The sequence below is a fragment of the Chiloscyllium plagiosum genome, unplaced genomic scaffold (genome assembly GCF_037043375.1).
Source record: "Chiloscyllium plagiosum isolate Xiang-an unplaced genomic scaffold, Cpla_swu_hap1 HiC_scaffold_15, whole genome shotgun sequence".
In the NCBI taxonomy this organism is placed as follows: Eukaryota; Metazoa; Chordata; class Chondrichthyes; order Orectolobiformes; family Hemiscylliidae; genus Chiloscyllium; species Chiloscyllium plagiosum.
The window spans coordinates 4,005,621-4,127,358 of NW_028270153.1; the positions used below are offsets into that span (position 1 = coordinate 4,005,621).

The 121,738-nt window shown below is 42.7% G+C and overlaps 2 protein-coding genes across 10 annotated transcripts; both read right to left on the minus strand.

Annotated features, from left to right (window-relative positions):
* Positions 1-21,833: 21,833 nt before the first annotated feature.
* Positions 21,834-117,623, minus strand: LOC122560324 (copine-1-like). Of its 7 annotated transcripts, XM_087994693.1 has the most exons (17): positions 117,493-117,544; positions 102,181-102,266; positions 53,931-54,084; positions 49,177-49,356; positions 47,647-47,721; positions 46,713-46,784; positions 44,515-44,598; positions 41,584-41,673; positions 39,585-39,683; positions 38,233-38,319; positions 37,628-37,687; positions 32,223-32,356; positions 32,063-32,117; positions 30,938-30,989; positions 27,784-27,917; positions 25,676-25,912; positions 21,834-23,477 (listed from the first exon to the last, which is right to left on the minus strand). In XM_087994693.1, exons 3-17 carry the CDS (start codon positions 54,060-54,062, stop codon positions 23,364-23,366), a joined length of 1,605 nt encoding a protein of 534 aa, XP_087850819.1. In that variant the 5' UTR covers positions 54,063-54,084; positions 102,181-102,266; positions 117,493-117,544; the 3' UTR covers positions 21,834-23,363. The 7 variants fall into 7 exon arrangements, with proteins under 7 accessions (XP_087850819.1, XP_043566869.1, XP_043566872.1 ...); XM_043710934.2 differs by lacking the exon at positions 102,181-102,266 and having other exon boundaries at positions 117,493-117,623; XM_043710937.2 differs by lacking the exons at positions 102,181-102,266; positions 117,493-117,544 and adding an exon at positions 116,789-116,923.
* On the minus strand, positions 94,708-117,588 carry rbm12 (RNA binding motif protein 12). Of its 3 annotated transcripts, none has more exons than XM_043710930.2 (3): positions 117,493-117,544; positions 102,181-102,266; positions 94,708-100,643 (listed from the first exon to the last, which is right to left on the minus strand). In XM_043710930.2, exon 3 carries the CDS (start codon positions 100,616-100,618, stop codon positions 98,114-98,116), a length of 2,505 nt encoding a protein of 834 aa, XP_043566865.1. In that variant the 5' UTR covers positions 100,619-100,643; positions 102,181-102,266; positions 117,493-117,544; the 3' UTR covers positions 94,708-98,113. The 3 variants fall into 3 exon arrangements, with proteins under 3 accessions (XP_043566865.1, XP_043566866.1, XP_043566867.1); XM_043710931.2 differs by lacking the exon at positions 117,493-117,544 and adding an exon at positions 116,789-116,929; XM_043710932.2 differs by lacking the exon at positions 102,181-102,266 and having other exon boundaries at positions 117,493-117,588.
* Positions 117,624-121,738: the final 4,115 nt, after the last annotated feature.

Below are 121,738 nucleotides of genomic sequence, written 5' to 3' on the forward strand. Positions count from 1 at the left end.
ACAGACTAGATCGGACCTTATTCATTATTCACAAGATTTCAGCCAAACCAATCTAAGGAAGGTGTTGCCCAAGTACCACCAGAACATTACCTGCCCCATCAGGGGCCTGAACATTTTAGACAACTACTCCACCCACTGTGAAAGATGCCTACTGCCCCACCCCCACCCGCCTTCCAGGAACTCTGACCACAATGCCATGCTTCTCTCCCGGCTTACAGGCAAAAGCTCAAGCAGGAACCCCCCAACCCCCACCCCCTCGCAGATACAGGTCCAGTGCTGGTCGGAGGAGGAAGAGGATCAACTCCGGGGCTGTCTGGAATCGGCTGATTGGGCCATCACCGTCACAGACGTGATCAGTAAGTGTGTGGAGGGCTGCACACCGAGGAAGTCAATCTAGGTGTTCCCCAACAGGAAACCCTGGAGGAATCAGGACATACAGAACCTGCTAAAAACCAGGCGTGAGGCCTTCAGACCAGGAGACCCACTCAGATATAAGGAATCCAAGTATGGCCTTCACAGAGCCATTAAGACAGCCAAGGACCAATACTGATCCAAACTAGAGACTCAGACAGACACCCAGCAACTATGGCAAGGACTGAATGACATCACAGGTTCTAAACAGAGACAGTGCAGGACAGCAGACGATGACACATCCCTCCCAGATCATCTCAACGCCTTCTATGCTCGCTTTGAGCAGAATTTCGGTGGAGAGGTAACACCTACTCTGACAGGTCCTGATGAACCCATCCCAACAGTCACTGCATCAGAGTCAGGTCAGTTTTCCTTCGTGTGAATCCAAGGAAAGCGATGGGACCTGATGGAGTACCAGGCCGTGCACTCAGAGCATGTGCAGATCAACTGGCAGAGGTCTTCTCGGACATCTTCAACCTCTCCCTGCAGCAGGCCACTGTCCCGGCCTGTTTCAATAGGGCCAACATCATCCCTGTGCCTAAGGAGGCTCATGCAGCATGTCTCAATGACTACCGCCCAGTGGAGCCTAACCTCGGTGGGCATGGAGTGCTTTGAAAGGCTGGGCATGGCATTAATCACCTCCAGTCTCCCCACTACTCTTGACCCACTCCAATTTGCCTCTCGGACCAACAGACCCACGTCAGATGCCATATCACTTGCCCTTCACTCCTCCCTAGAACATCTTGACACCAAGAACAGCTACGTAAGGATCCTACTCATTGACTACAGTTCAGCCTCCAACACTATTATCCCCTCGAAACTGATTACTGAGCTTAGTGATCTCGGACTAAGCCCCACTCTCTGCAACTGGATCCTCAGTTTCCTGACCCACAGGCCACAATCAGTGAAGATTGGGGACAATATTTCATCCTCACTAACACTCAACACTGAAGCCTCCCCAGGGGTGCGTACTCAGCCCCCTACTGTACTCACTGTATACCCATGACTGTGTCGCCAAATACCAGACTAATGTCATTTACACATTCGCTGATGTCACCACCACAGTCGGTCGAATCTCAGATGGCGACGAAACAGACTACAGACGGGAGGTGGAAGACCTGGAAGAATGGTGCTCTGAGAACAACCCAGCTCTCACTGCCGACAGAACCAAGGAATTCATTATTGACTTTTGGCGGGATGTTACTCATGCCCCCCCTACACATTAACAGCACAGAGGTAGAACGAGTGGAGAGTGTCAAGCTCCTGGGAGCGGTCATCCACAACAAACTTTCTTGGACTCTTCATGTGGACGCACTGGTTACAAAGGCCCAACAATGTCTCTTCTTCCTCAGGCAGCTGAAGAAATTTGGCATGACGGCGAATACCCTTGCCAACTTTTATAGGTGTGCCATCGAGAGCATTCTGTCTGGATGTATCACTACCTGGTATGGCAGCTGTACCATTCAAGATCGGAGACGGTTACAGAGAGTGGGGAACTCGGCCCGGACAATCACAATGGCCAACCTCCCATCTATAGAATCCATCCACCAGGCCCACTGTCAAGGAAAGGCCCCCAGCATTCTCAAAGATCCACCCCATCCTGGCAATGTTTTTCTACAACCTCTACCATCGGGGAGAAGGTACAGAAGCCTGAACATATGCACCAGCCGGTTTCAAAACAGTTTCTACCCTACTGTTGTTAGAATACTGAATGGACTCTCAAACACTTAACATTAACCTGTTCCTGTGTTTTTGTTTTTGCCGCTGTTTACTTATTTACTATCTCTGCTACTTAACTCTGTGATCTGCCAGTATATGGGACATTCCATTCCATTCCCTAACATTCCATTCTGTGACGTGATGTTTTTTTCTCCTCCATTCCATGATCACTGGCTGGGCCCAGTATTTATTGCCCGTCCCTCGTTGCCCCTTGAGAAGGTGGGGTAAGCTACCTTCTTCAACCGCAGCAGTCCATGTGCTGTACATTGACCCACAATGCCCGAAGGGAGGGAATTCCAGGATTTTAACCCAGTGAGCTGAAGGAACAGCGATATATTTCCAAGTCAGGATAGTGAGTGACTTGGAGGGGAACTTGCAGGGGGTGATGTTCCCCTGTATCTGCTGCCCTCGTCCTTCTAGACGAAAGTAGTCATGGGTTTGGAAGGTGCAAAGATTCTAAATGTATGTTGTTATATTGAAATATTAAAAACTTATGCCTGATGTTGATTATTGGACTTTGCTGCTCCCTGGTGGCCATCAAGTCCTAATGCAGAAACGACAGAAGCCTGCTTGAGGTTCCTGCGTTTTGATAATGCAATACCTGAACCCACACTGTGCCACCTCATTCACTGCTGAGCCAACTCTCTGGCAGGGACACAGTTTCCATGGAGACTGGAACCCTCATCCCTCCTGACAGAGGTCACCCTAGGGGGAAGCAACACTGTTCAAAACAAAGATTAAAGATTTCAGTTTCAATCACCTGGGGACATACTGGGGACTCGTTAATCAACAGCATTGAACAAATGATTAGGGGCTGGGATTAATGATTTAAAGCAGGGAATGTGCCTGTGGAGAGAGGGTGGGGAATTTCCTTTCTGGAAGTACTCAAGAAGGGGCCTTCTCCAAGTACTGTGCGTCACAGCTGCTCTGCACCTCCTGCTAGTGACAGGTTGGCAGGAACAGGTCGCTAGGATCAGAAAACCGAGCTGGACCCATTCCAAATAACCTCGCTCTGTCGTCAATACTCAGCCTGATCCAAGGAATGACATTGTAATGATTCAGAACAATGGATTATTGGGCAGGGGGGCTTACTGCAATAAGCTAGGGGTTTAAAGAGCCCAGACAGTCTGGGAGTTATTCTCACACCACCCTGGAAGTGTTTGGCCGGGACGTGTTGAAGGGATCAGGTTGAGGGAGGAACTATCATTTTTATTTCTGTGTGATTTTCCACATGACAATCAAGGGGCATGACTTGTTGTTTACGGTGATTGGATAAATTGACAGGTGCATGGCTTTCATTTTCACAGAAACCTGGTCAGTATGAAGCAAAGTTGGAACAGAATTGGAACCGAGCCCAGATCACTGAGCAGTTCTGGACTTTTCTCCAACTCTCCAAGATCTCTGCGTTCCTTTCTTTCTGATCTTGTGTATTCCAGATTCCCAAAGCTCCACCAACAGGGGCTGGCTCTTCATCCAATAGGGACCCTTCATGGAGAATCCTAAGCTATGTTTGGGCCACATGTGCACCATGACCGAGAGCCAAATCGGAGAGAAAGATACAATGAGACTTGGAGTTGAACCTGAGTTCTGTTGAAAGTAAATGATTTGGACTAAAACATCTCATTTACCAGTTTTACTGGTTCCTCTTCCTGGAAACCTTTGTTTGATAATCAGTCCAAAGCCCAACAAACACCTTGGAATATCTTACTACATTAAAGGTGCCATACAAATGCAGTACATAAATTCACGCTGTGCTGTTGAGGGTCAGGGGGAAAGTATGCCTCATTTCCCAAACTGTGAAAAGAATATGACTCATAATGGGCAATTAACTGGAGCTTTCCATTAAGGAAACAAGAAGAGAAGGTTGTGCACACAACCATCGATCTATCAGCACCTGGAAGAGAAAAGGAGAGAGTTTCACAAACAAGGCCATGTTCTTTCAAACAATGGGATGCTCTCGAAACACAAACACCCCTGCCTCTGTCACAGAGGGACAGCTATGGTACAAATTCCACACCAGCGCTGTATGACACATCTTCATTTTTTGTTCAACTGACAGATGAAAAGGCTCCCCCACACCGTACCCTCTTTCAGTACAAGGTTTGTGTAAAGATTTGTGGCTCGGGTGCCGTGGATGTGGATGTGGGTGTGGGTGTGGGTTTGGGTTTGTACACCGAGCTGGGAAGTTGGTTTGCAGACATTTCGTTCCCTGTCTGGGTGACATCTTCAGTGTTTTGCAGCCTCCTGTGGAGCGCTGCTGTACTGTATCTTCTGGAATTAATTTGGTTCAGTCTCTGCCACCTCCAGCTGTTTGTTGGTGCGGGCGGTATATTGGGTCTAGGTCGATGTGTTTGGTGATGGAGTCCGTGGATGAGTGCCAAGCTTAGAACATTATAGCACAGTACAGGACCTTTAGCCCTCGCTGTTGCGCTGACCTGTGGACCCAATCTGAAGCCCATCTAACCTACACTATTGCGTTTTCATCTATATATTTATCCAATGACCAGTTAAATGCTTTTAAAGTTGGTGACTCTACTCCTGTTGCAGACAGTGCATTCCACACCCTTACTACCCTCTGAGTAAAGAAACTACCTCTGACATTTGTCCTATATCTATCACCCCTCAATTTAAAACTATGCCCTCTCGTGTTAGCCATCACCATGCGAGGAAAAAGGCTCTCACTGTCCACCCTATCTAACCCTCTGATTATCTTATATGTCTCAATTAAGTCGCCTCTCAACTTTCTTTTCTCTAATGAAAACAGCCTCAAGTCCCTCAGCCTTTTCTCATAAGACATTCCCTCCATACCAGGCAACATCCTGGTAAATCAGTGGCAAAGACAAAAACACAGGTACAAACGAATGTTTGAGAGTCCATTCAGTATTCTAACAACAGCCAGTTTTGCAACAGTTTCTACCCAACTGTTAGAATACTGAATGGACTCACAAACTCTTAACATTCGCCTGTACCTGTGTTTTTGTTTTTGCCGCTGTTTACCTATTATTTACCTGCGGTATATACTTATCCATTGCTAAAGTAAACATAACAGAATTGTGGTCACTATCACCAAAGTGCTCACCTACCTCCAATCTAACACCTGACCGGGTTCATTACCCAGTACCAAATCCAGTGTGGCCTCGCCCCTTGTTGGCCGGTCTACATATTGTGTCAGGAAACCATCCTGCACACGTTAGACAAAAACTGACCCATCTAAAGTACTCAAACTATAGCATTTCAGGTTAATATTTGGAAAGTTAAAGACCCCATAACGACTACCCTGTCACTCTCAATTCTAGAAATTCTCTGGCTGTCCTGTGTTTAGCATGTCCTATGATTGTTGTGTTGTCCCAGTCAAATTTGTGCTCCTTGTCATCTGTATGGGGCTACTGGGGACAGTTGCTCATGGTGTTTGTGGATGTGGGTTGCTAGTTGTCTGCCTGTTTGCCCTATACAGTGTTTCGTGCAGTCTTTGCATGGAATCCTGTAAATTACGGTAGTCTTCCCAATGATAGGTATGGGGTGTTTGATCCTGGTGAGTTGCTGTCTGAACGTGCCTGTTAGTTTATGGGCTGTCATGGAACTGAGTGGGCGGAGAAGGCTGGCTATCAGTTCCAAGACATTTTTAATAAAAAGTAGAGTGTTTAGTGAGATAGTTCATGGTATGTCCTCATCGCGTTGCCTGTCTGTTAGGCATCTGTGAATGACGGTGTGGGGATATCCATTCTTGGCGAAGATGCTGTAGAGGTGTTCTTCCTCTTCCCTTCATTGGTCGGGAGGGCTGCAGTGTGTTGTAGCTGTTTTGAACAGGGTCCTAAATCAGCTTCTCTTGTGTGTGTTCGGGTGGTTGCTGTTGTAGTGCAGGACCTGGTCGGTGTGTAGGGCTTTCCTGTACATCCTGCAGTGCAATCGCATTCCTTTTTCTATCGACCATCACATCGAGGAACGGGAGATGATTATTGGTTTCCTTCTCTCTTGTAAATCTGATCCCTGTGAGTATGGTGTTGATAAACCAGTGTGTGTTCTCGATTTCTGTTTTCTTAATAACAAAAGTGTCATCCAAGTATCTGATCCAGAGTTTGGATTGGATTTGTGGGAGGGCTGTTTATTTCACTCATTGCATCACTGCATCTGCTATGAGCCCAGAGATGGGTGCGCCTGTAGGTGTCCCATTGATCTGTTCATATATTTGGTTGTTGAATATGATGTGTGTCGTCAAGCACAGGTCTAGTAATTTCTGTACGCAATCCTTGTTGATGGGTTCCCCGTTGTGTTGTCTGTTCTGTTTGTCCAGGAGGTTGCATATTGTTTCTCTGGCGAGAGTTCTGTCAGTTGAAGTGAACAGTGCTGTTACATCAAATAAGACCATTACTTAGTCCTTGTCTACGTTTATGTTCTTGATGTTATCTAGGACTTCCTGTGGTGAGTGATCCGCTAACAAGACGTTTTAGTTTTTGTTGAAGTGCTTTTGCCAGTTTATGTGATGGAATTCCTGGGAGTGCCACGGTGGGTCTAAGTGGTATATCTGGTTTGTGTACCTTGGGTAATCTGTAAAGTCTTGGGGTGTTGTTGCCTTCTGGTTTCATCCTTTGTAGGTCAATCCTGGTTATCAGCCAGTTTCTTTGTCAGTTCCATTGTGTTGTTTATTCCATTGGTTAGGAGGAAGTGAGGACTGCAGATGCTGGAGATCAGAGCTGAAAATGTGTTGCAGGAAAAGTGCAGCAGGTCAGGCAGCATCCAAGGAGCAGGAGAATCGACGTTTCGGGCATAAGCCCTTCTTCAGGAATGAGGAGGGTGTGCCAAGCAGGCTAAGATAAAAGGTAGGGAGGAGAGACTTGGCAGAGGGGCGTTGGGAATGCGTTGGGAAGGAGGTTAAGGTGAGGGTGATAGGCCGGAGAGGGGGTGGGGGCGGAGAGGTCGGGAAGAAGATTGCAGGTCAAGAAGGCGGTGCTGAGTCCGAGGGTTGGGACTGAGATAAGGTGGAGGGAGGGGAAATGAGGAAGCTGGAGAAATACGCATTCATTCCCTGTGGCTGGAGGGTTCCTAGGCGGAAGATGACTCACTCTTCCCCCAGGCGTCGTGTTGCCATGGTCTGGCGACGGAGGCGGCCAAGGACCTGCATATCCTTGGCGGAGTGGGAGGGGGAGTTAAAGTGTTCAGCCACAGGGCGGTTGAGTTGGTTGGTGCGGGTGTCCCAGAGGTGTTCTCTGACACGTTCCGCAAGTAGGCGGCCTGTCTCCCCAATATAGAGGAGGCCACATCGGGTGCAGCGGATGCAGTAAATGATGTGTGTGGAGATGCAGGTGAATTTGTGGTGGATATGGAAGTGTCCCTTGGGGCCTTGGAGGGAAGTGAGGGGGGGAGGTGTGGGTGCAAGTTTTGCATTTTTTGCGGTTGCAGGGGAAGGTGCCGGGAGTGGAGGTTGGGTTGGTGGGGGGTGTGGACCTGACGAGGGAGTCACGGAGGGAGTGGTCTTTTCAGAATGCTGATAGGGGAGGGGAGGGAAATATATCACTGATGGTGGGGTCTGTTTGGAGGTGGCAGAAATGACGAAGGATGATCCGATGTATCTGGAGGTTGGTGGGGTGGTAGGTGAGGACCAGTGGGGTTGTGTCCTGGTGGCGATTAGAGGGGCGGGGCTCAAGGGCGGAGGAGCGGGAAGTGGAGGAGATGCGGTGGAGGGCATCGTCGACCACGTCGGAGGGGAAATTGCGGTCCTTGAAGAAGGAGGCCATCTGGGTTGTTCGGTATTGGAACTGGTCCTCCTGGGAGCAGATGCGGCAAAGGCGAAGGAATTGGGAATATGGGATGGCATTTTTACAGGGGCAAGGTGGGAGGAGGTGTAGTCTAGGTAGCTGTGGGAGTCGGTCGGTTTGTAGTAAATGTCTGTGTTGAGTCGGTCGTCCGAGATAGAAATGGAGAGGTCTAGGAAGGGGAGGGAGGAGTCTGAGACGGTCCAGGTGAATTTGAGGTCGGGGTGGAAGGTGTTGGTGAAGTGGATGAACTGTTCAACCACCTCATGGGAGCACGAGATAGCGCCGATACAGTCATCAATGTAGCGGAGGAAAAGGTGGGGGGTGGGGCCAGTGTAGCTGCGGAAGATGGACTGTTCCACATATCCTACGAAGAGGCAGGCATAGCTGGGGCCCATGCGGGTGCCCATGGCTACTCCTTTGGTTTGGAGGAAGTGGGAGGATTGGAAGGAGAAGTTGTTCAGAGTGAGGACCAGTTCAGTCAGTTGAAGGAGGGTGTCAGTGGAAGAGTACTGGTTGGTTCGGCGGGAAAGGAAGAAGCGGAGGACTTTGAGTCCTTCGTGATGGGGGATGGAGGTGTACAGGGACTGGATGTCCATGGTGAAGATAAGGCGTTGGGGACCAGGGAAGCGAAAATCATGGAGGAGGTGGAGGGTGTGGGTGGTGTCCCAAAAGTAGGTGGGGAGTTCTTGGACTAAGGGGGACAGGACCGTGTCAAGGTATGCAGAAATGAGTTCGGTCGGGCAGGAGCAGGCTGACACAATGGGTCGGCCGGGGCAGTCAGGTTTGTGGATTTTGGGCAGGAGGTAGAAGCGGGAGGTGCGGGGTTGTGGGACTATGAGGTTGGAGGCGGTGGATGGGAGGTCCCCTGAGGTGATGAGGTTATGGATGGGCCGGGTAGATGATGGTTTGGTGGTGGGAGGTGGGGTCATGGTCAAGGGGGCAGTAGGAGGAGGTGTCCACGAGCTGGCGTTTAGCCTCAGCAATATAGAGATCGGTGCGCCAAACTACCACCGCACCTCCCTTGTCTGCCGGTTTGATGGTGAGGTTGGGTTGGAGCGGAGGGAGTGGACGGCCGCACGTTCCGAGGGGGAGAGGTTGGAGTGGGTGAGAGGGGTGGACCTCCAGATACATTGGATCATCCTTCGTCATTTCCGCCACCTCCAAACGGACCCCACCACCAAGGGATATATTTCCCTCCGCACCCCTATCAGCGTTCCGGAAAGACCACTCCCTCCGCGACTCCCTTGTCAGATCCACACCCCCCACCAACCCAACCTCCACAGGATCCAGATTTATAGCTGACACTAAACTAGGTGGGAAAGTAAATTGCAATGAAGAAATAGGAAATTTACAAATGGATATGGGTAGTTTGGATGAATGAGCCAAAATTTGGTCGATGAAGTTAAATGTGGGTTAGTGTGAGGTCATGCGTTTGGGTCAGAGAAATAGAAAGGCAACTCATTATCTAAATGGAGAGATATTTCAGAGTTCTTTAATACAAAGGGATCTGGGTGCCATTGTGCATGAATCACTTGAGGTAGGTAATTAGGAAGGCAAATGGAAGTTTGGTGTTTATTGCTAAAGGAATAGAATAAAACAATAGTGAGGTGTTGCTTTACAATATTGGTTCCTGTGAGCGGTTCAGAGGAGGACTCCAGAGATAAATGGTTCATCTAATGAAGAGAGATTGAGCAGTTCAGGCAGATATTCTCTAGAGTTTAGAAGAATGAGAGGATATCTAACTGAAGCAAATAAGATGCTGAAGATAATTGACAAAGTAGATGGAGTAATCTACTGCGTGTAATCTACAGTGAGAGGTTCCATCAATGTCCCACAAGACTGCATACTCAGTCCCTTATACACAACTGTGGGCTCAAATTCCACCCCAACTCCATTTACAAGTTTGCTAATGACACCACTATTGTAGGTCAGATAAATATCGATAAGACTGAATACAAGAAAGAGATAGAAAGCTCAGTGGCATAGTGTCAACACAACACTTGCTCCATCAACATCAGTAAAGCGACGAACCTGGTGATTGACTTCAGAAACCGGAGTGGAGAACACGACTGTGTCTGGATCAATGGAGCTGAGGTGACTGTGGTCGATATTGTCAAATTCCTGGGCATGATAGTCACCAACAATCTACCCTGATCCACCAGTTATTGTTACAACAGTCAAGAAAGCACAACAAAGTCTCTACTTCCTCAGAAGGCTAAAGGAATTCCCCGTCCACAATGACACATCAATTTTTATAGATGTTCCACAGAAGGCATCCTATCCGGATGTATCACAGCATGATATGGCAACTGCTCTACCCGAGGCTGCAAGAAACCACCGAGAGGTGTGAACACAGCCCAGTCCATCACACAAACCAACCTTCTATCCATTGACTCAGTCTACACTTGCCCATTCCCTCAGGAAAGCAGCCAACATCATCAAATTATACTCTCGTCCACCCTCTTCCCCAGGGCAAAATTATACAAAGTTTCAAAATACATACAAATACACAAGTACGGTCTTTACTTTAATATCAGAAGTGTAATAGGTAAGACTGATGAGTTAATGGTGTTGATTGACACAAGGAAGTATGATATTATCATTACAGAAACATTGTTGAGGGAAGGGCTGAACTGGCAACTCAACTTTCCAGGGTACAGGATCACTTGGTGAAACAGCTAGGTGTAAGAAGGGTGTTGGTATGGCGCTATTAAGAGGGATGAGAGAAATGAACCAGGAAATTAAAGACCAGTGAGTCTCACATCAGTGGTAGGAAAAGTACTGGAGAAAATTCTGAAGAGGAGAATTAATACGCAGTTGGAAAGTCATGGGTTAATTAGGGATAGTCAGCATTGCTTTGTCAGAGGGCGGTCTTACCTAATAATTTTGTTCGAAATTTTTGAAAATGTGATCAAGTGGGTGAATGAGGGAAGTTCAGTTGATGTCGTATATTTAGATTTTAGCAAAGCTTTTGACAAGGTCCCACATGAAAGACTGATTGAGAAGGTTAAAACACATGGAATTGAGGGAAACATGATGAGTTGGATCAAAAACTGGCTTAGTAAAGGACACAAAGGGTCGCAGTACAAGTCTATTTGAGTGACTGAAGATCAGTGTCCAGTGGTGTGCCACAAGCACCAGTACTGGGACCCTTATTGTTTATTATATACATAAATAGTATGGATGAAAATGTGGACGGAATGTTAGGCAAATTTGCAGACGACACCAAGATTGGTAGAGTGGATAATACCGAAGATGGATGTATGTTACAGGTAAATAGGGATAGTAGTTAACACTGATAAGTGCAAGGTGATGCACTTTGGAAAAAGAAACAAGATGAGGGAGTACTTAATGAATAGCAGGACACTGGGCAGCTTAGAGGAACAGTGGAATCTTGGGATAATTATTCACAGATCCCTGAAGTCAGCAGAGCATGTGAATAGGATAGTTGAGGCATATGGGAGTCATGGCATAGAGTTTTAGGGTCAGGCAGCAGATTCAGAGGGGATTTGGGTGGTGAAAATCTGGAATGCACTGCCTGGGAAAGTAGTGGAGGCTGGAAACCTTACAATCTTTGAAAGATATTTGGATGAGCACTTCAAATATCATTATATTCAAGGTTATGGGACAAGTGCAGGAAATTGGTATCAGTGTGCATTTAGTGGTGGTTATGTTGGTGCAGACCCGATGGGCTGAAGGGCCTTTTCTGTGCTGTACGAATCTATGATGAAGGCAAATATGCTGTATACCTTCTTTACCATCTTATCCATTTGTGTTGCACTTTCAGGAAGCTGTGGACTTGGACCCAAGATCCCTCTGTATATAAATGCTCATCAGGGACCTGCCATTTACTGTATACTTTCCTCTTGCATTTGATTCCCAAGATTCATCACTTCACATTGCTCTGGATTAAATTCCACCTGCTATTTCTCCACCCAACTTTCCAACTGATCTACATCCTGCTGCATCCTTTGACAACCTTCCTCACTGTCCACTACTCCACCAATTTTCATCCAAATCATTTATATATGACAAATAACAGACATTCCAGCACTGGTCCCCCCTCCACAAGTAGTCTGTACATAAGTTTGAAAACAGTGAGGAAAGAAAGTGTTCTTAAACCTGTTGTGTTTTTTTCAAACTTTTGTACCTTCTGCCTGGTGAAGAAAGTATAAGCAGGGTGGGAGAGGTCTTTGAAAATATTGGTTGCTTTCCCAAGGCAGTGGGAATCAATGGACGAAAAGCTGGTTTGTGTGATGGATTGGGCTGTGTTCACACCTCTCTGTAGTTTCTTGTGGTCTTAGGTACAGTAGTTGCCACACCAAGCTGTGATGAAGCCATGCAGCTTTCTATGGTGCAGCTATAAACATTTGGCCACACAATCCAGAATGTAAAATGAGTACAGTAAGGGACAGAGTACATAGCCTTACAGGGTACGGGTGTTGAGGATTATTGTGGAAGTATTGTTGTCTATCCCTGATTGTGGTTGTGGGTCAGGAAGTCAAAGATCCAGTTTCAGCATCCGAGGTCTCAGAGGTGTTTTCTCTTCCTCCTTTCTGAGGTCCTGTCTTTACTTTTCATTCAAGGTTTTTAATTAGAGTCATAAAGATGTACAGCACAGAAACAGACCCTTCGGTCAAACCCATCCATGCTGACCAGATATCCCAACCCAATCTAGTCCCACCTGCCAGCACCTGGCCCATACCCCTCCAAACCCTTCCTATTCATGTATCCATTCAAATGCCTCTTAAATGTTGCAATTGTACCAGCCTCCACTACATCCTCTGGCAGCTCATTCCATACACATACCACCCTCTGCGTGAAAAAGTTGCACTGTAGGTCTCTTTTATATCTTTCCCCTCTCACCCTAAACCTATGCCCTCCAGTTCTGGACTCCCCGATCCCAGGGAAAAGACCTTGTCTGTTTATCCTATCCATGCCCCTCATAATTTTGTAAACCTCTATAAAGGTCACCCCTCAGCCTCCGATGCTCCAGGGAAAACAGCCCCAGCCTGTTCAGCCTCTCCCTGTAGCTCAGATTCTCCAACCCTGGCAACATCCTTGTAAATCTTTTCTGAACCCTTTCAAGTTTCACAACATCTTTCCGATAGGAAGGAGACCAGAATTGCACGCGATATTCCAACAGTGGCCTGACCAATGTCCTGTACAGCCGCAACATGACCTCCCAACTCCTGTACTCAATACTCTGACCAATAAATAAAATCCTATCTACCTGCGACTCCACTTTCAAGGAGCTATGAACCTGCACTCCCAAGGTCTCTTTGTTCAGCAACACTCCCAAGACCTTACCATTAAGTGTATAAGTCCTGCTAAGATTTGCTTTCCCAAAATGCAGCACCTCACATTTATCTGAATTAAACTCCATTTGCCACTTCTCAGCCCATTGGCCCATCTGGTCCAGATCCTGTTGTAATCTGAGGTAACTCTTTTAGCTCTCCACTACACCTCCAATTTTGGTGTCATCTGCAAACTTACTAACTGTATCTCTTAGGTAAATGACAAAAAGTAGAGAGCCCAGCACCGATCCTTGTGGCACTCCACTGGTCACAGGCCTCCAGTCTGAAAAACAACTCTCCACCACCACCCTATGTCTTCTACCTTTGAGCCAGTTCTGTATCCAAATGGCTAGTTCTCCCTGTATTCCATGAGATCTAACCTTGCTAATCATTCTCCTGTGGGGAACCTCGTTGAATGCCTTACTGAAGTCCATATAGATCATATCTACTGCTCTGCCCTCATCAATCCTCTTTGTTACTTCTTCAAAACACTCAATCATGTTTGAGACATGATTTCCCATGCACAAAGCCATGTTTACTATCCCAAATTCCTAATTGAAAAGTTTGTTCCTTTTATTCCTCTGCTTTTTGAGTTTCTAATTCTAACTCTTTTGATTTTCTTTCATGATCAATTTACTTTAACTGCACCTCAATTAGATATGTCCATAGTGATTCACATAGGGGTCACAGTGAAGTGGTAATGTCACTGACCCAGTAATCCAGAACTACATGCTGCTGTTCAAACACCACCTTGGCAAATGGTGAAGTCTGAATTCAATAAAAATCTGAAGTAAAACGTTTGTCTAAACATGTTAGCACCAATGTCAATTGTCATAAGAAAACCTCATCTGGATCCCTTTCAGGAAGGAAATCTGCCATCCTAACTCGGTCTGGTCTATCTGTGAACTCCAGACCCACTGCAATACCCACATTCTGTGAATGAATTTTAAAAAAAGTGGGACTACCTGGATACCTCTTGTATTTTTTCCAGCCCCAACAGCCAAACTAATATTTCAATAATTTCCGCTAATTTAGCAACCAGTCAGGAATACCTCCTCCATTTTTATAAAGTATCAGTTGATCCCAATGCTCTCTCATTGCCTGTCTTTTTACCTTTCACAAATTACTAACGCTTCCCCACATCCAACCTTGCCTTATCTGCATCTAAAATTCCTACAGAGGCTCCTGACTGTGTCAGGAAGAGAGAACTAGAATTCAAACTCCACGAGGCATAAAATTATCAACATTTTTATAATCATCAAAATTGTCCTTTTTTTCCCTCTACATTACTGTTACCTAGAACAAAATGTTCATCAGATTTCTTCAATAATCTCAACAATAACTCATTTACTAGAAACAAACTCATGGTCTAAACACTTGGTCAAACTGGTTCACAACTCATCTGCTGCACAGAATTAAACTGGATTCTCCTTAATCTGAAACACACATGCACGCATACACACACATGCACGCATACACACACGTGTACACACGCACACACACACACACGTGTACATGGGCAGGATGAGATATGATTGCTCTTCAGGGCTGTGTCGAGTCGGTAAAGTTAAGGAAAACCCTGTGAATCAAAGATTCAAACTACAGGGGGTATAAAGGTAAAATGAGATGACATTCTCACAATTTCTTGACAAAGATATCACAGTTGTGAGGAAGAGTCACTGGACCCGAAACGATAATTTTGATTTCTCTCCATAGATGTTGCTAGACCTGTTGAGCCTTTCCTGCAATTTCTGTTTTTCTGATTTCCAGCATCTGTAATTTCCTTTGGTTTATACATACATTTCAGTTGGCCACAGAATGACAGAGGGCTACTGTAGGAGCAAGTCCGTTAGACAAGTATTGTGATGGACTTAACAGCTGGACATTCAGAGTCTTATGGGATCAGAGATATTATCGGCTGCAGCTTAAAAAAATTATCAACAAGATGCTTTATAATCACCCCTGGCTGGTCTCCTATCAATGTGAGATCATTCAATATATTGCTATCTATGTCCTAATTCAGTGGTTAACACTGCTGCCTCACAGCACCAGGGTTCGATTCCAGCCTCAGGCGGCTGTCTGTGTGGAGTTTGCACATTCTCCCCATGTCTGCATGGGTTTTCTCCGGGTGCTCCGGTTTCCTCCCACAGTCCAAAGATGTGTGGGTCAGGTGAATTGGCCATGGGAAATTGCCCATAGTGTTAGGTGCATGAGTGGCGAATAGGTCTGGGTGAGTTACTCTTTGCAGGGTCGGTGTGGACTTGTTAGGCCGAAGGGCCTGTTTCCACATTGCAGGGAATCTAATCTAATCTAAACTTGCACCAAGTCTCGTTTACTCATCACCCAGCGTGCCCGCTGCCTCTTTCGAAAGCTCTACACTAATTTAAAATTCACCAATTTCTCGGTGGTCTATCTCTGTTGATTTCTCCAGTACTATTAACTTTCTATCCTCCCAGAGATCTCAGTGTTCATCCAACTCAGGCATGTTGAACAACCAATTTTAAAACCACTCCATCAGCAGTTGTGCCTTCAAACGCCAAAGCCAGAAGCTATGGCATTCATCTCTACTCTCAATCCTCCTTTAAGATACTCCTTAATCGTACCTGAAGTACTCCTGAAAAAAAAAAATTGCCAAAAGCTTTGGAGCTTGGACTCATCAGGACAGTTTGCAAGAAATGCCAAAATAAAAGGAGAACGTGCTGGTACTGCATTGGGAGCCAGGAGGCTTCCACCCACTGAGTTAGGACTGGCCATCCGTGTAAAACAGAAACCTGCAGCAATGAGGTTTCCTAAGAAAGTAGTGCAAAGTTAGGGATTCTGAAGGGGTTTGTCAGGGTAGATGCTGAGAGGATGCACAGGGATATCCAAAACAGGCTCAGGGAAGGAACTGTTACAAATAAAAAGGTCTCCCATTAAAGATGGAAACCTAGTCTGAGGGCCATCAGTCTCTGTAGTTCCCCATCTCTGAAGGGAAGTGGAGGCTGGGCCATGGAATATACTCAAGACAGAGGCAGACAGATTTTCAGGCTGGGAAAGAGTCAAGGGGAACAAACAGGAAAGCAAAGCTGAAGCCATAATCTTATTGACTGGTGAAGCAAGCTCAAGGGATTTACTGCTGCTCCTAATTCTTACGCAACTTTTAAAAGGTGGTGGCATTAAATTATGGATGCATTCTCTGATCCAACCTTAATACATAATGATTTTAAACACATGTTCATAACTTTTTATTCAAAACCCATAATTATAGTAAAAACAAAGAGTTACATTTAAACCAACTGGTCAAATTCTACTACAGCTTTGGTCTGAACAGGAAGCCTGGTCCTGTGTTTTTACAAAGGGAAAGGGAAGTGGGTGGAGAACAAAGGAAACACCAATGACAGGATAGACCGACACTTTAGTAATGCTTTGTGAAATAATTCCACTCGCCTGTTCCTTCAATAAATTGAGATTCAAAGTCTGAATGATCATATTTAATACATGAAGCTGTTGGGACTTTATGAATGAACTTGCAGATCTGATAGTGACACTGTTAAAACCCAAAGCGAGCATGGTTTGGCAGGTTCACAAGAAATCAAAGGTGTGACCATAAAACTGGACAAGTGTACATCTAGCACAGGCCTGAGGTCTGTTAGCCTCCTCAGGCATTCGGTCTACTTTAGTAAATGCAGCAGTGGAGTGGTTTAGAGGGTCTGCTGTCTCAGGGTTGACAATGTCTCCACATAACTTTCTGACCATCATTCAAATACCTTCAATCGGAACAAAGCAGGTCTGCAGCTGCAGTGTTGCGGCCTAGTATCATTATCACGAGACTATTGATTCATACGGGAGAAAGTGAGGACTGCAGATGCTGGAATAGCACAGCAGATTAGGCAGCATCCGAGGAGCAGGAGATTCGACGTTTCAGGCATAAGCCCTTCATCAGGAATGACTGAATTAATGAACAGAACCAGGTAAAACTCGGGGATCTGGGTTTGAATCCCGCCACGGTAGATGGTGCAATCTGAATTCAATGAATAAAAAATCTAGAATTGAGTCTGATGATAACCATCAAACCATTGCCGATGTTATCAAGCCCCACCTGGATCACTAACATACTTTAGGGAAGGAAATCACTGTCCTTACCTAATCTGGCCAACATGACTCCAGACCCACAGCAATGTGGTTGAGTCTTGACTGTCCTCTGGCAATTAGGGATGGGGAATACATGATGGCCCAGCCAACAACAATCCCATGAAGTAATTTTAAAAATTAGGGAACCATTTGGGATTCAATGGCTATTAGATTTCTGGGTGAATAAACACCAAGCAAAAGAAACTGCAAGAGCACTCACCAGGGAGAGCAGTGATAGGAGATTAGAAACCATGAAACATCAGGAGCTGTATCTCAACTCATCGTAACAGGATATTCAAACATTAACTACACCAACTTTGCAAACAACCAGCAACAAGAGTACTGGGCTAATGGTAAGATTCTTGGTAGTTAGCGAGTTTTGAGAAGATTTGTAGCTCAGCTGAGGTTCTGGATGTAGGTTTGCTCGCTGAGTGGGAAGGTTCGGTTTCAGATGTTTTGTCACCATATTAGGTAACATCTTCAGTGAGCCTCCTGATGAAGCACTGGTGGTATAGCCCGCTTTCTATTTGTGAGTTTGGGTTTCCTTGGGTCGGTAATGTCATTTCCTGTAGTGGCTTCATTTCCAAAGGTGATGCCATTTCCTGTTCTTTTTCTCAGGGGGTGGTAAATGGGATCCAAGTAAATGTGTTTGTTGATAAGAGTTCCGGAAGGATCCCATTTACCACCCCCCCGAGAAAAAAGAACATGAAATGACATCACCAACCCAAGGAAACCCAAACACAAATAGAAAGCAGACTATACTACCAGTGTTTTATCCAGAGGCTCACTGAAGATGTTATCTAGTATGGTGACGCAACATCTGAAAACAAACCTTCCAGCTCAGCGAGCAAACCTACATCCAGATTCTTCGTAGTGTAGATGAGCAGAAGGATCTCAGTGTCCATGTACATAGATCCCTGAAAGTTCCACCCAGGTTGATAGCGTTGTTAAGATGGCATATGGTATGTTAGCTTTTATTGGTAGAGGTCATGCTGCAGCTGTACAAAACTCTGGTGCGGCAGCACTTGGAGTATTGCGTACAGTTCTGGTCACCGCATTATAGAAAGGATGTGGAAGCTTTGGAAAGGATTCAGAGGAGATTTACTAGGATGTTGCCTGATATGGAGGGGAGGTCTTATGAGGAAAGGCTGAGGGACTTGAGGACGTTTTCATTAGAGAAGAAGATTGAGAGGTGACTTATTTGAGACATACAAGATAATCAGGTTAGATAGAGTGGACAGTGAGAGCCTTTTTCCTCAGATGGTGATGGCTAGTATGAGGGGACATAGCTTTAAATTGAGTGGTGATAGATATAGGACAGATGTCAGAGGCAGTTTCTTTACTCAGAGTAGGAGGGGCGTGGATGCCCTGCCTGCAACAGTTGCAGACTCGTCAACTTTACGGGAATTTAAATAGTCATTGGATAAGACAAATGGATGAAAATGGAATAGCATAGGATAGATGGGCTTCAGATTGGTTCCACTAATCAGCACAACATTGAGGGCTGAAGGGCATGTACTGCGCTGGAATGTTCTATGCTCTAACACTATTAGCTGATGATTTAAAAACAGAAACTTGGTGGTGTTTCCAATCATAGCCTGAGAATTTTAATGACATAATATTAGTAAAATGCCAAAAACTAAAACAGTCTGGCATGGCTTCCCTCACATCACTGGTTTGGGTGTGTCTTCTGCCCACTTTAAATAATTTAATTTGCAAGTGGAGTGTGGTGAAAAGTGCAGAAAATAAACCATTACAATATCGCAATGTGTGGGTCGGTTATAGAACATAGAACATAGAACATAGAAGAATACAGCGCAGTACAGGCCCTTGGGCCCTCGATGTTGCGCCGATCCAAGCCCACCTAAACTACACTAACCCACTATCCTCCATATACCTATCCAATGCCCTCTTAAATGCCCATAAAGAGGGAGAGTCCACCACTGTTACTGGCAGGGCATTCCATGAACTAACAACTCGCTGAGTGAAGAACCTACCCCTAACATCAGTCCTATATCTACCCCCCCTTAATTTAAAGCTATGCCCCCTTGTAATACCCGACTCAATACGCGGGAAAAGGTTCATACTGTCGACCCTATCTAACCCCCTAATCATCTTGTACACCTCAATCAAGTCACCCCTAAACCTTCTTTTCTCTAGTGAAAACAGCCCCAAGTGCCTCAGTCTTTCCTCATACGATTTTCCTTCCATACCAGGCAACATCCTGGTAAACCTCCTCTGCACCCGTTCCAATGCCTCCACATCCTTCCTATAGTATGGCGACCAAAACTGCACACAATATTCCAGATGCGGCCGTACCAGAGTCTTATACAACTGCATCATGACCTCAGGACTCCGGAACTCAATTCCTCTACCAATAAAAGCCAGCACGCCATATGCCTTCCTCACCGCACTATTTACCTGGGTGGCAACTTTCAGAGATCTGTGTACATGGACACCAAGATCCCTCTGCTCATCCACACTACCAAGTATCCGACCATTAGCCCAGTACCCCATCTTTTTGTTATTCTTCCAAAAGTGAATCACCTCGCACTTAGCTACATTGAATTCCATCTGCCACCTTTCTGCCCAGCTCTGCAGCTTCTCTATATCCTGCTGTAACCTGCCACATGCTTCCTCACTGTCAACAACTCCTCCGACTTTCGTATCATCCGCAAACTTGCTCACCCAACCTTCTAACCCCTCTTCCAGGTCATTTATAAAAATGACAAACGGCAATGGTCCCAAAACAGATCCTTGCGGAACACCGCTAGTGACGGCACTCCATGAAGAAACTTTGCCATCAACTACTACCCTCTGTCTTCTTCCATCCAGCCAATTTCTAATCCAAACCTCCAACTCACCCTCAATGCCATATCTCCGTATTTTCTGCAGTAGCCTACCATGGGGAACCTTATCAAACGCCTTACTAAAATCCATATATACCACATCTACCGCTTTCCCCTCATCAACCTCCTTCGTCACCTTTTCAAAGAATTCAATAAGGTTTGTGAGGCACGACTTGCCCTTCACAAAACCATGCTGACTATCCTTGATCACATTATTCCTATCCAGATGTGCATAAATCCTATCCCTTACAATTCTCTCTAAGACTTTGCCCACAACAGAAGTGAGACTCACCGGCCTATAGTTACTAGGGCTATCCCTACTCCCCTTTTTGAACAAGGGAACCACATTTGCTATCCTCCAGTCTTCTGGGACTACTCCTGTAGACAAAGAGGACATAAAAATCAAGGCCAATGGCTCTGCAATCTCCTCCCTTGCTTCCCAGAGAATCCTAGGATAAATGCCATCAGGCCCAGGGGACTTATCTATTTTCACCTTTTCCAGGATTTCCAACACCTCTTCTCTACATACCTCAAAGCCATCCATTCTACTTATTTGTGCCTCAGTATTCTCATCGACAACAATGCCCTGTTCCTGAGTGAATACTGAAGAAAAGTATTCAGTGTCTCCCCAATCTCTTCCGCCTCCACACGCAACTTCCCCCTACTATCCTTGACTGGACCTATTCCTACCCTAGTCATTCTTTTATTCCTAACATACCTATAGAAAGCCTTAGGGTTTTCCCTAATCCTATCTACTAAGGACCTTTCATGTCCCCTCCTTGCTGCTTTTAGCTCTCTCTTCAGGTCCTTCCTGGCTACCCTATAACTCTCAATCGCCCCAATTGAACCTTCACGTCTCATCTTGAGATAGGCCGCCCTCTTCCATTTAACAAGGGATTCCAATTCCTTATTAAACCACGGCTCCCTCGCACGACCCTTTCCTTCCTGCCTGACAGGTACATAATTATCAAGGACACTCAATAGTTGCCCCTTGAACAAGTTCCACATATCATTTACACTATGTGTTGCTGAGTATTGATTCACGGGGAGGTCTGCACCCATACCATCACTTTGGGAAATGGCCGAGTCCAGCCTGAGATACAGAATGTAAACAAACTGCAAGGGCTTCTCAGCTGGAACTTGAGATGGTCAGCAGCTCTTTATTAAGTGTTGAATAATGAGAGTACTTGCGCTCATGTTGTATTCTTCTGTCTGTCCATTTCAGCTCAGTGTGGAAAGTGGTTTTATGTTGGATAAAGATTGGGGAGACTGATGTAATCTACTCTTCCAATTTATGAAGGGCAAATCATTGTTAACATCCCCCTGTGGACCTTTGTAAATCTAGTACTTGGCTAATGTAATTCACTAAAGTGATACTAACTTAGAAGAGGAAGGAGCTGACTCCAAACTTGACCAGCTTAGTTACAGACTGTACAAATGTAAGGTGTCAGGGACTGACCCCACCAACAAGTGGGGGAACTGTTGGAGGCGGCCCAGGGAAAGGCAGCTGGAGACCTCTTGACGACAATTGAACAGGAACCGGCCAATTATTCACAAAGGCAAGTGTTTAATTTTGGCAAATTGAGAGCATTTCCATCTGTTCCCCAAACCCACCCACTCACCGCTGTAGAAAAATGACCTCTTTGCATTTAATGTTGCATAAAGTATAAAAACTAAAACATTGACAAACAAAACAGTTTTTAAAAAATATTTTGTCCCAATGCAAGATAAATAATGCAATTTCATAACCTGCCAACATACAGACATTAACCAGTGCCCACTGACAGACTGAAAATAGTGAAAAACACTGCAGCAGAAAACAACAGGTCAGAAGCTAATAGCTGGAAAATCCCAACCCCAGGAAACTTGGTTACAGATCACAGTGTCTTAATACATTCACTGCCTTTTCAAGAACAGGAATGAAAGCATTCTAAAGCCAATTGCCATCAATAGTACCTAGATACTCGATTATTGTAAATCCATTAGCAACATTTCTATAAGGTGCATGCAGCAGTGAATAAAGCTTTGGAAAGTCAGCTGTGCGAGGCAGCAGAGAATGCACTGAACAGTAGAGTCAATATTTGTTTTCACAAAGCTCTCTCAGATACACAATGACGTAAACAGAGCAAACAATCAAGGACAAAACGACTTACAAACTAGACAACTCAGTTTGAGATGGAACCCAAATTGAGCCAGTTACTGATCAGGCAATCTGGAAAATGAAACCAAGTGGCTATGAACCCCTGGCTTCTCTGAATGTGGGGTGAATCCAGACCAGGACCAGATAAACCAGAGGGGCCTCACCTGCCTTTCAGCCCCAAAGAAAGCTAGGTATTAAACCCCAGCCAGAGTGAAAAGGCAGCCATATGCTAGCACAGAACAGTGGGGTGGAGGTGGGGGAGGGGAACAGATGTGTTTAGATCAGGCTCCAAACCAAATTCCTCAACCAAGAAATAGAATCCGATAGGTCACACTGAAGAATAAGCCAACAAACAGTTTGCACTGAGAACTTGGATAGGTTTCACATCCCCAGCCCACAAAGTCACTGGTCAGTAGGGTGGCATGGTGGCTCAGTGGTTAGCTTTGCTGCCTCACAGTACCAGGGTCTCAGGTTCGATTCCAGCCTTGGGCAACTGTCTGTGTGGAGTTTGCACATTTCTCCCTGTGTCTGTGTGGGTTTCCTCCCACAGTCCAAAGATGTGCAGGTCAGGTGAATTGGCCATGTTAAACTGCCCATAGCGTTAGGTGCATTAATCAGAGGGAAGTGGGTCTAGGTGGGTTACTCTTCAGAGGGTCGGTGTGGACTGGTTGGGTCGAAGGGCCTGTTTCCACACTGTAGGGAATCTAATCTAGTAAAAAAATGATGATTGTAAGTCAGTTTTGGTGGGCTAGCAGTAAAGCCCCAGTCCTCCCAGAACTGTTTACAGACTGGCAACAGGTACTTGCATATATTTTAAGCCTTGTAGTTCACAAAGGAGGATTATGGAAAACTGCATTTTAAAATCTGCTATGTCAAGGTTAAGTGTTTTAAAAAATAATTTCTACAATCTGCAGGATTCGAAAAAAGTTGGTAACACTGGGTATACTTGTATGTGACCGTCATCAGAAGAGATTCTGGTCCCCGATTATAACGTGTGGGTGTCTGTGTGCACGGGTGTGTGTCTCTACAGAGGTTGGTGCTAACGTTACACAGACACAGTGCAGCCCATGTCCCGGGTGAACGGTTACTGGGCTGGCTTCGGCGGATTCAGTGGTGTCAGATTTCTCATCTTGAAATACGACACTAGCTGCTTGGGCACCTCTGCCAGGACAGTCTGGGCCAGGGCTTCCTTAGGAGCCTAGAAACAAAACAGGTAATAAATAAAACCATGTGTTAACCTTTATAGAGAAACATTGGTCTTTACCAGTGCCTATAGTCTCTCACAACAGTGACCAATCAAATTCCACAACCTTCCCATCATTGCATCAAGGACATGAATTATAAAAGTAACTCAAACAAAAGAAGGAATTATTTTCTATAACAGATACTCTTTATCCTTATCTGAAGAAGGATATTCTGTATATGTAGGAGGGTTATCTGACTGACTTTTGAGATGCCTAGACTGACTGAGGATAGACTAAATTGGTTCGGATTATATTCACTGGAGGTTGGAAAAATGAGGGGGATCTCAGAAACCTATAAAATTGTAACAGGATTATGCAGAGTCAACGCAGGAAGGATGTCACCAATGACAGAGAACCTGTTTAAGGATACAATATAAGACCGAGATGAGGAGAAATGCCTTTACCAAGAGTTGGAGATGCCGGTGTTGGACTGGGGTGTACAAAGTTAAAAATCACGCAACACCAGGTTATAGTCCAACAGGTTTAATTGGAAGCACTAGCTTTCAGAGTATCACTCCTTCACCAGGTGGTAGTGGAGGAATACCATGATAGTTTCACTTCTTTCATGTGTAAATCACAAAACCTTTTTTAAAATTTACATTCTCAGGTTAACTGTAACAATTGGTGTCAGCCAGATAAGATGTTGAAGGTGTTAGCCCCCTGTGTGCTGTTGTCTGTGCCATAATGTTTAGACTGATTCTAATCTAAAAAATGAGGTAACAGAGTCTTACATGGATTCATGAATCCACATGAAAGAAGTGAAACTAACATGGTCATTCTAACAGATGAGAGACTTAACAAACAATAAAGGTATTTTTCAATGTATAATTTCAGTTACATCACACTGTAAACATTTGCTATAAATTCTGTGCCTTACAATTGTGTCCTCCACAACCACCTGAAGGAGCAGCGCTCTGAAAGCTAGTGCTTCCAATTAAACCTGTTGGACTATAACCTGGTGTTGCGTGATTTTTAGCTTCACCAGAGAGTGGGGAGCCTGTGGAACTCTGTCACAGAAAGCAGGCTGGGCCAAAACATTGAGGAGTTAGTTTTGGTTCTTAGGACTAAAGGAGTCAGAGAGGGGGGTACGTGGAGAAAGTGGGAACGTACTATTAACTTGGATGATCAGCTAGTGGAGCAGGATCAAAGGGCTGAATGGCCTACTGCCATTTTCTATGTTTCTATGTAAAATAGCCAGAAATTGGAACCAACTGCCAACCAGAATAGTTGGTGCAGGCTGTGTTGATGTATTTTAGGGGAGGCTTGATGAAATCTTGGAAGGAGTAGGATTCCGGGGTTTGGGTGGGTGGGTGGAGCATGGGGTTGCTGTGGAATAGCAGCCCATGTGGGCCGAATGGCCTGTTTCTGCACTGAAGACTCAAAGTTGAGTCAGACCTCAGTCTACCCAACGTACAATGATTGGCAAACTCAATGAGGGAAGCAAGATTCAATACCATGCTAAATGCAACAACTGCTTTCAAACACAGCAGGCAATCTGTACATAGCAAACTCCCTCCAGCAGTAATAGCCAGATATTTGGATTCATTGATGTGGATAGGTGGCTAAGGTCACTGGGCCAATAACCCCAAGGTAATTCCTCCGATCTTCCTTAGAATAGTGCTATGGAATATTCTACCTTCACCTGATAAAGCAGCTGAGTATTAACTGTGAAATGTGAAAAACTAAACACACAGGAGTCTTATTCGGTCAGTGCAGGCCAGGAGTTCTTCAGCTAAATCCACAACCCAGCTCTCTGAAGGTAGCCCTTTAAATTACCGCGACTATATTTCCAAGTGCTGCCAAAACGTGGAGAGGGTCTTTACCATTCTTCAGGCAGCAGGTTCCAGGTCCACCCAGCTCCAGGTGAAACATTTACTCAACTCGCAAATTTTTCAATCACATCAAATCTGTTTATGGACCTCGCAGCTAATAGAAACAGCATGGATCTATCTTAAATCCTCGTCCAAATCATTAACATCAAAGGGTCAGCCTGTACCTTGTGTTCCAGTTTTGGAGTGGAATTTGAAATCACTACCCACTGCCTCTGTGGCGGCTGTTACACACCATAGCTCAGGCAGGTGGTTAGATTCATGTGAAAGAGTTCCAGAGCGTGGGACAGAGCCCAGTTTAACTCTCAGTCTTTCCTACTTACGTTCTGAAACTGTCTGAAGGGGACAAACTGCACAATGTCTCGGACGACAGGCTCTCCGGCCAGCGACTTCAGGACACCATCATCACCATCAAGGAACTCCATGGCTTTGAAATCCGCGCCGCCAACACCAACTATAATGATGGACATCGGCAACTTTGAGGCTTCAACAATCGCATCCCGTGTCTGGTCCAAGTCGGTAATCTCCCCATCGGTGATAATCAGCAGAACGTAATATTGCTGAAGGGCCAGAATCAGAACCAAAACAACAGAGATGATGCAAATACCAAGATCCTTAGAACTTATTGCCCCCAACTCCACCGCCCCCTGCCATTTTTCCAATGAAGTTCTTTTAGAGAGATGAAGTAAGTTTCACATGCACTCAACACATGACTCCTGTCTCCCAGCTGCTCTATCGAGCCATGTAACTGCAGAAGATCATGCCCATAGCCAATTATTTCCCACATCACAAGGCAATTCCAGAGAGGACTGTGGGGTGAAAACAAATCACTGGATAGAGATGACTATGCTGGGGCAGTATTTCCTGGAGCATCAGCAGCTGAGGAGTGACCTTATAGAGGTTTATAACATAACAAAGGCATGGATAAGGTCTTTTTCCCCAGGGCAGGGGAGCCCAAAATCAGACACCATACGTTTAAGGCTTAAGGGGAAGAATTTAAAAGGAACTTAAGGGACAATTCTTTCACACAGAGGATGGTGCATGTCTGGAATGAGCTACCAGAGGAAGTGGTGGAGGCTGATATGATTACAACATTTAAAAGGCATCTGGATGGATATATAAATAGGAAGGGTTTAGAGGGATATGGGCCAGGTGCTGGTAAATGGGACTAGATTAATTTAGGAATCTAGTCAGCATGGACGAGTAGGATCAAAGGATCTGTTTCCATGCTGAACAGCTCTATGAGAAGATTGAACAGTCCCACCCCCACCCTCACTAGCTACAGCCCCCACACACTGATAAGAAAGTATCTGACCCCTGCTAGCTGTTACTCAGTATAGTGTGGAAAGGACTGATCCGTGAATCGAACCACACAATCTCCCTTACTCAGGACTGACCGATCTATTGATCATCTGTTTGGGTTTCCTCCAGGTGCTCCAGTTTCCTCCCAGAATCCAAAGATGTGCAGGTCAGGTGAATTGCCCATAGTGTTAGGTGCATTAGTCAGGGGTAAATATAGGGTGGGAGAAGGGATCTGGGCAGGTTGCTCTTTGGAGGGTCGGTGTGGACTCGTTGGGCCGAAGGGCCTGTTTCCATACTGTAATTCATCTGATCAAACATCTAAACTCACCACGGGTTTTTCAATATCACAAAGCCAGGACCCTTTTCCCATTCAGAAGAGGGAGGCTGAAGGAGCATGGGAACACCACCACCTCCAGGTCACATACCAGCAGAACCGGAGTCACCTGTAAGCTACATTGAATAAGGCAGCAGATTCCCAAAGGATATCGAGAACCAGTTCTTTAATATCAAGCCCGACAATGTTTTGTGACCAAGCTTTTCTGGCACAAAAGTCATCGCAAGATCCAAACTAGTTATGACACTCCCTCACAAAGCTCCGACAATGGGATTAAAAAATATCAAGACAATAAGCATATTTCTACACAACACAGATACTGTCTACTGCCTTGGGAACCATTTAGCACTAGCTACCTGATCCCACGCCCCCTCCATAGTGCAGTGACATTGTTGTGGGCACAGCCCAGTAAGAGCACAAAAAACACCAACTTCTTCACACCTACTCCTGCTGATCCCTGCAAATCTCTCTCCTGCAAATTTCCATCAAGTTATTTTATTGAAGTGTTACTGAAGGACAAATGTTGGCTTTGTCTGCAATGCTCACTTCCCACCAACAAATTAAAAATCCAACTCTCTTTTGAAAGTTTTACTGAACCTTCTCTCAGCCCTGTGTTAGACACCATGTTCCAGATCCCAGCTCGCTGGCTGAAAAACTAATCTCATTTCTCCTATGGCTCTTTGGCCAACTACGTTAAACATCTCTCTTCCAGTTACTGATCTTTTTATCAGCAAGTTTCTCTTAATTCACGGAATTTTTAACACTGTGCTCCAACCTCCCTGCCTGGGTACTCACCGCAGCGGTCCCTGTCTGAGTGGAAGCAGCAGCAAATCGCGACACGTGGGTTATAATGGGACAGAAGTTGGTTGGTCCGTATAGCCTGACGTTGACAATAGCATTTCGATATGCATCAATAATCCCCTGTACTCCTGTTAGCACAGAGATGGGGGGGGGGGGGGGGGGAACGGTTGGTCGGAGACAGGGGAAAGTGGAGCGGGGGAAGGGCAGTAGGAACAGGAGAGAAAGAGAGGCAAGGAGAGACAGACCGACAGAGATGATGACGAGGGAGAGAGAGGTAGAGAGCACTATTACTCAGTCTTACATAGACTGCACAAATGGGAGATCAAACCAAATATTATGGCAAAAATTCTATTAAAGAACATGCCATCATTCTGTCCCCTTGGTGAATCACACCTTTTTTCCCTGTTGAGATCTTGTGCAATTCATCATTTTTTCCCAATCAGGAATACAGCATCGATCCACACTCTGCCTGTTATACAGTGTCCCAATGCCCCAGTATGCAAAGCCCCAGCCTAAAACTAGGTCCTCTTACCGTGAAGGCCATGTCATTTTATTTTGTGTTTATTAAGATTGTTGACTGAAATGGGTAAGAAATGTTTCAAAACTGGTGTCGTCAAGGATTGCTGCAGATTTTGACAATTAAGTCACCTGACCGTCATGGCAAGCAATGTTGAAACAGCTGCTGGAACAAGCAGCAATTATTGAGAAACTGGAGACGAGGGGCTCCGTATTCAGGTGGAGGTCTGGCTGGCAACACAACATTGTCTATGGACTGGTAACTAGTTACTGATGTGAAAGGAGTTTTGCCTGCCAGTCTTGTGATTGGCTCTCGGGTAAATGAGCAACATAAAGAGAGGTGATCAAATCTCAACCAACTCAGGAGTTGTTTCTCTTTTCCTCAGAATCAAAACCCACTTTAAATCTGAAGAAAGCCAGTTTATCGTTCCTTCAGCGGTTTCTGTACTTCCAAGTCTCTGACTTTTTAACTTAAGTCAGAGATCTTTTATAAATGAATAAACAACATGTGCCTCTTGCAAAACAGTGGAATTATCCAAAAAAAAACTTCAGCAAGAATCAACCCAACAGATCTTGTGAACAAACACGAGAGAATTGTTTTGCATGTTTTTATTCCTCCATCCCAGTCTGTGCCAGTGTGCATAAGGGAATGTTAATAAGCTGATCAGTAATTTGTAGAGCTTGACCCAGTGTTTGAAATAAATAGTCATTTTCAATACAGCACAGAAATCTGATATGGGCTTTCCTTCAAGATTAGAAGTAAACTATGGGATTATGTGCTTTTTAAAATACACTACGTTTCTGGCAATACGGGGATTAGAGAGGCTTGATTGCCAGTGTGTCACCTCTGAGCGATGACACCACCTTCCTTCATCCTACATTAGTGGCGGTCAGAGGGGCTCTTATTTTGGCTTCTCATGGTCAAGAGTTTCTACCGAGTCTTCACCTGACTGAAGAGATTGACCAATGGAGCTGGCTTACCAAGGACAGCTTTGAATATAACAGCGCACAATAGGCCATTCGGCCTTCGGTGTTGCACTGACTTGTGATGCAGTATTTGTAGATTCCCCTCTCCATCAATCTGGAGGATGTGGTGAGGGTGTTACTGATGTTGGTGCACACTCCACGTCTCTTAACAGTACAAAGACAACAAAAACTCTATGTGGAGGATTTTTGTTGACAACAAAGACTCAAAGTCAAACCCTTGCTTCTGTAGTTTGTAGATGCCGATTGCAGCCGATTGGATGTTCTTGCCATTAACAGTGTTTGAGAGCAGAGGATGGGAAGGGCTCATTGTATTCCAGAAGGGGGAATATTTGACTGGCCAGGTGTGGGCTAATAAGATTTCTTTTGGCAATATTCAGGGACAGACTGAATTTCCTTACACAGAATTGATGAGATTGAAAGTGGATTTCTGAACGTGGTGCAAATCTTCTCCCCTTAGAATGAACCAGGTGATAAAAACATTGAGACACCCCAAAGAACAACAAGGAGAGGTCATTCAGCCTCTGAAACAGCCCTTCCATTAAAGGATGGTTGATCCATGACTGCATGGCAGCCTCCCACTACTGCCCCACAGTCCTGAATACCATTAACTGACAAAACGCTACTCTGTTATCCTGGAAACTTAGGAGGCCACGTATATAGTCTCAAAAATATGAATACGATCCCATGTCAACTCACTGGAACAAAACAGAAGCAACTGGACATTTCACTAGCACTATGTCCAAACTCATTAGAAGGGAAATGTTAAAGCTCGGCTTCCAACGGCTGATCCCTTCAGTTCCAGACCCAGACGAGCAGCCAAAGTTATACAGCTTTGTTTGACGGGAGGCAGACTGAGTGTTATTTGTAACATCAATAACATATAAATCTCACAATAACCCTCAATGTGTACGAAGAGGGGAGGCTTCGAGAGGAAGGCAAGGCTTTCCACTGCAGAGTTATTCAAACTCTGATAGCTTCGACTTGCTGTGATCAGATACACTGGAGGAGCAACTGAGAAAGGTTCAATGGTTTCCAATTGGCAGCAGAACCACTGAAGAGCAGGGGATGGAGAAGAAATAGGAAATGCATCTCTCCAACTCATATCTTGGAATATTCTGAACACCAAATGTAATGCTGTCCCCTCCCAATCCTAAATTTGTTTCACATTTTCCAACATGAACTGCCCATCGCAATCCCAGAGTTAATAACCTTCACCAATCGGCCCTCAAATCAGTGAGGGGGGAATGTGGGGCATGATGTTGTGGGTGGAACACACAAGGATGGTACATGCTTACTGTACAAGGTCAGGCCATTGGAAGACAAATTAAAATATAAAACTTAAGTATGTGAAAAATGCCGGGGACACAGCATTTTCATTTGTATTTTTGGTATGGCATTTCAGGTTACATAGGGGCATTCTGTGCTAGCTCAAAGCTCCATTTAAACAAATGCCTACATGGGTGACTTGTGATTTTACTGTATCCAGTATCACCAAAACACTGAGGTGGCTATGGATGAAATGAAAGCCAAACACAACAGACAAGCTTGCCAGAATTAAGCAGGAAGACACACTGAACAAAAAGCACATTGCGCTACACTTGCCTTCCTTTCTACCCTCAAACAGACAGATGGAGAAATTTCCTACCTTGACAGTATGGGTTGGTGGCATTAAAATTCAAGGAAAACTCATGGGAAACCTGCAGGAAGTAGGAAACAACAATTAGGTTTAAAATCTTCCTCACTGAAATTCTCTCAACAACCTTTTGCCCACACCCCCAGGTTCACCCCTTCCCATTGGGTCAATGCCCTGTACCTACATTACTCAGTGATCAGTCTCACTCCTGGATCGCAGCATAAGACAGGCTTGGAGCACATTGCCTGCATGTGTGATGGAGTCAAAAAGTATGGTGCTGGCAAAGCACAGCCAGGCAGGCAGCATCCGAGGAGCAGGAGAGTCGACGTTTTGAGCATAAGCTCTTTATTAGGATGCATGATTGAAGCATTTAAGAGGCCAGTGGGTGATTATTTACATAGAAACAATGAGCAAGGGTTATGGTGCAAAAGCAGGAAAATGTCACTAAGTTGCAATATTCAGTTAGAGAGCTGGTGAAGACATGATAGGCTGAATGGCCTCCTTTTGTGATTGGGTAAGATGACAACGGTCCAAACAGCAGATTGCCCTACAGAGCTGATCCAGAGACCCATAACTGTTCAGCCTGAGGCGCTGGAGCTCCACTGGGGTGTGGCAGCTTCTCTATTGGAAGCTCAAGGATATAACGTGGTGGTTAGCTTCAGATTGATAGCCCCAGTTCAGAAGGAGATTCAGAGATACTGGGGATTGATGTACTTCAACAGACAAGTTGCATGTTGTGACTTTTCAGAAAATGGTGGTTAGACAGTGGCACGCTTTAGTTTTGTGCACCAAGTCAGGTTGCAGACTCAGGAGCAGTCAGTCAAGTAATAAAATTGTTCATTTTGATAAGGTTAGCTCACAGATATACCATGTGGTATTCTCAACCTTAAAAACAGACTCAATGGGCTGAAGGGCCTTTTCCATATGATTCTATGAAATGCAGCAGTAAATCTATAGTGCGTGAAAAATGTAGTAATGATATTTACATTGTAAATTCTTCCATGGTAAATGCATTTCAGTATCATAACTGAAAAATCAGAAGCAGGAAACAACATGGGGAAAGTTTGTAACAATGCAATGCATAAGACACAGCACCACCCCTGCAAACCCAGGGCTGTGCCTCTCCGTTGCTCTTACCTTCCAGTCGGGAGGAACTTGAGCCCCAAACCCAAATGCAGGAAACAGCTTATCTCTGTGGACACAGGGAGAGCAATGATGAGGCAGAACTCAATACACTCAGTGGGTTCTCATTTCATTAATCCACCAGCCAGCAGTGTCCTGAAAACATGGAACTTACGTATCGTAATCCTGCACAACCTGCCCGACAGACCAGATGGCAGTCAGGTACTCATTGACTCCATTCGGGCTGATGTAATGTAGCGAGTCTGAGGAGTGGGGATCTCCGTTTGATCCAGTGAAGTCGACACCAACCTGAGAAAAGGGAAAGTTGTGGAATACATTCAGTGAAAAGATGCATCATAAACTGCACTCCCAGAAAAACAAATTCTGAAGTCCATATGCAAGTCCTGTTCGCAAATCTCCTGCTGTTAACACTCCAACATCCCACATTTAGAATAGAGGTTTCCAAAATAAACAGGTCATGCTGTAACGCCACTTTCCCATCTGTAGCACTGTTACATTGTCTCAATTGTACAGCCTCCTGTACCGTCCATCAAACCAACACTCTCTCCTTCTGTACTGTTTTGAAATTAACTTGATTTAATATTCATCATTAAAGTCAAGGAGTGACTAACTTGATGGAGTCATACTCTATGACTGAGGCTCTTTGGCCCACTACATCTATGCCAACTAACACCAAACCACACAGACTCCATTTACCTGCATTTGGTTCACAGCCTACTATGCTCTAGCAATGAAGGTAATGGAGACTAAAATTGATCTGATCCACTCTGAAAACGACTTCTGGTTCCACTTCACCTGATGCTGGCCCTTCTTTTCTCCTCACAGTTATTAACACCACAAAAGACTGACTTGTTCAAAACTGTCCCCCCCTCAGCTTGAACCTGTGCCATCTTGTAGTTGACCTCCCCAACGTGGGAGAAAGCCTCTGACTTTCCAGCCTCTCTCTGCCTCTCAATTTTGTGGATCTGTCAGGTCACCCTTCAGCCTCTGTCTTTCCAATGAGAGAGTATCCAATTTCTCCTCAGTAACCAGGCAGCATCCTGGTAAACATTCCTTGCACCCTCTCCAAAACCTTCATGTCAGCTGGCAGTGTGGCAACCGGAACCGCACACAATTTTCCAAAAATAGCCTCACTAAAATTTTGTACAGCTGCAACATAACTTGCCAATTTTTATATTTGATGCCCCGGCCAATGAAAGCAAGGTTGCTGTATGCCTTCTTGACCACCTTACCCTCTATAAAGGAATAAGTTGATTAGAGATAGTCAACATGGTTTTGAGAAGGGTTAGTCATGCTTCACAAACCTTATTGAGTTCTTTGAGAAGGTGACCAAATAGGTGGATGAGGGTAAAGTGGTTGATGTGGTGTATATTTCAGTAAGGCGTTTGAGAAGGCTTCTCACAGTAGGCTATTGCACAAAATACGGAGACATGGATTGAGGGTGATTTAGCAGTTTGGATCAGAACTTGGCTAACTGAAAGAAGATAGAGGGTGGTGGTTGATGGAAAATGTTCATCCTGGAGTTTAGTTATTAATGGAGTACCATAAGGATCTGTTTTGGGTCCACTGCTGTTTGTCATTTTTATAAATGACCTGGATGAGGGCGTAGCAAGATGGGTTAGTAAATTTGCAGATGACACTAAGGTCAGTGGAGTTGTGGATAGTGACGAAGGATGTTGTAGATTAGAGAGAGACATAGATAAGCTGCAGAGCTGGGCTGAGAGGTGGCAAATAGAGTTTAAGTGGAAAAGGATGAGGTGATTCACTTTGGAAGGAGTAACAAGAGTAACGACTACTGGGCTAATGTTCAGATTCTTGGCAGTGTAGATGAGCAGAGAGATCTATGTGTCCATGTACATAGATCCCTGCACGTTCCACCCAAGTTAATAGGGTTGTCAAGAAGGCATACAGTGTGTTAGCTTTTATTGGTAGAGGGATTGAGTTTCGGAGCCATGAGGTCATGCTGCAGCTTACAAAACTCTGGTGGGGCTGCACTTGGAGTATTGCGTACGGTTCTGGTCACCGCATTATAGGAAAGATGTGGAAGTTTTGGAAAGGATTCAGAGGAGATTCACTAGGATATTCCATGGTATGGAGGGAAGGTCTTATGAAGAAAGGCTGAGGGACATGAGGCTGTTTTCATTAGAGAGGAGGTGGTTGAGAGGTGACTTAATTGAGACATATAAAGATAATCAGAGGGTTAGGTAAAGTGGACAGTGTGTGTCTTTTTCTTCGGATGGTGATGACTAGCATGAAGGGGCATAGCTTTAAATTGAGGGGTGATAGATATAGAGAGACGTCAGCAGTAGGGGCAAGGAATGCACTGCCTACAACAGTAGTAGAGTCGCCAACTTTAAGGGCATTTAAATGGTCATTGGATAGGCATATGGATGAAAATGGAATAGCGTAGGTTCGATGAGCTTCAGGTTGGTTCCACAGGTTGGCGCTACATCAAGGGCCAAAGGGCCTGTACTGTGCTGTAATGTTCTTATCCATCTGTGTTACCACTTTCAGGGATCTGTGGACCCATATGCCCAGATCCCCTATTTATCAATGCTCCTCAGGGTTCTGCCATTTATTGTAATATTAACATTTAAATGTGATCTTCTAAAACTCATCACCTCACATTTGTCAGTATTAAACTCCATCTGCCATTTCGCTGCCAGAATCTGTAATTTATGTATATCCCACCGTGTCCTTTGATAATCCTGCTCAATATCTGCAACTCTGCCAATTTTGGGGTCATCCACAAACTGACTAATCAGACCACCTATATTTTATTCCAGATCGTTTAAACATATTACAAACAACAGAGGTCCCAGCACTGATCCCTGCGGGACACCACTAGTTACTAAATTCTGGGAAGCACTTTTCCATCGCTACTTGGTCTTCTATGACCGAGCCAGTTCTGTATCCATCTAGTCAGCTGACCCCGGATCCTAGAAGAATCTACCTTCTGTAGCAACCTGCCATGAGGTACCTTAGCAAATGCCTTACTAAAGTCTGTGTAGACAATATCCATTGCCTCTCCAGCAATCATTTTTGTCATCTCCTCAAAAAACTCAGTGGTGAGACACGACTTACCCCGCACAAACCCATTCAAGCCCATTCATTAAACAAAGGAAGGACATTGGCCATTCTCCAGTCCTCTGGAACCTCGCCTGAGGCCAAAGAGGATGTAAATATATTGGTTAAGTCCCAGCTGTTTCAACTTTTACCTCCCACAGTATCCTGGGAGAGATCCTTGTTTACCTTAATGCATTTCAAGACACCCAGCACTTCTTCCTTCATTATGTTGACCTGCCCAAGAGTATTCATACACCTTTCCCTAACGTCAACTTCCCTCTCTTAGGTGAATACCGATGTAAAGTACTCTTTAAGGATCTCACCCATTTCCTCTGGCTCCACACATAACCTCCTTCCTTTATCCTAAAGTGGGCCTGCTCTTTCCCTAACTACCCTCTTGGTCCTAATGTATGTATAAAATACCTTGTGATTCTCCTTAACCATGCTGGCCAAAGACATTTCATCGCCCCTTTTAGCCCTCCTGATTCTCCTTTTGAGCTCCTTCCTACTTTCTCTCTATTCTTCAATGGCTTTGTCTATTTTTTTGTTGCCTAGCCCTTTGGAGTACACTTCCTTTTTTTTTTAAATTAAGCTGATAATTTGCCCACTCATCCAAGGTGCCCAATTCCTGCCATTCTTGTCCTTCATTTTCACAGTACCCATCCTGCACTCTAACCAACTGGTCCTTATAAGACTCCCACATGCCAGGTATGTATTGACCCTCAAACAGCTGCTCCCAATCCACATTCTCACTGGAACTGTGATTACCTAGCCAGGCTCATTTCCCAACTCCAAACCCGGTGTGGCCCACTCATTCAACTATCCACGTACTGTTTCAAACAACCTTCAAGGACTCACCAAATTGGTCCCCGTTCAAACCCTAAGCATTAAGTGAACCCCAGTCAACACAGTGGAAGTTAAAATCACCCACCTCAACAACCCTGTTATTTTCACATCTTTTCAGAATCTGTCTACATATCTCTTCCTCTATCACCCACTGGCAGCTCGGGGCTCTGTAGTACAATCCCAGCATTGTGACTGCACCCTTCCTATTCCTGAGCTCTATCCATAATGCCTTGATCCAAGATCCCTCCAGGGTGTCCTCCCTCTACACAGCTGTGATTTGCTCCCTAACTAGTAATGTAACTCCCTCACTACTTCTGCTTCCTCTTCTGTTTCTTCTAAAACATCAATATCCCAGAACACTAAGCCGCCAACCCTGTCCCTCTTTCAGCCATGTCTCTGTGATAGCAACACCATCATAATTGTAGAATACTGAAAGAGATTGATTCCCTCAGTAGGGATGTCCACACAATACATGAGCCATCTTTCTTTCCAGATGCTGTTAGACCAACTGACCAAAACCCACAACATTCCTGACCCTCACTTCATTCTGTTAAAGGATGGAAAGCAACACTTTCCAAATCAAACACTGCACACAAAAAAATCCTGACCTTTTATATCAGCCTCACTCAAACCAGAGTGACTGAATTATCTTTTTAAATATAAATGCCCACACCCTTGAACAAAATTATGTTAATATTAATTGTCTGTTATACTTCCTGAGGTGGGACCTATAGACTGAGAGTGTTTTGTGAGGTCACTTCAGAGGTAAGCTAATGACCAGTGTCAGCCTATTCGCCAACTGATCCAGGACAGAGAGATTAATCACTGATCAGTGCATGTACAGGGAGGTGGGACTGAAACTAGGGGGTAAAAGAAACTATTGTGGACAGAATTTCAAACAGAGATTTCCAATGCAATTGTGGTTTCCTACTGCCTTCAGGTTTTCCTTGAATTTCCAGCCCAACAACCCATTCTGCCAAAGTACAGGTTGTTTTGCTATAAGGTCCATTTCATTAATGCCAATTCGCTATAACACAATTGACAAATCGGGGACACTGTTTCTAAAGTGTAAACCTTTAAAGCCTGTATTGCTTATAATGCGGTTCTGGTCCTATTAGTTTAAATAGTGCTGCTATTTCATGATTTTCTTATAACACGGGATTGCATGAAAACGGAACTCCCGCATTATAGCGGAACCAACTGTACATAATTGGTACAGGACTGGAGTCCCATACAAACCTAACCCGCCGAAGGATGGGTAGTTTTCCTTCACTGTAAGGTATCAGTGAACCAGGTGTACTCTGCTACCTTCATGGTCACTTTCACTGATAAACATCCCTTTATTTGTGGGCTTTGTCGAACTGTATTAAACTTTCTGAAACTACCAGGTTGGGAATTGAACTCCTGCTCTCTGGTTTACTGATGAGATGCACTTTCATGGATCTTAGTTTCTGACCTGTACACATTAGGATAGGAAGTTCTCCAGTGTCAACCACTACAAAACTATCAATTTCAGCGTCAAGTTCAGTACTTGGCCTGTAAGATATTACATCATAACAACAGACAGAGACATTAGGGATAGCCCACTCTTTAAACGACTACCTTACTGCATTCAAACTCACTCAAGTACCATTGAAATTTACTTACTGTGAAATTAATCTGACATCCACCCATAACGTAATCCAGGAAGGAGTATTCAGTTTCCAGCTGTTAAATAAAATAAGGTGGAATTAGTACCATTTGTGGATGCTGGTCTCTGAAAATGTGGGCAGAGACAGAATCTACTCCCTGTGCAGTGAACTCCAGGACAGGGGACAGAGTTGCAAACGTAGTGTTTGATTGTACAGGGATGAAATCGGGAGGCACCTTTTCATATGCAAACCAAAAAAAAAATGTAGAGGTACTGAGAGCCAATTAAAAGCTACAAGTGAAGACATCAGATTTTTATTAGAGCAGAGAATCAAGGTGGGGAAACAGAATTGAGCTAGTGATTAACCATTATCTAACTTAACAGCAGAGCAGGCCCGAGGGGCTGAATGGTCTCCTCCTGGAGTTGTGGAGGGGCTGAATGGTCTCCTGCTGGAGCTGTGGAGGGGCTGAATGGTTTCCTGCTGGAACTGTGCCAGTGCAGCTAATGCTGAAGGCCATTAGCATTTTATAATGTGATCAGGGAGCAGCATGGTTCTAACAATGAGTAGATTCTTCCACAAATTCAGACTGTTGCTGGGAAGTTTATTTCAGGATTTACATACCTTGCACGATCGAACCCGAATAATGCCAGAGTTCTTGTAGCTCTTCTTCTTCTTTTTCTTCTCTGGGTTAATGCATTCAAACTCAATCTTCAGGGGAACAACACACCAATCAGAAAATGGCACTTTGTATAATCACACATTTCAATTCTTCACTCCAGACCTAGACTCCATTCCCATCACCCATCTTGCTTCAGCTAGATACAGTAACAAGTTTTCCATCTAATTTGCTGACCATCTCTAGACCCCAATGGCTTCACCTCCCTCTTGTATTGATGACCTTTTCCCACAATGGCTGTCATTTTCCTACTACAGGAAGAATGTTGTGAAACGATTTACAAGGAGGTTGCCAGGGTTGGACGGTTTGAGCTATAGGGAGAGGCTGAAAAGGCTGAGGCTACTTTCCCTGGAGGGTCGGAGGCTGAGGGGTGACCTTATAGAGGTTTACAAAATTATGAGGGGCATGGATAGGATAAATAGACAAGCTATTTTCCCAGGGTAGGGTGAGTTCAAAACTAGAGGGTTTAGGGTGAGAGGGGAAAGATTTGTAAGGGATCTAAAGGGCAACTTTTTCATGCAGAGGGTGGTGTGTGTATGGAATGAGCTTATAACATTTAAAAAAGCATCTGGATGGGAGGTTTATGACTAGGAAAGGTTTAAGAGGGATGTGGGCCAAGTGCTGGCAAATGGGACTAGATTAATTTAGGATATCTGGTCAGCATGAACGGGTTAGACTGAAAGGTCTGTTTCTGTGTGACATGGAATGACTCTTATCAACTCTTTGTCAGGGACCAGACCTGTGGATCTCCTACCTTCTCTTCCTACTACAATCTGCAGGCTTTGAAAGCCCTAGCTTGACACCAGCTGTTTCTTTAATGGGCGGAATATTCTATTTTGGTTACAAAGTTCCCTTGAAAACCTGAAACCAGCATCATTCCCAAATCTGCATAGTTTCTGTTTTCCTGTTTGTTTATCTCCACTGTCTCCTCTTGGACTGAGATCAAGTCCTCACCAGAAAACCCTGTGCTCAAGTGGGCAGTTCTTCTTTCTGTGGAGCTGTACCCACTGTGACTAATCTGACTTCCCCCTAAAAAGGCACAGAGGAAGAGGGGAGGGGTGGGAAAGAGGAAGTGAAGGAGGAAGAAAGCACCTGAAAAAGGACGAAGAGTGTGGGAAGGTGCAAACAAAACCAGAAATTTACAGGATGGACAAGCCAAATTCACAAAAACAGCAAACACCGCAGCACAACACAGGGTCTGTGAAGAAGGGGGGGTGGGGGTGGGGGGAGGGTTTAAATAAAAAAGCATATGCCACCTAACGTAAAGATTTGAGAGAGAAATTAAGAAGGTTCTCACCGGATTCCCCATTTCCACTTGCTGTAGCTTAGAGAAGTTAGTTTCAAAAAGGCCTATCAGATCATGAGAGCCATCACCATCATAGTCAGAGCAGGTCACCTACAGGGAAAAGAGGACAGCCAAGATGGAGAATTAGACAGGGCCTCACCACTTGGTTCTTTGCTTCCAACAGTTTCTGAGCAGGAACCGTGCACTCCCCTATCAAATCGGAGCCTGTGCTTTCATCCTTATCGTTAATAGCCACCTGACATCAAACAAACACAGAGTAAGTGCAGAGTGAATATGCTTGGGGGAATGGGGGTCACAGAGATGAAGATGGTGTCCCTTTCACAAAGGGATAAGGCAGCTTCATGATTCACCTCACCAGGATGCACACCCCAGCCCAGCGGAGGGGAGACGTGGGGCATCTGAGATCCACAGCCTTCAGTCATCAATCACTCGGTGCACCAAGACTGGTGAAAAGCTATTTAACTGCGCAAGCATCACAGCCGAACACTTTCCTATCTCCATCCAACGTCAGCACAAACAGTGTTTAGTACAAGTCCCCGGGGTGAAAGTGGTGAACAGTTGCTGATTTTCTGCTTCCCTCCAATGCCCAAATCCCTTCCCTATCGAGGGGAATTGAGATTGGTTGGAATGTTCCACAACAGCAGGTCAGGTAACCCAGAGCAGACAGAACTGGGGTGGAAAATCAGAGAGTGGACAATGCAATAACCAACAGAGCTGCCTGAAGAGAGAGCTGCTGTACCCAGGTAATTGTAGGCAGAGTAGAAGAAACAGGAGCAGTAGACCATTCAGACTATTGAGCCCGCTTTACCATTTAACACAAGCTTGGCTGATCTAGGCTTTAATTCCACTTTCATGCCCCCTCCCCACACCTGATTTTCTGAAAGTCCGAAACTCTCTCTAACCCAGCTTCAAATATATTCAATGGCGGAGCATCCAGAGTCCACTGGAGTATCGAATGTACACGATTCACAACCCAGTCAGCAAAGAGACTTCTCATCCCAGTCTGAAATGACTCTGAGGCCTGGGCTCCGGATCTTGGATTTCCTGCCCAGCGTAAACAATCTCTGAGCACCAATCCTACCCAGCCCCTTCAGAATTTAAATCCTCACTTCTTACATTGCTCTGCCCCTCTGTAAATCACTGCCCAGAACCACAGAAACAACAACTAGTGTGCAGCCAGCTCCAACAGGAGCTAACAGAGGAGCTGGGAGCAGGCTGGTGGGCTTTATACCGGAGGCTCAGGTAACCATTCAGACAAACTGCACTTCAAAAGCTTTAAATATCCACAATCCAGAGTATCTTTGATGTGTGCTGAAAATGTGTTGCTGGAAAAGCAACTTCAGGGCTTATGCCCGAAACGTCGATTCTCCTGTTCCTTGGATGCTGCCTGACCTGCTGCGCTTTTCCAGCAACACATTTTCAGCTCTGATCTCCAGCATCTGCAGCCCTCACTTTCTCCTATCTTTGATGTGTAACCTGGACCAAGGTGAGATGGCATTAAAGTACAGATGCTTTCACTGTGTGCTGGAACAGGCTTGAGGGGCAGAATTGCTTCCTCTTGCTCCCGTGACTCAGAGCATGAAATATCCAAGGAACTGGGTAAACAGAGGACAGCATAACACCACATCATTTAAATAGATGCATTAACTGGTCAGGAGAAAGTGAGGACTGCAGATGCTGGAGATCAGAGTCAAAGAGCGTGGGGCTGGAGGCGACCTGATTGCAGGAGAATCTCGATTCCTGATGAAGGCTTTATGCCAGATGTTTCAACTCTCCTGCTCCTCGGATGACCAGCTGTGCTTTCCCAGCACCACACTCTGAATAAATGAAATCCTCCAGTTACAGCTCCATTGAAGTGTCCATTTCCTGCCAGTAGCTCCCCAGTCACTGGGCACAGATTTAAATTCCTGCACTGCTTAAGGGGCCAGCTCCCAAACAGAACCACCTGGAAACTTGGGAATGCTCCACAGAAAGGACTCAGCAGCTGTACCTTAATGGGCTTCTGCATATCTCCGTTACACAGCGACTGCAAAGAGACAGAGAAAGGCTTCCAGTTCGGATTCAGATTGTTCTTAATAACCTGCAACCAACAGTAGAGGAAGAGAATGCTGTTAGAACATCAGAACCAGTGTTGACATCCTTCCCTGCAAGAAGCAACAATCAGAACAGGAAGCCATTCAGCACGTTACGTCTGTGCTAACTCTTGATAGAGCAACCCAGTACTCCTCCTCTTTCCTCAGTACTGAAAATATTTATCCTTCAACTTTCATCCAAATCTCTCTTGAACGGTATTAAGTCTGTTCCCATCACTGTCTCAGGGATGCACTCCAGATCACAACGGAGTACAAAAACAAAATCACTTCCGGTTCTTTTATCAGTTACTTTGTAACTGTGCCTTCATATTGCCTGTCAATAGAACTGTATTTCCCTAATGACTTGATTAATTCCAGTCACTACATCCGCACTCTCTCCCCCCATAAACATCCCTGCTCCAAATAGAACAGTTTCAACTTCACCATATCCACGTAACTTGAGACTCTCATCCCTGTTAGTGAACAGTCCATATCGGTGCTGGAAATCCAATTTAGCATCTGTGGGGATGGTTAGGAAGGCCCTGAAGCTGAACTTTAAGTAACTGGCTGAACTGGAACTGCTGGTTTTCACTGGCAACCAGTCCAGTGACTTCTCAAACCACAGAGTGCCCATCCCAAGCTACAGCTCTGCAGTAACTGTATTGGTCAATCACAGAAAGGTGAGAGAGAAACAAGGTTATAGTTGTAGAGGATTTCAATGATGCTAACATTAACTGGGATTGCCTAATGTGAAAGGATCAGACAGGTTGGCAGTTTTAAACTCTAGGAAAAAGATTCTGACTCTTAACTCTATCTATGCCTCTCATAATTTTATAGACTTCCATCAAGTCTCCCCTCAGCCTCCACTGCTCCAGAGGAAACAACCTGAGTTTTTCTAGCCTCTCCTTGTAGCTCATACCCTCTAATCCAGGCAGCATCCTGATATACCTCTTCTGCACCATCTCCAAAGCCTCCACACCCTTCCTGTAATGTGGTGACCAGAATTGAACACAATATTCCAAGTGTGGCCTAACCAAAATCTTATAAAGCTGCACCACGACATCCTGACTCTTGTACTCAATTCCCCGACCAATAAAGGCAGCATGCCGTGCACCTTCTTTACCACCCTGTCTCCTTGTGGGGCCACTTTCAGGGAGTAATGGACTTGAACCCCAAGATCCCTCTGTACATCAATGCTGTTCAGGGTCCTGCCATTAACTGTATACTTTTCCTTAACATTTGATCTCCCAAAGCATAGCACCTCACACTCACCAGATTAAACACCATCTGCAGCTGATCCATATCCCGCTGTATCCTTTGACAAACTGTCTACATGATTCATAACTCCACCGATCTTTGTATCGTCTGCAAACTTACTAACCCAACCATCTACATTTTCATCAAAGTCAGTTTTATATGTATCACAAATAGCAGAGGTCCCAGTATGGATTTCTGCAGAAACCCAACCATCACAGACCTCCAGCCTGAAAAACATCCTTCCACCTATACCCTCTGACTTCTATGGGCAAACCCATTCTGAATCCACGCAGCCACGTCACCGTAGATCCCATGCATTTTAGTCTTCTGGATGAGCCTACCATGAGACACCTTGTTGAAATCCTTACTAAAATCCATGTAAACAACATCCACTGCCGTACCCTTAATGACTTTTTTGAGGTGACAAAGGTGGTCAGTCAAGTCAGCACAAAGTAATGCTGACTGTTCCTGATTAAATCCATGCTTTTCTAAAATGCTCGTAAATCCTATCCCAAAGAATTCTCTCCAACAGCTTCCCGACCACCAACGTGACCATCATCAGTCTATAGTTTCCTGAATTCTCCCTATTTCCCTGCTTGAACAGAGGAACAACATTAGCTATTCACCTGCCCTCTGGGACCTCTCCTAGGGGTAATGAGAATACAAAGATCTTGGTCAAGGTAATTCCAGACCAGAGATCAGTTTGATGCGAGGCATCGACAGAGTAGACTGAGAGAATATTTTCCCTATGGTAGACATGTCTAAGGAGAAATGTTTTCCTCCAAAATGTGGTAGCAATATGTAATGTGCTGCTTGACAGAGTGGTGGAGGCAGGTACTCCCACAACATTTAAGCAGCATCTGGATGGGCCCTTAAAATACCGGGGTTTAATAGTCTATGGACCAAGTGCAGGTAGCTGGTTTTTGTTGATCGGCGTAGACAGGGTAAGCAGGAGGGCCTGCTTCAATGCCGTATGACTCTATAACTCTTGAACCTTGAACCTCCAAGACAGCAACCCAGAAAAGCCTACCTGGACTAGTTTCTCACCAGGTCAAATGATAATGGTAAAAGCAGAGAGCAAAGCTACATAAACAAAACAAAGTCACTCCACTACCCGTTACACAATGCTCAACCCCATGGTCAATAATAGACTTGTCAACTTTAAGGGCATTTAAATAGTCTTTGGATAAATATATGGATGAAATTGGAATAGTTTAGGTTGGGTGGGCTTCAGACTGGTTCCACAGGTCAGCACAACATCGAGGGCTGAAGGGCCTGTACTGCGCTGTAATGTTATTTGTTCTATTTCCAACAGTATCTTCAGTTACTCACCCAAACCTCTCATCAGTATTAAAGTAAAAAGTAGTTTTTCAGACTTTCAGAACATTTTAATGCAACAGAATGCTAATCTATATATTTATACACAAAACATGTACTATATACAGCTATCTATATGTAATGGAAGGAAGAATTGAAGGGAAACAGAGTGGGTCAATTCTCTCTGAGAGTGTCTGCACAGGCAATCTGAGTCAAGCAGCTTGTATCAATGGGGAACATTACACGTTGTTTTGGTTAGATTAAAATGTCATTACCTCTGATCGGTAAGCTAGTTGCCATTTGTCACCATCTCCCTGCCTGTAGAGCTCCAGAAATGGATCAGATTTCCCCATGAAATCCTTTAAAAGGTAAAAATAAAGTTCACCAAACAAAATATTGCAAAATATTCCAATTAACTTTCATGTGCACATTTTATTGGCATCCCACCCAGTGACAACAGAATGTTCCATCTACAGGACACAGTGCAACAACTCACACAGATTCCTTCAGCAGCATGTTCAAAACCCACAACCACTACCATCCTGAAGGAGCAGATGCAACGACCTGGACTACCTTGACTTGGAGCTATTAAGGGACCATTTTTTTTCTTTTGGACTTTGTAAGGAAATAGAAGTCTGGGACAGTTGAGATGCTGGGAGAGTTTTGCAGCTTGGAAAAATCATGTGCGCACATTTTTAGCTGTGCAAGATAATGTTGCTTTTCAAAGCAGAGAGATTATTATTTTGAAACCTAATGTCATCAAGAGTTAAGACTACCTAAAGACAGCCTTCAGATTGGTTGAGCAGGGTTTGAGCAATGTGACCTGTAGGTTTTTCTCTATCTGAAGTCAATTTTTAACTTGTAAGTATTTCTGTAACCATGGCAATTAATTAGCTTTTGAAGACTGGCTGTAGAGTGAATGGACTTGGTGCATTACTAAATTGTCTTTTGGTTATATTGTTTCATGGACCAGCCTGGTAAATAACGGGGCATCAAAGACGTGTGTGTTTGTTCTGGAATCTGTTTTTGTTTAAGGTTAAGGGAAATGCCTGTAGCTGAGGGGGAGCGACTTCTAGTTTCACTGGTATGAAAGAGAAGTTGATGCCAGGTCCATACCAGCCATGATCACGTTGAATGGCAGAGCAAGTTTGAGGGGCAGAATGGCCTACTCCTGTGCTTATTTCTTACATTTCGATGTGTAATTTTGAGCTTGAGAAATTTATCGAACTGGATGGCTGTTTGCAATACTGCCCCCGAGAAGGGGCCGACAGATACAATTAATCTGTTACCTTGAAGGGAACAGGCTACGTTAGTCCCAGATCAGAAGTGTTGAGATAAAAACCCTGAAGCTACTTAAAGCTGAGCCCAGTGAAGCTCAGGTGTGTGGTCATTCCAAGAAGAAGCTATCACAGTTAAGAGTCTAAAAGGTGAAGTCGCAAGCAACTCAAACTTACTTAGATTTTTGATACAGGTGCATGCATCATACAAACTGTTTTAGGGTTGTTTTGGGTATTATATGAAGCAGTTTTGTTTCATTTCAACTTATAAAAGAATGTTTTGGGATTAATGTGATTATGCTTTTACTGCATGTTTAAAATATTTGAATTACAAGTTGTTAGTCTAGATTATTCTATTTTAGCTACCAGCCTTTTGTTATATATTTACATTTTGCTGTGAAAGTAAAATCTGCAGCATTTCATGTCTGTGTTCTTATGAGAGAACAATTCATTAAAACCAAAACAAATGAACATCAAGTCAAGTTTCTGTCTGGGATCTGACTGTCCAGTGGATGTCAGCTGGGTTTACGTCGGTTACAACAGAGTCACTTCCCGTTGATAATATAACCTGGCCTGAATGGCATTTGTCCCGAGTAGTGGTCAGTCAGGCAAATTGATCTTGTGATGGCTTGTGAAACAATGCAGCAATGATTATTAGTTTAAAATGTGACACAAAGAAACAAAAGACCTTTTATATCACACCCAAAACACACACTCTGGGAACTCCCTTTCCAAAAGCACTATGGGCATCCCCGCACAAATGGTTTCAATGGTTCAAGGTGACAGATCACCACCACTATCGCCTTCTCCAGGGTAATTAGAAATGGACAGTAAATCTGACACCCACATCCCAAAGGAAACAACTGTAGGGAAGAGAACATTTGAATTCAGGATGGGATCAATCAGCTCAGGGTCGTCTTTATGGCCAGCCCCCATCAGTAATCCAGTGGACTAGGAAAGGTCTTGCACCTTTGCAGGAAACAGATCTGGAAGCTTCCTACTTTTACTTATTGGGTTGACCAGGAAGGCCTCTCCCATTGTACATTCCTCGTTCTCAAATGACACACACATTACAATCATCAATTACAATCTCATATTCCACAGAACCGTGTATTGTAAACTTGTCTCCTCACGTAGCTGCAACTGAAGTGAAAGGTTAGCTCCAGCACAAATACTCGACAGAGAATGTTTAGCACCTTATTTTCCAGGTTTCTTGCTTCCAGTTGTAGAACTGCAGACCGTTTATCCCGGATCTCCTCAGCTACTACCTGAGCATAGACACAAAAAAAGCACCACACCAGAATTGAAAACTCAAAGTCTCAATGGGATCTTGCAGGATGTTTTGGCACATGCTCTGTCAGGAGTTTATTCAAAGTATCCAACGTGGTCCATTAGATAGAGTAAAGATCCTCTATACTTTATCTAACACTATGCAGTCCCTATCCTAGGAGTGTTTGATGGGGACAATGTAGAGGAAGCTTTACTCTGTATTTAACCCCACGCTGTTCCTATCCTGGGAATGTTTGATAGGGGACAGTATAAAGCTCCCTCTACATTGTCTCAAAAAACACATTGCAAACCTCATCAGCATTTATCACTAACTGCCTTCTAAACTCTTGGATTGCAGACTCCATTTAGCTTGCAAGCTGATACTTTTCATGAATTAGATTTCAAGAGTGGACAGGCCTCAGTGAACTTCTACCCTTTTACTTTAAGCAGAGTCGAATCAGGTTCCAGAGATAAGCAGCTAAACACACTCATCATCCAATCTATTCAGGTTAAAGACCTAGCTCTCATAGCCACTACAAATGAAATTCTAATCAATTGATAAGATTGTATTATTTGAATGTTTATACTGTATTAAAAAGAATGTAAAGGCTTTAAAATATGCTACATATTGACTCAAGATAACCCACTGCCTTGACTGATTGTTCCGCAGCCAAACGGAGACAAGGATATTGTAGGTTCCACATTTCCAACTAACTACCCATGCTGCAGCAAGGACCCTATCTCTCCTCATCTGGGCAGATGAAAGAACAGAAGCGATCTAGAGAACCTGAAGTCCATATGGAAGTATTTTGCATTTGCAGGGGGCAAGGCGAAAGGATGCTGGGTTGAAGGTTAACTTACAGTGATATTCCCTTTTCCAGCCAACTTCCCCTTCTTCAATTGTAGAGGCCGAGTGAATGACTTACTGGAGACAATCTGAAAGGTACGGGAAAAGGGTGAGTGGAACAGAAAATGCACCAATCCCAAACTCCTCTCTCTCTCTCGCCCCCCCACCCAATAACCCTGCACCAATCCTAAACATCACTGTCTCATCATAGACCTGCATCGATCACAAACTAACCCCAATGTCTCACGCTCTCCCTGATAACCCTGCACCAATCCCAACCTCATCTCTCTCTCTCTCACCCCCTCATAACCCTGCACCAATCCTAAACTAACATCACTGTCTCATCATAGCCCTGCATAGATCACAAACTAACCCCATTGTCTCACTCTCTCCCTGATAACCCTGCACCAATCCCAAACTCATCCCCTTTTCTCTCTCCCTGATAATCCTGCAACAATCCCAAACTACTCCCTCTCTCTCTCTCTCTCTCCCCCCCCTTAGCTCTGCATCAATTCCAAACTAATCACTCAGTTTCACACTCTCCCCATAGTTCTCAACTCCTGATACCTCAGAAAATAACAGAATTTTATGGTGAATTGACAGCTGTCATATTATCACCAACTTTGCAGACAGGATGACGAGTGGTGAGGATGTCAAAGACTCTACAGACAGATGTAAATAGATTAGGTGGAGGCAGAAACTCAGCTGATGGAATGTAATGTAGGGAAGTGCGAGGTCATGCACTTTTGCAGGAAGAATGGAGGAGCTGAATATTATTTAAATAGAGGAAGACTGCAGAAAGCTATAGCCCAAAGGGATGGAGTCCTCACCAATGAATCATTAAGATACTAGATTCCAAGTTCAGCAGGTTATAGGGAAGGCAAATGGAATGTTGGCCTTTACTTCAAAAGGAATGCAATATAAAGTAGGGAGGTTGAGCGAAAAACTATAGAAGGCACCAGTGAGGCTACAGCTGGAATACTGAATGGTTTTGGTTGCCTTATCTAGGGAGAGGTATACTGAGCAGTGGAAACAGGCTAGAGATGGTGCATCAGGTTGATCCTGGGTATGGAGAGATTCCCTTCTAAAGTGAGTGGGTGGGGAGGTTGGACTTGTATCCCCTGGATTTCAAAAAAAATCAGAGGAGATTTTAAAGGAAACGCACAAAGTTCTTAGAGAACTTGATAGGGTGGATGTAGAGAGGTTGCTGTCCCTGTAGAATCTATGACCAGGCAGCACATCAGAATAAGGGACTGCACAGTTAAGACAGAGATAAGGAGGAATTTCTTCTCCTAGAAGAGTGTGAATCTGTGGAATTCTTTACAACAGAGCACTGTCAAGGCTGGGTCATTAAGTATTTTCAAGGCTGAGATAAGCATTTTTAATCAGTGACGGAATTAAGGGTTATGGGGGAAAGGTAGGAAGGTAGAAATGAGGATATTAGAGAGACAGTCCTGTTGGGATTTTCCACATACAAATGAAGGACGACAGGCAGTAAACGCAGGATCCCTGAAGGTAAAGGAGTCAAACACAAAGGTACTTACCTGGCCCAGTGTACACTCAACTCCTCCCAGATAGTCATCATCACTCAGATTTGTGGATTTATTGTCAATATCGTAAATGCCAAACTTCAGTTTCTGCACACGCTCAAAGAAATAATCCACCTCCAGCTTCTTGGCAAACTGGGGACTCTGGCAGTTTTTAACCCTCTCTGTTCGGTCCAGCTGTGGGTCAGAGACCAGTGGAATTAGTCATGTACCATTTGTCATTAAAGGCAAAATAACAAGTCTGTCCTGCTGAGATGCTGTAACATGGTCTTTATTCAGTGAGAGTCTTGGTTCACAGGGCAGCTTGCTCATTTCAGAGTCTAAAAGCCCTTGAGTACACACTCTGAACTGGCCAACTCCAAACAGTGCTAAGGGAGTACTGTTCTGTAGGAGGTGTCATCTTTAAATCAAAGACATTAAACCAAAGCCTCTTCCATCCTCTCAAAAGAATTTGAAAGATCACAATACATATTAAAAAAGCAGAGGAATTTTCTGATGTCTTTGACACTTTAACATTCGATCGTTATCCAAGTGCCAATGACTTAGTCCTGTATTTAATTTCTGTCTAGGAGAAAGTGAGGACTGCAAATGCCGGAGATCAGAATCAAAAAGTGTGGTGCTGGAAAAGCACAGCAGGTCAGGCAGCTTCCAAGGAGCAGGAGAATCGATGTGTCCGGCATTAGCCCTTTCTGCTGAAGGAAATTCTCCTGCTCCTTAGAAGCTGCCTGACCTTCTGTGCTTTTCCAGTGCCAGAGTTTTCAACTTTAATTTATCTGTAGGAGCTTGCTGTGCATAAATTAGGTCCACGTTTCCATATTTTCAACAGTAAATAATTGTCTGTTAAGTTCTTCAGGACATTAAAGGTGTCAAAATTAATAAATAAGGACATGGTAGGTGAATTGAACCAGAATTCTGCATTGGTCTTCCCTCAAGATGATATAAGTAACATCACAGAAATTCAAATCAGAAAGTGTAAGACACTGAAGAAAATATCACCAGGGAAGTTGTACTGAGTAAATAAAAGTAAAGGTAATCAGGGTTTGGTTAGCTCAATTGCCTAGGCGGTTGGTTTGTGATGCAGAGTGAAGCCAATAGAGTGGCGTCAATTCTTGCAATGGCTGAGGTTACCATGAAAGGCTCTCTTTCTCAACCACTCCTCGCCTGAGGCATGGTGACCCTCAGGTTAAACCACCATCAGTCATCTGTAATTAAAGAGCAGCCTCGAAGATCTGGTAGGACTATGATGACATTTATATAGCGAGTATGTTGACGGGGTTGTGGGCTGACATGCATCTGGGGTCTGACTGGCTTCATCCTGGAGTCTTCACAGAACTGGCCAGTGAGACAGCTATGGCATTGGTTCTAATGGCCAAAACTCCCTAGATTCGGGAATGGTTCCATTAGATTGGAAGATAGCAAATGCTTTCTGCCACCTTGCTTTATTCCAGGAGGAAAACAGGAAATTACAGGCCAGTTTACATCTGTCACAGGGAAAGGTTAGAAGCCATATAAACACATTATTATGGTGCATCATTACAAAGACACGTCACATTTAATGTTTGCGTGCTTTGAAGGATTCTGGACACCAGGATTATACTTAGAGGTCAATGAAAGGACACTGGAACTTGTTTTCTAAAAAGGCATTGCTTAGTCGTCACAGGGGGCTTTTTTACTGCAGAGAACCTGCCTGGATTTTATGACAGTCAGATTGCAGATTGTGATGCTGGAGATTGTTTGGACTTATTGTTATGTGGGCAGTCTGCAGGGAGCCCGGTTTGGAGGGGGGGTGTGCGGAGGTTGAGGCTTAAACATTTATAGTTGCGTAATACAATTTAATAGGTTAAGAGAATTTTACGTCTTTGTTGAATAAGTTTTAAAATAGAACATAGAACATTCCGGCGCAGTACAGGCCCTTTGGCCCTCAATGTTGCGCCAATTTGTGAAACCAATCTGAAGCCTACCTGTCCTACGCTATTGCATGTACACCCATATATTTATCCAATGACCATTTAAATGCCCTTAAAGTTGGTGAGTCTACTCCTGTTGCAGGCAGGGCATTCCATGCCCCTACTGCACTCAGAGTAAAGAAACTAATCTCTGACATCTCTCCTATATCTATCACCCCTCAATTTAAAGCTATGTCCCCTCATGCGAGTCATCACCATCTGAGGAAAAAGGCTCTCACAGTCCACCCTATCTAACCCTCTGATTATTTTATATGTCTCAATTAAGTCACCTCTTAACCTTCTTCTCGCTAACGAAAACAGCCTCAAGTCCCTCAGTCTTTCCTCATAAGACCTTCCCTGCATACCAGGCAACATCTACATAAATCTCCTCTGAACCCTTTCCAAAGCTTCCATATCCTTCCTATAATGCGGTGACCAGAACTGTACGCAATACTCCAAGTGCACCAGAGTTTTGTACAGCTGCAACATGACCTCGTGGCTCCGAAACTCAATCCTTCTACCAATAAAAGCTAACACCGTATGCCTTCTTAACAAACCTATCAACCTGGCAACTTTCAGGGATCTATGTACATGGACACACCGAGATCTCTCTGCTCATCTACACTACCAAGAATCTTACCACCAGCCCAGTACTCTGAATTCCTGTTGCTCCTTCCAAAGTGAATCACCTCACACTTTTTTGCATTAAAACTCCATTTGCCACCTCTCAGCCCAGCTCTGCAGCTTATCTATGTCCCTCTGTAACCTGCAACAACCTTCAGCACTATCCACAACTCCACCGACCTTCGTATCATCCGCAAATGTACTAACCCATCCTTCTACACCCTTACGTACAGCATTTATAAAAATGACAAACAGCAGTGGCCCCAAAACAGATCCTTGCGGTACCCTACTAGCAAGTGAACTCCAGGATGAACATTTTCCATCAACCACCACCCTCTTTCAGCTAGCAAACTTCTGATCCTAACCGCTAAATCACCCTCAATCCCATTCCTCCATATTTTGTGCAATAGCCTACCGTGGGGAATCTTATCAAATGCCTTACTGAAATCCACATACATCACATCAACCGCTTTACCCTCATCCACCTGTTTGATCACCTTCTCAAAGAACTTCAAGCCAGGAACATCTGGAATAAGTTGGGTGAACATGCAGCATAGTTTGGTACCTGGGACGTCGGTGTTGTGGCCATTTTGGAGAAGTGTAGAGCAGGGACAGGAATGGTCATTGCAGGGTCTGGCATTTAAATGTTTCAGTAAGAACAGGGAAGATGATAAAGGAGGGGAAGGTGTGGCATTGCTAGTCAATGACAGCATTACAGTGGCAGAAAGTGAGTCTGAGTTAGTATGGGCTGACATTAGAAACAGGAAAGGAGAGGTCACCCTTTTGGGAGTTTTCTGTAGGTCTCCGAATGGTTCCAGAGATGTAGAGGAAAGAAAATCAAAGCATTCTGGATGGGAGCGAGGGTAACAGGGTAGTTGTTATGGGGTCTTTAACTTTCCAAATATTAACTGGAAATACTATAGTTTGAGTACATTAGATGGATCAGGTTTTGTCCAATATGTGCAGGAGAATTTCCTGACACAGTAAGTAGACAAGCGTTTTGTCTGCTTGTTTGGGTTTGTTGCTGAGAAATGGGCACCTAATGAACACAGTCTGCCAAAAGCGGGCTACACTACCAGTGCTTCATCCAGAGGCTCACTGAAGGTGTTACCTAGTATGGTGATGAAAAGATCTGAAAACGAACCTCCCAGCTCAGTGAGCAAACCTACATCCAGAACTTCAACCTGAGCTACAAATCTTCTCAAAACTCGCTATCATGACCCTCTCTCACTAGTATCCTCACATACGGATGAGGAAGGACACCACTTTGACCGGGACAACACATCCATCCTCGGACAAGCCAAACACAGACACGCACGAGAAATCCCAGAAGCATGGCATTCCAACTAGAACTCTATCAACAAACACATTGACTTGGACTCCATTTACCACCTCAGAAAAAGAACAGGAAATGACATCACACAGGAAACAATGTAACCGCAGGAAATGACATCACCAACCCCAGGAAACCCAAATATAAATGTAAAGCGGGCTATACCACCAGTGCTTCATCCGGAGGCTCACTGAAGATGTTACTTAGTATGGTGATGAAACGTCTGAAAACAAACCTTCCAGCTCAACGAGCAAACCTACATCCAGAGTGATCTGTCACAGGGGTCAGTGCTGGGACCTCGACTTTTTACAACTTAGATCAATGATTTGGATGAAGGTACCAGAGGTATAATTGCTAAACTTTCTGATCGTACAAAGATTGGTAGAAAAGTACATTGCAAAGAGGTCATGAGGAAACCCTAAATATAGATACTGTTAACTGCGTGGGTAAAGGTTGCACAACCCCACCAAACAGTTTCCATAAACCCATCCAGAGGCCTGTGCATTGATTTTTCTTGGTGCCAAGGTCCTAAACACCAAGAGATCCTGCTTATAGATCTCCACAACTCTCCTCCTTGAAGTGCTCCCTCAAATTTACCTCTTTGACCAAGGTTTTAGTCACTTGCCCTAAAATCCCTTATGGGGCTTGATATCATAGTTTGTTTGACAAATATTGCTGAAGGAGTTGGAGGGGTTTTGCTACCCAAATAGCTCTATATAAATGCAAAGCTATTTTAGTCACTGAAGGACTATGAGATTTTAATGGAATAAAACCTTACAAAGTGAGAGCATGCTACTTATTCCAAATCACTTCAGAACTCCCAAAGGGTACCTCAAAGACAGCATTACCTCCATCCACTGGTCGCCTGCCTCAGTGTTTTGAAGTAAAACACATAGTGGGTCTGACATTGAACCAACATCTTTGTCCATCAAATTCTCACAGGAAATGGTCAACTGTACTTTTGTCACACAATGTGCCATCTTGGAGAAACGACTGAACGTTCTTAAAGAGAAGAAAAAACATTATTAAAAAGGCCATTGGTATACAGGTGAAAAGTCCACAACAATCATAAATACGGTTGGTTCTCTTACCAGGTTCATTCAAATCACTGAATTATCAGGAAAAAAAAATGAATGGTCATGTGAAATTTACCTATAGATTGCATTTTATCCCCACCTTGCTGCAAATGTTGGAAAATTAAAATCACTTAATATACAGTCTGCACCTGCAGCCTCAAACTTACAAGAATTCTCAAGCCTACAAAATGATTAATGTTCCAATTGTTTATTCTGTAACCGCCTGGGGTCAATACTCATTCAGGAGACCAGAATAATACCTAGCTCCTTCTCTTGTCCATAAGACCATAAGACATAGGAGCGGAAGTAAGGCCATTCGGCCCATCGAGTCCACTCCGCCATTCAATCATGGCTGATGAGCATTTCAACTCCACTTACCCGCATTCTCCCCATAGCCCTTAATTCCTTGTGACATCAAGAATTTATCAATTTCTGCCTTGAAGACATTTAGCGTCCCAGCCTCCACTGCACTCTGTGGCAATGAATTCCACAGGCCCACCACTCTCTGGCTGAAGAAATGTCTCCGCATTTCTGTTCTGAATTGACCCCCTCTAATTCTAAGGCTGTGTCCACGGGTTCTAGTCTCCTCGCCTAACGGAAACAATTTCCTAGCGTCCAACCTCTCCAAGCCATGTATTATCTTGTAACTTTCTATTAGATCTCCCCTTAATCTTCTAAACTCCAATGAATACAATCCCAGGATCCTCAGCCGTTCCTCACATGTTAGACCTACCATTCCAAGGATCATCCGTGTGAATCTCCGCTGGACACGCTCCAGTGCCAGTATGTCCTTCCTGAGGTGTGGGGACCAAAACTGGACACAAATGGGGCCTAACCAGAGCTTTATAAAGTCTCAGTAGCACAACAGTGCTTTTATATTCCAACCCTCTTGAGATAATTGACAACATTGCATTCGCTTTCTTAATCACGGACTCAACCTGCATGTTTACCTTTAGAGAATCCTCAACTAGCACTCCCAGATCCCTCTGTACTTTGGCTTTATGAATTTTCTCACCGTTTAGAAAGTTTTCCATGCTTCTATTCTTTTTTCCAAAGTGCAAGACCTCGCATTTGCTCACATTGAATTCCATCAGCCATTTCCTGGAACACTCCTCCAAACTGTCCAGATCCTTCTGCAGCCTCCCCACTTCCTCAGTACTACCTGCCTGTCCACCTAACTTTGTATCATCGGCAAACTTCGCTAGAATGCCCCCAGTCCCTTCATCCAGATCATTAATATATAATGTGAACAGCTGCGGCCCCAATACTGAACCCTGCGGGACACCGCTTGTCACCGGCTGCCATTCCGAAAAAGAACCTTTTATCCCAAATCTCTGCCTTCTGTCAGACAGCCAATCCTCAATCCATACCAGTAGCTCACCTCGAACACCATGGGCCCTCACCTTGGTGTCCTTACAGCACAACATTCAATTTTGCAATCAAGCCAACCACTTCAACTCCCTCTCCCACTCTCCCAAGGCCATGCAAGTCCTGAGCCTCTTCCACCGCCAAATTCCAGCCACCCACCAACTGAAGGATGAACACCACCTCTTCCACCTTGGGACCCTTCATCCACATGCAATCAACGTGGACTTCACTAGTTTCCAAATCTCCCCTGCCCCCAGATCCAATCCGCCCTCCGCTCAGCACCGCCCTCCTGACTTGTCCTACCTATAGGCTCCAATGTCCCCACCTATCACAATTACACCCACATATCGCATTCCCACCTACCTTCCTCCAGCCCCACACCCACATTTCTCTCTCATCCCCCCTTCCCCTTCTACATTCCTGATGAAGGGCTTATGCTTGAAACATTGACTCTCCTGCTCCTTGGATGCTGGGCAGAAGTGGGTACTGCAGAGGCTGGAGATTAGAGTCAAGATTAGAATGGTGCTGGAAAAGCACAGCAGGTCAGGCCTCGGATGCTGCCTGACCCACTATGCTTTTCCAGCACCACTCTGCTCCTCGGATGCTGCCTGACCTGCTGAGCTTTTCCAGCGCCACCCTTTTTGACTGACTCTCCAGCATCTGCAGTCCTCACTTTCTCCTAACAGTACTGAGAGTCTACCTTTAACACATGGGCTGCAGCAGTTTAAAGCAGCTGCTCACCACCACTTTCTCAAGGACAATATGGCTGGCAATAAATATTGGTCTCACCAATGACACCCACAACCACAAATCACTAAAATAAGTGGTATTTACTGCTCACGCGCAATGAAAAATGATAGAAACTTTACATTACTGCCATAATAATTCATACTAATTAGTAGTGAGAAACCTCTGACTGCATGCACTACCAGGTCAAAGCTAAGGAGGAAACATTCTTCCTATTTCCACACAAAGGCAGGTGGAATTTTAACTCCTACAGAGTGTGGTCACTGAGAGCATTCAAGGGTGTGACTGATGGATTTCCATTGCACAAAGGTATTGTGGAAGGAGGATCAAAAGGCAGACTAATGGAATTGCTCACAGATTGGCCACCATCTAACTCAAAAGACCGCGCAAGAGGTTGAATCACCAATTCCTGCTCTTAATTAAACCAGTCCAATGATCTATTTAACAAAACATGTATTATGCATGAGCCAACAGGCTTTCCTGTGATGGACTGGATTGTAATGTAGGCTAAGCATCAGCTGCAAATTAGTAAACAGTGCTCTTGATTCAAGTCAGCAGTCATGGGTTCAATTCCCAGCCCAGACACAAGGCAGGTATGCCCTGCATGGTACTGAGGGAGAGCCGTCCTTGTCGGAAGTGCTGTCTTTCAGAAGAGAAATTGGATGCAGGCCTCACCTGTCCTGTCTGACAGGTTATTCCAGGCGCTATTTTAAAGAACAGGGCTTTCACTCCAGCAGGGCTGGCTCAGTGGTTAGCACTGCTGCCTCACAGCGCTAGGGACCGAGGTTCAATTCCAGCCTCAGGTCACAGTGTGTGGAGTTTGCAATTTCTCCCAGCATCTGCGTGCTCCGGTTTCCTCCCACAACCCAAAGGTGTGCAGGTCAGGCGAATTGGCCATGCTAACCATAGTGTTAGGTGCACTAGTCAGGGTACATGTAGAGAAATGGGTCTGGGTGGGTTACTTTTCGGAAGGTCAGTGTGGACTTGTTGGGCTAAAGGTCTGTTTCCATACTGTAGGGAATCTAATCTAATCATTATCAGAGAGAGGAAAAAAACCCAGAAATTCCTGGAAAAACTTAGCAGGTCTGGTAGTATCTGTGGAGAGAAATCAGAGTTAACTTAGGATCACTGAACCTGAAACGTTAACTCTGATTTCCTTCCACAGAGGTTGCCAGACCTACTGAGCTTTTCCAGCAATTTCTGTTTCTGATTTACAGCACCTGCCATTCTCTCATTTTTTTAATTTAAAAAGTCATCTGGTCATTAACATATTGTTTGAAGTGTCAGCTCATACTTCTCCCTGCACTTTGACCTGGTTGTACACCTACTAAGAAGGTTCCCACATTGTGGAATCTAGCCACGTACAAATCTCATATTACGTTTCCTATACTGATCTCTATTCAATGGTAATGGGCCTATATCCTGAGGCTGTGAACATTACGAACATAAATCCAAGTTTTTCCTTCATTTGCAAACCACCAGTGAAAGTTCAAGGAGCTCTATCTGAAGCCAAGTATGGACTAGAACGCACTGTGATATCTGCCGGTGTTTCCCCACTGTCAGGTATGTTTGCTGGGTATCAGCTTTCCTGATGGACAAGGAGGTGGTGTGATCAGCAGTTCAAAAGTAACTCTGGATGCTCACTTACAGGAAATTATTATTGGAGCTGCTTATGATGGGCCTTAGAGTGTGCCTATATATTAAACAAAGCAGCACTCTTTAGAGTGAACAGTTTCAATTCTGAGGGGCTGTGCGACTTTCGAATGTCCAAACACAGTTGAGGGATGACAAGAATGAGCTAACTTAAAGCCTCAAACTTCACAGACAAGAGGAAAGAATAGTGAGAGCGAGAGAGATGTAGTATCCACTAGCTAACAACATACAGAGACATCCATTGTCTAGATTCACCTGAGGAATACCCATTTCACTGGTGCAAGCAGGAGACCCCAATTTAGTCCGTGAGAGAAACTGCCTCACTCAATAAGAATGTGAAATGACTGATGGCCCACTCCACCAACCATTCAAAAACTCTAACCCATATGGGCGGCACGGTGGCACAGTGGTTAGCACTGCTGCCTCACAGCGCCAGAGACCCGGGTTCAATTCCCGCCTCTGGAGACTGCCTGTGTGGAGTTTACACGTTCTCCCAGTGTCTGTGTGGGTTTCCTCCGGGTGCTCCGGTTTCCTCCCACAGTCTAAAGATGTGCAGGTTAGGTGAATTGGCCGTAGTGTTAGGTAAGGGGTAAATGTATGGGTGGGTTGCGCTTCGGCGGTGTGGACTTGTTGGGCCGAAGGGCCTGTTTCCACACTGTAATCTAATCTAATCTTAAGCCCAGTGTTGTTCTGGTGGATCTGCATTGTACCTACAGGAGTATTGACCTCAGAAGGTTAATCCACCCATGTTAAGGTCAGTGATGGGAATGAAACACCTTACTCCTTGAGGAACATATCAGCCATGATCAAATGCTGAGCAGACTCGATGGGCCGAATGGCCTAATACTTCTCCGAGAGTTTATGGTCTCCAGACATGATCTGTCTGAGGCTCTGTGCAGCTAAAACATTATCATTTCCACCCTTTCCAGATTTTCAGCTACTTTCACATGGCCATGTGGATTTTTTTCCTACCTGTTCATTAGGTTTTGAAGTCAGAAGTCACACAGCACCAGGTTATAGTCCAACAGGCTTATTTGAAATCACAAGCTTTCACAGTGATGTCCCTTCATCAGGTGAAGTCTTCTGACAAATGAGCAGTGCTCTGAAAGCTTGAGATTTCAAACAAATCTGTTGGACTATAACCTGGAGTCATGTGATTTCTTTGTCCACCCAAGTCCAACACTGGCACCTCCAAATCATAGTTTATGATGGACAGTGAATTCCATTGTACTTTCACAGCAACTAGTCTCTCAACACGAAAATATATTCCAAAATATCTTTCTTGGATCCAAAATGGATGGTCCACATTCTCCCTCAAAACTCCCATCCCATGTTGAAGTTTAATTTCTGCAATTTTGCCCATTCACTTTCTGTACTTTGTAATTTGCTGCTCTCCACTGACACACCTTATTTTATCTTTAATATTTTCGTGTCAACTAAAAACCTGGAACTAAAACTCTCCATTTCTCTGTTAGTGGTGTATATGATGAAAAGCTGAGACCCAGCACACATCCAAAGTGAAACACCCAAAGCCAGGCCTTGGCAGATGAAAAAGAAGGCACTTTATGGTGAGGGCTCTAAAATAAGCTTGGAGATTTGAGACTGCTCAACCTGCACTTCAAAGTGAAACATTAAATCAACAATGTAAAACTGCAGATTCAAATCAGGAGTCAATAGATAAAACAAACAGCTGGGTAAGTCAGCAACCCTGAGAAAACACAACATTTAATGACAGCAAGCTCCCTCCCGCTCTGTCCAACAGACCATGCCAGGGAACAGGCTCCAGAAACCATACAGGACAGCTTCACTAGTGTAATGTCCCAGCTGGACTCCCATTAAATGAACATTGAAGATCCAGTCTCATAACTCATTGTGATTCCTCCCCTTGAAAAACACCAGTGAAACTGGATCCTAAAGTCAAACTGCAAGTCACTCAACTGTGCTATGTAGACTAGTTTTCGGAATGCAGAGATCAGCCAAAGTAATTATTTGGTCATCTGCTTTTTTTCTATTAATTTCCTTGCAGATCAGGTCACAATCAGTAGAGAGCAATAATTTGCTCTGCAAACCTAGACCCCCTTCCTCCATTATAAATCCTGCCAAAAGCCTTATCAGAACTCCACACAATCATCACAGTTGCACCTTGCACATCAACAACATTTACAGGCCAATTCCCATTTGTAAAATACCCTCTAAACTTCGCTCCAGAGTCCTATGCTGCATGGATTAATCTGGTCATACACAGTTCAAAACAGCGATGAGCAGACAAAACGGGCACGCCCTGTTGATACTGCATTACTCACTGCCTGTCTTCAAAGAGACTCCTACACAAAATGTCTGACAGATTCATTATTCAAAGTATGAGGAATTGGCAACGGAGGTAAACCAGTAACTGGAAACATCTTTTTAAAAAAAAATTACATTGCTTACAACTAGTTTACTGTGCTCAATGTCTTAAGGATAAAGTTAGAAGGGAAAGAATCTCAATTACGGTAAACACATAATTAGTTCTCAAACCATGCACTCAGGCTGCTGGGCTGAACTAGGGAACATGGGATAATAGGTTTCAGATTTAAAAGGTGACTGTGATTCAGAAATACCAAAATATCTGACAAACCACTGCTCAACCATTTGTTCATTAACCTGCAATGCAAAGGATATGAGGAACATTCAAAATAGGCAACAGATAAAAACTTGAAGGGAGAAAAAAACTACTGTGCTACAAAGAGGAAGCACAGGAGAATTAATCAGTTTGCCCCCAAAAAAGGGGGTAACACAGGAATGACGGGCTGAATCATCTCCTATGGTTTTGAGATTCTTTAAATTGCTCAGCATTTTTTGGAGGATTAACAACCCATAGCATATTCTCGGAGACTTAGTGAACACAACGCAAAACGTATGAAACATTCAGGTGGTGACAAAAAGAAGTACTTGATCATTTTTGAAAACTCCTTTAAAAGGATTTTAACAATAAAAGCAGCTCAAATAATAAAACACCTTCCACACCCTCTTGGTAACACAACCAATGAATCATTTTTGAAATTTGCTGACGAAGATTCATTGGAAACCTAGTTGTGAACAGGCCATAAAGGAGGCTGTAAAGACAGGTTACAAGAGCTGGCAAAACCATGGTAGATGGGAGCATAATGTGGAAAAATGCAAACTTGTCCATTTTGGCAGAAGACTAAAAACAGCATATTATCTAAATAATATAAGATTGCACAGCTGAGATGCAGAGGAACCTGGGTATCCTCGTGCTTAAATTGCGTAAGGTTAGTATGCAGGCACCAGAAGTAATTAGGTATGCTAACAGGATGTTATTTATTGAGAGGGGAAATTAATATGGAAGTAGGAGGTGATATTTCAATTATAGAGCCTGATGAGACCATACCTAGAGGACTGTGCACAGTGTTGGTCACTTATGCTGTATTCCTGCTCCTGATTCCTATGTTTCAATGAAATACATTCAATGTAGTCACATATGTAGACAAACATGGCTGCTAATTTGCATGTGGAGCTGTCATGTTCTTCCAATAATGGCTGTGGAATCTTTAGCATCCAGCTGAAGGGGCAGAGAAGGACATGGCTTAAAATCTCAGCAGGCAGACTGTATTGCTGACAGTGCAGCACTCCCTCAGTAGTGCCAGTGTGTCAACCTGGACTGTGCTAAGTGGAAGCTGAAGGCAAATCTTCTGTCTCAAGGGAAGTTGGTAAGCAAATGGAAATCAGAGTGTGGACCTTGAGGAGAAGGGAGCCACAGGAATTAGATCATGGAGAAAACAGGAGAACATTTTGAAATCAGTAAAATAAAAAAAAAGGGTTGTGGTCGTTGTAGTTCTGAAACGAAAACAAATTGCTGGAGAAACTCGGCAGCTCTGGCACCATCTGTGGAGAGAGAAACAGTTCGAGTCCAGTGACCCTTTTTCAGAGTACTCAGTACACAGGAGGGTGGAGCACTATGTACGACAGGCTGCTACAAGTTCCAGCTGTAACAAACTGGGTGCACCGTGGTAACAATCTTACTGGCATAACAATCCCGAGAATCCAAGTTTCACTAAATGTTTCACTGCTGCTGTATGCCTTCTCCATTTCAATCAGACACAACCCCCACTTCAGAAACAAGCTCGGTTTGTGCAGAAGGTCGAGCTAATTGTGCCCGAGAGCCAGGACAGTGCTGAATACACAGCGTCCCCCACCCCTGCAGGCATTACTCCACCCCGTCAGCAGCAATTCACTCACACTTTGCAGCATTTCTCAACAACACCATAACATTACAAAAAAGAACACAACAGACTTTAGCTACACAACAATAACAGCAGAGACTTTCTGGAATCTCCCCCTGCCCGATAGGGATCAACCAGGGGGCAGCTCCTGTGGGACACTGGACGGAACCCTCGCTGTCAGTGTCTCAGTGGGATACTCACTGCGGTACTCAGGGACACTGTATCGTGAATCTCTCCCACACCAACCGCCTCCCAGCTCCAGACTGATACACACCAAACCCTCCCACCCTCCCCAAAGTGATTGGCTGACCTCCCAGACAGGGATCCCAGCCATTGATCCATTTCAATGTCAATCAGAAAACGTAGCCAGAATCAGGGAATTCCGCCTTGCTGGAATTTGGGTGTGAGCACAGAGAGAGAGAGAGACATTCACTGACAGTCACATGGGGAGAGAAAAAGACACTGACAGAAAGAGAGAGAGAGAGAGATACACTTAGAGTCACAGGCAATCACTGACAGTTTCAGGCAGAGATAGAGTGTCACATACAGGCAAGGAATACTGACACACACAGAAAGATAGCAAAAAGACAAAGAGATCATCACAGAGAGACTGTCACAGATAGCCCCAAACACCCAACTTCCACACTGCACTTTCTACACACAATCCCAAACACTATACATGATACACAGGGCCCTCAATCCTGTTCTCAAACACTCTGCACAATCACTCCTTTCTGCATTTAGGAATCAGGTCTGTAACTTTCTTTAGCATCTTTCTTTAATTACTTTAGATCTGTAACAGAGAACTAAAACTAAGCTGTGCTGCAGATGCTGATTTAGCAAGGACCAGCTAACATTCATAATCACTTCGGGTTCAGGTCCCACCCGCTCCAGAGATATGTGTTATAAAATCCCTGAACACTTGCATTAAAAAAAAACCTACATAAGATACTGAAGCAGAAGTGGGCCATTCGGCCCATCAACTTTGCTCTGCCATTCGATCGTGGCTGTTATGTTTCTCAACCCCATTCCCCTGCCTTCTCCCTATAACCCTTGATCCCCTTACTAATCAAGAAATTATCTCTTGTCTTAAATACACTCAATGACTTGTCCTGCACAGCTCTCTGCAGCAATTAGTTCCACAGAGGCACCACCCTCTGGCTAAAGAAATTCCTCATCTCCGGTCTAAAGGGTCATCCCTTCACTTTGAGGCAGTGCCCTCGGGTCCTCGTCTCTCCTACTGGTGGAAACATCTTCTCCATGTCCACTCTATCCAGGCCCCTCAGTATTCTGCAAGCTTCAATCAAATTCCTCCCTCATCCTTCTAACCTCCACTGAGTACAGACCCAGAGTCCACAATCACTCCTCTTAACAAACCCTTCATCCCCAGGATCATTCTTGGGAAGCTCTCCAACACCAGAACATCACCCCCTTAGATTCAGGGCCCAAAACTGCTCACAATATTCCAAATGCAGCCTGACTTATACAGCCTCAGCAGTATGTCTCTACTCTTGTATTCTAGCCCTCTTGAAATAAACATTAACATTGCATTTGCCTTCTTAGCCACAAACTGAACCTGCATGTTAACCTAAAGTGAATCATGAACTAGAATTCAAGACCTTTCGTGCTTCAGTTTTACAAAGCCTTTCCCTATTTAGAAAAAAGTCTATGCCTCTACTCTTCCTCCCAAATGCACAACTTCACACTTTCCCACATTGCATTCCATCCACCACTTCTCTGCCCACTCTCCCAGTCTGTCTAAATCCTTCTGCAGCCTCCACACTTCAACACTACCTGTCCCTCTTATCTTTTGAGTCATCTGCAAAATTAGCAACAGTAACCTCAATTCCTTTGTCCAGGTCCCTGCAGAACACCTTCGGGAAATCCAAATAGATCCTGTCCACTGGCTCTCCTTTGCCTACCTTGCTTGTTATCTCCTCAAAGAATTCCAACAGATTTGTCAGGCATTATCTGTCCTTGAAGGCGTCACATTGATTCAGCACTTCAAAGTACTCCACAATTTCATTCTTAATAATAGACTCTAAAATCTTCCCAACAACCGAGGTCAGGCTAAACGGCCTATAGTTTCCGGTCTTCTGTCTCCCTCCCTTAAACTGGGGTGTTACATCAGCCATTTTCCAGTCCTGCAGGACTCTCTCTGACTCCTGTGATTTCTGAAGATCACTGTCCAATCCCCCTACATCCCCTCAGCTATCTCCTTCAGAACTCTGGGGTATAGTCCATCTGCTCCAGGTGAGTTATCCACCTTCAGACCTTTCAACTGTCCTAGCATCTTCCCCTTAGGTGATGATCATTACACTCATCCGTCCCCCGACTCCCCATTTCTGGTATGTGTCTTCCACCATGAAGACTGATGCAAAGTTATTAACCAGTTCCTCAGCTATTTCTTTGTTCTCATATTCACTTCTTTCACTATCAACCCTCAGCCTAGATTCACATCTGAAGATTATATTTCTTGTTCTGCTCCAAATTTGGGGAGGAAATGTGGTATCGTCACTAGACTAGTTTAGGAGAAAGTGAGAACTGCAGATGCTGGAGACCAGAGTTGAAAAATGTGGTGCTGGAAAAACACTAGACTAGTTTAATTTGGAAAACTTAGCCAGCACGGATGAATTACACCAAAGGGTCTGTTTCGATGCTGTATGACTACTAATCCAGAGACCCAGCTTACCACTGTGTCAAACAAAAAACCAGAAAGCAATACAGATGCTGGAAATCAGAAACAAAAACAGAAATTTCTGGAAAAGCCCAGCAGGTCTGGCAGCATCTGTGGAGAGAAATCAGAGTTAATGTTTCAAATCCAGTGATCCTTCCTTCATTTCAGTTCTGAAGGAGGTTCACTGGAGCTGAAATGCGTTCTAAATCATGACGCAAAACCTATTTTTCCAGCAATTTTGTTTCTACCCATTGTGCCACCATGCTGACCGTGTAATGTTCTGGAGCGTCAGGTTCAAAGCCTGCCTTGGCCACTGGTGGAATTTGAATTCAATAAAGAAATTTGGAATTAAGAGTCAAATGATGACCATGAATCCGTTGTCAGATAAACCCATCGGGATCATTAATGGAAAGAAATCTGCTGTCCTTACTGATCTGGCCTATACATCACTCCTGAGGGAGAGCAATAATTGCTGTCTGGGCATTTAGGGATGGGCAATAAATGCTGGCCTAGCCAGTGATGCCTATGTCCCATGAATGAACTTTTTTAAAAAAAGCACCTCTAAAAGTACAGTACAACCAATTAAATGCCTTTGAAATGCTGTCACTCTTGAATGCAGTGTTGTGTAATTTATAAGTAACAATTTGCCAACATTGTTCCTATTGTAGTTCACTGTAGTAATTGTGTACAAGTTGTGTAATGAGTTGTGGACATAAGTCAATTCCTAATTAGTGTCCCCCATGTCATTAATTTATGTTCCTTTGTGTAAGTGGCTTTCTTTCAATTTAAAATGTTTTTGCCTGTGAGTGAACAGGCTGACTCCCAGCCCACAGATTTTCTGAGGCGTGGGACATAAAGTCTCATGATGTACTGGAATCTGGAGGACAGGATGGTGTTCTTTCCTCCTCATTAATTGCTCCATCTCATAAAGACATTTGGGCTCACAGCAGTTTGATGGATCAGCTGTTGTCATTTTGAATGATTGGTAGAAAGCTCCTCTCAGTCATCCATGTTAATATGCCATGCATCAAGGAGATCTTCACAGACTAACCAGTCTGTAACTTCCATCTTCTGCCTCCCTCCCTTCCTAAACAGGGCTGGGACATTAGCCATTTTCCAGCTTAGAGCAAGGATGTTATTAAACGGCGGGTTCAGGAAAGATTTACCAGGATGTTGCCAGAAATGGAGCATTTGCAAGATAAAAATAGACTCGAAAAGCTGGGATCTTTTTATTCCACTGGAGCTTAGGAAGTTGAGAGGTGACCTCATTGAGGTTTATAAAATTATGAGGGGCATAGAGAAGGTGAACAGCAAGGGTCTTTTCCCCAGGGTGGGGGCATTCCAAACAAGGGGGCACATTTTTAAGGTGAGGGGAAAGACTGAAAAAGCACATGAGGTGGTAACTTTTTTTTTTAAACCATTCTCTGTTTATGTGTAGAATGAGTTGTCAGAGAAAGTGGTGGATGCAGGTACAGTTACAACATTTAAAAGACATTTAGGTAAGTACATGAACTAGAAATGCTTGGAGGGATATGGGCCAAGGGAAAAGGGGGCAAGGGGAGAACTAGTTTAGTTTGGGATTATGGTCAGCATGGACTGGTTTAATCGAATAGTCTGTTTCAATCGAATGGTCTGTTTCTGTGCGAGTATGAATCTATGACTCCTCTGGGACCCTCCCTGGTTCCAATGATTCCTGAAAGATCACCACCAATGCTTCTAAAATCTCCTCAGCTATCTTCATCGGAACTCTGGATGCAGTCCATCAGGTTCAAGTGACTTATCCACCTTCAGACCTTTCAGTTTCCCCAGCACCCCCTCCTTAGAGATGGCCATGACACTTATATCTGCCCCCAGATTCTCTTGAAGTTCCGGTATGTGCTTTCTTTGTCCTTCACTGGTGGGCAGCACGGTGGCACAGCAGTTAGCACTGCTGCCTCACAGCGCCAGAGACCCGGGTTCAATTCCCACCTCAGGCGACTGACTGTGTGGAGTTTGCAATGTTCTCCCCGTGTCTGCGTGGGTTTCCTCCGGGTGCTCCGGTTTCCTCCCACAGTCCAAAGATGTGCAGGTCAGGTGAATTGGCCATGCTAAATTGCCCGTAGTGTTAGGTAAGGGGTACATGTAGGGGTATGGGTGGGTTGCGCTTCGGCGGGGCGGTGTGGACTTGTTGGGTCGAAGGGCCTGTTTCCACACTAAGTAATCTAATCTAATACTAGCAAACTGAGAGCTGAGAAAAGACAACCTCATGGTAGAGACACTTTTCGATCATTTGGGCTGACAGTGTCCAGTCCTTTGTAGCTGGTATTGTGGGAATTCTGCCCAAATGCCTGTGGAATTGGTTTCAAGGAGGACACTAGTATTTGTGGAATAATCTTACCATTGGCTCTGGAGGATGTGGATGAGGCATTGCTGGTGAAACTTCTCTAGTCCACTTTGTGTTGCAAATATGTAAAATATTGGCAGAAAGAACAAAAATAGCGACATGTATTGTCTAAATGGTGAGAAATTACAGAGGTCTGCAATGAAGAGGGATCAGAGTGTCATCATGCCTGAATTGCAAAAAGTTATTAAGTGAATACAATAAATAATTAGGAAATCCAATGGGATGTTATAGCTTATCATGGGGTGAGTCAAATAAAAAATGAAACGATGCTTCAATTACAAAGGCATTGAGACCATGTCTGGAATACTGTGGACAGTAACTGTCATCTTATTGAAGGAATATTGTAGATTCATTGGAGGCAGATCAGGGAAAGTTCTCAGAGAGATATCTGGAATGGATAACAGGTCTTGTACCTGGGTAACCGGAGTGATTAGCCATATTAGGATTATATCTGCTGGAGTTAAGACAACTTAAAGCATAAAAATGTCCTGTGGGATCTTGTGAAAAGGGTATTTACTTTTCTTGGAGAATCTATGCCTGGAAATCACTGTTTAAAAACGAAGGATTTCCCCAAAAAAGGAAGTTTTTTTTTCTTGAGAGCTGTGAATCATTGGAATTCTTTTTTTAAAAAGTGTGTCTTGGAACATTTTCAGGCAAATGTAGATAGATACTTGATAAACTAAGAGTTGAAAGTGATCAGGGATAGGCAGGAATATAATCACATCACCCATGATCAGATAGAATGGTACAGCAGGCTCGAGGGGCCGATTGGCCTACTTGTACCCCTAAACCACGTTGGCGTGTTCTATCCCACGGTCCCATTTTGCCACAGTTGGGATAGGCGTGTCTGCATTACTAAAATCAGATTAATACTTTTCTATTTTCTCTCCACATCCTTGACTTTAAAATAATTGCTTTGAGCTACTGAGCTCCTCAAAACAAATTTTTTTTACAGCCTTTATGCTGTCCTCATTTCAACACTAAACAACTTCATGATCTCTGACTTCCAATATTCTTTATTCCTTTTCATGCTGAAGAGGAGTAATTTCAAACTTGCCTTTCCTTTTCAGAGTTCCTTCACTTGCAGTTGAAGAGTTTCTTTGACAGCCTCTGCATTGTCCTCACTACAAATCTCAATTTACAAAAATTTTGAAATGTCCCATGAATAAAGCTGGAGGCTCAGCACTAACTGCTATTATCCCCCGACAATTCAGCACCATTCATGACAACTCATATACTGAAACAGTCCAAGTACTACAATATTTAGGCGTGGTCTGAAAAGAGGAAAGTAGCAATCACAAATGCCTGATAATGACCATCTCCAATCAGAGATAATCTAATAATTACCCTTTGACAGTCAACGGCATTGCCATCATGGAATTCCTTCACTATCAACATCCTGGAAGTTACCATTGACCAGAAATGCAACTGGACTGGCCATATGAATACAGCGGCTAGGAATACAGCATAGAGTCATAGAGATGTACAGCACGGAAACAGACCTTTCGGTCCAACCCGTCCATGCCGACCAGATATCCCAACCCAATCTAGTCCCACCTGCCAGCACACGGCCCATATCCTCCAAACCCTTCCTATTCATATACCCATCCAAATGCCTCTTAAATGTTGCAATTGTACCAGCCTCCACCACTTCTTCTGGCAACCCATTCCATACACGTACTACCCTCAGTGTGAAAACGTTGCCCCTTAGGTCTCTTTTATATCTTTCCCCTCTCACCATAAACCTATGCCCTCTAGTTCTGGACTCCCTGACCCCAGGGAAAAGACTTTGTCTATTTATCCTATCCATGCCCCTCATAATTTTGTAAGCCTCTATAAGGTCACCCCTCAGCCTCTGACGCTCCAGGGAAAGTGAGTAACTCACCTCCTAACTCCTCACAACGTGTCCATCATCTACAAGACACAAGTCAGGAGTGTGATGGAATACTTCTCATTTGCATGGATGAGTGCAGCACCAACTCACTCAAAAAACTTAACACCATCCAAGACAAGCAGCCCACCTATTTGTGGATGTTGTGATATTCACTCACTCCATAATCAGAAGCAGCAGTGCGTACTAACTACAAGATGCACTGCAGAAATTCACCAGGGCTCCTTTACACAGCACATTCCAAACCCACAACTATTTCGATTTAGAAGGACAAGGGAACACCACCACCTGAAAATACCTCTCGGAACCACTCACTATCCCAACATTGCCATTCTTTCACTGCTGCACTACTCTGGAATATATTGAACAACTAAATCTGTTTCATCTTGCTTACTTCCCATGTAGTGGCCCTATCACTTGAGTGCTGCTAATGATAGCTCTCCAAAACATTGGGGCTGTTTTCCCTGGAATGTTGGAGGCTTAGGAGTGACCTTACAGAGGTTTATAAAATCATGAGAGGCATGGATAGGATAAATAGACAAAGTCTTTTCTCTGGGGTGGGAGAGTCCAGAACTAGAGGGCATAGGTTGAGGGTGAGGGGGGAAAGATATAAAAGAGACCTAAGGGACAACTTTTCCAAGCAGGGGTTGGTAGGTGTGTGGAATGAGCTGCCAGAGGATAGTACAATTGGATCATTTAAAAAGACATCTGGATGTGTATAAGAATAGGAAGGGTTTGAAGGGATATGGGCCGGGTGCTGGCAGGTGGGACTAGATTTGGTTGGAATATCTGGTCAGCATGGATGGGTTGGACCGAAGGATCTGTTTCCATGCTATGCATCTCTATGACTGTAACTGCCATGGGACAAAATGAAGGGGCAGTTGATGGGGGTGGGAGAGGGGGGCAGGGTCTAAATCCACATGATATACACTTTAGCTGACTGGCATGCCTTTCATTTGCCAGATCAACCAAAATAAAAATTTGTGCTAATTCTTAGTTTTGTCAGAACCTAAGAAAGAGGCAGGAATAGATCATCCTACTCTTCAAGCGTGGTCCCCAACCAGAAATGGTCATGACTGTATTTGTGTTTGAGGCAGTGTTAGTGGGTCTCCAATCAAAAACTGACTGAACTCAACACAAGTCATGTAACAAGTCAGTATGAAAGTTATCTCAGACTATTTACAATGTTTTATTTAGTTTAATTTGTTTTGTTTCTTTAAACTCAGAAAATCTATTCCTATATTGTGAAGAGATAAGTTGCTGCTTTTAAGTGAGATTTATAAAAAGGCAGTAGATTGTGAATAATGATTGGAATAAATCAGCACTGCATAGCATTCTCATTTTAAAAACACTTGGTATCAAGTATGAAACTAAAACAACACAAGCAAAAGCATTGTTCAATGATGAATAGAAATGACACTGGAGGAATTAACCAATCACAACAATTCACATCACATTTACCCAGTGCCCCCACATGACTTCTTCCATTTGTTCAATCTTTATTGACCATTGCAAAATTGTAAAGAACTCTTGATTTAATGCACAGTGAAACCTTCACTCTCCCCTCTAAACCGAATCTCAGAAAAGGTTTGTTTCAACATCATTTTCAATTACCACACCAACTGCCTTTAAGATGCAACGGTCATCTGAGAAGCAGTTTCCCGCAGTGGAATTGTAGAATCATAGAGTCAGAGATGTACAGCATGGAAACAGACCCTTCAGTCCAACCTGTCCATGCCGACCAGATATCCCAACCCAATCTAGTCCCACCTGCCAGCACCTGGCCCATATCTCTCCAAACCCTTCCTATTCATATTCTTATCCAAATGCCTTTTAAATGTTGCAATTGTACCATCCTCCACCACTTCCTCTGGCAGCTCATTCCATACACGTACCACCCTCTGCATGAAAAAGTTGCCCCTTAGGTCTCTTTTATATCTTTCCCCTCTCACCCTAAACCTATGCCCTCTAGTTCTGGGTTCCCTGACCCCAGGGGAAAAAACTTTGCCTATTTTTTACCCTATCCATGCCCCTCATAATTTTGTAAACCTCTATAAGGTCACCCCTCAGCCTCCGACGCTCCAGGGAAAACAGCCCCAGCTGTTCAGCCTCTCCCTGTAGCTCAGATCCTCCAACCCTGGCAACATCCTTGTAAATATTTTCTGAACCCTTTCAAGTTTCACAACATCTTTTCAATAGGAAGGAGACCAGAATTGCACGCAATATTCCAACAGTGGCCTGACCAATGTCCTGTACAGCCGCAACATGACCTCCCAACTCCTGTACTCAATACTCTGACCAATAAAGGAAAGCACACCAAATGCCATCTTCACTATCCTATCTACCTGCGACTCCACTTTCAAGGAACCATGAACCTGCACTCCAAGGTCTCTTTGTTCTGCAACTCTCCCCGGGACCTTACCATTAAGTGTATCAGTCCTGCTAAGATTTGCTTTCCCAAAATGCAGCACCTCGCATTTATCTGAATTAAACTCCATCTGTCACTTCTCAGCCCATTGGCCCATCTGGTCCAGATCCTGTTGTAATCTGAGGTATTCCTCTTCGCTGTCCACTACACCTCCAATTTTGGTGTCATCTGCAAACTTACTAACTGTATCTCTTATGCTCACATCCAAATCATTTATGTAAATGACAAAAAGTAGAGGACACAGCACTGATCCTTGTGGCACTCCACTGGTCACTGGCCTCCAGTCTGAAAAACAACCCTCCACCACCACCCTCTGTCTTCTACCTTTGAGCCAGTTCTGTATTCAGCCACAGACCTACCAAACTTATCTCAGTTGACTTCAAAACATCTTGACTCATCGGTATGAAGTCAAGATTGGATACTTCAACTATTCCTTGAGGTCCGTCGAAAACAACACATCTATCAACAAACACATCGACTTGGATCCCATTTACCACCCCCCGAGAAAAAGAACGGGAAATGGCATCACCGAAGGAAATGATGTCACCACAATAAATGACATCACCAACCCCAGGAAACTCAAACATATAAACAGAAAGCGGGTTACAGCACAGTGCTTCATTCGGAGGTTCACTGAAGATGTTACCTTGCAACATCTGAAAACAAACCTTCCAGCTCAGCGAGGAAACCTACATCCAGAACCGTATCCTTGTTGTTATGCCTCTTCAAACCTTTACCCTCTTTGATATCAGTATATCCCAAGGAGGTTTACACTACTCTGAACTAGCAGATTTAGAGATCCAAGCCTTAACTTATTTTCCTTTATGCATTCACAAGATGTGGCCATTCCTTGCCTGTCCCTAATTGCCCAGATGGCAGCTAAGAGTCACATGTAGGCCAGACTGGTAAGGTCAGCACATTTTCTTCCCCAAAGGATATTAGTGAACCAGATGGGGTTCTTCCCAATCATTAAAGTCTTAAATCCAATTATTTCATTGAGTTCACATTCCCCCATTTGCCACGGCAGGATTTGAACCTGGGTTCTCAGGATATTACCTGACTAATGGTCTAGTGATAACACCACTGAACTATTGCCTCCTTTTACAAACAGCAACACAAAATACAACAATGACATGCACTAAAAATTCACAATATCTCCCTCAATGATTTTATTACAGCATTTGCTTTAGGTCAAATACAAACTAAATAGCTGGATGAAGATCTTGGCAGTATGCTCCAAACTGGGCATGCTGGAAATCTGAAATGGAAGAATGAACTTGCTGGAGAAACTCAGCAATTCTGGCAGGATCTGCAGAGAGAGAAACAGAGTCCAGTGACCCTTCTTCGGAACCTTGTTTTGGGTCACCAGACTTTAAACGTTAACTCTTTCTCTCTCTGCAGATGTTGCAAAACCTGAATTTCTCCAGCATTTTCTGTTTTTTGTTTCTACTTGTTAAACGCAAGCCTGATGATTTAGTATTCCCCTATTCCTGAGTGCTTCTGTACATTATGCCTGATGCATTATAAAACCAGTTGGTAATTCCCCAACAAAATATTTCCAGGAACTCGTGTTGCCTTTTTCATGATCCAATGTATCATGAGTATTTATGGATGGTTTCTAAAACAAATTCAATTATACCATGCTTAATTTATAAATCCAATTACAGGCTGAAAAAGGTGTGTTATAATGTGTCACTAACCAGGAAGGAAGACAAATGCTTGTATGTATTGCATAAGTTAGCAGTACACTTGTTTCACCATGCTCACCAGTGTAAGACCCTGCTGACTGCAGTAATGAGTAGTTTAGCTCTTAACAATTCATCAGTACAATAATTATAGTGATGAATTGTACTAGACCACCAGGCTAGTTCCCAGCCATGGGAAATTACAGGGTGGTTTTGAGTTTTTCACATTAGAAGCGGAGCCATACATACCCCAAGGTCTCTGTGATTTATTACATCCTTTGGGATATCTAGTGCCACAGGAGCAGAAATTTGCTTCAATTCAATATTGGGATGGTGAAAGCCATTCCTTTCTCCCTGCTAACTCTGATGCTAGACATCAGTCTCCACCGTTCCAATGACCATCTGGTTAGCCTCCTATTTTCACCCTTCATAAACTTCAGTTTACCTCAGTTACCCATTTCCTAACTCGCACCATGACACCGCTGAAGTTACATTGGTTCCCAGCCAAGTAATGTTTCATATTTAAAATTCTCATCTGGCACCCTCTATGGCCTTCCCCTTTCCAACCTCTGTAACAGCCACTGGCAATTCAGCTCTCCAAGATTCCTCTCATCCTTGGGATGTTTGATTGTGTTAACAATGTTTTATAAATGTAAATTGTTGCTGTATCCATAAGAGCCTTTTGGGGGAATTATGTTCCATTTTTTTACTCCACTGAGCAAAGTGAATGCCTTTCTAAAGGCCTAGCTACAAAGTCTGAAAAATGCCCTCTTGCTATCTTTATTCTGTTTAAAGATTGTTTTTTTGCCATGCCAACTCCTTTATCATACTTTTTAAAGAATTTGTTTGTGGGATGTGGGCACCACTGGCTGGTACAGCATTTACTGTCCATTCCTAACTGCTCAGATGACAGTTAAGAGTCAATCACACTGTTGTGGGTCTGCAGTCACATGTAGACCAGACCAGGTATCAAATTTCACTAAAGGACATTAGTGAACTAGATGGTTTTTTTTTACAGCACTCAAACAGCAGTTACATAGTCATCATTAGGCAAGCTTTTTTATTCCAGAATTTTATTAAATTCAAATATCATCGACTAGTATACTCATGTTGTCAGAACATTCTGGATTACCAGTACGATGACATCATCATGGCCCCATATCCCACAGCACCTTCCCAAAAAAATCTGTCCATCTCAGATCTTGAGAACTCCAATTGACATTGGTCTTTTGGGGTTGGGGCAGATAAGATGAGAAATGAAGATTTTCACTATCCTCTTGTGAAGAGATGCTTTGTGGTTAGCACTGCAGCCTCACAGCGCCAGGGACCTGGGTTCGATTCCAACCCTGGCAACTGCATGGGTTTCCTCCGGGTGCTCTGGTTTCCTTCCACAGTCCAAAAATGTGCAGGTTAGGTGAATTGGCCATGCTAAATTGCTCATAGTGTTCAGGGATGTGTCAGTTAGCTGTATTAGTCAGGGGTAAAATGTGGGATGATGGGGTGAAGGATTGGATCTGGGTGGTTTGCTTTTCAGAGGGCCAAAGGGCCTGTTTCCCACTGTAGAATTCTAATTCTAAAAACAAATTCTAATTTTAACCTAACTCTAATATTAAAGATTTTGCTCCCATATTCTACCACCTGTTTCTTGAGGAAATGGCTTCAATTTACACTTTCTAGCGATTTAATATTGTGAGCACCTCCATTAAATCCTGGCTGGAATATTGAGCACAATTTCAGGCACTACACTTTGAGAAGGATGTCAAAATCTGGTATAGGGTACCCTGATAAAACACCTGTGCAACACCAGATAAAGGATATGGGGTCAGCGCCTCAGTTGGCTAGGGTGATGCAGAATGAGCCAAAGACACTGGTTCAACCCTCTTCTGACTGTAGTCGTTCATTGGACGACTGACTTCTCATCTTGCCCCTTGATGTAGAGTATGGCTTCCCTCAAGATAAGTCAAATTCTCTCTCTAAATAGGAGAGATTTAATTTTGTGAATTATGGTTAATCATACAAGAGATGAAAAATTGGTGAAGCTTCAAGTCGAGGAGGCCAATGAGAAACCAGAGTGGGTTGCTTTGAAACAGAGGTTTTGATAATAGAAGAGAAACTTTCACCTCGTTTGAAGTCAGGTTGGAATGAAAACAATTAACAAAAAGATTATGCAGGAACTGAGGAATCTCTTATGAGGGTTGTTGAGTATTGAACCTCTCTACCTGAATGACAATGGTAATGGTAGCAGTTGGGGTAGTACATGGAAAAGCACATTCAACAGAAACTTGACAAAGACTTGTATCTAAGGATGACTCATTTTCAAGTTATGAGGGGAAATGTTAATGAATGGGACTCTTTCAAACAGCGATTAGGCTAGTGATCTTTTTCAGCCTGATAACTTTTTTATTCATTCACAGGATAGCCAGACAGCATTTATTGCCCATCCTCAATTGCCCAGAGGGCAGTTAACAGTCAATCACATTGCTGAGTCTCGAGACACACGTAGACCAGACCAGATAAGGATGGCAGTTTCCTTCCCTAAAGAACATTAGTGAACCAAACAGGTTTTTACGACAATTGACAATGGATTCACGGTTATCATTAGACTCTTAATTCCAGACTTTTTAAAAATTGAATTCAAATTTTACCATTTGCCGTGGCAAGAATCAAACCCAGGTCCCCAGAACCTTACCTGGGTCTCTGGGTTAACAGTCCAGCAATAATACCACTGGGCCATCACCTCGCCATATGATTTTAACTTATCTTCATATTTTAACTCTTAAGAAATTCAAATCATCTCTACGGCTCCACTCAATAAATCCTTACTAGAGATCTCAGGGAGACCGATCAGAAGCACTATCCCGAATTGAGCAAACAGCCTTGGTGCTCTGATGGTGATTATGTTTAGCATGCGTGTGGGAAGTGACTCTTGGATGAAGCACAGTCCCTGTGGTTACTGTTCTGAGAAAGGTAGGGGAGGCAAAGGTCTTGGAATCATATAAGATAAACATAATGGGATGCAAGGAGACTCCTTACATGGATGAGGCAAATTAAGCCAAATGGCTTTCCACATCTGTGGATAATGAACTGTTCAAACCACCTTATTCAAATAATTAAATGTTTTAAATGGAAATGACATGTTTCTAATGTAGTCTAAACACATCAATCAAGTCAATGACAGTGACACATGATAAAGAAAGTGTTCCACAGTTATTTTAAAGTTGCTGAATATGCTCATTTTCTCAAAATAAACAGATACTCTCTTAAAATTAACCTTGGGAATTCTGCCAAAAGCCAAGTGGTTAACTGTAAACTGTTTCAAATGAGCCAGATAGATCAGGATGGCCATAATGGACAGAGTTGAAACTTTATTGCTGGAACAGCACAGCAGGTCAGGCAGCATCCAGGGAACAGGAGATTCGACGTTTCGGGCACAGGCCCTTCAGGAATGAGCAGAGAGTGTTCAGCAGGAGAAGATAAAAGGTAGGGAGGAGGGACTTGGAGGAGGGGAGTTGGAAATGTGATAGGTGGAAAGAGGTCAAGGTGAGGGTGATAGGTCGGAGTAGGGTGGAGGCGGAGAGGTCAAGAAGAAGACTGCAGGTCAGGAAGGCGGTGCCGGGCTGGAAGGATCCGGCTGAGACAAGGTGGGGGGAGGGGGGATGAAGAAACTGGTGAAGTCCAAGTTCATCCCCTGCGGTTGGAGGGTTCCCAGTCGGAAGATAAGACGCTCCTCCTCCGACCGTCGGGTTGTTGTGGTTTGGCGGTGGATGAGTCCAATGACCTGCATATCCTCGGTGGAGTGGGAGGGGGAGTTGAAATGCTGTGCCACAGGTTGGTTGGGTTGGTTCGTCCGGGTGGCCCAGAGGTGCTCCCTGAATCGCTCCGCAAGTAGGCGGCCTGTCTCCCCAATATAGAGGAGGCCACACCGGCTGTGAGTCCCTCCATAATGGACAGAGATGGGAAGGAGTTCCTTCATTTGGAAGGTTGAGAATTCTGAAGAGTAGGTAAGCATTCTGAAGAGTCATACCTAAATTTGATCCCAGAACTCTAGGCATGCTCCAACTAGGGTATTATTGAATATGTGGGACAACATTCTGTTGGCAATTACACACTATTGTAAAGCCTGTCAGGGCTGAGTAGTCCAACCAGTCTTTGGGGATTGGCTGCAACGTTTATAGCACTTGACAGTTATTGTACAGTAGCATGGATTGGCACTGGGTGAGGTTCTCCACCTTATTCTTTAATCGTACTTCAGAAGAACATTCAAGTCTTTTTGTGTATTCTATGATCTAACCTGAGATGAAAATTGATTTATTCTATGAGTTTTTAGTAGGCTAAATCATCTCCCTTCCCACTTGCTCAACATTACATGACCATAGGCACCAGGAGACATTGTGGAATATCTCAAGAACCTCTCAGTGTACCATTGGCTGGAATTTCAGATGTGAACCTTGATCACAGATGCTGTGGTGACATTCTGAAGATAGTAAAGCCTTGCAGACATCTAAAAGCCTGTTGGAACCCCTCTATTCTTATAATTCTTTGCATATATTGAGTACCATAACTACATGCCTGCATTAAAAGGTGCTTCCGATTATGGAGTAATGATGGAACGAAGTGTCCTGGTCATCAGTCATTATCTTGGGAGGTTACAAAATCTTACAACCTCCCAAAACAGTGCATCATTTCTTAAAAGTAAATCATTTTGTTTCATAGACATCTCAAAAATCTGAAAATTCAAATAATGAATTGTAAGATCATGAAAATCAAAACTTAAAACTGTGCTTAGAATTCAGAAAAGGCCGAGATGCCAGATAGACATCAAACCCTGTCAACACCCAAGTGCAACAGGAGAATGTTTAGGGCTCAATGTAGGAGAAGCTGAGTATTCAGCCAGGTTCAAGAATGTGGTGCTGGAAAAGCACAGGAGGCTAGGTAGCATCCGAGGAGCAGGAGAATCAACATTTCGGGCATAAGTCTTTCATCAGGAATTTTGGCTGTTTCAGACTCAAGTCTCAACATCAAAGAGAAAAATCAAAATAAATCCAGACTGTAGCCATTTGAATTTGATTAACAGATTATTTAGAGGAAGTAAAATTAATTTATAAAATGGAAGATCTATTGTGGGTCGAGAAAGTATGGTTTATTTTTAAAGTGATGTCAGATTATGAATCAACATGGCAGAAGGATGTGCTGATTGATACACAATAGGAACTGGGTTCACACCTACTGAAAGTTGAATATCTGTCTTGAACCAACTTGCCTTGTTTAAAATTTAAAGCAAGTCTGGCAGTTAATTGTCAGTTATCAAGAATGCTGCATTCCCCATACAATGCCTCTATCATACAGATTCCACTTGTCAACAAGTCAGCATTCTCCTCTGGTACATTATGCTGTTTTCCTTTTACTTTGGGGTTTCTTGTAAATTGACTGAATGAGTGCAAGATGTAAAGCTTCAATAAAATGTGTCTTTTTACAGTTATACCCAAGTTCTGTCCTACCAAATGACCATGTAATGTGGTTTTGTTGAGGACCATATACATGTTGGAGTAGGCTCACATCATTCTCTCCCAATCAAGAATGGCACAAATGTGAAAGAGCAGTGAACAAGTATCATGTGCTAGGATTTGTAATTTTACAATATACTTTGGTTATCAAGAGAGAATATCAGAATAAATGGTATTGATGAAATACTGGACTATAACAAGATTAAATAGGCAAATCAGGAAAGCCTTTATGTTTTTTAATCAGGGAAATTACAGTCACACAGCATAGAAACAGGCCCTTCTGCCCAATTCATCCATGCCAACCAGCTCTCCTAAACTGAACTAATTCCATTTGCCTGTGTTTAGCACATATCGCTCGAAACCTTTCCTATCCATGTGGCTGTCCAAATTGTTTTTAAATGTTGTAATTGTATCAGCCTCCATCACCTCCTCTGGCAGCTCGTCCCATACACGCACCACCCTCTGCATGGAAAACTTGCCCCTCAGGTCCCCTTTAAATCTTTCCCCTCTCACCTTAAACCTATGCCCTCTCGATTTGGAGTCCCCAACCCTGGCAAAAAAAATTTTAACCAACCACGTTATTTATGCTCACCTTGATTTTATAAACTTCTAAGAAAGGTCACCCCTCAGCCTCCTATGCTCCTGGGAATGAAGTCCCAGCCTACCCAGCCTCTCCTTATGACTCAAACCCTCCAGTGTCAGTAACATCCTTGTAAATCTTTTTCACACTATTTCTAGTTTAACAGTATTCTTCCTATACCAAGGCAACCAGAAATATGTGTAGTACTCCAAATGTGGGCTTCCCAATGTCCTGTACAATTGCAGCCATTGTCCATTTCTTAGTCACCACCTCCTTCCTTCTCCTCTAACCACTGTTTGAGAACTGAATCAAATAGGAAGCATTCTTTGCTTCCTATTTGATCCTGAGCTCAGCTGCAACCGACATCCTCTCCACCACCAGGTTTCTAATACCACACAACTCCAGCTCTGCCTCATGCAGGCCTTTGTTACCTCTGGACTCAATTATTCTAATGACCTCCTGGATCAGCTGTTATCTTGCACCCTATATAAACCTCAGCTCATCAAAAACTCTGCTCCTCGTATTCTAGCTCACGCAACGATTCACTTTACACCAATCCAATCAGATTTCAATTGAAAATTCTTGACCTGGTTTTCAATCCTTCCCCAGTCTCTGGAAAATCCCTAAAACCCAAATGCCACCAATTTTGGTAGCTTGTCCCTGCCCAAAGTTCAACAGCCTTGGCCCCAAGTTCTAGAATTTCCTCCCGACGCTGCTCTCGTCTCCTTTAAGATACTTTGTATCTCCACTGCGCTTGTAGTCACCCATCTTTAGGGATCATGTGTCTTGATGCTAACTTTTCTTTTGAACATACAAATAGAAAATAGGAGCAGGTGCAGACCATTTGCCCCTTCGAGCCTGCGAATGAGTATGATCATGACTGATCATCCAACTTCTCCCCATACACACTGACCTCTTTAGCCCTAAGGACTATACTTAATGCATCCTTGAAAATATACAATATTTTGGCCTCAACCAGTTTGTGCGCCAGAGAATTCTACAGGTTTATCACAATCTGGGTGCTAGAATGTCCCCTCATTTCAGTCCTAAATGGCATATCTTATATCCTTAGTCTATGATGACTGGTTCTGTATTTCCCCAGTCATCAGGAATATCAGTCCTGTTAGAATTTTATAGGTTTTTAGGAGATCCCCTGCCCAATTCTTGAAAATTCAATTGAATATAGTCATAACTGGTCCAGTAAAAGGAGAAGTGCTATATAAATGCAAGTTGTTGAAAGATGAAGGCAGTCCTCACAAAATGTTCGGAAGGAAGGAGAGATGCATCAGCTCACCAGATTGGAGTTTCATTTGCAGACTTCTCTAGTCAACATTTTCAATTTTTAATAATCCTGCAATCACTTTTCTGTTTCTCTGTAATCTCACATTTCACCAAGCCTCCGATGCTTGGTGAAATGTGAACCCGAAAGGGCTACGGGGAGAACGCTGGTAAGTGGAGCTGAAATGCGCATCAGCCATGATTGAATGGCGGAGTGGACTCGATGGGCCGAATGGCCTTACTTCCACTCCTATGCCTTATGGTCTTATGATGCTTAGCACTTTGGCCCTAATTTTAATAGGATTGGTCTTGATAACATTGCATCACTGACTTTCTGCTTGGGAGCTAGTGTGGTAATTTCTGTTACAATCATAATGTGCATGCATTCACAGCACCACAAAACGTACTCATCCAGATTGTCTAAACAGGTAGAGGAAGACAGAAAAAGTCAACGTGAGCCAATTAAGCATAAGTGTCAATAACCGGACTGACAATCCATGTTAAGAGTATAATTTCAGAATGTTTGGGTAAAATGACAGTGGGCAGATTCGTTTAAATAAATTCTTTAACAGATTTCTTAAACAGATTCTTTAAATAAAAGGTTTGAAAAATACCCTACCTCTGTTTAAAAGTTCCTTTGGTATTTACTTAACAGCAAGTCAAACTGATCAAAGGTGATTTTCCAAAATGCCCTTCTGAAGCAGGTTATTTGAGTTGCATGTCAATCTTCAGGGATTAATCCGAATGAATATTTTAAAATTAAACCGCCAGTTGCTAACCACCATTACAAATTCTCAGTACAGTGGCAAGTTACTGGATAGTACACAGGGGCGAGTGTGTATAATTCTTAGACTGTACTCCAGACCTAACCTTGGTTTAAATAATTGCTATCTTTATTTGCTTTACTGTAATATGGGGGTTACTATAAATAGTTACAGCTCAAATTAGAAAATCTAATCAGAAGTTCTGCAATATGTTCTAGTGCAAGGAATCTCTCCTTATTCTACAGAAAAGAAAACACAAGTAAGCCATTCAGCCTCTCGATAGGATAATAGCTGATCACTGAATATTCAGTATGCTGTTCCTGCTTTCTCACCCTATCCTTTGATCCTTTTAGCCCAAGGAACTAGATTTAACTCCTTGAAATCAGTGAGAATTCCACAGTGAGAATACTCTTCCTGCACTTACCATCTCATCCTGTTTGAATTTTTGAAGTTTCTACATGATACCTTTCCAGTCTTTAAACTCCAGTGAAAATAGATATTTTCTAAGCAGCACAGTGGCTCAATGGTTAGCACTGCTGCCTCAAGGCACCAGGAACCCAGCTTCAATTCAAGTCTCCAGTGACTGAAGATTTACAAGGACATACTGTAAATATTTGAGCTATAGGGAGAGGCTGAATATGCTGGGGCTGGTTTCCCTGGAGCATTGGAGGCTGAGGGGTGACTGTATAGAGGTTTATAAAATCATAAGGGGCATGGATAGGATAAATAGGCAAGGTCTTTTCCCTGGGGTCAGGAAGTCCAAAATTAGAGAGCATAGGTTTAGGTTGAGGGGGCAAAGATATAAAAGGGATCTAAGGGGCAACTTTTTCACTCAGAGGGTGGTGCATGGATGGAATGAGCTGTCAGAGGAAGTGGAGGAGGCTGGTACACTTACAACATTTAAAATACATCTGGATGGGAACGTCAACAGGAAGACGTTGGAGGGGTATGGGCCAAGTTCTGGCAAATGGGACTAGATTAGATTAAGATATCTGGCTGGCATGGGCGAGTTGAACTGAAGGGTCTGTTTCTGTGCTCTACATCTGTGACTCCATAATCGTCCGTGAGGAATGTGTCATTTTTCCCACTGTGTGGGTTTCTTCTGGGTGCTACGGTTTCTTCCCACAATCCAAAAATGTGCAGGTTAGGGTGGATGGGCCATGCTAAATTTCCCATTGTGTCCAGGGTGTATGTAGGTTAGTCACAGGAAATGTCAGGTTACAGGATAGGGTGGGAGGCTGGCTTCAAATGTAATGTTGAGCTTACTTTATGCACCTCCTATACAGTGTAGAAAATGTGTTGCTGGAAAAGCGCAGCAGGTCAGGCAGCATCCAAGGAACAGGAGAATCGACGTTTCAGGCATAAACCCTTCCTCAGGAACCCGAAACGTCGATTCTCCTGTTCCTTGGATGCTGCGCTTTTCCAGCAACACATTTTCAGCTCTGATCTCCAGCATCTGCAGTCCTCACTTTCTTCTATACAGTGTAACCTTGTATGCCTGGCTTAGTCTAAACATCCTATCATCTGTACATCCTTGTTTGTCATGGTCTTCCTGTACTGCTCACAAAACAAAACTTTTCACTGTATTTAGATATATGTGACAATAAATCAAATTTAATCTTCGATAGTTAGGTGCTGATTTGATGGGCTGAATGGCCTCCTTCTGCACAGTAGGGATTCTATGATTTTAAGCAATCTACTCAGAGATGTAATTACACACTTCTGGAGCAGGTGGGATGCAAACTCGTCTCCAGAGTCACAGCTGGGGACACTACCACTGTAGCAAAGAGCTCACCTAAACTTCTAGAAAGAATGGATTCCATACGTGGATATTCAACAATATGTCATTCTGTTCCAGTCTTTTATCTGTAACCAAGATAATGAAGATCTGAGCTGTAGTCTTAATGTTTTGCAACTTCAGAAAGGAGGATTTCATCTGCAAGCTGCATTTTAAGTCCTGTACAGCTAAATTTAGGTTTACCTTTTTTTAAGTCAACGTTTCAGTCTTAACTGGATTGGCTTTGTGATAACTAATAGATAACAGGTAAGGCCATGCTTGGCTAACAGATTATGCAAGCCTCAGTTGATATAGAGTGCCACAGTTTACTACTGAAGTTTTGGTCAGTTTTTGAAAAAAAACTGAACAGTAAATTCTGACAATGCAGTTGTTAGGAATTTAGTAAGAGTGTCCTTGAATGTGAAACATTCACTAACAACATGTATTTATCCAGTATCTTTAATGTAGTTTAAAAAACCCAAGCAGTTTAACAGGATCGTTATGAAACAATACTTGATGCGGAACTACATTAAGTGAATATTAGGAGAGACAGAAGAGAGATTTGCAGAGGGAACTCTAGAGCCTTAGGTCTAGACATCTAAGGTTCTGGATTTTAAAAAATCAGGAATGCACACTCAAGAGGGCCAGAATTTGAGTCATGCACAGGTCTATACAATTTGTGTTTCACTATTTTAAATGTGCAATTTGATGTTCCACTTAAATTTTGCAAATGAAATACCAACACCAATCCTAATAATTTTAGATTTTTACCTGAATACAATTGAGCTGCTCATAGGATTAAACAGAATCCCTCAGGGAAACTTATTGCAACAGAGAGACCTCAGAGGTGCCAGATCAGATACACAATACAGCACAAGAACAGGGTTCTTCAGCCCACCAAGCCTATGCCAATTCCTAATCCTTATTTAAACCCACTACTTATTTACCATGCACGGTATCTATCCCTCTGACACATGAACATATGGTGAATAATCAAGATAAGCCTTAAACCTTGCTAACATGATTGCTTCTACCACTTCCACTGACTATGTTCCAGGCACCCACCACCTGCTGTGTGATAGACCTTCCCCACACATCTCCCTTAAACCTTCCCCCCCCCCCCTCTCACCTTGAACCTGTGCCTTCTTGTAGTTGAACTATTGCCCCGGGAAAAAGCCTGACTATCCATACTCTCACTGCCTCTCAGTTGTCTAGACCTCAATCAGGTCGTCCCTCAGCCTCCATCTTTCCAGCGAAAACAGAGTTTATCCAACTCTCATGACTAAAACCTCCAGATGAGGCAACATCCTTCTCTGCACCCTCTCCAAAGCATTTACAACCTTCCGAGATAGTGTGGCAAACAGAACCGCACATGATATTCCAAATGTGGCTGATCTAAAGTTTCATACAGCTGTAAGAAAACTTGCAAATGTTTATATTTGATGCCCCAGGTGAAGGAGGCAAGTGTGCTGTCTGCTTATCCACCTATATTGCCACTTTCGGGGATTTGTGGATCTGTACATCCAGGTCTCTCTGTTGCAATAAGTTTCCCCGAGGGATTCTGTTTAATCCTATGAGCAGCTCAATGCATCATGTGTCTACTGCACAAAACCAAACTGCTTCAAGCTGCTGCTGATGAATTGCCTTGGATCACACAATTGTTTTCCAATTTTAGGTTCGATAGGAGATTGTTTTAGGTTGTGCATCACTGAAGTGGACCTTACACTGGCCGTTAATGAGGACAACATAATGATTGTCACATTGTACATCATAAGGAAGTAGTTCAACTGTGCTTTCATTGTCCAATGTTGTTACGAATACACTAAACAAGCTTGGGGGCAATATGCAACAAAATTTCAAATCTCAATTTCACAGACAAGCCACGATGAGCACATTTTGTTGAGAAGACTATTGTTTTCAAACATGCCCTTTCAAAGAGATACCCAGAAGGAATTTCATGCTATAATAAAATCTTCAGATTAAATCACCAGGCCAGAGGTTACCATCAAATATCATGGATTGAATCAGCAGCAAACGAAGGGCACAGCATACTCGGCATCTCACAGCATAGGAACCAATTTGACAATGTGTGCCTACAACATCTCTCTGAAAACTATCCAATTTGTGTTTCACTGCACTATTTTTGCCCCATCACACTGACAATTTCCTTTCCATCAAGTATTTAACTAAAGTTACAATTGGATGTATTTCCTCCACCAAATCAGAATTCTACAACAAAAATTACCTCCCCTGGCAGTTTTGCCAACTCCCTCACACAAGAGCATTACACGTAGAAGTAGAGTCACCACAAGGCCCGTTCACCATTTCGATAAGATCATGCCTGATCTTCTAACACAACTGCACTTTCCTGAACTATTCCTATGTCCCTTGATTGTATAATTCTAAGGATGCACTTCTGCCCATTGAGTCTGTCTGGCCAAACCTATGCTAAATCTACACTCATCCCACTTAGATTTAGATTACATTACATTACATTACATTACATTACAGTGTGGAAACAGGCCCTTCGGCCCAACAAGTCCACACCGACCCGCCGAAGCGAAACCCACCCATACCCCTACATTTACCCCTTACCTAACACTACGGGCAATTTAGCATGGCCAATTCACCTGACCCTGCACATCTTTTGGACTGTGGGAGGAAACCGGAGCACCCGGAGGAAACCCACGCAGACACGGGGAGAACGTGCAAACTCCACACAGTCAGTCGCCTGAGGCGGGAATTGAACCCGGGTCTCAGGCGCTGTGAGGCAGCAGTGCTAACCACTGTGCCACCGTGCCGCCCACAGTGAGATGTTTGTAGATTACCACAGTATGGAAACAGACCCTTCGGCCCAACCAGTCCACACCGAAACTCCGAAGAGTAATCCACCCAGACCCACTTCCCTCTGACTAATGCACCTAACACTATGAGCAATTTAACATGGCCAATTCACCTAACCAGCACATCTTTGGACTGTGGGAGAAAGCCAGAGCACCCTGAAGAAACCCACACAGACACAGGGAGAATGTGCAAATTCCACACAGACAGTCATCTGTGGCTGGAATCGAACCTGGAACCCTGCTGCTGTGAGGCAGCAGTGCTAATCACTGAGCCACCATGCCGCTCCTTACCAGCACTTGGCCCATAACCTTAAATGTTCTAACATTTGAAGTACTTATCCAAGTAGTTATTAAAAGTTAGGTTTCCCACCTCAGCGACCCACCCAGACATTCACCATCCTGATTGAAAGATATTTTTCTCAAATCCCCTCTAAACCTCCTACCTTTCACCTCAAAACTATGACCCCTTATTATTGACGCTTCAACTAAGGGAACAGCTGCTTTCTATCCACCCTGTTCATACCCTCAATCTTAGCCTGCTCAATTATGTCCCCTCTCAGCCTTCTCTGTTCTAAAGAAGCAACTACAATCCATCCCGCCTCTCCATCACTGAAATGCTCCATCCCAGGCAACTTCCTGGTGAATCTCCTCTCCATCCCTTCCTACAGTGTGGGGACCAGAACTACACACACTACCCCAGCTGTGGCCTACCAAAGTTTTGCACAGCTCCAACACGATCTCCCTGCTCTTATAACCTATACCACAACTGATAAAGGCAAAATGTCTCATACGCCTGCTTATTTACCCTGTTAGCCTGTCCTGCTACCGTCAAGTACCCAAGATGTCTCTGTTCCTCTGAGCTTTTTAGTGTCCTACCATTCATTTAGTACTCCCTGACCCTGTTACTTCTTCCAAAGTGCACCTCAAAGTGATCAGGTTTGAATTCTATCTGCCCAATCTGTTTATATCCTCCTCCTTCCACACTGTCAACCATCCAGCCAATTTTTGTATCATCTGCAGATTTACCTTACATTTCCCACCCCACATTCTCACCTACATAGTTTTTCTATATCACAGGAACAATATAGGATCCAGCATTGATCACGGTGTTATGTCACAGTACATCTCCAGTCTAACAAACAGCCTTCTACCAACACCCTCTGTCTCCTGTCATGAAGCCAATTTTGACTCCAACTTGCCAAGTTACCCTGGATCCATGAGATTTTTTTAAAACCGTGTTTATCAGTCTCCCATGGGGGTCCTTGTCAAAGGCTTTACTGAAATCCAAAAAACTACATCAAGTGCACTACGCTCATCAAAAGACTTGGTCACCTCATCAAAAAAATTCAACCAGATTTGTTCTGCATGACCTCCCTTTGACCAAGTCATGCAGCCTATACCTGATCACATCTTGTCTCTAAATTCAGGTTAACCCTTTCCTTCAGAACATTGTCCATTAGTTTCACTACCAGTGATGTGAGATTGCTCTGTAATTCCCTAGTTCCTCTTGACCACTTTTCTTTAAAAGTAGAACCACATTTTGCTATCCTCTGGCATCTCTCATAGCCAGAGAGGAATTAAAAGTGTGGGTCAGGGCCCCAGTGATTTCTTCCCTGGATACATTCATCAGACTCCAGGATTTATCTGCTCTTAAGCCCATCAAAATCTCCAAGACTTCTTCATTCCCTATTATCAATCTGCTCAAGAACCTCTACATCCTCCTCCTGTCAATTGATGACAAGATGTGAAGTACTTATTTAACACTCCAATGTCCTATGGCTCCGCACTCAATTCTCCCATGATCCCCAAAAGGCCCTCCTCTTTCCCTGGTTATTCTGTTCCTCTTGACCAACTTGGAGAATATCTTGGGATACTCTGTAATATTGCCCGCTAGCATTTTTCATGCCAGCTCTTTATGTTCCCAATTGCCTGAAGTCTCCCTTTCTATAGTCCACTATAGATCTTTGTTAATTTGCTCTCTTTGTACCTGTTATAGACCTCTCTTTTCCTTTTTATCCTTTTCTGAATATTCCTGAACATCCAGGGGCTTAATGTCCTATATTTCACTCTAAAGGGATCACACGTTGGGTTTGTATTCTCACCTCTTCCTTTCCAATGCCTCCCATTGCTCTGCTATAGATTTATCTGTAAGTAGGTGACCTCAGTTTACCTTGGCCAGATCTTGCTTTGTTGTTTTTTCTAAAAAAGAGGAATTGGTCTTCTCCACAATACAAAACCAGTTTTGTTGCAGACCATCATTTTCCTTTGCCATAAACAAACATAAAACTTACGTTGCAGTCTCTATTATTAAAAAGCTCCTGCACTGCCATTTCGAATATCTGTCTGGTTTCATTCCCCAGAATGAAGTCCAGGACTGCACTGTCCCTTGTTTGACCACATACATAATGCTATTTCTATATTCTTCCTACCAAAGTGAATAACTTCATATCATACTTCATTCACCAAGTTCTTGCCATTTACCAAGCTGCCTTAATGTTGGTCTTTCCTGGTCACAGCTTACAAAACTCAGTGGGAATGTGTCAACAGCAAACTTGTGATATATCTCACTTGTCATTTCATTTACATTACTGACACTAACTAAATAGCTGAAGCCAAATAATGACTCTTGTAAAATGATACAGTATTTTAACTATGTTAATTTTTTAAAAGAAAAAATGTATCAGGAAATTAGCATCTAGATAATTTACGTGGAGAATACATTAAAGCATTTAATAAACTAATGGCAATATCTTCATAAAACCATAAAAAAACCTGTCCCTCGAGTCTGCTCCACCATTCAATAGAACCAAGGCTGTTGCAACATTCCTCACATCCACTTTCCTTCCCTTTCCCCATAATCTTTGATATACGGAGAGATTCTGAATCAGTCATAGCCTTAAAAATGCAAAAGGACTCTCAACCCTTAGAAAAGAAACTCATCTCAGTATTAAATTTATACCCTTTTATTCTAAAACAGTGCCCTCTGGTCCTACACTCTCCCATGACGGGGAGTATCCTCTCAGCATTTACCCTGTCAAGGCTCTTAAGAATCCTGTATGTTTCAATGAGATCACCTCTCATCCTTCTAAATTCCAATGAGTAGAGTCCCAACTTGTTTAACCTTTGCTCATACCACAGATGATCCTGGTAAGCCTTCTCTGAATGGCTTCCAATGAAAAGTCCTCCCACAAAATAAATTCAGCTTTCACATTATTTGCGATGCAGTCACCATTATGTGCTGACTCATCCTTCAGCCAGGAATACTCTGTCAAACCCCTTCATCATTTTAAATACCTCTATGCTTTGAGGACAATCCCAGCTTTTTCTAGTCTCTCCACATAACTGAACTACCTCATCCCTGATTTCATTCTCTACAACTCAGAATTCCTCAAGATTCATGGTGCCTAGAATTGGATGTATTAATCCAGCCAGGTCCAAAGCAGTGTTATACAAAACCCTTTTACAGGACCTTTGAAATTCATAGTCATCTAGGTCAAGGATAGCTGGTACATGGGTACACCATCACCTACAAGTTGCCTTTCACCATCCCGACTCTTAAGCTTATTGCTTTTCCTTCACTGTCACTGGGGTCAAAATCCTAGGGTCCTCCCCCTAAGGGCATTGTGAGTCTACCTGCAGCACAAGACTAGGAGAAAGTGAGGACTGCAGATGCTGGAGATCAGAGCTGAAAAATGTATTGCTGGAAAAGCGCAGCAGATCAGGCAGCATCCAAGGAGCAGGAGAATTGACGTTTCGGGCATAAGCCCTTCTTCAGCACAAGACTGGCAGTTCACCACCACCTTAAGGGCAACAAGGGATGGGCAATAAGTGCTGGCCCAGCCAACGATACCCACATCTTGTGAACAAATTTAAGTAGTATGAAGTCCTTACTACCTGATTACAGATCCCAGAACCCTGTAAGCTTTCTGCAGTTTGTTCCTATCCACACAATTGTTCCAATCCATAAGGAAGCATTTGGCCCAACATATCTGTATCAGCTCTCCAAATGACCTTCATGATTTGGTGTTATTCTCCTGCCTTTTCCCTGTAACACTGCACATTATTAGAATGGAAACAATGAGTCAATTCCATCTCGAAAGCCTTGATTCAGCCTGCCCCATCACACTTCCAGGCATTGCATTCTGGACCCTTAGTAGCCTGCAAATTATTTTCTCACATCGGGCTGTGACATTTCTTTCCTTACAGGCCGACGAGCATCAACACGGCAGGATCATTGCCTGTTCTCCTTTTAAATTGGCTATTAATAGTAATCCTACAGTTATGTTCCGTTGATATCAGCATTTGTCTCGAATCTATTCGCCTACTAGCTGAACAATCCTTATGTACCTATCGAGTTAGTTGATCTCCCTCATTAGCTTCCAGCCTTTAACCCTAAAAGTATCTGTTAGCAAGGTCATGAAGCTGCCTACCATGTACCGCAATTTGGCCTGGATCGGGAATGGGAGAACAAGAGGAGACTGTTAATTAGGAAAATATCAACCTCTGCTTTACACATCAGCTCGTGGTTTAAAACGGTGCAGCATCTCATGGGTATTGCTGGTGTGTGTAGCAGGAAATGGCTGCTCGGAGGACGGACAGAAACAATCAGTATGCAGCCTATTCTCACTGAACAGTGCAACCAGTAATGCTGAGTTACCACCAGTTACACTGGGAGAGTCCTGCTAGTGTTAAACCGATTGCGATCTCGCATCCACATTGAAAGGGAACACTTCGAAGCAGGTTCCGACAAGGCTAGACAGAAAATAATTGGAGGGGGAAGGAAAGACTTCCATTACATTTGGAAATGTTTAGGTAAAAAAAGTGTGCAGTAGATATAATTGGTTTTTGTATTGGTACTTGTGAACGTCTCTCCTTCACTATTTGTGTCAATATGGACACAGGCTCTTCATTTTCCCCGGGTTTTATATAGCTCCAATGTTTCCCAACTACGCACCTCCCCACTCTTCCCCAAAGTTGCCTACTGAACAGTTTGGAGGACATTACTCCTTCTCTGGGTATGATGTATTTTTTTTTTCCCCTTTTCGCCCCCAGACCCCTTCTCTCCCACTTCTTTTTTCCAGCCTTACTGAGGTAACTGCTCCTCTTCCAGTCTTCTGGGCTGAGGTAGTAGCTCACGTCTGCATCGCAGTGTCTCGACAGTTGCTGACTGTTTAGTTCCAGGTATTTGCTGCTTGCATTTCCGATTTCCAGCATTTACTGTTTTGGCATTGCATGTTGTTTCAAGCAGATAATAGTCTGCCTCCGGGATAACAAATTCATGTTGTTATCTTCTAAGATGCAACCCTTTCACAATGGGATAAAGTTTCTACACCAACTTGCACCGAAAGAACCGTTAGAGAAATCAATTCACACTGCATTTAGCGGAAATATCAACATATTTACTCACTGCAAATGTTCTTTAATTCCCTGATCACCATTCCATTGAGATTGGTCCCTTTTGTGGTTATATTACCCACTTTCCAAACAAGCGACGCTGTTCAAGAAATTCCCACTCATTCTCAGAGCACTGCTCAAATTTTCACACCCAACTGTTACAATTGGGCCACTGTGGGTTGAAAAGTTGCAACTGTTGTAGACTCGCCAACTTTATGGGCATTTGAATGGTCATTGGATGGGCATATAGCCGAGGATGGAAGAGTGTAGGTGAGATTGGCTTCACAGGGCGGTGCAACATCGAGGGCTGAAAGAACATTACAGCGCTGCCCAGACCGATGTTCTAAATCGGTTTATGTAACACCTCACTGAAACATCAGCAGCCCTGACTGAAGGAAATAAACTTCACTCAACTATCACAGGCGTCAGTGCAAGAGTTTATTTATTGGTAAAAAAAAAATGCCTTTGACTGATCTGGTTAAGTATCAATTCCTCAGACTGATGCAGAATATACATGGGTGTTCCAACTCGGGTAACACCAGGACATAGCCATTACTAAGTCACGTTGCTTATCGTCAACCGTGTAACAAAGTTTCTAACTACAGCAGCGATAATAACTAGACAAAGTAACACTGCCTGTTAGCATAACGGCTTATAGTCTGCGAAATTAATTTGCTCAATCTTCTGAATGGCCTTGGGCTCCAATTACAATTTCACAACAAGCTTATCCAGTAACAGGCAGATCCAGCGGACCGAGGTGGTCATTGGAGTGCACTGGTGAGCTAATTTTAACCAGGTGAGTACTGCTACAGATTGCTTAACCACAGGAGCCGAGGCTGAGTGTGAGAGACTGGGGTACCTACTGATAGGAGTCTCTTGCAATCAACCTTCCCTTGGCAACTGTGTTCATTTCTGGTATATAGATAAGATGCTGTGAAATTTTAAAGGATTCAGATAAGATTTACTATAATGCTGCAGGGTTTGAGCTATAGAGAAAGACTGACGCACCAGAGACTGAGGAGGTTTATAAAATCATGTGGGGCAAGGATAGGAAGAATGGCTAATGTCTTTTCCCCAGGGTAGGTTAGTCCAAAACTAGATGGCATAGGTTTTAAGATGTGAGGGGAAAGATTTAAAAGGAACATTATTTTCTGAGATGGTGGTTCATGTATGGAATGAACTGCTAGAGGAAGTGGTGGAGGTGGGTACAATTACAACATTTAAAAGGCAGCTGGATAGGTATATGAATAAGAATAGTTTAGAGGGATATGGGCCAAATACTGACAAATGGGACTAGATTAATTTAGGATATCTGGTCAGTTGGACCAAAGGGACTGTTTCCATGCTGTACAATTCTATGGCGCTAACTGCGACTGGCTACCAAGTGAAGGAGCAGGGGAAATGACAGAGTAGGGAATCACAGCAAAGAACGTGCCTGAGGAAGGAGAAAACTGCAGTCTAAAAACTCTTGACACTCACTCAAAAGCTTCCATTAGAGGCACTTCCATGCAAAGTTAGTTATATTTGGACAGTTGGGAGTCACGCTTCTGCTGCTGAAGTTAGAATACCTTTAAGGCAAAGATGTGTTTTCTTTGTGCCTGAATAACAAAGAATGTGAAGCCAACACTCGATTAAAAGGAAAGCATTTCTACTATGAAAATCTAATTTGATTGAGAACAAATATTGCTTAGGTGTAGTGTGATGACAACAATGGACCAGCAAACTATCTAATAGAACAAGAACACTGATGATGTTTTACTTGCAGAGTCAAAAATAAGTTTAAAAAAGTTACAATCAAAATATTTCAACTGAGCCCAAACTACTAAGCATTTTATAGGGCATTTGGGCTTTTGGAATACATAACAGCAATGTAAATTGGTTTTCTGCAATGATAGCTCTGGAAATCTTATGTCAAAGTAGAATGGAAAGTCTGCACAACCAGAAAACTTGCTTTCAAGATATCTTGGTATGTTGACAACACAAAGTCGAGCGGAATAGATTGGCCACACCATCCTACCATCTTTGGAAATTAAACATTGCACCAAACAAGAGGTGTGTGTGTCATGAGCTCTTCCTTCTGGCTGAAGTAAACATAATTTAAGGCAAGGTAAAAACAATGACTGCAGATGCTGGAAACCAGATTTTGGATTAGTGGTGCTGGAAGAGCACAGCAGTTCAGGCAGCATCCGAAGAATTTAAGGTAAGCCTCAAACTAGTTCTTTCTCCGAGTGTTTGAATTCTTAGTACGAAGATTATAAACATATGATCTGACAGGGCAAATTTGGTAGAGGCAACACCAAGAAAGATACTTGAAGTCGAGGTTGAAATGTTGACATCAGCCTGAAACGAAAACAGGCATGATGACCATTTCCCCAATATCATATTTTGATCAAGAAATGGGAAATTAGCCTAAACCCTATTAATGCCCCTCTGAAATTAGCCTCTAAAGAGGTACATAGGAGAATTGTGTGTAATTTTGGTCACTTGTGTATCACACTTAAGTTATATAACTGAATTCAATAAGACCAGTAAGTGTAAAATGGCACCTAATATGGTCATGTGTTTCCAGACAATAGTGTCCAAATTGTTCTTCGGGATACAGGGAGTCTACAACTCCAACTGTCTAGCCTATAAAATTTCACAACAGCTGATTTTTTTATGTCCTTCCATGCAGCCTAACAAGCCATTCAGTTGTAATGATTTCTAAAAGACTCAACTGCAACTAAAGCTGTGCAAATAAAATGCAACCTTGCAAGTGTCACAACAGAGAACAAATCAGAAGATATCTGCACACCAAAACATAAATTAATCCACCAGTGGATTTATTCAACCACTTTGTTCCTTTCCAAACAGGCATCAACCTACCTTTTCCAAGTTGTTATCACGGCAGTGACTTTACAAGTTTGATCTCTGCACTTAATCATCAAATGGAGGCAGCAGAATCTGCAGATTGTAGCCAGGTAAAAATCAAAGATCTCAACCATGATGGCATCAACTATGTGTCATGTGATTGAAAAGGAGCATCATGCAGATACATCCACTCCTCAGCAGCTTTCTTCACACAAATATTTCAGTCTGTACATTAACTTGGTACATTTCTGCAGACACCTGACTTTCAATGAGTTACTGCTTGAGAATCAAAAATGTATTATTTTGCACCACCACTGAATAGAAGTATTTGCAAAGGTGGGTCACCAATCAAAAGCATAAGTCAATAATCAGATGGCCCAAAATGTAAGTGGCGAGTTTCCTCTGCCCAAATAAAGAAATGGCTTTGCAAGGTCACCCCTCTCAAATAATGTTCGCTAAAGCACCCAACTGTGATTTAAACCATTTGCGCAACACAACCAAAAATTCAAATACCATGAGCCTTTATTTCATGACATTCCAACTATGGACATTTGAGAATATTAAGAAAATCATTAGAGCCAATGCAAGATCATTTGGAAAATAACCAGTTTTACAAAATCATCCCAGTTTCTAAAACAGAGATGCCTTTCTGTGCCAAAGTTAACAGTTAAATTGAATGAACACAAGATGAAAAATACAGAAAAATGCAGTTGTATTCAAAATTGATGCCTGTTCTGCAGATTATCAACATCAGAACATTAGCTGCAAAGCACTACACTTACCACTATACAAGCAATGCATTTTTTTGAAGTTGTACCTACAATATGTTCCACAAATATAAATGCATAGCACCACCGACAAATGAATGTTAACAATGAAGCCAAACTGTACTTTGTGCACAGAAGGTCCACTGATTCTTTGGAAAAGACCGCATATTGCAAATTGTATATGCAATGTGATCAGCATAATGTTGAGCTTTAACACACCAGTGTCCTTAAAGCAATGTCAAAATGGCAATGAGTTAGCAAAGTAAATTAGACACCAAGCAATTTTGACAAGTCAGACAATGAGTTACACTTGCCATTTTATGTATGCGGTTTAAGGGTCGTGCAAGAGCAACAGAACAAAACACTCTAGTTCCAAGTATGCACAATTTTTCTGAAGATTGAAAATAAATTGAGTATATACCACAAAGACAAGCCAGACAAAAATCTCATTCTCTTGAGACAGGAAATAATTATTCTTAAAAAAAAAACTAATTGGAGGAAAAGTATCTAATAGTCTCCTGCAGTTAAAGTCAAATCTAACCCAACAATCATTAGAGTTTTTCTTTTGAATCACTACCTCTTTTTGCAGGAAGTGGGAAAAAGCAAAATGGGCTTTGTTCTGCTTTAGGAAGCAGCAAACATTATAAAGGTTCTTGTTTGGCAGGGGGTGGGGGAATGAGATGCTGCCAAAGGGACCTTGTAAAGAGGGAAATTTTATATTTAGAGAATTTCACTTTGATCCCCAACTGTGATGTGATTCTCAATTCCTTGAAGAACTAAAGTAGAAGGATTTTTAATATGGAATTTCACTGTTGCAGCTGCTCATTGAAAATACTGTTGCATATAAGTTTTCTTCTGAAATGAGGTAAATTTCAAATATAGATGATCAATGAGGAAAATCAGACAGGTAACTGTGGTCCTCTCATCCATTTAAGTCAGTATTGGACAACTTTGTTACCAACAAGCCATCAGATTCAGATATCAGATATACTAAAATGTTCTTTATGTTGCACAAACATTGGAAAAACAAAAGAAAGCCACCAAATTTGCCATTTGTCTGGCCATTTCTCTTTTAAAAGCAATACAAGGTTTTATATCTAAACCTACAAGAGCTGTTTCCTTTATTCATCACGGAATGCATTTTATTGACAAAAAACTGAAGATAACGGCGTATGTACAACGTGTTCTTTTACATCATGGTTCAGTTCAACATTTTTCCTACTGATCTCACCAAATAGATGTAAATGCAAAATTTATCAGTCTGCAAATTACAAAGGCGATCTTCAAATGCAACTGTACCAGTACAAAGATGCTTAATATGTTGCAACAGCAGAAATCCAGGTCACACAAAGAACAATGCAGTTCTTACAATGCTACTTACAAGTAGTTTATGGGGACTTCTCACATTAGCTCACTGAGCAGACTTCAATCTAGTTTTGAGTTGAATTTGGTTCATGGGTCAATCAGCAAGAATGGAGAGTCACATTGCCACTCAATATTACCGTCAATTTCATTACAATATTGGCTACTTTTGAAACCCATTTTGTGTGGGAGCTGAATCTGTGCTCTTGTGAATTAAGACCAATCTGTTCCAAATCCCGCCCTACTGCATCAAACATTAAATTCTACTGGTACAGTACATTGTGGGATTGAAAACCCAAAACTGAAAGTCAGAGATGGAATATCCCAAGATGCACTGGGAGCAGTTACAGATGCTCAGTGAACCAATAAAAGTCCTTTCTCACTATACAATGTAGTGTTGCATACGTTTCAGATCTCCTCAACATCATTGCAAAAACACATCAAAAATTCAAATAAGCAATACGCATTGTCTTTTTAGTTAAAAAAACAGCATCACACTTTTACTGATTCATTTTGTATCTTTTACAAAAAAACTTACGGATATGATACAGTAGGATTATTGAGGCTTGGGTCATTAACAAGGCTGTACAATATTTCCCAAAACAGGGCACTCTCTATCCAGCATACATTTGCTTACAAATACATTTCAAAATGCTAGTTACTCTAAATCTCGACTAGCACTGCATGCTGGCATGAATACAATGAGCATTTCCCAGTGCCAGAAAGGAATACAGTTGCAGCTTGCATTTAAAAAAAAAACACTGTTACAAGAATTCATTCGATCTTTGAATGGGTTTACAAGGATTTTTTGTACACCTTTACAAACCAGCAAATAACAAAATTTTAGAAAAGTATAATGCAGAAATTATACTAAGTGCATCAGCGTTAAAAGTCTTGCATTAGCCAAATTCTACAGCAAGAAACTGGCAGCCTGTAGTGGTTAAAAAAAAGAAAAGAGTTCCTCCGAACTGATTTCACCACCCTTGCAGCATTAATGTGAACAGTGTGGGTACTAGCAGAACAAATAGATAACTAGCACACAAATGAGCTCCATAAACAGTATGATATCAAGCCTTGGGTCACACAATAGCACAAGTTCAAATTGAACACGGAAGTGAAACAACTTAACCTGCAATATGCTGTGTTATATACAGAGATTGGAGAGAATGGCTACTCTCAAACTCAAAAGTTTTGAAAAGAAAATACCATGCCCAGAACAAAGGGTCAACATGCACATTAAGAACTGAGTTTTCAACTTACTTGTACCCTAGTTCCTACTATTTTCACTGTGTCTAATGGCAGCTGACAATGAAACCCAAGTGCACAAAATACTATAATTTACATCAATGTCCAACCTAGGTTTAGCTCTCAGTTTTAACTTGCAAGGTTAATTATCTGCCAAAGTTGCCAAGGACAGAGCTTCTATCCACTTAACATTCAGGGTGCCAAAACTTAAAATGATTGCATTGAACAAAGAATCATGGCTACATTAGCATCTAATATGCATCTGTGCATAGTCTGGTTGCCTAAGTATGAGGAAGCTAACAGTTTCATGGATCTACACAAAACATCCATTTCTGCTAGGTCTACACTATCAGTGGCGCATTTACAATTTCCACTGGACATCTAAATATTTTCATCAGATTCCAAATAATGGGGGTCAAAGAGTCAGTTGCAAACACTTGCAAGTTTCAGGCCAGAAGTTCAGATAACCTCCATATTAAATAACTAAGCTTATGGGAAGCCTACACAAAGCTACAACCTTGATTTAGAATTTGGAGTTATCCCAAGACAAGTTTCACTTTCCTGGATCCCATTGGTCTATCACTCAGGTCAACGACAGCTGACATTGCTTCATTGCAGGATTCAAAAGCAACCATTGCTTCACCTGTAGGCATGCCTTGCTCGTTGAATTGCAAGCACACAGAGTCGGGAATCACACGATAGCCATAAAAGAAATCCAAAATTTCATCCACAGATACTTTGAAGGGCAAATTTTGCACTTTAACCACTGTTGGGCTTTTGGTAGTTAAAGGACCACTTGCAACCCTTGGCTCAACACCTGCTCCTGGAAAACTAGTGACACTGCTGCTTCCAAATACAGGCCCTCCTGTTGGGCCATCACCGATACTAACACTGACCCCTGATCCAGGACTCGGCCCTGGTCCAAACATGTTAGTCGATCCACTAAAGCTACTAACAGGGTTGAATGGTGGTACAGGGCCATTAAGATTGCTTGAACTGACACTTGGTGAGAAAATGCTGTCACCTCCAACACAGGGGAGGAAAGGAGGATCAAGGCTCCCTTGGTTTGGATTCTTCTGGCTCTTGGTTTGAAATGGTGGATTTGTTTCCATTTCTTGCTTTTGTTCAAGAGTAATCAGTTGAAGAAATGCATTACGTCCATTTAGCTTCTTGCGATGCAGTCGCTCAGCCTTCTGTGCCTCCTCTTCATTTAGAAACTGTACAAGGGCCTGCCCAAGCCCTTGGCCATTAGAGTCAACAAGAATCTGGACACCATTTTCTGCTAGTCCAATACCTTCCAAAAACTGGAACACATCGCTTTTGGTTACATTATAAGGGATATTCCATATATGACCACATATTTTTGGTGAACTAGACACTTCCTCAGTTTTCACTGTTACTTCTCTCTTCTGCTCATTTTGCACAAAGTTGTGTGCTCGCTTCTGAATATTTTCTAGCTTCTCCAACATCGCTTTTTTAGTAATTGGATGAACCTGGATGAAGCGACTGCCCATGTACTGTTTGTGGCGACATAAAGCTGCCTGGTAATCAGTGTGAGTTTTAAATTCTACAAAGCCTTCACCTGTTGCTCTTCCACTTGGTCCATATACTATGTAGATGCTATCCTCTATGAGTTCCAGTTTATTGAAGAATTCCATGATGTGCTTATTTTCAGCCTCATATGGCAAGCCTTTCAAATAAACGCAGAACTCCTTATCATGAGGGGAGCGCGATCGTGATCGTTCACGTTTGCTTGGAGATTCAGACCGAGATGTATGAAATGGAGGTAGGCTCTGTCCATAATGCCCAATGGAAGGTGGGGGGCCCATGCTTTTGGGTGTACTAAAGCCAACAGTAGTACTGAGCCACTGCCTCTCTGTTGCAGGGAATACATTAGCAAATCTCTGGCCCATCATCATTTTTCCATGTCGCTTCAGAGCCTCAAATGTATCCGAGGAACTATAAAACTTCACCATTGCATCTCTGCTATTGCGACCTGGATGATCTTTCATCATGTGCACTGCTTCAATTCGGAGTCCATGAAAAAATTCCCTTACATCTGATTCCATCGCAGTATATGGCATCCCATAGATATGGGCATACACATCATCAGACTTAATTGGTGGTGGCCCTTTGTTAATTGAACTATGGGAATTCATGGGGTGCAGTGGATTTAATGAACCTAGAGGACCCATGTACATGGAACTTACACTATTACTGATGCCTAATGTAGACCCAGAACCATTCATTCCACTGGGCCCAGAGCTTCCTAGAGGAAGAGTACTACCTGCATTGATGGGCATGGGTGGTAAGCTTGGTATTGGAGGTATAGGTGGCATGGGAGGAATTGGAGCGAGAGGTGCTATAGGAGGAAGGGGAGGCACTGGTGGCAGGATACCAATTGGAGGAATTGAAGGCATAGGTGGCAGTGATGGCATTGTAGGTAAAGGAGGAAGTGGTGGTAAAGGTGGTACGGAGTTTATTGTATTCAGTGGTGGCATAGTGCTGGCTATAGTTGAACCCATGGTAAACCCAGGGCTGCTAAAAGTGGGATTGAGGCTCGAGGGTGTACTTCCCATGCTGGCAGCAGAAAAGGTGGGCACATTTTTATTCCCTACGCTCTCATGTAACGAGGAGGTTGTAGTGACCATAGTGGGAGTGTTTAAGTTAGGCATAGTTGTAGGTAAATTACCCCTTGCAGTAATACTAGTATTACTAGTTGGACCTGGTCTACTTGAGCCGACTGGTGGCATATCCACATTACCAGTTTCAAAACGCCTACGACTCAGCTCAATCATATTTTGCATTTCAGTTTTACTACTGAGTAGGAGTGATACTTTGGATCCTTTAATTGTACCCCCACCACGCATCATACCAAGCCGTGCATCTTCATCTGTGGAGAAAACGATGAAAGCCTCACCAAGTTCACCACCTACAATATGCACACCACCATCAGGAATGGTTAATCCAGAGAAGAAGTGGCGGATATCCATGGTCCCCGCCACAATGGGGAGACCCTGCAAGCGGATGACCACGGCCATGCTGAGCACAATCAATAACAACCACCTGCAGACGAGAAAGGCACGAACTACGTCAGACTTGTTAGAACAAAACCAGCCTAACCAGAAATGTAAAAATGTACTTAGCATACAATATAAGCCATCACAGGAAAACCAACTTCTTGCAGATATTGTACCAGTTTTAAGACAGGATTTTAAATCAACATTGCATGAATAAGTCCAACTTGCATAATACTAATTGCTCAGCAATTAAGAAACCACAACAGTAAGATACTTCCTTTTACCACTACAAATTGCATTTATTACAAAATAATAACAGACCAATACGAGCTTTACCAAAGAAAATACATCACTAAGCCACATAAGGAGACATTAGGACAGATAACCAAAAGCTTGGTTGGTCAATTACTAGATTTTAAAGAGTGAGAAATGAAAGAGGCTTTGCTCAGGAAGGAACATGCAGACTACAGAATCTAGAAGCTGAACAGTCAGCTACCAAAGATGGGACAGTAAGAAACCTGAATTAGAGGGGTCAGTGAGTGATGGATTAATTACATGTAGGAGGTGGTGGTATCAAAGCAATTTGACATGGTGAAGAATTTTTAAAATTGAGTTATTGCCAGACCCAGATTCAACATAAGTCAGCAAGCACAGGGGTCATGATTTACAGTTGGGGAGCAACAGTCATGTCTAGAGGTAACAAAGGCACAAATGGAGTTTCCAGCTGATATCTGATGCAGGTTGTGGAAGCAGGCAGGCAGGCAGTCAGATGGGGAGAGGAATGGTCTAGTTCAGTCTTAGACAGCTGCATGGGAAGGGTTTTGTAGTGCTGTTCAAAGACAAGTGTTCAGAAAATCAGTACTATTAAGTGGAGTGAAGCTATGCTTGTCCAATACTGATTGTTCAACAAGCAGAAGGACAAGTCAGAGTGGAAAGATGATGCGGTCTAGCCAGTGTTTTTAGCATGCAAATCAAATCTGACATTTCTGGCATATGTTTCTTTGAATGTCAAACCTTCTTACAGATACATTGCAATTTACAATATTGAATGTGAATGCAAAAACAAGTAAACTACAATTCAGATTTCAAATCTATCTCAGCTTGTAAAGCATACCAGAATTTGCAACAGTCAGACTACTACAGTAAGCAAACTCAAGTTTAGTTGATACACAACTCTTCTGGGTTTGTTTCTGTGCTCATTCCATGCTAATAGCCAATTCTGCAAATTTTGAACATAGGACACATGGCTTTGCAAACTTAACACTTCTGAATAACAATGTTGCAGATCAAACATTAAAATTCAATGCCAATAAAGAGCACTGCAGACAGAATTTACAGCTGAAAACAGAGTCATGTGTCTGAATTTTTAAAAAATCTTCAAACAAAATAGCCAATAAACTGGAGTCTGACATATTTAAATCATGTTAATCTACCAAACCTCAAGGTAAATGCCCTTTTACTAAATACCAATTAAAATTGTAAATCTCAATGTTTCAGCTCAAAATTTTAATGCAACTAAGTTGGAGCCTGCATCAATTTTAAAATTCTATATCTAAAACAACCTGTACAGAAGAGAATCTTACCTGTAACCAAAACAGTGGCGTTTCCCTTAAGCAGCTGAGGACACCAGCCAATCCTGTTGTCAACCAATTTAAACCAACTTTACAGACTGCAGAAAGAATAAACGGGATGACAAATCAATGTCTGCAATACGCAAAGTAATCAGCCTGTTGGCGTGTACATGAATGTCACCACGTAAGACCACATCTTGTGGAATCAGTTCAAGCTGAACATTTCAGAATTCCTCAACTTTCCATGTTATGCAACATTAACCATCAAATCTCCCCTAGCGAAATATAAAGGGAGACTATGAATTCAAGGCAATAATCAAGTCTCTATAGCCAACTGAGGGGGGGAAGCAACACAGGAAATAGGAGGCTACTCAGCAAAAGAGAATTCCCTGGATTCTTTTCATGGAAACTTGTGAAAAGATTTTTCCGAAGTTCAATCTTCAATGCAGTACAACTCCATGGATGCCTGGGACCTTCCTTTTTCTTACTCAAGTAGCCATACTAGCATAATTCTAGACCAGAGAGGTCAGAAAAGTTAGCAAACCTTGCTGACACAGCCAAACACAAACCCACTATGGCCTAATGCACACAACCTCCAGAGATTAATGGACAACAGCCAAGTTCTTGCTATTACAAGAACTGCTGCTTACTATCCCAAGAGTAGCACCCTTCTATTGCACTCATTAAGATAAGCTCTGAAGAATAGGGATTAATTCTGGGACTTCACTGGTCTGTATGGTTCAGCTATTTCACACTGAGCTACAACAATTTGGAACAATACACACTTCCTAATTTGAAGCAATGAGGTTTGGCATTTGAATTTGGTAGATGACAGATAACTTTGGATTTAATAACTGTTGTATAACTATATTATGTTCATGAAGATTTTAAATTAGAAGACTTGTGACATTGTCCACAGCAACGAGGTGAGGGACGATGTATTCTACCAAAGAAAAGTTCAGGCTTTCTACAATGTATGACCATTACCTATTTAGAAACATCATTGACCAGTATCTAATACAAGCAATCTATTTGCAATTTGTTACCATACCAAGAGAAACTTCCACAAATACTCCACAGTTTAACAAGCTAAGAGATTTTTAAACTACAAATCTTCACCTGTATAAATTTACCTTAAAAACAAAAAAAAAATGCTTGCAATCTGACTCCAAAATTTCTGAAATTCACTGGCCAGGGTTGGGAGAAATTGTATGCTATTAACAATCATTTGATTTACAATGTAAATGTTCAGGTATATCATTAGGTTTGTCAATTTTTAGAGTAACATGGTTCATGAAAAATATTGTGGTAAAAGGCAATTTAGCTTCATGATGTAAATAGTTTAGAAGTCATGCATTAAAATTGACTTGAGAATTCCTGTATTATGCTGAATTATTCCACAAGAAGCTAATTGCTCAAAAGCATTTACCCAATGTGTAAAAATTGCCCCGAATATAAAAGACCATAATAGGGAATGAACAGTTAACTGGGGTGACTTTGATAAGGATTAGGTTTAGGACTGATAATATAAGACAACAATCTCATTAAAGCAATAGCTGTAGTTATGAAACTTGAATTACAGTCATCATCTGAACCCAGAGTTTAGACTCACCATAGTACTTTGAAAAAAAATGTCTGTTACAAAGCTCTTGGCTGACTGGTAATATTATTACCAATAGCTAGTGTTGCTTCAGGTTGAGAATGTGTTTAGGGATTTGCCGTGAGGAATAGAAATTGTGAAAAACTGTGTGTGTTTCAGTGAGAATCCATATCATCAGAAGTAACAATTAGAAATTTAAACTTTTGCTAAATATAATGTGATTATGTGGGTAGATGCAATATGTTCTTTGCAGAGCACCTTTTGGACTACCCTTTTGTTTAACCAGTAAATATAAAGAAACAAAATGGACAATCGCTATTTGAAATAGGATTGAGATAGACAAAACAATCATGAAGTTGATGGCAAGTCATTTAACGTGTGACTCAGTTAAGAGAACAAGAATCAGACAAAAGACCTTAGATTCCATCTTACCTTTGCCCCTACACTCATATCCTGACTAATGTTAACTAAAATTTGTACAAGATACAGTGACATGCTCTTAAAGATCATTCTAGAGGTGCACACAAGGCTTTCTGTCAGTGGCAGCATGTGGTAGAGTTAACAAGCCCGAGCAAGAGATTCAAAAATTTCATTGGTCCAGGCTCCTACACATCCTCAATGGCTGTGGAAAAACATTCAATGCAACCTAGGAAGTGAAATTTTACTTCACAGTAGTGAGGGAAACCAAGTTAACACTGAGTCCAGTATGATTTGTTCATAATGAATTTGAAACATGAATTCAACTTGTCTCTCCACAGATGCTGCCAGACCTGCTGTGTTTTTCCAGCACTTTGTTTCAGATTTGGAGTACCAGTAGTACTTGGCTTCTATATGCCTAGAACTTCAATGTACAGTACAAAACTACAGTACGATGTATGAAGATTTTTAACTACCTCCCCTATTTTAATGATACAAAACTATTTTCCTAACATTACCAAATCCCGTCTAGTTTGTTCTACTGTCATAATTCCATACATTAAACAAATAAGCCTAAAATAGAGAACATTGGTCTTAAAAAAATGATGCTTAGATAAATGCTTTTCATGCTCAATGTTGTTAGAACACGAATGCATTATTAAAGTGAGTTTGAAGCTAAGTCAGTAATAGTTGTTGTGTGTGCTTTCAAGAGTGTGTGGGAACTGTATTGGAAATAGTCCCAAAGTGCAGCAGAAACTGAAATGATAAACTGACTGGCTTCTTTCCATGTATGCCCTTCAGTGATTAAAACAGGGATCACTGAAGTTTCTTTTAAAAGGAATTCCGATCAGATGTGACACTGCCAAACCCTGAATAAAGTTTCTATCCTGTACACAAAGTAACTTCCATTTAACCAAGAACACGGGCATGGCAATTCCACTTCCTTCATCAGTCATCCTGGAGGCAGAAGGGAACCTGCCAATTTAGCATCAATTCTGCCACCTTGAAAAGATAACTTTAATTAAATTTTTTACAAAGCAGTGGAATCTGAGAAAATTAAAAGTCTGAATTTTAACCTGTATACCCAATTTGATTTTTATCACCCAAGTTCTAGAAATGAAAAAAGTTATAAGAACAGGAACAGTGCGAACACCTCAAAAGACCAACCTATGTTGGTAAAAGAAAATGATAACATTTTCTTCAGTAATTAACAATTATTTATATGTGAAGAAATAATATCTTGTTGATTCCATAGTGTTAAGTACTGGATGTTCTAAAGGGGAAGCACCATAACCCCATAAATTAATGATTTTATGCCATTCTTTTGTCACTTATTAAACACGGAATACCAATTTTTGTGGTTAAAGACGTTTTTCAAAAAACTGCTAGATTAAGTAGTTAATAACTGTATAAGGACTAAGTTAACTTTGCTCCAGCATACTACACAAAATTGTAAACTCTTGCCAATTTTTTTTTATTGTAATAGTATACTAAGTGCAGCCAGGTTTCCTTAGGTTACTACAACTATACCAAGAATTTCAGCAATGTAAAAAAAAAATGAAAAAAATCATCCATGCACCATCAATTGTGTGAAGCACCTACAGATTCTACTACAGATTTGACTTTCCAAACATGGCTGTATCCAGAAAACAGGTACAAGGTGCAAAACCTTGGAGGACATATACACATTACAAGGACAAATCAAGGCAACTGCTTATTAAAGTCAGTCACATCAATGCAATTTACCCTGTAGGGCTCTACCATCATTGCACTAACCAGAATGACAATACATTTCCTTGTGAACCAAATCCAACTACACAAAATACTCCTCCTTATGCAAACATCCACTGCATCAGTCAGCACAGCCAGACTGGCCAATCCATTAGTAGGCCTGTCATAGAGCACATGCATTTACTCCAAATTTGTAGCTGTTGCACTTTAATGTGGTTATTTACATTCAATGTACAATGAAACAAAATTACTGCTTCTTGCTCAAGTGCAGATCTGGCCATTTAACCAGCTTAAGATTTCCACCCCATTAAAAACAAGTGTAATAAAGGCGATACTAGACCTGCTGAACATCTCCAGCATTTATATTTTGTCTCTGATTTTTTTTCTTTCAGTTCTCATTTCAATGCATTATTCCAGATTATCTCTGGATTTAGCAAAACTGAGCCAACAGGCATACCAAATATTGCTTCATGTGAAGGCTGTGGAAAACCAAAATGCAATTATAGTGAACATCCCAGTGTGCATTAGAGCGGATTACAAAAATTAAAAGCATAATCAATTACTAGTGTAAATGCAGGAAACAGAACAGCCAACTCACACAACAAGATCTCACAAACAGCAATTACTAATCTTGACTCAGACAAAAGTGGTACCCATCATGTCATGGCTGACACCAGTACTTCAATCCTGGCAGAGGGTGGCTAATAAACATCAACAAGAATGTAACTCCACCTCACACAGGGAAGATTTACACCAACTGTTTACAGAAACATTTGAGAGAGACTGACTCTCCCATCAAGTTGAGCACAGCAAGGCCACAAGGAAGTAAGGTGAAAATTAAAATGTGTCACTCAACAAATGCCAATACACATACATAGCAATCAGCAAAATCAATGTGGTCCATCAAGTCTCCTTTGTTCAGGACAGGCAACAGAATCATTGCCTAAGAAACAGGAAAAGCAAGTGATGTAGCCCAGCTAAATGTCAAACAGACCATTATGGTAACAAAACACAAATTAATCTGAACACCAGTTCACTGGTATTTACCATCTCTCTGCCACAAACAAAACCAGAAGCATGCAAGGCGAGGAATCATCCATAGCCTTTACTCAGCTGAATTGCAGTGCCAGTTATGAAAGCAGTGAACAAAGATAATGGCAATTAGCTCAATTCACAACAAAGTGCACAATTATACTTAGAGGAAGGATTAAGAAACATTTGCATATTTAAACTCTGTAAATCACCATTCTGTTCCAAAATACCTTGCTATACAACACAAATTCAACACAAACAAAATGAGAAAACAGAATAGGAACTTTTCCCAGAATGACGAGACAAAATAACCACCTTTGAAAAGTTCTAAACCACAATCAAATTCTAACAGCATCATCATTTATTGTGAAGCAAGATTTTCCAACCAGAAGAAACTGATTAAAAATTCTGAATACAACATGCACCAGCAACAAATTGTAGAGACAAACTAAATCTTCACGTAAGCAACTCGAAAAGAGCATTTTTAACTGCAGACTTAAAATAAGCTTTACACAATTTTAAATTGGATTCAGTTAAAGACACCTTCTTCAATGAATACACATTCAAAAATCTTTACAAAAGCCCTTGTTAAAAATTCAATACCTTGAACAATTAAGCATACCTTTGCAGAATTACCACAAAATTAACATATTTATAATCCAGGAGATCTGCCGTACTAAATAGTTTGAGTTCTCAAATACACTTATCTGAAATGATAAGAATACCACCACAACTTATTCATTTTCTCAAAACTGCAGAGACTGCACCACCACTGTTCAAAGAAAGCAGGATCTTGCAATTTTACCACCAGCATTTTAAGTAGAATTAAACTCCATAAATGCCACAAAACTTTAGTTCATTAAATCAGCTTGTATTGTTTGATACATCATTCCAAAACAAAACCAAAGTGATCAAAGTTTATAAATTCCAAGCTCAAATAAAATTCTGCTGCAAATACTACTTGACCTAAAAAAATAAAACGGACCTGCCAAATCATTAGCTTCAATCAAAAGGTTGACTCATTTTAGATCAATTCCATTATTCAAGACAACTGATGCATTATTTGTTCCACAACAAAGCAATATAAACAATTGCTAGCACCCATTTGCTGCAAATTTCCACTCCACCTTTATCAATTCCTTATAAAATATAATAAACATAAATATGCATTTCATTCCAAAACGGACAGACACCACCACTTTCAATCATTTAGAGATTTATTTAACACTGTGCTCGAGACCACCAGAAGCCTCAAATTACTTCACAGGCAATAAATTGTAGCAGTCACTATTGTAATATGGTACATACAGAAAGCCAAATCCTTTGAAAGCCACAATTAACAAACCAAATTCACACACAAACAATCCAGAAGCTTCACAATTTGAAAAATAAATCTACAGATTTAAAACTCAAGTCTCATACAGATTCTGAATGTTTCTCAGTACAAGCTACTGAACAGAATACTGTAAAAATCAACCTATTGCTTAGGAATGCCACAATGACCTTGAAAACATTAAGTATGTACATCCCACCAGAAAACAGATGATCTGTCCTTTTCAGATCTGAAACAGATATGAAGACCATTCCAATATCAACAAAGCAAACAACACTACCTAACAAAAAGGAAACAATCAGAATCAGTCCTGAAAACAAACATCAACTTGAAATGTAACAGTTCAAATTTAGTTCACATTTTCATATCCTTTGTGTAGGAGGAAAAATTGATTTTCTTTGCTGTATATTCAAAATCATCCTCATGATGGAAGATTTCAATGCCATCATTAAAACAGTCCAAGATCACCTTTAAAGCTACTTATATCTCAAAAAGAAAATGCACTGCACTTGAAAAGTGAGCTTTAATCAGTTAGAGACATGGAATCAGACAGCATAGAAATAGACGCTTAAGTCTTGAGTCGTCCATATTGACCAAGTTTTCCAAACTAAACTAGAACCATTTATTTGCATTTGGCCCACATCCCTAGGTGAGAAGGCAGGTAGTGAGGATGACAAAGTTAAATCATTTTGGTCAAATGAAATAAAAAACAGGGCTCTTCAGATACAGAAGCCTAATAGTCTCAAACTTAATCCAAAGTCTGTGCTGACTTCAATTAAAAAAGGCTGAAGGATTCCAAAAGTAACCAGAAGAATTGGAGGATTGGAGGGAATGGAAAGACACCAAAGACAGCTGGGCGAGGGAACAAAAAGCTGCATCAATTGATATCCAATGGACCTTTTAAGGGGTAAAGTTGCCACAGCAGTGACGTGACCTACACTGACCAGCAACTGAGATTAGTTTTGATCACAGGATGCGGTTCTTTTGGGCGAAGCATGTATGGGCAATAATTGCATGCAAAGGTGGTGATACAAAGGAATGAGTTACCGTGCAATTTCAAAAATCAGTTAGAGTCAACTACATTTGTTTGGGATTGAAATTCTATATCATAAGAACAGAAGGACACCCCTTGATCCTGCCCAGCCACTGAATAGGATCATGGTGATCCGACATTCCCCACATGCACTTTCGTGTTCTTTCCCCATAACCTTGGATTCCTGACTGTTCAAGAATCTCTTTCAGCCTTAACTTAATGCAAGGACTATACTGGGAAGCACAGTGGCATAGTAGTTAGCACCAAGGAACAAGGTTTGATTCCAGCCTGGGTGACTGTATGGAGTTTGCATGGTTTCTGCCAGGTACTCTACTTTCCTTCCAAAAGACAAAGATGCGCTAATTTGGTGGATTGGCCATGCTAAACTGTTGAATAGTGTCCAGGGAAATGCAGGCTAGGGGAGTTAGCCATGTAAATTCAGGATTATTGGGATAGGGCAGTGGGCTAAGTCTGGGAGAGATACTCTTCAGAGGGTTAGTGTAGACTCAATAGGACAAATGGCTTCTAACCGCACTGTAGGGATTCTCTGCTCCAAGGCAAGGAGTCCAAAGACTCTAAAAAACCTTTCAAGAGAAGAAATTCCTCCTCATCTCAGTCTTAAATTGGCACCCTTAACACTTAGACTATGCCCTCTGGTTGTAGATCCATGAAGGGAAACATTCTATCAGTATTTAGCCTTCCAGAAACCAATATGTTTTAGTGAGACCACCTTTTATCCTTCTAAACTCCATTGAATACTTTGTACGCAAGACAATTTTTCCATCATCCTACAGAACCTTCCAATGAAATGACATCTCTTCTAAAAAAAGGGGACCAAAACTGCCCCCATAATAACAGAATGGCTACAGCACAGTGGTCATTTAATATCAGTTTGGCCTGCTTTATTCTCTTAGGTAGTAGATAGTCTGAATCACTGTCTGCATTAAAAAAAGTCGTCACCTTTGACTCACTGATATTTATAGCAGAGTAGGACACCATTCAGCCCACCACATCCATTCTCAAAGATCTGACAATATTAATCCCTTTTTCCAGTTCTTGCCCTGTAGTCCCAGAGGCTACGGCAATGGCAATAAATTTCTAAATATGTTTACATGTTAAAAGAGTTTGTCTCAACTACTCCTTCAGGCAGAGTTCCAGACTCTAACACCTTCAGGGTAAAAAAAGTCTCAACTCTCCCTTAGCTCTTACTCCTCATCTGAAATCTATGCTCCCTGGTTACTGACCCCTCTACTAAAAGTGTCTTCTTATTCCACCTATGCTCCACTATCAGATCCCCTTTGAATCTTCACCATTCCAAATAAAAGAACCCCAGCCTGCCAATATTTCCTCAACATAGGCTGTCGAGCTGAAGCAGCATTCTGGTAAATCTCCTCTGTCACTGTCTAGGGCAAACTTATTTCTTGCTATAACGTGGTGACTAGAATTGCATGCAGGATTTGAGTTGAGGCCTATTTAACATTTTACACAGAAATAAAACAAAGCACTGGACCTTAGTTCCAAAGAAGTCATAGGGCACAAAACTATAACTCCTTCTCTGCCAGACCTGCTCAGTTTTCTCCAGCATTTTCTGTTTTTATTTTAGATCTCCAGCATCCACAATATTTTGCTTTTATTTCAGTGTTTTATACACCCAGCACAACCTTCCTAATTTTGATTATTTTTCATTATTTTAGTTCTATTCCACTGTCTAGATCCCCTCATGATTTTGAACACTTCTTTCAAACGTTCTCAAAGAACAACCCCAGATTCTCCAATCTATATGCTCCTTTCACATTGCCAGCTAGGCTATTTTAGCAAGCATCCTACTATGGGCTCCAGTTCTCCCCCTGCCGTGTATTTTCAGTGTCCCTACTTTTCGGTTATCTCCTTGAGGTTTTTTTTTTAGGGTAAATAATTTTGTAAGGACCAAACTAGAGAAAAACTGCTTCCATCAGTAGAAAAGTCACTGATCTTGGGCTAAGTTTTAGGAATTCTTAGCAGCAGGAAGGGGAATGGAGAAATACCCTCATGCAGAGGGTGGTAGGATCTGGAATTCTGCTCAAAAATATGATAGATGCAGACATCCTTATCATACATAAACTCTTGGTGTCAGAACTTATAGGGCTGTGAAGCAAAAGCTAGAAGGTAAGGTTAGGATGTTGCATGGTCTGGAGGGAAGGTCTTATGAGGAAAGGCTGAGAGACTTGATCTGTTCTCATTGGAAAGAATGCGGCTAAGAGGAGATTTAATAGAGACATACAAGATGATCAGAGGATTAGATAGGGTAGACAGTGAAAGTCTTTTGCCTAGGGTGGTGACGTCAGTTTGTATGACAGCTACAAATTGAGGGCTGATAGATTTAAGACAGATGTCAGAGGCAGGTTCTTTACTCAGAGTGTGGTCAGGGCATGGGATGCCCTGCCTGCCAATGTAGTTAGCTCAGCCATATTAGGGACACAAACAATCCTTGGATAAGCACATAGATGATGGTGGAATAGTGTAGGGGGATGGACTCAGATTAGTTCACAGGCCAGTGGAACATCAGGGGCCAAAAGGCTGTTCTGTACTGTTTTGTTCTATGTTAAACTGACTAGCATTTGTAACCAACACAGAGACAATGGTCCAACTGGCTACCTCCTGTGTCATAATCTTTGTTTTCTTTCTACACAAAGAAAATCTCTAATCCCTGGAAGCATTATCAGAAACTTTTTGAGCATTGCTGCATCCCTGCTAAAGCTTATTCAAGTAAACCAAATATAATGTGGTGCATTGACTAAATTAGGTTGATGCACTTCAGGTTTATGTTGGCATCAGATCAGATTTCACCCATGGGGAAAATAATTTCTTTCAAGGAGTGATAACAGAGGAAAAAAATTAATTTTTAAGCAAATTGCAAAGCAATAACTCTTTTTAGGAGATTATATAACATACACTTTAAATATTAAAAGCCAAAACTTTGCATCAAAAACAAATAAAGCACACAGTATCCCTTACCAGTCAGAACTTAAAAACTAGTAGGACTTTCAGTCCAAATCGTACTGCACATACCTCATCTATCTTTTAGAGCCACTTGCCAGCAAGTTAGAAAGCAGAATTGGGACCAAAATAATTCATGCGATCAGGATTAAATGCCTAAAAAAAAGGCTGAACAGGCAAAGTTTAACAATACGGTTGACATCAGAATTCTAATCAAATCTCAAATCATTCTATTCAATTCATCATTTAGAACATTAACAAAGTTTAAAATTTAAATGTGTGCTACTGATATTTCTCCTGGTGTAAAACTAGAAAACTTATCAAGTAAAAGCAACTCATCACTTATTTTACTCCTAAACAGAACTACATGCATCTGCTTTTAATAAGAACCTTGTTGTATGGTTCAGCAAACCAGAAATTATAGTTTGGTGGGTGGAGGCTTAGAAAATTGCAACATAACTTTTAGCGAACAGATTCATCACAGTCAGATTTCACAATATATTCACCTGCATGCAACATCATGCAACTGCCCCTGAAATAACATTATTAATACAGAAATGCAGATCCCACAACTGACCAGCCTACTGACACTGACATGGAGAGTGGCCATTGAGGCATCTAGATTAGATTAGATTACATTACATTACAGTATGGAAACAGGCCCTTCGGCCCAACAAGTCCACACTGACTCTCCGAAGCGCAACCCACCCATACCCCTACATTTACCCCTATACCTAACACTACGGGCAATTTAGGATGGCCAATTCACCTGACCTGCACATCTTTGGACTGTGGGAGGAAACCGGAGCACCCGGAGGAAACCCACGCAGACACGGGGAGAATGTGCAAACTCCACACAGTCAATCGCCTGAGGTGGGAATTGAACCCGGGTCTCTGGCGCTGCGAGGCAGCAGTGCTAGCCACTGTGCCACCGTGCCGCCCACTATAAAAACCATGGAGATGCATTTCAACCAGGTGTATTCAAGAAGCAAGGAGAAAACAAAACTGAAAAGGGATCACTTGCAAGCAGACTCCCTCCACACTGCTGCAGTCATGTGGAGGTGCCGGTGTTGGAATGGGGTGGACAAGGTCAGAAGTCACCACACCAGGTTACAGTCAACATGTTTATTTGAAATCACAAGTGTTTGGAGTACTGCCCCATTGTCAGGTGAAGTGAAGAGAAGCAGATAGGTACAGAATGTATTAGCAGAAAGATCAAAAGATCGTACAAATTGTATGATGGAATGGTGCAAACAACAGGTCTCAAGACTATGGACATTCCTCCTGATAACTATATTTACTTTCAAACCACAGGGAGGCCAAAACTTTACTTTAATATTAAATCACACCATTGCCTGAACATTCATTTTAAGAAAAGAACTGTGGATGCTGGAGATATGAATCAAACTCAGAAATGAGGAACCTATTATCCGAAGGACACTGGCAGGGAGTACTTCGTTCAGTTAACCAAATTCTGGATAATTGAATGTCGGATTAAAGTTTAGCCAAGCATTGGGATCTTGCAATCTTGCCAAACAATCCAATATTCGGACAATCACTGTTCCTATGTAATTGTTTTGATTCAGCTTATTTTAATGTCCTATTTAAAATTTATCCATAGACACAAAAGGTGTTTGTCAAAACAAATTCCTTAGTAACCACAATGCCACCAATGGAATAGGTGGTCCATGATAACCCATTAAAACAGTTCTTAAAGTTGTAAAATAAACAAAAGGATTGTACCAATAGCATTTCTTTTGGAGACAAATGTGTTTAGGTCTTCTATTATGTCGCTCATCCTCACCGTACCTAACTTGTTTGCCCTGCAAATTAATACTTAGTTCTAAAGCACAATATTTTGGTTGACTTTGCTAAATTTTGAAACTGACACTGGAATCCAGAAGACCAGTATTTAACGTAAAATGCAGAAATATTCAACAAATTTCATGTTAGACGCCCCACCCATTTTCAAATTTCAGTGAATTCAATTTAAGAGTTAATTCTGGATTCATAACCACCAAAAATTTGATTGAGATTGGTCTACTCAGCATGTTGAACATTAGTGAAAAGATGATAATTCTATTGATATGCTTAAGACAAAACTGTGCTTTAGATAAAAAGATTGTGCTTTAGGCTGTTTTACCACGTTTAAAATTTATAATTTAAAATAGCTTCTAAAGCTGCAAAAGGAAAATATAACACAGCCTGACTCCATACCATACTTCATTAAGGCCCTCAGAGATCAACACACAATGCAAGACTAAAGTCTCCAAACTCCTGGTGCTTATCAGCATAGGAATTTCAGCACAAGGCATCATTCAGCCCAGCATACCTGCGCCAGTTCCACTTTGGAACTAACACCTCTAAACAATGGCTTTGCTCTCTGTACCTTTTGCTCAGATGTTTATCTAATACTATTTTCAGAGACTGATCAACTGTATTTCAGCAGATCTCCACTAGTATGAAAACTTTCCAAATTCACTTAACTGTGTGCATGAGACACAGATGGGGAGAACGAGAAAGGAATGAAGGAGGGAATAAAGTTACACAAGATTTGAACACTTCCTTTTAAATTGAAACTTCTAAAAATCTGAAGATTCTCAGGATAGTCAAGATAAGAAAAAAAACAAGATCAAGCTGTCATGAGGTTTTAAACTGATAGTACATTTCAACCACGTAGGTCAGCAAGTGGCAAAATCTTAGTGGGCAGTTGGGACAGTGGTTGTTGAATACACAGTCTCAGAAAGGAGTCAGTCAAATTGCCCTGCCAATCTTGACATCAGACTTGTTGAATCGATGGTCATCCAATCGAAGCAAGAGAAGTCAATTCGTGCCTTGAAACTTTAACCAAAAGGGCTAAGAAAGAGGAACAGCAAATTGTTTGGTCCTTCAAGCCTTCTCCACCATTCAGTAGCATCATGGCTGAGTTAGTAAGTAGACACAAGAAAATTGGTAGAGTAAATAAAGTGATACATTAGGATCTCTAAAAAGAGCTTTTGCAACAGTGTAAAATTAATCTTTTCTACAATTACGATCAGGGAATTTTAATATTTTCAGTTTAAAATATTTCTAAAACTCTTGATCGCTGAAATTTACTTTACTTTTCAGTAGTGGCATCTCAATTTTTTTCCCCCCCACAAAATGTTTAAAAGTCCTCATTACTCCAATTTGAAATTTCAGCCAATATACAGTTTAGGATTTTAGATAGTTAACTTAGTGACAAAAGTAAGCTTATTAAAAGTATCCAATCATGTTGGTATGCACCAACCAGAATTTACCAGATGCTAATCGATTGTTATTTAAAAGCATTGGAGGTTATGCATATTTATGTTGGGAGACAGAACATTAAGTGTTCAGAATTAAAAGGAAGATACTGTACTTGGCCACGCCAATTAAAAAACAACACCAAATGAAAAATGGCAAAGTTGATTCAAAATTAACTAACATCCCAAATGAACACTCAAGTACCATGGCTACAAAATAAAGCTAAATTATTAGAGGCTCATCCTCTAGTTGCAGTCTCTAGGCTGGGATATACCTGTTTGGTGAACATCACAAACAATTGTGCCAGCAACAACGGATGATCTTCACAAAATATTTCCACATCATACACCCAAGTTCAAAATAAACAAAGTCTGTAGTAGTGCAAATGCTGTCAGCTCTGTTCTAATTTTCAGGAGTGTTGTACTTGAACGGGTTTCAGATGATGTTTACAAAAAGAGTCACTACCGTACTTCAGCATTTATAGTATGATGCATTAGATTCATATCACTAACTAAAAGCCAAACCATCACAGCTTTTATGCATTAACATTTAGTTAACAAAAGCACCAAGCACATGTTAGAAAACCTGGCAAGTACCAAAACCTAATGCCTCAATCTAATGCCTCAATTATTAGATTGAATGTGCACAAGAACAGGGTTACAAATGTGTTCATAAATAAATTTAATTTGTGCTTAACATAATATGCAACTGAGTAACACTATCAGAATAGACACTAGACACAACTAAATAGCACTTGGTCAAAACTGCTTCAGGGACAAGAGATGTGACAAATTACACAATCTAACAAGGTTTTACAACAAGCAACACAAACAAACCAGATCTGGCTGACATCCATTTTACAGCAAGGCCCTAAATAAAGAAAATAAAATGTTAAAAATGCAAATAGTATACAAATCAATACTAAAAAAATCAAAAGATCACAGGTCCAACCAGCCTGACATGAACAAGGTTAATGCGCATAAACACCCTACCGTTTCAAGAATATTTTCCTTCTGCTCAAACTTCATTCTTTTTACTTTATGATTCTAAAAAAAACAATCCAATTTGTTCCACACAGACCCATTTAGCAAAAAGAAATTCTGATCAGCAAGCCATGGACCAACACATGCAGATCATCAGACGGGATTCATTACATGAGATTGCACTTTGAGAGTAAGTATCCTTTACAACTTTTAAAAACGTGCAGTATCCACAAAATGAAACCAGTAAATACCTGCAGAATATTTGAGACAAAATCTGGATCTTGAACAGTTTAGAAAAAACAAGGCCAATGTTTTAATTTGCCTTCAGGATTAAACAGTATGTGGTTGGTTCTGAAATCCTCCTTTCGATTTTAGACAGAAATACCACTTGCTTTTAAATATTACAATTGAGCCCAAGAGGTATGTACTGAGTGATTTGAGCTGTGTGCCCGAGCTCTAGGAAGAACCCTCCCCACAACTACCCCCTTGCCCCCACTTCGACCCTGGGTGTGGAAGGTAGAGACCCACATCTCTCCCCCGGTCCGGGCTCTGGGAGGACTCGTCGCCCACTCCCCAACTCCGCATTCCTTCGACGGTCCCTCTTGCTGCGCATGCACACTCTTTGTCCCGCTCCCGCCCCCCGCACACGCACAAAGCGCTGCATCGCCCTCACACAAGCCACCGAAGATTCAGACTCAATTCAACTAAAACCCATTCACTGTAATAATCCAACCAGCAGTGAGCAGAGGGAGACCGAAGGGAGGTGGCGGGGGGGGGCTGGCGGAGAGGCCTACCCGGGCGCACTCCCGCGGGAGGCCTAGTTGCTCGGTCCGCCGAAAGGCCCGAGCTCGGAGTTACAGAGAGAGGGAGAGAAACAGCGGCATTTACTGACAGACAACACAACTCATTCCCGGCCCCGCACGGCCGCAGGAAGCCGAGTCAGCGATGCCCTTACCGGTGACACGGGATCTAAAGGATTAACTAGGGGTGGGCCTGAGGGTTTAAGCGAGCGGACGCCCTGCTGCTCTCCCGCTCCCGCTCGTTTCCTCACTCAGCCTCAACAACATGGCGGCGAGGAGGCAACCCCTCCCCCATCGTTTGCGTGTGACGTCGACCGTCTCCGCCCCCAAGCCGACTGTAAACAACGTCATCGAGGTAGACCCTGCCCCTTAGGATGTGGGTCTGACGTTAACGCCAACCGTTCCCGCCCAATTTCCGACGTCACCGGACCGTATCCGCCCCTTAGTGTCTGCGTCTGACGTCGCCACCAACTGGTCCGCCCTTTACCTGACGTCTCGCGGATAGGCCCCGCCCATCTAGTGGTTGCGTTTTTCTTTCACCGGTAACTGGCCCCGCCCCACAGGAGCCTGACCCCGCCCACTACCGACAGCATGGCGTCACTCCAGGGAGATGATTTGGGTCAAGGGTTCGAGTCCCGTCACGTTTGGTGCAGACTTCTAATTTCTATAAATTTCTGGAATTAAAAACTGGACTGAATGGTGACCATGAAAAACCATTGTCATTTTTTGCCAATCTGGTTCGCTAATGTCCTTTTATGTGAAGGTCATAGAGATGTACAGCACAGAAACAGACCCTTCAGTCCAACTCATCCGTGCTGACCATCCTACCCTAATCTAGTCCCACCTGCCAGCACCTGGCCCATACCCCTCCAAACCCTTCCTGTTCATATACCCATCCAGATGCCTTTTAAATGTTGCAATTGAACCAGCCTCCACCACTTCCTCTGGCAGCTCATTCCTTACACGAACCACCCTCTGCGTGAAAAGGTTGCCCAATTTGGTCCCTTTTGTATCTTTCCCCTCTCATCGTGAACCTATGCCCTCTAGTTCTGGACTCCCCCGACCCCAGGGAAAAGACCTTGTCTATTTATCCTATCCATGCCACTCATGATTTTATAAAACTCTATAAGGTCACCCCTCAGCCTTCGATGCTCCAGGGAAAACAGCCCCAGCCTGTTCAGCTTCTCCCTATAGCTCAAATCCTCCAACCCTGGCAACATCCTTGTAAATCTTTTCTGAACCCTTTCAAGTTTCACAACATCCGTTGTGAAGTTCACCGTGGTTGGCACGGTGGCACAGTGGTTAGCACTGCTGCCTCACAGTGCCAGAGACCCGGGTTCAATTCCCGACTCAGGCGACTGACTGTGTGGAGTTTGCACTAACTCCCCGTTTCTGCGTGGGTTTCCTCCGTGTGCTCCGGTTTCCTCCCACAGTCACAAAGATGTGTGGGTTAGGTGAATTGGCCATGCTAAATTGCCCGTAGTGTTAGGTTAAAAGGGGTAAATGTAGGGGTATGGGTGGGTTGCGCTTCGGCGGGTCGGTGTGGACTTGTTGGGCCGAAGGGCCTGTTTCCACACTGTAAGTAATCTAATCAAAGTAATCCTTACGATAGGAGGGAGACCAGAATTGCATGCAATATGCCAGCTAGTATAAGACTGGCATGGACAAAGTTAAAAACCACATAACCTTCTAGCCCAACAGGTTTGTTTGGAAGCACTAGCTTTCAGAATGCTGCTCTTTCATCAGGTAGCTAGTTATAAACCTGTTGGACTATGACCTGGTGTTGTATGATTTTTAATAGTGTCCTTTAGTGAGGGAAATCTGGCATCCTTCTGGCATGGATTTCACCAGTTTCCTCATTTCCCCTCCCCCCACCTTACCCCAGTTCCAGCCTGCTAGCTCAGCACCATCCTCATAACCTGTCCTACCTGTCAATCTTCCTTCCCATTTATCCGCTCCATCCTCCTCTCCAACCTTTACCCTCACCTCCACCCACCTATTGCTCTCTTAGCTACCTTCTCCCCAGCTCCACCACCCCCTTCCATTTATCTCTCCACTCCGGAGGGTCCCAGCCTCATTCCTGATGAAGGGCTCCTGCCCGAAACGTCAATTTTCCTGCTCCTCAGATGCTGCCTGACCTGCTGTGCTTTTCCAGCACCACTCTAATTTTGAATCTGATCTCCAGCATCTGCAGTCCTCACTTTTGCCTATCGTTCTGACATGGTTTAGCCTAAATGTAACTCCAGACCGACAGCAATGTGGTTCATATGTACAGCTGTACTGCAGACCCTTTTGACCAACTCATCCATGCCAACCAGATATCCTAAAATGATTCAGTCCCATATCCCTCTAACCCTTCTTATTCATGTAACCATCTAGATGCCTTTTAAATGTTGCAATTGTACCTGCCTTCCACCACCACTTCTTCTGACAGCTTCTTCTTTACATGCACCACCCTCTGTGAAGAAAAAGTTGCCCCTCAGGTACTTTTTAAATCTTTTCCCTTTCAAGCTATGCCCTCTAGCTTTTGACTCCCTTACCCTGGGAAAAAGACCTTCTATTTATCCTCTCCATACCCGTCATGATTTTATAAACTTCAGGAAATTGCTCCAGTGAAAATAGGCCCAGCCCATTCAGCCTCTCCCCATAGCTCAAACTCTCCAATCCCAGCAACATTCTTGTAAATCTTTTCTGAGCCCTTTGAAGTTTCACAACATCCTTCCTATAGCAGAAGTGACCGTGCTTAACTATGATCAATAAATGTTGTTAGTGAGTGAATCTCATTGAGTCTACACCCCATGAATGATTTTACAAAAATCAGGAAATGATGTTGAAACCCATAAGGAATACTTTCCACCCTGGAATATCCTGTCCAATTTTGGACACCACTTTTGGAAGCCAGGATGGAGGACTGAATGTGAGAGCCGGAGTAGCACAATGGGCTAAATGACCCCTCCTTGCTTGACATTTAGTTTCTATGGTTCCAATCACAATAATCTCCCATTCTTTCAGGTCTGAGATTTCTGACATGGAGAATGAGAATATATCCAGGCAGATTGACTCGCTGTCATGTACTGTGTCTTCACTCCATAAACGATGCGTCTGATGTCAGTTTGGGGAAAATATTGCACAGAAAACCCAATTATCCATATTTAAGATTGACAGTAACATGCATGATGAAGAACTTATGCTCAAACCATCGACTCTCCTGCTCCTCGGATGCTGCCTGACTGGCTGTGCTTTTCTAGTGCCACACTTTTTGACTCTGATCTCCAGCATCTCTAGTGCTCACTTTCTCCTATTTAGAGGCATGTATTTGTACATTAACTTTATAGAATTCCAATTTCAGTGTCTTCTGTGCAATTCTGGAATCTTCACTGAGGGAGGGATGTAACTGCACTGGAGACGATGCAGAGAAGATTTATCAAGGTGTTGCCTGGGCTGGAGAGTTACAGTAATAAAGAGAGATTGAACAGATTGGTGTTGTTTACCTTAGAGCAGAGGAGACTGAGATGGGATATGATTGAGATGTATCAAATGATGAGTGACATAGACAGAGCAGACACGAATAAACATGTCTCCATGGTGGAGGATCAATGAACTGGAGGCAAAATTTTAAGGCTAGGGGCAGGAAATTTAGAGGGGATGTGCAGAAAACGTTTTTCACCCAAAGAGTGGTGGGAATCTGGAACTCACTGCTACTAAGGGTGGCAAAGTCAGAAACCCTCATAACATTGAAGAAGTATTGAGATGTACATTTGCTATGCAACAGCAGACAAGTCTATGGACCAAGTGCTGGAAAATGAGATTGGTATCGTTAGGTAGTTGGTTTTGACCAGCACAAACTCAATGGGCTGAAGGACCTTTTTCATTGCTGTAGACCTCTATGATTCTATGACTTATCAATAATTTCTTTTACACCACCAAAGTATTTAAGTTGGTATAGGCCAACAAGTAACAACGAAAAGCTTTTTATTTCAAAATAAATGACACATAATTCCAGAACAAGAAAAGGCATCACTTGAAGCACAGCCTGGTGAGGGCATAGTTGGTGCATTTCTGTGGCATATGCACAAAACTTGAACATTTTAACTTTTACAGAAACTCTGTTCTAAATCTCAGAATTCAATTTAACAATTGGCACAGTGTTCACTAAAATTGCTTCCACTATATTCTGTCCCTATATAGTTCCTCCTGAACCGACACAGATTGAAGCTAGAGATTCCACATTGATTTGCAAGGAATTCATCACCTAGTGATTTCAACTTGCCATGGATCCCAGTTAGCTGTGTATTCCTTTGCTGGCAGGTTTAAAAATGTTCTGTCTTCTTTATAGCTTTTTTCTGTAATGGTTTTTGTTTGAAATTCGAGACTAGTTGCAACCATGAAGAGGTTATTCGA

Excerpts from the sequence above, each read along its gene's own strand:
- LOC122560324 (XM_087994692.1), bottom strand. The coding sequence starts at position 61,421 with ATGTTTGTCTACATATGTGACTACATTGAATGTATTTCATTGAAACAT. Across the intron at positions 46,785-47,646 it reads CTGGAAAAGGGAATATCACT|GTAGTAGCTGAGGAGATCCG; the intron begins GTAAGTTAACCT and ends GTCTATGCTCAG. Across the intron at positions 44,599-46,712 it reads CAAGAAACCTGGAAAATAAG|GATTTCATGGGGAAATCTGA; the intron begins GTGCTAAACATT and ends TACCTTTTAAAG.
- rbm12 (XM_043710932.2), bottom strand. The coding sequence starts at position 100,618 with ATGGCCGTGGTCATCCGCTTGCAGGGTCTCCCCATTGTGGCGGGGACC.